Source organism: Arachis stenosperma, chromosome 4 (assembly GCF_014773155.1).
Source record: "Arachis stenosperma cultivar V10309 chromosome 4, arast.V10309.gnm1.PFL2, whole genome shotgun sequence".
Classification (NCBI taxonomy): Eukaryota; Viridiplantae; Streptophyta; class Magnoliopsida; order Fabales; family Fabaceae; genus Arachis; species Arachis stenosperma.
This window is the reverse complement of record NC_080380.1, coordinates 109,906,303-110,050,481: the sequence shown is the minus strand read 5'-3', so window position 1 is coordinate 110,050,481 and position 144,179 is coordinate 109,906,303. Positions and strand designations below refer to the sequence as shown.

Below are 144,179 nucleotides of genomic sequence, written 5' to 3'. Positions count from 1 at the left end.
TGCGTGCTGATGCAGCACCATAACGTGGTGGCGTATGCCTCACGACAGTTGAGACCTCATGAAGTTAGTTACCCTACGCACGATTTGGAACTCGCTGCGGTTGTGTTTGCCTTGAAGGTGTGGAGGCATTATCTCTATGGGGTTAAGTTCCAAGTCTTCTCTGATCATAAGAGCTTGAAGTATCTCTTTGATCAAAAAGAGCTTAATATGAGGCAGAGAAGGTGGATGGAATTGTTGAAAGACTACGACTTTGAGTTGCGTTACCATCCGGGAAAGGCGAACGTGGTAGCAGATGCGTTAAGTCGAAAGTCATTATATGCGGCTTGGATGATGCTCCAAGAGGAGAAGTTGCTCAAGGGATTCGAGAGTCTAAAAATTGGTTCTCAAGAAGTATCTGGAACCTTGTGTTTGAGCCGATTAGAAATCTCAAGTGACTTTAAGTCCGAACTCCTAAAGGCTCATCAAAATGATGAAGCTTTATGGAAGGTGTTACCAGCCATTGAGCAAGGAAAACAGTGGAGAGTGTCGGAAGAAAAAGATGGGTTATGGAGATTCAAGGGTAGAATCATTGTGCCGGATGTTGGCACTTTGAGGCAAGATATCTTAAAGGAGGCACACAAAAGCGGATTCTCCATTCACCCGGGAAGTACTAAGATGTACCATGATTTAAAGGCGATGTTTTGGTGGCCAGGTATGAAGAATGATGTGGCGGAATATGTTTCAAAGTGCTTAACTTGTCAAAAGGTAAAGATTGAACATCAAAGGCCCGCCGGTATATTGCAACCTTTAGAGATTCCACAATGGAAGTGGGAAAGTATTGCAATGGATTTTGTGTCAGGATTGCCAAGGACTAGAGCTGGTTTTGATGCTATTTGGGTGATTGTGGACCGATTGACGAAGTCAGCTCACTTTTTGCCCATTCGTATGACTTACACCCTTGAGGAGCTAGCACGGTTATACATAAAGGAGATTGTGAGACTTCATGGTGTACCTGCTACTATAATCTCTGATAGAGATCCTCGTTTTACTTCAAGGTTTTGGGATGCATTTCAGAAAGCTTTTGGAACCTGATTAAGCTTGAGCACGGCTTACCATCCTCAAACAGATGGTCAATCTGAGAGGACGATCCAAACACTAGAGGATATGTTGAGAGCTTGTGTTTTGGACCAACCGGCGAGTTGGGATCGGTATATGCCATTAGTGGAGTTTGCATACAATAATAGTTATCATGCGAGCATCGGAATGGCTCCGTATGAGGCCTTGTATGGGAGGAAATGTCAATCTCCGCTATGTTGGTATGAAGCTGGAGAGAAAAGCTTGTTGGGGCCGGAAATGATAGCTGAGACTACTGAACAAGTCAAGAAAATCCGTGATAGGATGCTTACGGCGCAGAGTCGTCAAAGGAGTTACGCCGATCAGAGGCGAAAGCCCTTAGAATTTGAGGAAGGAGACCATGTTTTCCTTAAGGTTACTCCGACCACGGGAATAGGTAGGGCGATTAAGGCAAAGAAGTTGAATCCTCGATACATTGGTCCATTTCAAATCCTGGAGAGGATTGGACCGGTGGCGTATCGGATGGCTCTACCACCTCATCTTTCGAACCTGCACGACGTGTTTCACGTATCGCAGCTTCGGAAGTACACTCCTAATGCTAGCCATGTGTTAGAACCTGAGTCGGTTCAGTTAAGGGAAGATTTGACGCTTCCAGTGGCTCCAGTCAGAATTGATGATACTAGTATTAAACGGTTGCGTGGAAGAGATGTTTCCTTAGTCAAAGTGGCATGGAGTCGAGGCGGTGTTGAGGAACACACTTGGGAACTTGAGTCGGAGATGCGAATGGATTATCCGCATTTATTCTCAGGTAATTGCATTTGAATTTTGTGGGCAAAATTCTCAATTAGGTGGGTAGAATGTAAAACCCGGTTAATTAACGGCTAATTAACCCATAAATGAGAATTTATTCTAGAAAGCCTAAAATGTGATTTTTATGGCTAAATGTGATAGAGGAGACTGAGACGAGAATTTTGGTACCAATTTTATAGAATTCGGACCAAGATTGGACCAAACGGACCAAACCGGGCCAACCGGACCCAAAGTGGGCCCTTGGCCCAACTAAACTAAACCAAAACCCTAGTTTTCAGCACTCTCTCTCCTCACAACACACTCAAACACGCTGAAAATTGAGAGAAAGGGAGGAAGAACACTCTCTCAAGTTCTCTCCCTTGGTTGATCTTCAAATCACTATAACTTTTGATCTAGAGCTCCGATTGCCGCCCCGTTTGTGGCCACGCGTTCACCGCGGAGAGCTCTACAAAACCCATACAATCAATCTTGAGGTAAGCCACGTGTTGCTGTTCGAAATCTCAGCCCTTATTTTCGAGTTTCATGGGTGAAATGTTGAGATTTTGGCTTCTTTGATGTTATAGGACCAAACTCTCTTGAAGGAGAAGGTTAATCTTGTCTCCTTGGACCTTGGGTGTGGTAAGATTCTCAACCCTAGTGTGATTTGTGGTTTTATGATGTTTGGGTATTGAGATGTTGTGTATGGGTATGATGATTGTGGCTTAGGTTGTGTACATGTGAATATTGGAGCTTGATTGGTGACTTTGAAAAGCTTGGAAAGGGTTTGGTGGTGAAAAATCTGCTCTTGGAGGTGTTGAGGCCTTGTGAGCTTGAGGATAAGTGGTTTAGAAGTGCTCCGGTGGAGCTTGGGAAAATCGGCTAAGGTATGGTTTCGGTTTCCCGTATCTAATATGTAATGTGGTAGGAAATACTTAGGCTAGAGGCCCTAAGATAGGCATTGAATTGTTGATGTTGTTGAATGATTGAGATATATGATGTGGTCATATATGTGATGATGATTATTGATGCCTTGGTGGTGTGATGTATGAGAAATATGCATGTTGTGATATATGCTTGATGAATGGTTATGGTTGAATTGTGGGTTGAACCATGTTGATGGTGAATATGATGTTGATTGTGTGCAATAATAATTTATTGGAATTGGTGTTGTTGAGAATTGGCATGAGAAATAGTATATGATATGTCAATATGTTTGAGTTTGAGCCACTTGGGTGAAGTGGGCTAAAATGATGAGATAGTGATTTTGTATATTGTGGTAATGTGTCAATGTGTGAGTTGAGGAGGCTTGATGTTGAATTTGATACATTTTGATTGATTTCAAAGAAAAGGGATGAAATTGGCATGTTTTGATTGATTTTGAAAAGAGTTGAAAATGGTTTGTTTTGAAAATGGCATATTGTGGTTTTGTATGAAAATATGGTTTTTGGGCATACTTTGACGGGACATAACTTGGACTACGGATCTCCGTTTTGTACCAAATCTATTTAGAAATGAAATTGGATCCGGGATGTCCATACCGTTCGAAGAACGGGTGAAAAACGATTTAAAATGAGGAAGTTATGTCCGTTGGAAGATTGGGGTGTAAATCTGTGAAATTCTGCAGCTTTTAACTTAGAAAATTTTTAGCAGAATGACCCCTTGCGCGTGGGCGCACCTGGCGCGTGCGCGCCGATCTTCCGAGAAGTGCCATCCACGCGTACGCGTGATGTGCGCGGGCGCGCCGATTGTGCTGCACCCAATGCCCAGCCATTTTCCAGAGAGTTATGCCAGAACTGTGCCAGTGTTGTGCCTGGGGCACGAGAACACCCGCGCGTACGCGTGGTTGACGCGTGCGCGTCGATTGGCAAAGTTGTAATCCACGCGTCAGCGTGCATGACGCTTGCGCGTCGATGAGTTTTTGCGGCCATCCACGCGTGCGCGTGGAGTGCGCGTACGCGTGGCCCTGTTTTCATCCCAAAGTTGATTTTTGAGTTTTAAAAGCCAAATCTCATACTTCTAAGCCTCCGACCTTACCATTTATGTCTTAAATCATTATGACATGCCTAGCTATTAGAAAGGGGCTAGTGAATGAGGTAACTTGCGAGTGAAGCAAGGAAAAAATGAATGATCAATGAGGATCAAGATGATTATGTGAGATGCGGAGGATGGTGGTGGAAGTGCTTGTTATGCCATGGGCCGAAGGGCTGTAATTGTTAATGAAATGGCTGGTTATGGATTTAACCGTGAGCCGGAATAGCTGTGTATGCTATGAATATTGGCTGGTTATGGATTTAACCGTGAGCCGGAATAGCTGTGTATGCTATGAATATTGGCTGGTTCTGGACTGAACCGTGAGCCGGATGGCTGATATGGATGTTGATCCATGGATGAGAATTCATGCATGTTTATGCTGGATTATTGATAATTGTGATTTGCACTTCCACTATCTGAGATACGAGTTTCCCTGGGTAGTAGCAGTGGCTAGCCACCACGTGCTCCAGGTTGAGACTTGATACTCTGTTTACCCTATGTCGTCAGGGTGGCCGGGCACTGTGAAATTCCCGGACGAGCTCACTCCCAAATATTCACCTGTGATGGTGATGGATAAATATTCACCAGTGATGGTGATGGATATGGATCATGATTATGATCAAGCTCATATTGAGCATACTCGAGTTGGGGAGACACGACACAGGGACAGTCCAATGGTTAGCTACCAGGACTTGTCGGGTTGGCTCTATAACCGACAGATGATATCATCGGCCACTAGGGACAGGCATTCATCATATGCATACTATGTGAATTGTTTGAGATTGCCTATTTGACTGCATATTACTTGCTAATTGTCTAAATGTCTTAACTGCTCCTATTTGTATATTCTTTGTCTGATATAACTGTGTTTTCTATAATATACTCCTGCTGGTGGTTGGGAGGTGTGAAGGAATTGGAAAGGGAAGTATTAGTTAGACTGAAGAATCTTTAGTCAGATGCCCTTATATGGTTTAGCTTGCTTATAAGCTTTGATATTATATGGAGGAAGTTCTAGGATTGCCTTTGGCTTTCCTCTATTATTATGTATTATATATGTGGAAGCTGTTACCATGCTGGGGACCTCTGGTTCTCACCCATGCGGATTTTGTGGTTTTCAGATGCAGGACGTGAGGTTTCCCGCTGAGGCATGCTGGAGACTTCTAGATTTGCGAAGATCCTTTGTTCTCGGGGCTATGTTTTGGTTTATATGTTTTGTTTAGATACTTTTATCTCCATTAAATAATACAAACTGTGATGACTCCTCTTATGGGAGATTTTGGAGAATAGATTTTATGTATTTGTGTCCCTTTGGGTTTCCTTTGGGGTTTTCCTTATTTTATCATATGTATATATTGTTATGCTCGGACCGGTTATCTTCGCAGCCGGATCTTGAGTCCTGATATTCCTGTTTTTGACACTCCTTTGTATATATATAATCTCGCGTTGGTTTATCCTTGTTCGTTACGTTATCGATCGGAGTGATGCGCTTTTGAGTTGCGGTTTTTGTTTACCCCCTTTTTCTACAAAGGCTCCTAGTTATAATCAATCATTCATACTACTATACGTACTAAATTTTTATTTTAGAGGTCGTAATACCTTGCCATCTCTGAATTATGACTTAAGCATAAGCCTCTGTATGGTAGGGTGTTACAAGATCCAACTCCCATTGGAATAGTTCTAGCCTCCATTAGAAGTTCCATATCCACTCAAACCCATCCCAAAATCCACGATCTCCTGTGACAAATCCTCTTTGGTTTGAAACTGAGAAGAGTCTTGAAAAATGATCTTTCAAAGAACCTCCAATAAACCAAACATCCTCCCAGATTCTAGTTCCTCTCCCATCTCCGATCTTCATAGATAATCCAGTTATCAGCTTCATGAACTGTAACTGACAAATATTCTTCTACGGACCCCCGAGCAGATAATTCCTGGGTGAACAGATGCTCATTTGGATTCAGATTATTACATGAGCAAACTACCTTCTTACACAACGGACACTCCTCCTTTGAAAAGCGCTACCACCACCTAAACAAAAGAGCTGAGTTGCAAATCATAACATCCCCAACTTCCAACCCACCTAATTTTTTAGGAGCCTGCACTACTTTCTACTTAACCAAAGTCATACCATTTCTCTCATCCTCCTTACTGCATAAAAATCTTTTCTACAAAAAAATCAGTTCATCTACAATAGCCTTTGACATCTTATATAAACTATATTAACTTTTTTATATATTCACATTCTAATTTTTTTTAGAGAATTAACTTCTAACTCAAATTAAATTTGGATTTTATTTCTAAAATCTCTCTCACTCACCAAACTTCTTAAAATGACATAAATAGTATTGTTAATTAACTTTGTTTTTATTGTTATTCAATCACAAATTACTAAAAGTAAAATGTTACAATAAAAAATTATAAAATTTTATAATTTAAAATTTAAAATTAAAATTTTTAATTTAAGATTTTTATATCAAATTTAAGGTTTAGTATTAAAAAATTTATTATTTTTTTGTTTATATTATATTTTGTTTTAAATTTAAATATACCAATTTTTAAGGATACTGATTTTGTATAAGACAGAAAAATATAAGGCATTAAATTTAAAGATGTATTTCTTGTATTTATTTAAATGGGTCTATATTGGATAAAAGTTGGGTTTATTGCTTGATTACCTAATTGTATTATTTAAATAAATGCAAGAAACACATTTTTAGATTTAAAATCTCATATTTTCTCTCTTCCACATTTAAAATAGAAAATCAATCTTCCTTACTACATTTAAATTTAAAACAACATACAATCTAACAAAAATAATACATTCGAAATCCTAATTTCTCAAAAATTAAATTATAAATTTAAAATCCTAAATTCTAAATTCTATATTATTTTATATTCTAACAATTTACTTCTAATAGTATGGTTGAATAATAATAATATATTAATAATATAGAACGTTAATTACTAATATTATTCCAATATATCATTAATTTTAGGAATTATAATGACTAAGAAATTTTATGAATAAATATCAAATTTAATTCTAGTTAGAAATAGTTCTCTAAAAAATTGGAACGTAAATATATAAAAAATTAATAAAAATACTAGATGAACAGATATTTTTATAACCAAAATCAATTAAATATCTCTAACATATTTTTTATTTATCTTACTCATGAGCTTAATTTCTTTTTTTCTTTTTTCTTTTCTTCTCTTCTTTTTTTTATTTTCTCTTCTTTTTTTTTCTTTTGGATCTTCTAGGTACTTCTTTTTATTTATTTTCTACATTTTATCCTTCTCAGTTTATTTGTATGTTTCTTTGTGAACTTTTAAAAAAATTATAAAAAATGAAAAATGCATAAAAAAAATGCTAAATTTTTCATTCAAAATACAAAAAAATTGTACTGATAAATTTAAAAAATTACTAAAAATAAATACAATTTTAAAAAAATTAAATATTTTTTGTTCTTAAGATTTTAAGTGAAAATCAAAACTGTCCTCTTTATTGGAATACTTCAATTTAATTATTTCATATTTATTTATTTATATACTCTATATTTTTAGACTCTAACATATATTTAATAGATAAGATATATCTAATCAATTAGAATATAGAACTTATGGATATAATAAAAAAAAAGATATATTATGTTTATGCAATAAAATAAGTATTTTTGTCTTCGGCTCAATAAGGTTATTTTACCTTCAAATTCATTTCTAATATTGAATTTGTATTAAAATAATCCTTTCTCTAATTTTTAGACTAAATATCCTTCATCATCACCTCTTTCTCTCACCTTCCTCACCTTAACTGTTCACCTCACCTCCACTACATCCACTGTTACCTACATTGTTATAGTTCCATTCTCTCACTCAACACCACACCTGCACACACTCCCATCACAGCAATGTCCATTATTAACCACTGCTCTCTACAACTACATCACAAATGTTGTCTAACCTTACCCATCATCGTCATTAATAACATCTCTTTCTGTTCAAATTTTTGCTACTAACCTTTTGACCCAAAACAACATCAAATATTTTTTTGCTGAGTACCATCAAGTTTAGCGTCACAGAGTAGTCGCGACTTTTCCAACAGATTCACTGATGGGTTAGACGTCAAATTCGTCAAGTCAAATTATTTCCGGCGGATGTACGATTCCGACGGTAAAGTCGCTGGTAATAATTAGAAGAAAAACAAAAAAATGACGCGTCCTTTAGGGTCGGATTTACCGGCGAAAAAATTCAACGGAAAATTCACTTAGTGAAACAGTTCGTTTGGGCGACCCGCAATACGTAACCTTCGAATTTTTTTGATGGTAAATTTGACTATAACTGTGACATAAATTTAAAGCGCAAATCCTCTTCTCTCTCATTCAAATTTGAACGACTTGTTACCGCTGCTACCGTTGCTTTTGCCGTTGTCTACACCAATGCTTCTGCTGTCATATACATCGCTGCTTCTGCTGTTATACGCCGCTACTACCCGTCTACGCCGCTTCTTCTTCTCAGCTCTGGTGCTTTTCTTTAGGTAATACTTTTGAACTTAGGATTTTCTAAAATTCTGATTTGTTGATATAATTTATAGGTTTATTTGCTGTTTTGAGACTTCTTATTATTGTTGATTATTTGGTTCTGAACTTAGTGTACTGAACTTATTTTGAACTTAGAGTTTTCTAAAATTATGAAATTAGGATAGTGAACTTGTGTAGTTTCAATTTTAATTAGAACATGTTCTGATTTGTGTTCCTTATTTAGTTCTAAACTTAAGGTGCTGAACTTGTTTTGAACTTATAATTTTCTAAAATTCTAAATTTAAGGTACTGAATTGGTTTAGTTTTAATTTTAATTAGAATATGTTCTGATTTCTGTTCCTTATTTAATTCTGAACTTAGGGTACTGAACTTGTTTTGAACTTAAGGTTTTCTAAAATTCTGAACTTAGGGTACTGAACTTGTTTAGTTTCAGTTTTAACTAGAACATGTTCTAATTTCTGTTCCTTATTTAGTTTTGAACTCAGGGTACTGAACTTATTTTGAACTTAGGGTTTTCTAAAATTCTGAACTTAAGGTACTAAACTTGTTTGGTTTCAATTTTAATTAGAACATGTTCTGATTTGTGTTACTTATTTTGTTCTAAACTTAGAGTACTGAACTTGTTTTGAACTTAGAATTTTCTAAAAATATGAACTTAGGGTATTGAACTTGTTTAGTTTCAATTTTAATTAGAACATATTCTGATTTGTGTTCCTCATTTAGTTCTATACTTAGGGTACTGAACTTGTTTTGAACTTACGATTTTCTAAAATTCTGAACTTAGGGTACTGAATTTGTTTAGTTTCAATTTTAGCTAGAACTTGTTTTGATTTCTGTTCCTTATTTAGTTTTGAACTTAGAGTACTGAACTTGTTTGAAACTTGCGGTTTTCTAAAATTCTGAGCTTAGGGTACTAAACTTGTTTAGTTTCAATTTTAATTGGTATGCTCTTTATAGACATAATGACAGGTAGAGGTGTTGCGGATGGTCGTGGTAGAGGGAGGCTTTTTGTCGGTACCCCTGGGAATTCTGGATCATCTCCCTCTAATCCGACTACCCTGGTGATTTCACAAGTTGCAGATGTATCAGAACAGTCGTTCATCATGGTGCCTAACCCAAACTATGTCCCTGCGTCTATGGCGACGACGTCGCCTCCATCTGCTCAGTAGCCCACTATCTCAGCAATGCGATCTCCAGCGATAGACACCATGTTGCCAGAATCCTCTCATGAAAGCCAGCCAATTGAAGTCCTTTCACTACCTCCTATCGTACTGATGATGATTTTGCCTGATGGCAGAATGACGTAAGTAATGGTTTAAGTCTTTTATGTGCTGAAAGTGTTTAATAATTTATGATTAGTGATTCTTGATTATTGATTCTAGTTATAGTAGATTTAGTGTTGTAGGTTTGAACTACTGAAAGTGTTTGATATATCATGATTAGTGATTTTTTATTATTGATTCTAGTTTTAGTGGATTTAGTATTGTATGTTTGAACTGCTAAAAGTGTTTGATATATCCTGATTATTGATTCTAGTTTTAGTGGATTTAGTAGATTTATGGACGATGCTTCTTGATCATTGACTGTTGTTCATTGATTGTTGACAATTAGTGCTGTTAAAGTTAATTGTTGATGGATAGAGTTTGTGGCACATTCTAGTTATAGATGAAACTCTGCCAAAATTTTTAAAAAAATCTTTATATATTATGATTATTTGTTTCTGAAGTTTTAATTTATATTATCGTATTCGTTTGTTTGTGAATTGTTGATAGGTTTGCGCTAAACAACAACGCATGTACTCAAGAGATGACCAACATCATCAAGTTGATGTATGACCATCCATAGCCGAGCTACAAGAAGATACCCTTTGAGACCAGAGAGCGATGGTTTTAGAAGTGTGCAAAAAAACTTAATATAGTAAAACCTTGTTAGCTGATTTGTATCTCCTATTTTGTTTAATATGCTAGTGGCTCTTCTACTTCAGTCGTCGATCCCAATGCAGTTTGGTGCGAGATCGCCTTGGCACCGTACAAGAACCGCATATACAGGTTGGGGTCATTTTTCACCAGTAGAATCCGTACCTCCACATCTACCTCTTCCACCAATCGAGGCATCGATCTCGAGAAAGGTATTGATTTGAGGTTGCAGGAGCAGGAGCTCACCCGGAGCCTTCATGAATAGGCTCAGGAGCTAAACGAGACTGGAACAGGAATCAAGAGATCCTCACACGCGTGATGGATATGGATGAGCTCAAGCTAGAGTGGAAGGAGCAGCTAGAGCGGATTTAGCGGATGGAGTAGCAAATGACGGTGTACCATGCTCAGATGCGCGCCAGTGGCAGCAGTGCCACTTGTGGGACACAGACATCATTGCATTCTTCGCTGCCTCGGTAGGACCACGAGAATGATGACGACAACTACCAAGATCTTTAGTGATTAGGGCTTTGTTTTACTTTTTTATTGTATTTGATTTATTTGACTTTTAATTTATTTGAATATTTGATATTTAGTATTACATAATTGGTTTCTATTATTTATAATTGACCTCTAATTTTGTGAAAAATAAATTTAAATAAAAAATAAAATTCAAAATGAAAAATTCAAAAAAAATTGTTTCATAATATTTTTAAAAAATTGATATTACTGTCGGATTTACCAAGGACATAATTCGATGGTAATAGTGCGAAAAATGAAATATTGTGGCGCCAACGTTACTGTCGAAAAAAATCACCGGTAACCAAATGATTTTTTGGGTAGGTAATTAATCCGTCGTCGAATTCGACGGTAATTACCGTAAGAAAAAATCCAACAGTAATTGGTTACGGATGAGATTTACATTGTCGGATTCCTTCTGACGGTAAATCTGTCGATAACTAACTTACTGTCAGATTTTATTCATTTTTTCGACGATAATTCTGACGGTACTCAACATTTTTCTTGTAGTGAGAGATAGAACAAAATGCAAAGAGAGAAATAGAGAAAACAAGAGCATGATGGAGAAGAAAAGCATCGTTGTTGCTGCTGCTGAAGTAGCCAGTTGTGTATAGTTGCCGCCGTTACTGCTGCTGAAGGCCACCGCTGTGCTCCATCTTGACCCTATTTGTCATTTGTCATCTTGTCTGTATTCATTGAAGCTACTGCAACTGCAGATTGAGATGGTGGTTGTCGACACTGACAAAATGGGATAAAGTCGCTGCCGAAAGAGAATGTCAGCGAGCAGCACTCTTCCTTGCCGGCAACGCCTTTTCCTTCCTCTTCTTCTCTTCTTTTTCCTTTTCATTCTCCACCTCTCCATCTATTCTTGTCTTTTTTTTTTCTTACTCTCTCTCCCTCTCTATTTATGCATTTGTACTCGTAGGGGTTAAGAATATTTTGGTCCAAAAATTAGAGAAAGTATTATTTTAAAATAAAATTTAACGATAAAAATAATTTTAAATGTAAAAATACCTTAGAGACGATTTTGATTTTCATTTAAAATTTTAAAGACAAAAAAAATATTTAACAAAAAAAAATTTAAGAAAAAAATACAAAATTTATTGAAAAAAAATAAAAATTTTACCACTATAAACATAGAAATTTATGAAGGTAAATACAACTTTTCAAAAAAATAAAAAAATAAAATACAAAAATTTATTAACGACAAATACAAGAGTGTTTTGAAAGTAAACACAATTTATTGAAGAAAAACAAATAATAAAAAACACAATTTCTGTGTATTATGCAACTAAATTTTTTTTTTTTCAATTTTCAACAAAAATTTAAGGATTTTTTCGGATGTTATTCAACTAAAAAATTGCATGATTCAAAATAATTAATATGTTATGTGATGTAAATTTCTAAACTTTTCGGGTTAGTAGGCAAATTCGTTCTTGAAAGATCACACATTTTTTAAATTAGTCTTCAAATAATTTTTTAGTCATATTAATTAGTTCTTAAAAGATAAAATGTAAGTCAAATTGGCATTTTCATCAGTAGTATGTTAATGCCACGTGTCACAAGATGATTGATTGACGTGTCAGGTTCGTAACACTTAGCACGCTACGTGATACTTGACATGTAAAAAAATTATTTATAATCAAAATAGTCTTTAAAATTTTAAAAATTAATTATATTAGTCCTTATATAATTTTTTTCTTCATAATATTAAATTTAAAATATTTTTAATACTATTAATTTTAATAAAAATATAATTGACAAACAAAAAATTAGTAATTGTATCTTTTCTTTTTAAAAATTCTTTTAATACAAGTATCTCTCTCCTTTAATTTTTCTCAAAATCTCTCTTATTTTTTGCTATTCTAAAACCTTTCTCTTATATTATTACATTTTGCTAAAATATATATAGGCTCAAAATTGAAATGTATATATTTATTAATCTAAACAAAGTTATATGTTCAAAATCAAAATTTATGTATGTTAACCTAAACAAAGTTATACTATTATTTTTTTTCTGCTATATCTTATTTTTTTCATTACGATATTATTTACATATAGAATCCAATGTGATAGTGATACTTAGAGTCAAAATTTAAGAAGATCTACAGATTTTGCTCCAATTCCAAACTTTACCAAATATTAAAAATTTGTTGCTTAATTATTATTATTATTATATATGCTAAACAAATTGCTTCTTAAGCGTAATACATGCAAAGATCATAATAATTTTGTGTGTGTTTTACTATTTCATATGTTTGAGATAAATTATACAATTTTTCTTTTTATTTCACAAATCAATGAGGTAAAATGAAATAGAAAACATTATACCTCTGCATAGCACAGGTTACTCCGCACTAGTACATTATATAAATAGATATGCTTCGTATTAAAATAAAATTCCTTGTGTTTTAAATAAAATATTTAAAAAACTATATTAGAATATTAAAATAAATATAGTTATTATTTTAAATATTTTAATTTTTCAGATCTTAGTAAATAAATATAGTAGTTATTTAAAAAAATATATTAGAATATTAAGATTCAAAAAGTGACCCCACAAATTAGTTTTTTAATTATTGAATTCTACCATATAAATTAAACAATAATAAAAATTATCATTTTAAAAAATTTTAAAGATTTAAATTTTAAAATAACTAGTATATTATTTAGTAAAATTTAAAATATTAAATTTTTTAATATATAATCAACAATAATTTGATAAACTCATTTGAATAAAAAAAATTCACTATAAAAAATTACAATTTGAAAATATAAAATTTTAAATACAAATGACAAAATAACTGTTACGTTGGGTAACCGGAGGTTAATGGGCTGGACTCGTTGGGTTGGCCCAATCGTATGAGGGAGGAAGCCTTTGAGCGGGTTTGCGCCTTTAGAGACTCCTTCCGACTTGTGAGTGTGAGAGAATGGGGGGTGGTACCTATAAAGACACTCCGATGCCTAAGTTAGCAAGGGTGTGAGCAGGTCTAGAGAGTATTGGGACTTAGAGATACCTGAGGAGTGTCAGTGTATTTATAGTGGTGAACCAATAACCACCGTTGGAGTAGTTCCACCTTTTAGGGTGGATAACGTTCCCTTTATCTTAGGGAGGTTACGATATGACTCCTGAAAGTGGGTTGAGAGATTTTAGGGGCAGTTATTATCTACCAGCTAATCTTTGCTCCCGACTTCTTTAGAGTAAGTCGTGGGGAGAACCGACTTCTAAAGAGAAGGTCGGTGTTCTGAGGAGCCCAACCTTGTGGTTGGATCTGTAGTTTGGACCTGAGCCTTAGCGTTGGGTCAGGGTATGAACAGTGCCCCTACTCGAGCCCAATTCCTTTTAAGAATTGGGGTCGAGAATTATAACTCGGGTCCATAGTCGACCTGATAAGGATCCGACGTGATTTTTTGGAACCGACATGTTTCAAAAGTTTTCAACAGTCACGTCAAATCAAACGTCGGGTCGCTTAGGGGTTTGAGCATTTATACGCGGGGGCGGTTACATCGGTAACGGTGCAACTTTTGAATGGCCTGCATCATTTTACCTTTATGCCCCTAACGTGTGTATAAATACTTTCCCTTCTTCTTGCTTGTTTCGTTTCTGAAAACTTTTCCATCTGCACCCTTTGATCGAAAGAAGAAAGCTCCTTCCTTTTCGAGTGTCGTGCTTCCATTTTCTCGCAAGAAAAAGGTCAGTTTCTTTTCTTATTCTTTCTTTGTAGAGTTGCATGTTTTTTATTTGAGAGGAGAGTCGGTCATAGACTTTGTTTTGTCAGGGATCTGACTTCAGGCCATTTTAGAGACCCTATTTCTTATCCCTTTTTTTTTCTTTTTCTTTGTAGGTTTTTCTAGAAAAATAAAAATGTCTTCTGTTGAAATTCTTGCTCAATGGGTGGATGTCACGATTTTGGGGGAAGAACCCCTTGTTGACATGGACTTCATCACCAACCTCCGCACTCATCATAGGCTTTGTACCTCTGATGAGGACGAGCCGAAATATGAACTGGTTGTCCCAGGTCCCGAAGACCGGGTTTGCTTTGGGAGGGCCTCTGAGGTAGCCCCTCATTTTTTCTATATGTATGAGAGTATGATTACCCGCCTGGGCGTTTTTCTCCCTTTTTCCGACTTTGAGATGGATGTTTTAGGCCACTGCCGTGTTGCTCCTACACAGCTCCACCCCAACTCTTGGGGTTTTTTAAAAATTTATCAATTCATTAGCCATGCCCTGGATTTTTCGACTTCTTTGAGAATTTTCTTTTTTCTTTTTCACATGACTAAGCCCTTTAGTGGGCAAAATAACAAACAACAATGGGTTTCTTTCCGGGCTATACAAGGCCGGAGAGTCTTTACCCTTTTCGATGAATCCTTTCATGACTTTAAAAACTTCTTTTTCAAAGTGCAAGCTGTAGAGGGTCACCACCCCTTTTTTCCTGGATGAAAATTCTTCCCCTTGCTTTCCTCTATACTGGTTAGAGGCCTCTCCTTGCGAGAAATATAGTTTAGACAATTTGGACGAGGTGGAGGTGGCCATCGTTGGGTTCCTCCGAGAAGTTTGGGGGAGAGCCCCTTATTTGGATACCAAGAAGTTCCTCCAGGGGTCCCCGACCTTTGTGCAAGCCTAATTAGGTAGTGTCGTATTGGTTTGTTGGGTTTTTCGACTTTCTGAGTTGTTTTCTCCGATTTGTTTTATTGACTTTTTACCTAATGGTTTTTGCAGAGATGGCGAGAGAAATTCGAGGGAGTCTTACCAGAGGGTTCAGGAGGCCAAGGCTAGATCCCGCGCCAGGGTTGGTGGTGCCAGGGCGACCGGTCCTTCTCCTCCCCCTTCTTCTCATAGCTTGGGGACCCCTGTCCGACCTATCGTTATTTCTTCCTCGGCTTCTTCTCTGCCGCCTCCTTCTTCCCGACCTTCTCCTGAGTCAGAAAAGAAAAAACGCAAGGCTCTAGAGTCTGGCTCTCCTTTTGAAGGTGAGGCCAAGGTGGATGCGCATCAATTCATCTGGGAGCATATCTATCCTTATACACGTATAAGTATGGATGATGCTTCTCTTCGAAACCACCTTACTATTCTGGCTCAAGAGAGTATCAGGGCGACGGGGGTGTGCACCAAGTTTTTTGACATCTTTGAGAAGACTCCCCTTAGCTCTTTGGGCTCATCCCAGAGGGTTGAGGAGCTAGAGGGGAGGATTCTTTTGTATCAAGAGTCTGAGAGGAGTCTGAGGGAGAATGTCACCAAGTTGAGGGAAGAGAGGGATAATCTCTGGAAGGAGGGGGAGAAGTTGATGGGCCGATGCTCTATGGCGGAGGGCCTACGAGAGAAGACGGAGCAGAGCTACTCAAGTTTGTTCCAGGACCTTGTAGAGGTCAAAAAATATCTAGTGAGAGCTCGGGATGCTTATCAGGAGGACTCTATTACCGAGGGGTCCGAGGAGGCGTGGAGAGTTTTTAAGGAACAGGTCGGGGTTCTTGCTCCCGACCTGGATCTCTCACCCTTGGATCCGGATAAGATCGTAATTGATGGGGCCATTGTATCTCCTCCCCGACCTGTGTCTGAATCCGAGTTGATGACTCGGGGTCAGAGAATCAGAGAGTCCCCTCCTCGATCAGATGATGCTCCAAGTTCTTCCAAGGCTCCTGAGACTTCCCCTCCAACTCCTATGGATGTCTCCTCTGGTGGTGCTCCAACTACTCTTCCAGGTGGTGATGGTGATGTCCTTTGAAAAATTATCTTTGGCTATTATGGGGCCCGGCCTGTGGGTCTCCTCTTTTTTAAACTATTTATCTTTGTGTTGTCGTGGAACGCTGTTGACACTTTTTTAGCCTTTTATGGCCATAAAAAAATTAAAAATTCCCTTTTTTGGACAAGGGTTTAGGTTATTTTCGTTGGTTATGTGCATGCTTTTTTCTGCTTTAGGTTTTGAAGAAAAAACCCTTTTTTGATCTTTTTGCTTTTTCTTGGCTGGCTGTCTCTTTTCTTAAGCTTTTGGATTTTTGAAGGTTTGAGAAAGTCTTTATTGCTTTCCATGGGTTTTCTGACCTCTTTTGATATTCCTTGTGCTCAATTTTTGATATATTGAGTTTTCATAAATTAGGTTATTTTTGCGATGCATTTCTTTGCTTCTCGGAATTTTGATTTGTTAGTCGGTTAATTTCCGACTTTATTCACGATCGACTTTTATAACCTCTTTACACCGACTTGTACCTCGTCGTTTTATCCTGACGACCATCTAGGTCGGTTCATGGGATTTCACGCTTTGTCGAGCTTAAGTCGGCGCGTTTCGTAGAAAGCGAGAATGAATTTATAAGAGATATTTGAAAAATATCTTTATTTATTTGCAAAGGTACTTTATCACTACTAAGGGTTTCGGGCTATCTATGACCTCTTAGTTTCTACTGTGATGCCTCGTTAAAAACCCTTCTTCAGAAAAAACCCTTTTACTTTGGGAAAAAATCATGAAGTTGGAAAAAGAGTACATCAGGGAGTAGAGTTCGCTTTTAACTGTAGTACCTTTTCATATTACAAACATGCCATGACCTGGGTAACTCGGTGCTGTTTAAGTCGGTCACCTTGTAATAACCTTTTCCTAGGACCTCACTAATCTTGTATGGTCCCTTCCAATTAGCGGCGAGCTTTCCTTCTCCAGACTTGTTGACTCTTATGTCATTTCTAATTAAGACCAAGTCGTCTGAGGCGAAGCTCCTTCAAATGACTTTCTGGTTATATCTATTCGTGATCCTTTGCTTCAATGCTGCTTCTCTAATATGGGCTCGTTTGCGGACTTCAGAGAGAAGTTCAAGTTCTTCTTTGTGCCCCTTTATGTTTCCAACCTCGTCGTAGAAGTTCACCCTTGGGCTTTGCTTGTTGATTTCAACCGGTATCATGGCTTCTATGCCATAAGCAAGTCGGAAGGGTGTTTCTCCTGTGGCAGACTGAGGTGTGGTCCGATAAGCCCAAAGTACTTGTGGGAGTTCCTCGGCCCATGCTCCTTTTGCGTCCTGCAACCTTTTCTTCAACCCTGCCAATATGACTTTGTTTGTAGCCTCGGCTTGTCCATTTGCTTGTGGATGTGCCACCGATGTAAATTGATGTTTGATTTTCATACTGGCTACCAGGCTTTTGAAGGTTGAGTCGGTGAATTGAGTGCCATTATCAGTGGTGATGGAGTGGGATACCCCATATCTGGTGATAATGTTCTTGTAGAGGAACTTCCGACTTCTCTGAGCGGTGATGGTGGCCAATGGTTCTGCTTCTATCCACTTTTTGAAGTAATCCACTCCCACTATTAGATATTTTACTTGCCCCGGCGCTTGTGGGAATGGTCCTAGAAAGTCCAATCCCCATTTTGCGAAAGGCCATGGGGAAGTTATACTAATGAGTTCCTCAGGAGGGGCTACATGGAAGTTTGCATGCATTTGGCATGGCTGACACCTTTTCACAAATTCCGTGGAGTCTTTTTGTAAGGTCGGCCAGTAGAATCTAGCTCGGATTACTTTTTTAGCTAACGACCTTGCTCCAAGATGGTTCCCGCATATTCCATTGTGTACCTCATCTAGCACCTCAGTTGTTTTTGAGGTCGGGACGCACTTTAGTAGTGGTGTTGATATCCCCCTTTTATAGAGGATATTTTTCACCATCGTGTAGTTTTGTGCTTCCCTCCGGATTTTCTTGGCCTCTTTTTCCTCTTTGGGGAGGATGTCAAATTTCAGGTATTCGACTAAGGGCTTCATCCATCCGAGGTCTAACCCGGTGATTTCAAAGACATCTTGAGCAACCTCTGTTTTGTCCACAAAGGGTTCAGGGAGAGTTTCTTGGATCAGGCTTCTGTTGTTCCCTCCTGATTTGGTACTTGCTAGCTTGGAGAGGGCATCTGCCCTGCTGTTGAGGTCCCGAGTTATATGCTTTACCTCGGTCTCTTCAAAGTGCCTAAGGTGCTCCAAGGTTTTGTCCAAGTATTTTTTCATGTTGGGATCTTTGGCTTGATACTCTCCGTTTATTTGGGAGGTCACCACCTGAGAGTCGCTGAATATCATTATTTTGGTTGCACCGACTTCTTCTACCAGCTTTAACCCTGCAATCAAGGCTTCATATTCTGCCTGATTGTTGGAAGTTGGGAACTCGAACTTGAGGAAAACTTCAATTAGTGTTCTCCCTTCACTGACCAATATTATGCCTGCCCCGCTTCCAGCTTTATTGGAGGACCCATCTACATATAACTCCCATGTAGTGGATTTCTCCTTTTGGTCTCCCGCGTATTCCGCTAGGAAGTCGGTAAGGCATTGGGCTTTTATTGCCGTTCGAGCTTCGTATTTCAAGTCGAACTCGGAGAGTTCTATTGCCCATTGAACCATTCTCCCCGCAATGTCCGTCTTCTGAAGGACCTGCTTTATGGGCTGGTTTGTTCAGACTTTTATCGTGTGTGCTTGGAAATACGGTCGTAATCGGCGTGAGGCCACTACTAAGGAGTATGCAAACTTTTCAAGTTTTTGATACTTTAGTTCTGGGCCCTGTAGAACTTTGCTGGTGAAGTACACAGGATGCTGCCCGACTTCATCTTCCCGTATTAGAGCTGATGCTATAGCTTTGTCTTCTACTGACAGGTATAGAACGAGCTCTTCTCCGACTATGGGTTGGGTCAGGATTGGAGGCTGGCTCAAGAGCTTTTTGAACTCCCAGAAAGCTTCTTCACACTCTGGAGTCCATTCGAACTGGCATCCTTTTCTTAATAGGGAAAATAGTGGAAGGGATCTTAGTGCTGATCCCGCCAAGAACCTGGAAAGGGCGGCAAGCCTTCCATTTAATTGTTGGACCTCTTTCAGACAAGTCAGGCTTTTCATTTCCAATATAGCTTTACACTTATCGGGGTTTGCTTCGATTCTCCTTTGTGTAAGCATAAACCCTAAAAACTTTCCCGCCTCCACCGCGAAGGTGCATTTTGTGGGATTTAGTCTCATCCCATGCGACCTTACGGTGTCTAAAACTTGCGAGAGGTCTGTCAGGAGGTCAGTTTCCTCCTTAGTTTTTACCAACATGTCATCTACATAGACCTCCATTAAGTTCCCAAGGTAGGGGGCGAACACTTTATTCATCAACCTTTGATATGTGGCCCCGATATTTTTTAACCCAAATGGCATCACCACATAGCAGTAGTTTGCTCTAGGTGTGATGAATAAAGTTTTTTCCTCATCCGGCTGGTACATCGGGATTTGGTTGTATCTCGAGTAAGCATCCATAAACGACAAATATTGATACCCTGAGCTTGCATCTACTAGGGTGTCAATACTGGAAAGTGGATACGGGTCTTTGGGGCATGCTTTATTCAGGTCGGTATAGTCGACGCACATCCTCCACTTACCATTCTGCTTTTTAACTAGCACTACATTTGCTAGCCATGCCGGGTATTTGACCTCTCAGATGAAGTTGGCTTCCAAGAGGGCTTGTACTTGCTCTTCCACCACCTGAGCTCGTTCTGCACCGAGCTTACGCTTGCGCTGCTGTACGGGTCGTGATCCGGGGTGTACCGAAAGCTTGTGAGACATGAGCCGAGGGTCTATCCCGAGTATGTCGGAAGCTTTCCAAGCGAAGAGGTCGGAATTTTATTGTAGGAGATTTATTAGCCTTTGTTTCAGACCTTCGTCTATGCTGGCCCCTATGTTGGTTCTTTTTTCTTCCTCTTTTCCGATTTGAACCTCTTCGGTTCTTCCACCCGATTGTGGTCACAGCTCTTCCCTTGCTTTTATTCCCCCGAGTTCTATGGTGTGGACTTCCTTGCTCTTTCCTCGGAGGTTTAAGCTTTCATTGTAGCATTTTCTTGCCAATTTTTGGTCTCCTCGTACCGTTGCTATTCCCTTAGGTGTTGGGAATTTCATGCAAAGGTGAGGGGTTGACACCACCGCTCCGAGCCGATTTAACGTAGTCCTGCCGATTAAGGCGTTATACGCCGATCCGACATCAATGACGATGAAGTCAATGCTCAGAGTTTTGGAATTTTCCCCCTTTCCGAAGGTCGTGTGAAGGGGGATGTATCCCAGTGGCTTGATTGGCATGTCTCCTAATCCATATAGGGTGTCCGGGTAAGCTTTTAGCTCCCTTTCATCCAACCCTAACTTATCGAATGCGGATTTAAAAAGTATATCTGTCGAACTCCCTTGATCCACCAAGATCCTGTGGAGGTTGGCATTTGCCAAGATCATGGTTATTACCACTAGGTCGTCATGCCCGGGGACGATCCCCTGTCCGTCCTCTTTGGTGAACGAGATGTTTGGGAGATCGAGAGATTCGTTTCCAACTTGATAAACTCGCTTCAGGTGTCTTTTGCGAGATGATTTAGTGAGCCTCCCTCCTGCGAATCCTCCAGAGATTTTATGTATGTGTCTCTCGGGGGTTTGTGGCGGCAGGTCTCTTCTGTCTTCATCATCTCGCTTTCTTTTTCCATGATTGTCCGACCTATCCGTGAGATATCTATCAAGTCGGCCTTCCCTGGCCAACCTTTCTATCACATTTTTGAGGTCGTAGCAATCATTTGTTGAGTGGCCATACATCTTATGGTACTCGCAGTAGTCGTTGCGACTCCCCCCTTTTTATTTTTGATGGGTCTGGGAGGCGACAATCTTTCAGTGTTGCAGATTTCTCTGTATACGTCTACTAGGGAGACTTTTAGAGGAGTGTAGGAGTGATATCTCCTAGGCCTGTCGGGGCCGACCTCCTCTTTTTTCTTAGGCTCCCTTTCTTTTTCTTTTGCTGAGGGGGCCCCAGTCGCCAACTGGGCTCCCGTAGTTTGGCATTTTCCTCCATGTTGATGTACTTTTCTGCTCTCTCCTGTATATCGCTCAAGGAGGTCGGGTGCCTTTTTGATATGGACTAAGAGAAGGGGCCCTCTCCAAATCCATTTACTAATCTCATGATAACTGCCTCTGTGGACAGGTTTTGAATTTCCAAACACGCTTTGTTGAACCTTTCCATGTAATCATGCAGAGGTTTCCCGACCTCCTGTTTAACTCCCAGGAGGCTCAGTGCGTGTTTTACTTTATCCTTCTGGATGAAGAATCGCATTAGAAATTCTCTTGAGAGGTCCTCAAAGCTGGTAACCGACCTTGGAGGGAGGCTATCAAACCACTTCATCGCCGCTTTCGACAGGGTGGTCGGAAAAGCCTTGCAGCGAGTTGCATCAGAAGCATCATCCAGATACATCCAACTTTTGAAATCGCTTAAGTGATGCTTCGGGTCTGTGGTTCCATCATAGAGGTTCATATCAGGGCTTTTGAAGTTTCTTGGAACTTTCGCCCTCATTATGTCCTCACTGAATGGGTCCTCTCCTCCCAGGGGCGACTCTTCTCGGTCGCCGCGGGAGTTCCGGCTTTTGAGAGAGGATTCAAGTTTTAAGAGTTTTTCTTCCAACTCTTTTCGTCGTTATATTTCCTCCCTGAGGTTTCACTCCGCCTTTCGTTGTCGTTCTAGTTCATGTTCCAGTTGCTCTAGACGACCTTGGTGGCCGTGGACCAGCCCCATTAGTTCGGTTGCAGGGGGTGGCCCTTTCTTTCTGGATTCTCGTCCTTCCGAGGAGTTTACCTTTGGGTTTTTGAGCCCAGAGGTGCCTTCTCTATGCTGGTCGCTGGTTCCTTGATGAAAGGGTCAGGTTTGCGTCATTGTTTCCGATATTTGGATTTTCTTGCTCGGAATCAGACGCTGTATGACCATCTTCTGGTGAGTTGTCCGCCATTATTAGTTGATCCCTCGGGTCTCCGACAACGGCGCCAATGTTACGTTGGGTAACTGGAGGTTAATGGGCTGGACTCGTTGGGTTGGCCCAATCGTATGAGGGAGGAAGCCTTTGAGCGGGTTTGCGCCTTTAGAGACTCCTTCCGACTTGTGAGTGTGAGAGAATGGGGGGAGGTACCTGCAAAGACACTCCGATGCCTAAGTTAGCAAGGGTGTGAGCAGGTCTAGAGAGTATTGGGACTTAGAGATACCTGAGGGGTGTCAATGTATTTATAATGGTGAACCAATAACCACCGTTGGAGTAGTTCCACCTTTTAGGGTGGATAACCGTCCATTTATCTTAGGGAGGTTACGATATGACTCCTGGAAGTGGGTTGAGAGATTTTAGGGGCAGTTATTATCTGCCAGCTAATCTTTGCTCCCGACTTCTTTAGAGCAAGTCGTGGGGAGAACCGACTTCTAAAGAGAAGGTCGGTGTTCTGAGGAGCCCAACCTTGTGGTTGGATCTGTAGTTTGGACCTGGGCCTTAGCGTTGGGCCAGGGTATGAATAATAACCTTATAACAATTTAATTATTTTTATTATTTTATGTAAAGAGAATTTTATTTATTAAGGTTTAAAGAAATATTAGAACTAGTAGCATCAAGAAATATTTTAAATTTAACATTATGAAAAAAATAAAAAAATTATATAAGGATTAATTTGACTAATTTTTAAAATTTTAGGGATGAAAATAACTTACATATGAACTTTCAAGAACTATTTTGATTATAAATAACTTTTTTACATGTCAAGTGACACGTGGCATGCTAGGTGTCACTGACATGACATGTCAACTAATAAGCTTGTGACACGTGGCATTAACCTACCACGTTATCCTGTCACGTGACACTTAACGTGATACGTCATCATCTAACTGACGGAATGACTAATTTAACTTACGTTATGAGTAAAAAATTATTTGAGGACCAATTTAAAGAATGAGTGATTTTTCAGGAAAGAATTTGACTATTAACCCGAATTTTTTCTCTATTATTCAACTAAAAGATTTACTCAATTCAAAATAATTTGTATTATACAATTAAAACTTTTGTATTTTTAAACTAATAATTTTTGTGTATTTCTCAAATTTCACCCTCTAAAGAAGAGGAAAAATTAAGTAAAAAAAAAAAAAGAAAAATTGAAAATGCAAACAAAGTAAAAAATTTTAAAAAATACACCAACAATCATTAACAGGAAAAAGAAAAAAAAAGTGTAATTTATGTTTTTTGGATTTAAATATTAATTAAAGACTAATAACTTACTTTTTTTTATACTTCAACCTATATTTTATAGGAGTAGATTATTTGGTAGAATTTTTTAAATTTTGATATTGGGATAGGAGTGATATATAGCGCGTTTATTGGAGTGCAGGGTGTATCACTAGGGTGTGACGACAGCACTGGTTAATAAATCGGACAGTCCAATTGGAGGGAGAATAATCGGACGGTCTAATTTCAGACATCACAAATACACAAATCGGACCACAGGTACATAAATCGGACCGTTCGATTTGTACACTGCATGCTATACGTTAAACATGCACTGCTCCCCAACCCCTATTTGTATCTCTATGCTAAACAAATCGGACCATCCCTTTCACTCGTACCTCACTCACCCTAACCTCACCTTCTCTCTTCTTCTCCCATTGTTAAACCAATATCGGACCAGGGAAGAAAAAATGGACCACCACCACCATCATCATCAAGCTTTGTTCAATAATGCCAAGGAGATAAAAATAAAAGATGTCAATTGTCCGGAGTTTTATATTACTAATTATCTTGATCATTCTAATTATTCTAATTATGTAAGTTTTTATTATTAAATATTTTGATTTAATAAAAAATAATATTGATAATGTTAGAAATTAATAAAAATATTGTAATAATAATTATTAAGATTATAGGTATGATAAAATATTTAGGTTATTAATTGTTAGAAATAGTCAATAAAATAAAATAAATTTAGAAGATATTTAAAAATTTATTGAATTAATTATTATTATTATGAATATATTATTGAGAAATTTAATTAAGGATTAATGGCTTGTTGTGTGTTGTTAGATTAGAATAGTTATTTGAGAATGTTTGTTTATTATGTTAGAAGTGAAAACTTTAAAATTGTTTAAATACAATAATTGTTGGAAGTGAATTAATTAAGAATTAATGCCTTGTTGTTGTGTGTTGTTAGATTAGATTAGAATACTTAGTTGAAAATGTTTGTTTATTATGTTGGAAGTGAAAATTTTAAAATTGTTTAGATATAATAATGGTTGGAAGTAATAATTAAGGTATAGTATTATTATTGTTATAGTACCATGAAGAATGAAAACCAAATAAAATTAGTGTAATTTAGGTATGAATTATGTTAGTAATACTAAATTTTAAATATAAATTTAAAAAATTATTTATGATTATTAATAAATTTGGTGATATAAAATATATATGTATAATAATAATTTAATTGAGGTGTTTAATACTTTTTAAAATTATTCTGGTTATATAAATAGAAAAAAGTGAATAAGAATTATTATTATAAAATAAATAGGTTTTAGACATGAGAAAATGTAATTTTAATGTATCTAATAATAATTAGATTTATATTTAAGATTTGTTTAAGGTTTATTGATAATTATAAGAATTTAATAAATATAAATGAAAATTTTTTGTGAAATAGATTTAGTATATTTTGAGTAGTTAATAATATAGTTATTAATATGATTATGTTTTATTGGTTATGTGATAATGAAATTTTGATTTTGTTAAATTTATGTTGTTAATTAAATATGGTTATTTTTGTTTTGTTTAATGTGATATATGGCTACATTTTGTAAGGTTTACGGACAGTCCGATTAAAATTATGTCGCACCAAAAAAATTTGCATACATGAAATTGGTAGATCTGATATTTTTATAAAAAAAAATTTTTTAGACCAAAAATCAGTGGATTCGATTTGCTTGGCTAAAAAAATTTTGTCCCGCATATATAAGATTGGTGGATCTAATTTTTTAGTCAAAATATGTTTGTCCAACACAAATCAAACAATTGGATTTATATTCTTTTCTCTCCTTAAAAAAATAAAACCATTCAATTTATTTTGATCAGCTAATCACCATCACAACAGTATATAATATCTCTAACGTCCATAACGCTATGGTCATATCCAACAAAATTAGCCTATTTGATATCCTGTTTAAAGTCTTTTTATATCAATAAAATGCAAAGTTGAAAAAGTATCTATCATTATCTTTATCTACTCACAAACGGCTAAGTCTTACAAAAATATAATTTCTTTTGTTAGATTAAATTCCTTAGTTGACCGAGTATTAGTTAGAGACTTGGAGTATAGATGATATCTCTGACCCACACCTATGGAGAGGAAACTTGATAAGTAAACAATTAGCCCGCCAATTAGGGAGTTAAAAATCTAAGATTTGAATCTATGATTATGACAATGTTAATAGTAGATAATTCAAATAGAAGTTTGCATTGAGAGGCTTGTTTGTTGCTTTAGTGCTTTTTGTTTAAAAATAAAAAAATAAAAAAGACACGCCAAATGCATGTCTGTCAAACTGTTATGTTTATACAATTGGAAACTTTTCAAATGGTCCAGGCCACTTTTTTGGAACTTTGATGGTCCAAGTAAAGTGTCCATTTGATTTAATAATTAAATAAACAAAGGGTTCTGATTGAGATGGTTAAAGTGATGCATCAAATTTGTAGCGCATCATATGACGCTGCGGTTATCTCCCGTTAGGTAGTTTATAGTGGAGTAGGAGTCGGTAATACCCCTTGGTGGCGCTTTGCTGGAATTGAAAGCCAGCTGAGTTAGAGGAACGGTTAGCTGAGAAATGTATGGGCCATAATGCGAGGTATTTAAAGTATGGGCTAGGCAGGCTGGTGTTATTGGATCATGTCAATTGTTAGTAGCCCTTTGTTAGTATAGATGGTCTTATCAATTTATGAAGCAATGTGGATACTGTGAAGCGAAATGTGGTGCAAGGTTGTGGTTGGTGTAAATAGTGGTATGATAGGTGGGCTTGGGTTTTGGGTCGGGTGGGGTGAAGTTTTGGTTCAGGATAAGATTGCATTATCTTATCGGTAGACCAAAAGAAGAAAATGGGTGAATGTAGAAGGTTTCAAGTAACGATAAGATAATAAAAACCCTAACCCGCAATTGAAGACATCATAAGCAGAGACGTCGTCGCCATCTTTTTAATCTTCTGTTGTATAAAAAGATTTTTAATTGATTGTGTAGTCACATATATAGAAAGAGAGATATTTAATTGCATTGACAATAAAAAGATTATTCAATCTTTTTAAAATATGAAATTAGAATAATGAAATTTTAAATTATTTGTTATTGTTTATATTATTATTTTATTATTTTAATTTATTAGTTAAATAATTTGAAGAGTAAGCATATCTTTATTTTTATAGTAATACAAATGGGGAGCCAATTTGCTGACGTGGCGCTCATACATTGAGTCTGGGAGTTTATTTGCTTAGGTATCGTCACTAGGAATTTTTAGATTTATATTTATAAATTATAAATTATTATTTACTTAAGTTGTTATTTTCAAATTTTAAGTTTGGGTTGTTTTACTTAGGTTGTTATTTTTTAAGTTTTAAATTGTTTTATTTGTTTGGATTGTTTTATTTAGATTGTTGTTTAAGTTGTTATTTTTTAAATTTTATTTAGATTTTACTTAGATTGTTCTTTTTTATATTTTAACACTATTTTTTAAAAATCTGTTAATTCTTTTTAGCATTATTTTTTAAACTTTTATTGATTTTTTTTAAATTGCAGATACATATAAATTCTTTTAAAGAAGAGTTTTAAAAAAATTTACGTTAATTATTCTTCAGTTATTACATACTAATATTACTATAAAGATTTACGTTAGTTTAAAATTTTTAAATTATTATTTGTTTAGGTTGTTATTTTCAAATTTTAAGTTTGAGTTGTTTTACTTAATTTGTTATTTTTAAATTTTAAATTAAAGTCAACCAAATTTAAAAAAATTTAGTTATGATGCAACTATAAAAATATAAGTTATGAGAGATGTAAAGTACCACAATTTAAAGTACATCAATCCCTTTGTTTACATATATCCAAAATCTCTCTACTTATTCCAATGGCTGGTATTCACAAAATTGCTGACATCAATTTTACAATCGACAATTTGTATGTACGTATACGAGTGATACGGTTATGGACACTACCAAGTTACAGAAATTCTCCATTGCCATACTCAATTGAGATGGTTTGACTCGATGAAGACGGAAATTTTCTACTAATATTTTTTATTTTATTTTAAATTTATATTATTTATATTTTAAATTTATTTGTTTATTCCCATCTAATCGTTTTTTTTATTTTTGTTCATTAATTTTAGGGAGGAAAAATACATGCCTTAGTTAAGAGGGCTTTTGTGTCTCGATTCATGAATTTGCTGGAGGAAGGAATATCTTACCAAATAAGATATTTTGGTGTTGGATTCAATAAGGGTTATTTATTTATTTTTTTAAATTAAAGTCTATGTACATTGGATTAGATATTGAGTAAGTCTATATTTAACTTTTTTTTATGTTATTTTCTTTTTTAAGCAGGTACCGAATAAAGTTTGGTGTCATTGATGATTCTGCATGTTTTATAGTCTTTGACAAGGAGGCAAAACAAGTTCTGGGAAAGAGTTGTGTAGAGATACTTGATCCACTCCTATTGATAAGATTTAACCAATATTTATTTCTAAAAATATTAGTGAAGATATTTTTATTGGTAATTTTTATATTATTTATTATTAATATATTATGTAATACCCTGCAGAAAGGAGATCTATCAGATACATCTACACTTTTTCTCAACCTAATTGATAAGACTTTTTTCTTCATCGTTGAAGTTCAAATATCTGATAATCCACATTTTTCACCTTCTTATAAAATTAGGATGATGACTGATAATGTGGACCTCATAAATAAATTCAAAGAGGAGTACAATTCAAAGTAGATTTCATACAAAAAATAACTAACATGTCATGAGTATTTTGGCCGAATGAAAGCCTATAAAATACAATATTTTTTATATATTATTTAACTATTGACAAGTAATAATATTAAAATGAATTTTTTAACAATATATTTTTATATGTGAATTTTTACTCATTTTTTATATAAATTGTTATTCGTTTTGTATTAAATTAAATTTTTTAGGAAAGATTGTTTTACAAAATTTTATGTATGGCACAAAGATATTCTCCAATCTTAAAGATAAAAATGTCATCCAATTTAAAAATAGGTGGGTATATATTTTTTTAATTCTTTAAAAATTCACTTAATTAAGAGGTTTGTTTGTTTTTTATATTCAAATTAAACTTAAATTTGTTTTTTAAATTTAAATTATACTTAAATTAAATGTTGATAATTAATGAAATTTAAATATAAAATATCTTTTACAACCATAACAAATTGTAATTCTAATATCTATTTTCTCCAAAAAATAATTAATTAATTAATGTTTTAAAGTTTTAAAATTTAAAATAAAATAAAATAACATTTGATATCAATACATCATTGTGAAACAATTAAGTAATTATGACATTTCAAAAGATTGTTAATTATTAACATAGAGCTAATTTTTTAATTTTATTTGATATAATAAAATTTAAATTTTAAATTCTACCTATATTTTTATAAAATTTAAAGAGATTTACCTATATTTTTACAAAAATCTTTAAGTGTTCAAGTTGTGGTTATTTCCTTCAAAAAAAAATTTTGTTTGTTTTTTTAAAGTTGAAGTTTAATTTTATTTAAAAAATATTATTGAGTTAAAATAAAATATAAGAATGATGTCTTTTATTTAACGTAGTGTTTTGTACAGAATTTATTATTCGAATTCTCCAATGAGATTGCGGACGATGGTGAATCTGAAGTGTTAAAAAATGCTATTACACCAATCAAACGACTATTCTTGGAGTTCGAAGATTCGGGGCAGAAGGAGATACTTCAACTTGCAAGATGATCAAGATTGAGAATTTGAATGGGCATATTTTAAAATTCCCTTTTTAAGTCTATCTAATAGAATAATGCCAAACATATTTTTGTTTTGGTGAAAATATTATTTGTTCTTAAGTTGTTTTTTTTTTTCATTTTTATGTTTGGAAATTAGAATTTTTTTAATATAAGTTAATGTTATTTGGTTATTACTTGAGAATTTTTTTTCAGTTTATACAGTTGATATTTTGTTAATTTCTAATTTAGTATTTGATATTATAAAGTTTTATATTTTTAATATGAAATATTGTTGATATAATTAAGTTAGTTATTAATTTTTAATGTATAATTATTTAAAAAATCCTAATTCTAATTTCTAATTGCTAATTAAAACACTTTGTTTAAACTTTTAATTTAAAATATAATTTTTTTTAATTCTTAAGTAAGCAAATGTCTTTAAAAATATCTTTTTTATTTACATAATTTATAAACAAATTTGCTCCCTATAAAATATTAGATTAAATTGAACGAAATTACTTATTTCTTAAAATGTGAGGTTATTTATACTATTTGAAAAAAATTAATATATATTTTTCTATATTTATTTTTTTTAATATTCTAAAATAATTAAATTTTTTTTCTAAATTTATGTAATTTATAAGGTTATTAATTTTTAGATTGTATTTAATTTTATTTATTTTTATTGATAAATAATAGGATTGATACTATTTATAAAGAAACTAAAAAAATCATTTTTAAATTAACAAATTCCTATATTTCTAATGAACAACGATCGTTTAATTAGGAAATTTTATTTAAAAATTTAAAATTTACACTAGCTAATTAGGAAACTCTATCTAAAAATTTGAAATTTGAAATTCTAATACTAATTCCTAATTAAGTGACTTCTTAACCGTTTTGATTTTTAAGTTAAAATTTTTTTTTTTGTCATATTTATAAATTTTCTGTTTACTCAATTTACATTGTTATATTTTAGATTGTCTCTGCACAATAGAAGTAATTTTATCTTTTTCTCTTTAAATATATTTTATAAATTTACGTAATTTATAAGGTTATTAATTTTTAGATTGTATTTAATTTTATTTATTTTTATTGATAAATAATTGGATTGCTATTATTTATGATGACACTAAAAAAATAATAGGATTCAAAAATTTAATTAAATCATGAAATATTAAGTTAGTTTTATATTTCTAATATGAAATATTGTTGATATAATTAAGTTAGTTATTAATTTTTAATGTGTAATTATTTAAAATAACCTAATTCTAATTTCTAATGACTAATTTAAACACTTTTTTTAGACTTTTCAATTTAAAAAATATTTTTTTAATTCTTAAATAAGCAAATGTCTTTAAAAATATCTTTTTTATTTACATAATTTATAATAAGCAATTTTGCTAACTACAAAATATTAGATTAAATTGAATGAAATTACTTATTTTTTTAAAATGTGAGATTATTTATACTATTTTAAAAAAACTAATATATATTTTTCTATACCAAATTATTTGTCTATCATACCTAAAAAATTGAACTAATTTAGTAGTTCATAAAAATGGAGAATTTTTTTGCTGGTGTGACGCTAATACATTGAGCTTGAAAATTATTTACTTAGGTGTTATTATTAGAAATTTTTAAAACTTTATTTATAAATTATAAGTTATTTGTTTAGGTGGTTATCTTTTTAAATTTTAAGTTATTTGCTTAAGTTGTTTTACTTAAATTGTTATTTTTTAAAATTTAAGTTATTTACTTAGGTTGTTAGTTTTAAATTTTTAAATACGCTTTCTTAAATTATTATTTTTAGATATTTATATAATTTATAAGGTTATTAATTTTTAAATTGTAATTAATTTTTCATTTTTATTGACAAATAATAGGATAGATACAATTTATGATAAAACTAAAACAATTATTTTTAATTTTTATTTTCTAATTAGATTAAAAGAGTTTTATATTTTAAAATAATATTAAATTTTAATTTTTCTCATGCCATTATTTTAAAAGAAGCGTAAAATAAAAATATTAATTAATTAATTAATTAATTTAATGATAAGATCAAAAGTGATATATACAGGAGGTTAGGATTCAAGATGTAGTTATTAGGGATGAAATATGTGCTTCCAAGTCAGATAAATGTGTCATTCTAGCTATCCGCGTCTTTCACAGGTAGCATGAGATACATGTTTCATAATTATCAAGATACTTTTGTAATTTGTAAGAAATATATGGATATCCTGATCTCTTAATCACAATGACATGTAACTCGAGTTGGTAAGAGATTGGTAGAGTTAATAATCTAAAAAACTTAAAGGTTGAAAACTGACGAGATATATTATGTAGAGTGTTCAAAATTAAGCTTGACATGATAACCTCCGATTTTAAGCAAGGGATACCATTCGAAGTGCAAGATACATGTACTGCTCATCATTTAACCTTATTTTTAGAAAAAAATTTCGTTAAATTATTTGCACCGTTATATATTTATTAAAGTATATATATATAAAATAGATAGTTTATTTATAACATATTATTTTTTTATCTTTTTATTATAATGATATATATGGTAAAATTCTAGAAGAGAAGTCCACTACATATTCATATTCTTTTGTGATTGAGTGGAGACCACAAAACAACAAACACAACTTAAATTGACTGATTAATATTGTTAAGATTGTTCGATCGTGTTCGACACCAAAATTGTTTAGAGCTATGTCTATATATATAATTCATGGACCATTTGCTCAAAATCTCCCTATATGAAAGATGGATACTACACCAAATATTATCTTAAAATATTCAATAACAACACAGCTATTAATGATAGTGGATACCCATCATATAGAAGATAAGACACAAGAGTAGTCACTGAAAGGAAGAGATTTCATATGGATAATAGGAATATAATTTCTTACGACGCATATCTACTAATGTCTTTTTGTAACACCCTAATATTCAAATCCTTATGCTCGAGTCATAAGTCAATGATATTATGGTGGTACGACTCTCAGGTGGAATTTTAATATATAAATATAGGTAAATTCGAAAGGAATATTAAGTGAGAAGCCTGAAAAGAGTAGAAATAAAATCGCGAAGACGTATCACTCACATTTCGACAACAAAAAGATAATCCGTGAAGCCGAAAGCGATATACGGACAAGGCATAAAGGAGATTAAGAGATAGATAACAGATAGATATATATAACATAAGTAAATAGCCACTAGTCGCGACCCACGAAGTTTAGGCCGGCTAGGGTACAGTATGAAAGTAACTGACAACAGTATATCTTAATCTCTCCCAAAGGAAACATAAGAGCCTCTATAGGCAAGTTCAAAAGAGTTCAATACATAATATAATATTTTCAAAGTAAAGGTGGAGAGATTCTAAGCAAAACACAAAATAGAGAAAATAAAGATCTTCGCCGTCTCTCAGACGAACCACAGCTCACTTCTGAGCACCTGGACCTGTATCTGAAAAACAAGAGATATATAGGGAATGAGAACCCCGGGCCCATGGGTTCCCAGTATGGTAAAAGTACCAAATAAATACAATGCACTGCAATAAAAACTCACTAGATGTTGAAGCTCACTCCATGGTTGGCTCCAATTTGAGTGAATGTCCGTGACAGAAGCAGCTGCTTTAGCCATACAATCTGCAACATTATTTGTAGTCCTCTGAATTAAAAGAATAGAGACTCTCCAATTCCAATTCATAACCTCCTGTATATGCTTTGCCAAATCCCATTCCGGAATATCTTTACCAAGCATCCTTTGGTTTACCAAGAAAAGAGCTTCTAAACAGTCTGTTTCACAAATAACCTCACGAAATCCATTCTCCCAAGCAAGAAGTAAACCTCTCCAAATAAAATATGAGCTGATGATTAAATATAAATTTCAAAATTTAATAGATAATTAAACAAATTTTGTTTTACATACTGTGATGATCAATTAAGAGTGATAGCTGATAGACATATTATTTAATGGATCGTTGCAATTAGCATATTAATTTTTTTTGTAAGATCTTAGAAGGTTAAAAATTATTAAAAAATAAAAGTACGAAACAAATGTTGAGAAATAAGATCATAGTTGTCAGAACCGAACTGGTGATCGAACCGGTGATCGAACCGGTCAGGTTATTGGGTTATTGGGTCATTGGTTTAACCGGTGGGTCACTGGTTGAACTGGTTGATTCGGTACTATGTAAATAAAAAATAAAAATAGTCAAAAATTTAAAATTATAATTTAAAATACATATTTGTACTAATATTTTAAGAATATCAAGCTATTTTATAATAATATGGACCAGAAATAATAAGTATTTTGTTATTTTTATTAAATCATAAATATTTTTATTTTGTTTTTATATTAAAATAACTATTATTTTTAAATTTTAATAATTTATTAATTACTTTATATCTAATTATATTATTATTATTATATACGACAAATATTTATGTAAAAAATAATACTAATAGATATTATATAATTATAAAAAAAATAAATGAGTTTATAATTATTATTAAAAAAAATATAATTAATTTAAAAATGAGTAAATTTATAACTAAATTTAAAATAAATTATATAGAAGTAAGTTATTTGATAAAAGATATGTACATATATATTATAATTTGGGGGAAGAACTCAAGGCATTGGGATTTCTCATATCTACTCTCCACAAACCCACCCAATAACAAAATCTTTGTTTAAACCCAATAAACTCGTCAATTACCAAACTAAATCTTTGTTTTTTAAATATAAGTAAAATTATCAGTATTTTTTTAGTCTTAAAAAATTAGTTGATGTAAAAAATAGTATTTATCTATTAATTAATATCCTTTATTTTAAAATGATATAATATTTTTTAATTTTATCTTTTAAATAATCTTGCTTGTAATACTTTTTATTTTTTACTTTATTAACTTATTACCTTCTTTAAACTTCCGAACTTAAACTAATCTCAATCACAATCTCAGTTTCCAATCACAGAGAAGCAATAGCACAAAAAACAGATCATCAAACAAACAAATTGCAATAAGACAAACAAGTCAAGTAGCACAATCACATAGAAAATATAACAAGTAAAACAAGACCAAATGCAAATGCGCAATCAATATGATGCATGTCTAACCTAACGCAGGCCATGAGCTCATGTGTCAGTTGCCTACCCGCTCCTGACATTACCCGGGCACGAGTCCCAGATATGGTTTTCCAGATGCATCAGTGTGCTTATAAGTCGTACGGCTAGGCCGCATACAGTGTGACTTTCCAAATCAATAAGTGTACATCTGGAAAACAGTTCTCAGTGTGTGGGCGTCCCCACTTTACATTTGGCACTAAGGCCCAAACAATGTCACATCTGCTCTCCTGTGGCAGACACTTCATTAATTAATATATTCCTTTAATCTTTGTTCTCTGCTTTCCTGTGGCAGAGATCCTTTTAGTTAATATATTCTTTAAATCCTTGTTCTCTGCTCTCCTTAAAAGATTGGATTTAAAACATTATATTTTTCTTAATAAATCAAACTTTAAAATAGAATAAATCTTTTCTTAACTAAATATATTTCAAATAGTTTAATTTTCCCAAAACCAAATCTTTTAAAATAGTATTTCAAACAAAACCTCAATTTCATCAAAATTTCGGCAGTATCTCCCTAAAACTCGGATATGCCACCCTTTCGGGTTTCCTCTTTCTCAACAAATCACGATCTTCACTCAAAATCAATCTTAAAAAAAACAAAATCAGCATTGCCAAGCATCTTTAAAACCGTCATTCAAACATTCATATATTTGCAATAATTCAGTAAACTTCTTAGGCATTCAAAGTTTAAAATACTTAATTTAATAAAATATCCCCTACCTCCGTATGAAATTAAAATCAACGAAAGTTTCAGAAAAACTTTTTGACCGAGCTGCTGAAGAGGAAAGCGTCAAAAATCATTTGTGCCTCCTAGAAATCCAGTTGGCCGAACTCAAGGGGAAGAGGAGCTACGTCACCGTCAACTTCTACCGGACAAAAATAATGCCAACGTGTAAAAGAGAAGGATACGAACACTTATATCAGATTAGATTTTTTATTAGAGTTATGGATCTCAAAAAATTGGAGCCGGAAACTCATGGTTTTCATGGAAGCTCATTCGGTCTTTCTTTCTTCTTTCTCCCAAGTTCACTCAGTGAATAATGAATAAAAGGGAAGATGATTGTGATAAGTGAAATTTTTTGGTGATTAAAGCATTATAGGTGTCATTAGTTAATAAGGATTGAAACATGTGTCATGATATTAACATATATATACATATATGTATTAATACAAGCTACCCTAGGTTTTTCTTATTTTTTGTTTCCTTAATGGTTTTGGCGAATAATAATAATAATAATAATAATAATAATAATAATAATAATAATAATAAATTTTTATTTTGTCTACTAAAATAATTTTTAATAAATAATTCAAACTAATAGAATAAGTTATAATCAAATTAAATTTTAATAATAATAAAATTTTATTTAATTATTTTTGTTAGAAATAATTTTCTTAAAAATAAAATTTAACAAATATAATAATTCATAAATAGTTAATTATTTAATTTTCGAAAACTTGGGGTTTTACACACTGTGTTAGATAAGTCACAGAGACAACAGAGAGGAATCGAGGTTCAGGCCAGCCTCCAACACTGCACGGGTGACTACTCACCGTCACAGTGAGCACTTGGATTTTTCAAAACGACAGTGTTATGAATTTCTTTGCAAAACATCTATTAACCTGGCCCCACCAACCCTCCGTTCTTCATTTCTATAACGGGCTACACTTCCTGCATCACCAACCCATCATTATTCCAACAATACTAACAGGGACACAAAGGCCCGCACTAAACAAACCCTTCTACAATATTACACAATCACATATTGCTACAACTTCCCTCTTGTTAGGCCCATTACCTCCCTGACCAAAAAAAAAATTCTAATAGAGCCCAACGGTGCTAGCATGTAAACCAGCTGACTTAGATGCAGCTTGGCTTGATTTTAATTTCACGCTGATCGCACGTTAATGTCCATGTGGTCACTTTTCACTTTTTTTCTGGGACATTAACGATATTACACATGATGCTACACGACAAACCTTAGACCGACTACCTTACCGTACCTGGATCATCGAAAAACCAGTAAAGGTGACTGGAGCATTTGAAAACTTTCCTATACAATTTAACTATCTGTATGTATAAAGTTGTACGAAAAAGAAATGAATCCCGACAAGATGCATACTAGGATTGAGAGAAACAATAGTAAAAAAATGAATTTTTTTTAATAAATAATAGATTAAATATTTATCTAAAAGACTATATTATTTTATTTTTATTAAATTTTTAAGATAAATTATACATTTTTTTCATTCTTTTTACACAATTTTTTTTTATAGTAGAATTATCCTACTAACAAACCCTGCTCACCTGAATATTTTTCATCTATTTTCATATTTTTATAGTATAGAAATATTTATTCCCATTCCAATTTTTTTTGTGAGAAAATATAGTTCTATAATCTGGGGCATTTTATTATTAATATGAAGGTTAAATATGTGTAATATTAGGAAATGAGAATTTAAGTATATAATGTATAAATATGAAATTAATAACGGTTTATATAAAAATCGTCTTATACGACTTAAATAAAATTGTTAGTTATTACGATTTCATGGAAGAGAGAGTGAAAAAGAAAGACGGATTAATGATCACAGCAAAAAGTTATTTAAGAATTTGGGATTACTGGTTTAATAAAGGGAGCCATGTGTCATCAAAAGAGAGAGAACAAGAACAGTTGAATCGCTGATCAACGGCAGAAAATTTCTCAAGAAATCGGTATTACGGATTTCAAAGAGAAATCGTGACTTGTTGGGATAAGATGTGGATGACTATGTATGATTCGCTTTTTAATTTACATATTGGTGCATGGATGGTGTAAAACTCGGTTATGGGAGTGGAAAGTGCTTAACAAAATTGTGGTGTCAGGGGTGAACAACTCGGACCCTCCGAGTTCCAACCACAACACGCACGGTCCGAGAAGCGTGATTTCCTTCACCCAAGCCTGCAACTCGGACCTTCCGAGATCAACGCAGCACACGGACCGTCCGATTTCGACCCCACCCATCGCACGGTCCGAGTTCCTCACGAAGATGACACGCGTCGCACGCATGTTGTACCCCGAACGGTGCCCTTAAAACCCAACAAAGACCCCCCAGCCCTCTCTCGCCATCCGAATAGCATTCACTCTCTCACATTTCACTCTCAACTTCAGTCACCTTCTTCATCCTTTCTGTGGCTGGTTTGCATGGTGGAGGAGTTTCAATCATGCCAAAAAAATATAAAGTTAAAGATGTTGATCGAGTTGAGCTTCACATTATTCATTATCTCAATGATCCTGATTATGTAAGTTTTTTTAATTTTTTTTAAATTTTATAAATTTAGTATGTTTAGGTTTATTAATATTGAAAATATAATTATTATGGCTGTTGTGAAAAATGCAATTTGAGAAAATAACTAAAATGATTATTACTGATTTTTCAATATTTGTTAGATTTTTCAAAATTTTTTTACAGATTTTTAATTATAAATATTATTATAAAGAAATTAATATTAAAAATTTAATTGTTATGACTGTTGTGAAAAATGCAGTTAGAAAAATAAATAGAATGATTATTACTAATTTTTCAATATTTGTTAGACTTTTCAAAAATTTTTTTACAGATTTTTAATTATAAATATTGTTATAAGAAAATTAATATTGAAAATTTAATTATTCATGCTGTTGTGAAAAATGCAATTTAAAAAAAATAAATAGAATGTAATTCCTAATTTTTTAATATTTGTTAGATTTTTGAAAATTTTTTTACAGATTTTTAATTATAAATATTATTATAAGAAATTCTTTATTATTATTGTTGTTAGTTACTTTTTGCATGTAATAGAGAAAGAGAAGTAAACAGAGTGGTTTAAGTAGAGAATGTAATTTTTATTTAAACTTTTAGTTAATTTTTAGGATAATTATCTATGAGGAACGTTAATCCTGTTTAAGTGTTTTTTTAAAAAATTAACTATAACTGTTATTGATGACTCCAGTAGGAGTGAGGGTGGACGAGGTGTTCTCAATAGTCAAAATCCGAACCGTGTTAACATGGGTCTTAATATTAAGAATTTAATTATTATGATTGTTGTTAAAAATGCAGTTGATAAATATAAAAATAGATGGATTATGATTAATTTTTCAATATTTGTTAAATTTTTTTAAATTTTTTTACAGATTTTTAATAAGAAATATTATTATTAATAAGAAAACATTATCATTATTAATGCTGGAAAGATTTGTTAGGTATAAAAGAAGAAGTAAATAGATCTCTTATTCAGTAGAGAATGTTAATTTTTTTTAATTTTTTATGAATTTTTAGTATAATTATATGTTAGTTAATCATATTTAAATGTTTATTTAAAAAAGTAACTATAACTGTTATAGAAGAATTTAAATGTTAATGTTATTGTTATTATTGTTATTGTGAGTGAAAAAATGTTAATGTTCAATGATTAATAGGATTATTTTAATTAAGCCATTCTAGTTTTTTTTATTATGACATTGTTTATAGTTTTTAGAATATGAATGTCATTATTTTGTAGAATATGAATGATGGCATATACTGATTGTTAATAATTTGTATTATTGAGGAAAAAATGTTTAACAAATGTGTAAGTAGTATTAGATACTATTTAAAAGAATTAGTTGTATATGGATTTAGTGAAATAATTGATGATGGTAATTTAGTAACTGTTAATTATATGACTAGTAATTTGTTATGTTTTTTTGTAGAAACTAAGAATGTTGACATGTAACCACTCAATTCTTCCGGATCGGTACAACGATAGGGTGGAGGAGCATTTACGAAATACTGGGTTCTATCATGTGTCTCAGATTGGGATAGTTCAGTGTCAGAAAGTATTGGTAAATGCTCTAATCGAACGTTGGCACCCAGACACACATACGTTTTACCTTCCCATTGGTGAATGTTCCGTGACTCTTGAAGATATGGCTCTAATACTTGGTCTTCCCACAGATGGTCTTCCAGTCACTGGGATGACAATGAGTAGTTTTGAAGCCATGGAGGCGGAGTGTCTGCTTCAATTTGGGGTTGCAACTCATAGAGAGGACTGCAGATCAAGCTGCATAAAACTGACATGGCTGCGGAATCTAAAAGAGAATTTAGAATTGACTGACGAAATCAGTATACAGAGGTATGTGAGGTGTCATATAATGTTGCTGAACTTATTTATGTATTAGCCATGTGGATTATGTAATATTGTCTCATAATAGCCTAATATGCTACATTAGATATTTTTCTATTAATGTATTAACCATCGTATTATATAATGCTAAAGAAATGTTATAATACTAGATTGTCATTAATTACTAGGTATGTTAGGTGTCACATTATGTTGCTGATTGGGACGGTACTGTTTGGGGATAAGTCTGGGGCAGGTGTGCACTGGAAATTTCTACCCTTGCTTCGTGATTTTGTCAATATTGGACAGTATAGTTGAGGTTCCACATGCCTAGCACACCTTTACAGGGCGTTATGCAGGGCATCTCGTTATAACTGTAAGGAAATAGATGGTCCACTAACACTTCTGCTCGGTTGGGCTTGGATCCGATTGCCATATCTATCGCCGCTTCCTAGGGAACCCCGCAATTTTCCACTAGCAAACAGGTAATATTATGTTACAATGTATCCATTTCTTGATATTTAAGATTCAGTTGAGCTAATTGAGGACATCATATTAGGTGGCGTAACTGGGAGCGTGGTGACCGACGATATAGATATCTGAAGCTGGCTCACTTTAGGAAGGCCTTTGATGAACTTCAGGAAGGCCAGGTGTGTTTTAATTAAAGAAGTATTAGTTTTGGGAATGTTGGGCTTCGACATAACTATCAGTCATTGTGTTAGTTATTTGAATTGTGGGTTGTAATCATGAGTTTTCTTTATTTTTCCAGTTTGTCTGGGTTGCCTATGCTGTGGATCGTGTGGATCCGAACATAATTCCTGCTGAAATCTACATGCAATCGGTTGTCTGGAGCGCTACAGTTCCGTTGGTGTCGTTTGAATGTATCGAGTGGCATGCCACCGATAGGGTCAGGCGACAGTTCGGCTTCGTTCAGGGATTACCTAGTCAGGAACAGAATTTGGATAAGGCTCATGGAGAGATTCTGACTAGACCTAAAAATCTTAACTGGGCCACGACACCGACTCATTCAAATTGGGTTATGCATTGGACAAACAGGTATCACTACGTTCTTTCTAAGCTACCCATGCCTTCACAGCATCCGTTGGATACTTACATGAACTGGTACCGATCAAAATATGGGGACCGTTTAGCCTTATCGAATCTTGTGGGTGAAGAGAATGATGAAGGTAACCAGGATGTGGATGTGGGCAATGAGGATATGGATGAGGGTAATCAAGATACCGATGAGGGTAATCAGGATATGGCTGAGGACAATGAAGAGCAGGAGCAACATATATCACCTCCAATTCCGCCTCCACAAGAACAACCTCAGTCCTCAACCCAGTATCTACCCCAGACACAGTTCACACCATCATTTCCAGTACAGCAAGAATATTGGGGTATATCACAGTTTGAAATGGGTGATGGAACTTCTTTTAGCCAGTTGCTTGGGTTCATGTCTGCAGATGCAGCACAATCACAATATGGCCATCAGCCTGAGTTCATGCTTGGCAGGTATTCGTTGGATGCGAGGTATCCAGGCCATACCTCATCCGTTGCTTCTGGAGGCTTCGTATCTGTCGACTCTAGTAGGAGTGAGGGTGGACGCGGTGTTCTGAATAGTCAAAATCCTAACCGGCTTAACATGGGACTCATTGAGGAAGATACAAACACACTCGAACAAGAAACCGATGCGTATCTAGTAGATGACCCGGATGAAGAGGGCGATGACGACGAGGATGAAATTGAAGAGTTCGATGAGGATGAAGAATCTCGTAATGATGGTATTATGTTAACTATTTTTCTTTACATATTCGATGACTTATTTACTTTCTTTGCATAAATGGCATCTCTTATTTGATTTTGCTTCTTGATTTGTGGTATTTATGTTGGTATTTGAATATGTAATGTGCTGCACATACTTGTTTATTCAAAATTGTTTACAGGTCATGCACGTAGTCCAGATGACAACGTCAAAGGTTACAATCTGAGGATTGATCCGCTACGTCGAAGTGCTAATCGTTTCACCCCTTCTGTCTTCAAAAAAGCGGCCAAGAAAGGCAAGAACCTTGTGAAGGATGTGAAGTGGAAAATGAGAAAATAGTTGTTTCCTTTTGTTTAGAATTATTTGTATTTGTTAAACATTATGTACTGATAACTTTATGTAATGTTTAGAGTTATTTGTATTGGTTAGACATTATGTACTGATGACTTTATTTTTCCGTTTAGACTAATTTGTATGTGTTGGACTTTGTATAGAGTACTTTATATGTGTTGGACATTATTGATGTATTAGCCATGTGGAGTATGTAATAATATCTCATAAAAGCTTAATATGATCCTACATATATTTATCAATTGATGTACTAATCATCATATTATATAATGCTACAGATATGTTATAATACTAGAATGTCATTAATTATAAGGTTACATATAGCAGGTCATGTTACCTCAATTTGCTCATTCAGGTTTTATTATACAGACTCATATTAAAACTGTGAACCTAGGGGGCTTCTCTGTTGGTATTTGAACCAACTGACCGATGACATCTGCTTCGACTATGTCCCTCAGCACCACATAGAGTACATCGCCTAGGACGACGTAACATCCTCGTGTCCATCTCATTTAGAAAACGCGTCATCCTGGGACGACCTTTCGTCACCCGTCGCAGGTACAGATTCGGTATGAACCGAGGTCCGTTGTAAGCAGGCCATGTGGTGGGATTACCTAGTGGCCTAAACCGTGCTCGGTACACCCGCCGCATTTGATCCATCTTATACACATCATGAACATACAGTCGCCAATCCAGTCGCTGGTTGGCACAACATGCGAACACATGTCGACAGGGGATCCGGTCCACCTGGAACTCACCACAGTCACATCGAAGGCTACGTAGATCAACTGCAAACCCTAGCCCACTTGGCATCTCACGAACCTCAAAGACCTCATTCTGCCGGTCAAAGCAACTAACCTGTATGTTTCCTGATGCAAGTTGGTTTGCATGCAACTTCGATGTCACTATCTCAGAAAACACATGGCCAGCATTGATCCGGGCTTTCGCCTCCGCTCTTTTACGGGTGAGCAACTCATTTAGCCTGTAGAATGTTGCCTTCACAAGAGCAGTAATGGGAAGATTGCGGGCACCCTTCAAAACTGAGTTGATGCACTCCACTAGATTCGTCGTCATGTGACCCCATCGGTACCCGCCATCAAAGGCCAATGCGTACTGTTCGCGAGGAATTCGGTTTAACCAGTTTGTGTACGCCTCGCCGCGGTCCCTTAACCGCTGGTAACACACTTCGTACTCCCGCACTGTCCTGGAATATCCTAGCAGATCAAAGCATATAGAAAGCAAAGTAATTGAGATCAATAGATTTATTTAAGGCACATCTATTAATAATTTGCTTAAATTTAGTAAATGTTTACCGATGTTAACGACCAATTTTTGGAGGTACAGTGCCTTGAACTTTCTCAGAAAATTCGACTCTATATGCCTGATGCAAAACATATGAAAAGCTCTAGGAGGTGACCAAGCTCCGTTACTATGTTCCACAGCTGCATTGTGGACTCGTGCCTGTCAGATATTAGACCCACTCCATCCCGAGTAACAACATGTTGACGGAGGTTACTTAGAAAAAAATGCCATGCATCAGAAGTCTCTCCCTCAACAATAGCAAACGCAATCGGGACTATATTGTTGTTGCCATCCTGTGAAACTGCCACAAGCAGACAACCCTTATACTTTCCGTACAAGTGAGTCCCATCCACCTGGACAATTGGCATACAATGTCTGAATGCCCTAATACAAGGGTAATAACTCCAAAATACACGATGCAATACCCGAATATCACCCACCAAGTCATCGCCTTGATATGCAGGCATAGTCTCAAAATGGACAACAGCTGATGGCTCCTTGTGACACATGGCCTCAAACTATATAGGCAAGGCTTCATACGATGCTTCCCAACCTCCAAATATTTTTTCTACTGCCCTCTGCTTAGCCAACCATGCTTTTCGGTAACTGACGGTGTAGTTGAATTTCGATTGCACTTCTGCTATAACCGATTTTACCTTTAAGGAGGGGTCAACTTCAACCAGTGGCTTTATTGCTTCTGCAATTGTGATAGAGTCCAGCTTCGAATGATCCTGTGAAATGGTGGCTGTGGTACAGGTGTGGCTACCATTATACCTCCTTATAACCCAACAGTACTTCCTGCTGATCAAGCTAACCCTGATAAGCCAATCACACCCTGACCCATACTGTGTACACTTGGCATAAAATGTCAACAGCTCAGACTCATATACCCGGTAGTCTACGTTTCGTCGTATGGTATACTCCTTTACTGCCTTAATAACAGCTTCTCTGGAACTGAACTCCATCCCAACGGCAAATTCACCATCTGCGACCATAGGAATTTCTGCTGGGACAAACGCCATAAGATAAATTTCATTAATACGCAGATATCTCAAAACCGACTCTAAAGGTAAATCAAATTTCACTGCATCCAGTATGCTATAAATCAAAACCTTCAACATGTTATGATGTCACACTAAACAAAATAAGCACATCAGCAGCAAATGTAAAAAACAGACCGGACCGGCCGGTTCGATTGGAAACCCAAACGAACCGCACCGGTCCTGTCCAGTTCATGGCATTTGAACCGTACAATAGATCGGGCATGTGCACATAATTGTTACAAACTCATGCTATTTGCTACAACCATATCTTATACAATATAAAAGAAAAAAAATCCTTAACGGGTCGAGGACCGGTTAGATCCTGACAACTACGACACAGAACGCATGATTAAATAATGCTAAAAAAAGGGTAAATTATTCATAACTCAATCAATGTCTAACTAAAAAAACACTTGGATACCACGATTATGTACCTACAGTCATATATTCCGGAAATTGCGGAACATGCATGGCTTCCAAGTCTAAAACTCGCATGAATGATGGCTCCTCAAATGGCACTTCGTTTGCGAGTGCATTTGCCACTTCTGTCACATCTGGGGCCATGGTTCTGTCACTTTGATCTTCATCACCATCTGGAGCAAAAAATTCATAGTTGCTTTCGAACTCTTCTTCACTGTAACTATTATAATCTTCCTGTAGAATATTCCGATCAGTCTCAGATTGTTCAAACTCAACATACAACTCGATGAACGAGATCTGAGACCGGTTTTCAATATACATTGAAAACATCTCCTGCATGCTCGCTTCGTCTGTCACATATTTGGTTTGATACTGTACGAATCCACCAAACACTGGTATGGGATATCTGTATAGAATACATGATATCTTTCTTGCCATCTCAGAACCAATTTTTTTCACAGATTACTCCTTTGAGCTCCTCAAATGAGATAATAAAAGGAATAACAACATCTATTGGGCTTTCACAAATAAATTAAACTCCTTCAGCCGTTTCTAACAAAATCTAACCAAAATAAAATATTTTTAGCAATACTCTGTCACTCATATTTTTCACTCACCACAAAAGAAACATAACCTTAGTCTTAGATACTACATTATCAAAATCAAAACTGAAAAAAAAAAGAGAGAGTTTTTAAGAAGAAGGAACACGCAGCCGTTGAAGAAGAAGGAAGACGCAGCTAATGTCTCACCCACCAGTTCACTTCACCCTTTTATATCACAAACTTTAAGGAACTCGAACCCTACGACTAGGTTAACTTGAACCAAAAAAAATATAAAAGACCGAATTCGGACCATCCGATTTCTTCCTAATCTTTCAACAAAACGGAGGGTCCGAGTTCAATGATCACCAATTCAAACTCTCATTTATGAACTCGGACCGTGCGATTTTCATTCGCATTCCTAAGTTCTGAATTTGTTAGGTCCGAATTCTTCTACTCGAAGTTCTATCTCATTGCCAAACAAATCGGACTGTCCGATTTGTTTATAAAAATTTTAAAGCCTAAGAACTCGAACGGTCCGAGTTTCTTCATCTCAAACTGACAAAAATCTGTCCCACATATATGTGTAGTCCCCCCTAACTCCATATCCAAGCATAGCACACAAATGCCCTCCATAACCATAAAATTGAGCCATGTATGATTTAGGTGTGTTAACATTTTTAATGTTAAAGGAATCATTTTATAGGACAAAATTTAATAAATGAAGGTTAAAAATAAAACCATCTTTCATGTATAAATAGAAGGCATCGTCAGATACAATATATAAGCAATAAAAACAATAATCTCTCTTATATTATTCTCTCTCTTTCATATTATTCTCTTTCTTATATACTTTAATATTATTAAATATATTAATTATATTTACTATATTGATATAATAATTCTAGTGAATATTACTACCTGAGTTACCTAATTATATTTCCATATTTTATATTTGTTACTTCTTTCTTATTTATTTAGTTATTCTACAACACGTTATCAGTACGAGACTCTGGTCAAATTTTTAGGAAGACTCAGGTAACAAATTTTCATTATGTCGAATCTCTTTCATCTTGAATTCAATGCTCTTGATATATCTGGAAACAATTATTTATCATGGATATTAGATGCTGAAATTCATCTTGATTCAATGGATCTTGAAGATACCATTAAGGCTGAAAATAATGCATCCCAAAAGGATAAAGCCAAAGCCATGATTTTTCTTCGTCGTCATCTTGATGAAGGATTGAAAAATGAATACCTCACATTAAAAGATCCTGCAGATCTGTGGAAAGACCCTGAAGAAAGGTATAATCATAAAAAAAACGGTGATACTTCCTCAAGCCCGATATGAGTGGACGCACTTGCGTCTGCAGGATTTTAAATCCATAAATGAATATAATTCTACAATGTTTCGAATCACCTCACGAATAAAATTATGTGGGGAAAAGATAACTGATCATAATATGTTAGAGAAAACTTTCTCGACCTTCTATGTCTCGAATGTGCTCCTGTAGCAGCAGTATCGAGAAAAAGAATTTAAAAAATATTCTGAGTTAATTTCTTGCCTTGTTGTTGCTGAACGCAACAATGAGTTGCTCTTGAAAAATCATGAAGCGCGCCCGGCTGACGCCGCCTCATTTACTGAAGTAAATGCGACAAATTACTCCATAAGAGGTAAATGGCAAGGTTTTAATAAAAAGAAAAATTATGGAAGGAAAAAGACTTATATTCAAAAGAGAGGATCTCACTAGAAGTGGGATAAAGAAAGAAATATTAGGCAAAATAAATCAACAAAGGATAAGTGTTTCCGTTGTGGTGGAAAGGACCATTGGTCACGTACCTGTCGTATCCCAAGGCACCTAGTCGATCTTTACCAAGCATCTTTTTGAAAAAGGATGACAAAGAAAAAGAAAAAAAATTTATTTCAAATGATGCTGAAAATTCCACCACTCATTATAATGTATCTGATTTCTTTGAGGATCTTGAAGGAAATATTGGTCATTTGATCAATGATGGAATAGTTTAAAATGTAGGATTGTTATGTATCCATGTAAATAAATAATGTAAAGAACTTATTGTTAGGTTTTATTTTTTATGTATTTAAATTTCAAATGTGATGTATATAAATAATGAAATATTAATGTTTATGAATTTTGAAATTATTAAATGTGTCAAGTTTTAAAATAAAATTTTAGTATATGATATTATGTGCAGTATTTCTTAGAAAAATAATTCCAATTAAAAATTCGATTTGACTATGCATGTATTGCTACTCATTTTATTATTATTTATCTTTGAAGAAAATGGCAAGGATATGTAATGAAGATGTATGCCTTGTGGATAGTGCAAGTTCGCACACTATTCTCAAAAGTGATATATATTTTACCCATCTGGTACCAAAAGAAGAATGTGTTAATACTATTATTGGCTCAGGCAATGTGATTGAAGGCTCCGGAAGAGCTATAATTTTGTTTTCCGGAGGAACAAAATTCATAATAAAAAATGCACTATTATCTACCAAGTCTCTGAGAAACTTGTTGAGTTTCAAAGATATTCGCCGAAATGGATATTATATTGAGACTATGAATGAGGGAAGTCATGAGTACTTATATATCACAACTCATGATTCAAATAAAAATGTTATATTAGAAAAGTTATCCTCACTTTCATCTGGGTTATATTATACCAAGATTAGTACAATTGAATCACATGCCACTATAAACCAGAAGTTTACTAGCCCAAATTAATTCATAACTTGGCACGACCGATTGGAACAACCAAGATACGAAGAATTATTGAAAACTCCCATGGACATTCACTAAAGAACCAAAAGATTCTTAAAATTAGTGAATTTTGTTGTGTTACATGTTCTCAAGGAAAGTTAATTTTAAAGCCATCACCAGTAAAGATTGGATTTGAGTCCCTTGAATTCTTAGAAAGGATTCAAGATGATATATATGGACCTATTCATCCACCATGTGGATCTTTTATATATTTTATGGTCCTAATAGACGCATCTTCGAGATGGTCACATGTGTGCTTATTATCTTCTCGCAACCTGGCGTTTGCGAGATTACTGGCTCAAATTATTCGATTAAAAGCACAATTTCCAAAAAATCCAATCAAAACAATTCGTCTTGATAATGCTGGTGAATTTACTTCCCAAGCTTTTGATGCTTATTGTATGGCTAATGGAATAAGTATTGAACATCCAGTAACTTATGTTCACACACAAAATGAGTTAGTAGAATCACTTATTAAGCGCCTCCAATTAATTGCTAGACCCTTACTTATGAGAACAAATCTCCCTACCTCGGTTTGGGGCATGCTATTTGACATGCTGCAGCACTTATTCGTTTGAGGCCAACGAGTTACCATCAGTTCTCTCCTATACAATTAGCTTTTGGCCAGCAGCCAAATGTTTCCCATTTAAGAATATTTGGGTGTGCGATATATGTTTCCATTGCACCACATAATCGCACCAAAATGGGACCTCAAAGAAAATTAGAGATATATGTTGGATATGATTCTCATTCTATAGTGAGGTATCTTGAGATACAAACTGGAGATGTATTTAAAGCCCTGTTTGCGGATTGTCATTTTGATGAATCAAAATTTCCAACATTAGGGGGAGAGAATAAGCTTACTGAAAATGAACTAAATTGGAATGCATCATCATTGATGCATTTAGATCCTCGATTAGGAAAATGTGAACTAGAAGTTCAAAAGATTATACATTTGCAAAGAATAGCAAATAAATTGCCTGATGCATTTTCCAATACAAAGAGGATAACCAAGTCGTATATACCAATGAAAAATGCCCCAATTCGAATTGATGTCCTAGTTGGACAAATTGCCACCGAAGCAAATACACGCCAGAAGCGTGGCAGGCTTATCGGTTCCAAAGACAAAAATCTTCGAAAAAGAAAAGAGGTAAATACGATTCCTGTTGAAAAAGATATAGTAGAGACACCTGCAGTTATCCAAAATTCGAATATAGTTTTAACGCCAGAAGACGTTCAGGTACCTGAAAATTATGAAAATGACGAGATCTCGATAAATTATGTCTTTACAGGAGAGAAATGGGACCGAAGTAAGACAATTGTTAATGAAATATTTGCATATAATGTGGGATTAAATATCATGCATGAAAGTAAGGATCTTGAGCCAAGATCAGTCGAAGAATGTCGACAAAAAAATGATTGGCCAAAATGGAAAGAAGCCATGAAGGCTGAATTAGACTCACTTACAAAACGTGAAATCTTTGGACCTGTAGTTCGTACACCTGAAGATGTAAAACCTGTTGGATACCGATGGGTATTTGTGAGAAAACAAAATGAGAAAAATAAAGTTGTGCACTACAAAGCCCAACTTGTGGCACAAAGTTTTTCACAAAAGCCTGGTATAGATTATGAATAAACGTATTCTCCTATAGTGGATGCGATAACATTGCGTTATTTGGTCAGTTTATCAGTATATCATAAACTGCATATGCATTTAATGGATGTGGTAACAGCCTATTTATACAGCTCATTAGATCGGGATATCTATATGAAATTTTCTGAAGGACTAAAGATATCTAAACCATCCAATGAATATTCGCAAGGGTTATACTCAGTCAAATTGCAAAGATCTTTATACGGTCTAAAGCAATCTGGACGAATGTGGTATAATCGTCTTACTGAGTATCTGGCCAAAAATGGATTCAAGAATGATGATATCTGTCCATGTGTCTTCATAAAGAAATTTGCATCTGGATTCATTATAATTACTGTGTACGTTAATGATTTAAATATCATTGGAATTCCTGAAGAGATTCCAATAATTATAAAAACTCTAAAAGATGAGTTTGAGATGAAAGATCTTGGAAAGACTAAATTTTGTCTCGGCCTGCAGATTGAGTATATGAAAAATGGGATCTTTATTCATCAAACAACATACACAGAAAAGATCTTGAAAAGATTTTATATGGATAAGCCACATCCCTTGAGTACCCCAATGATCGTAAGATCTTTGGATGTGGAAAATGATCAATTCCGTCTTAAAGAAGAAAATAAAGATATCATTGGTCCTAAAGTATCATATCTTAGTGCCATTGGAGCGCTAATGTATCTTGCTAATAATACAAGACCCGATATATCATTTGCTGTGAATTTTCTAGTAGGGTATAGTTCCTCTCCAACCAGAAAATATTGGAGTGGAATCAAGCAAATCTTTCGATATCTTCATGAAACAGTTGATATGGGATTGTTTTATCCCTATGGATCCAAGTTACAACTAGTTGGCTATGCAGATGCCGGATACTTGTCTGATCCACATAAAGGGAGATCTCAAATAGTATACCTGTTTACATATGGTGGAACAGCTATATCTTGGAGGTCCATGAAATAGACGATTGCTGCAACATCTTCTAATCATACCGAAATACTAGCGATTCATTAAGCAAGTCGCGAGTGTTTTTGGCTCAGGAGTTTGATCCAATATATTCTGTCATCATGTGGACTGATTGACAATAAGATATTTCCAACTGTCCTGTTTGAAGATAATATAGCATGCATTGCTCAACTTAAAGACGGATATATCAAAGGTGATAGAACAAAGCATATTTCTCCCAAATTCTTCTTCACTCATGATCTTCAAAATTAAGGGACAATTGATATCCAACAGATCCGCTCAAGTGATAATCTAGCAGATTTATTTACAAAGTCACTCCCAAAATCCTCCTTTGAAAGATTGGTACATGAGATTGGGATGCGCCGATTTTGAGACATTAAATGATGTCGGCAAGAGGGGGAAACTGTACTCTTTTTTTCTTGGTTAGATTTTTTTCCATTGGATTTTTCTTGACAAGGTTTTTAATGAGGCAGTCTCTATAAAAAAGGATATTGTATTCTTTTTCCTTCACTAAAGTTTTTTCTCACGGGATTTTCCTATCCAAGGGGGAGTATTGTGATAAGATGTGGATGACCACGTATGACTTAGGTGGGCTAACCTTCTCAACGTTGAAGGAATAATTTTACAAGACAAAATTCAATAAATGAAAGTTGAAAATGAAGCCACATTTCATGTATAAATAGAAGGCATCGTCCGATGCAATATACAAGCAATAAAAACAATAATCTCTCTCATACTATTCTCTCTTTTTTATACTATTCTCTTTCTTATATACTTTAATATTATTAAATATATTAATCATCTCTTTTTTTCATACTATTCTCTTTCTTATATACTTTAATATTATTAAATATATTAATTATATCTACTATATTGATATAGTAATTCTAGTGAATATTACTACTTGAATTACTTAATTATGTTTCCATATTTTATATTTGTTATTTTTTCTTTATTTATTTAGTTATTCTACAACATGACTCTTATTTTTCCTAAGGAGAAAATTTTGTTTTTCTTCAAATAGCTAGTTATGGTTTATATATATTTTTTGTCACTTTCTTAAATCGTGGCTCACAGTTTATTCTAACAGTATTCTATCCTATATTGATGTATTACACCAAATTTGTATAATATTTGTCGTATCACGTCTTTAGTTTTACAATAACCAACAAAATTAGCCACAATCTCGTTGAAAATTATTTATTCTAATAAAATCTACAAATTCTAATATAATTAAGCTAAAATAAATTTAATATTTTTTAATTTTATCATATAATAAAAATAATAAACTGTAAATCATAAAATACTAAATAAAAATATATAATATAATTTTAAAAATAAAAAATATTATAAATTCTGAACAATATTATACATAATTTATACCTATATTTATTAAAATTTACGCACATAAATAAATATATTCATATTTATTTTGTACGTATACATTTATAAAATTTATTTATTAAAAATAATTGAATATTTATATTTACCAGATTAAAATTACTAAAAATTGTTGTCCCTGAAAGTACTGGGTAATCCTCGTGTTAATGCGAGTCCTTATTTTAATTTCTGATTAGGTGTGGTTAGGACTTAGGAGTAAGGTGCGTGGGTGGAGAGGCAGGAGCGCAGTGAGGAATGGAGGATATGACGGGAAAGGAAATGATGTGGTTGAGTGAACGTGTGAAGGGAGTGAGCACTTCAAAGACAATGCTCATTAGCGACTACGCAGCTTCGCTTCTCCAATCTGGCGTTCCTGTGATCCGCTTGGCAGCTGGACAGCCTGATTTCCAAACTCCCACACCCATTTCCCTGGCCTCTCTGGAATTCACGCTATTCATCAAGGCCACACAACCTACACCCTCAATGCCGGCACCTTACAACTACGCCAAGCCATTTCTCGTAAGCTTGCACACGAGAACGGAATCTGCTACACACCCGATCAGATTCTTGTTAGCAATGGAGCCAAGCAGAGTATTGCTCAAGCTATGCTTGCACTTTGCTCCCTTGGAGATGAGGTGTACTATTACTATTAATTTTACTTCAATATATTATTTATTGACCACTATTCATGCCACGACGACCGGAAATTAATGGTTGAAAATCTTTAGACCATAATTATGAAAAAATATTTGATAATAAAAAAATTAATAAAAAAATTTAAAATTTATCTTAGTTAATATTTATTAATTATTATAAATATTAAATAAGACAAATTTTAATATTTTTTTCTAACATTACCCCTCATTAAAAACGTGAAATTATTCAACTTTAGGTCATTATTCCAGCTCCGTACTGGGCCAGTTACCCAGATATGGCGAAGTTGGCAGATGCAATACCTGTCATTCTTCCAACATCAATAGATAATCATTTCCTTTTGGATCCCAAACTCCTGCAATCCAAACTTACTCAAAGATCCAGACTTCTCATTCTTTGTTCGCCATCTAATCCTACAGGATCTGTCTACCCCAAGAAATTACTTCAAGACATAGCCCACATTGTGGCAAACCACCCAAGGCTTTTGGTACAATGCTTACTAATTTACTATGCACCTTCCAGCATCACACCACAACTCTTCTAGCTTCTTCAATTCTGATCTTCTCTCTTTTGCGCAGGTTCTCTCTGATGAAATTTATTAACACATCGTTTATGAACCGGCAACTCATACAAGCTTTGCCTCCTTACCAGGAATGTCAATGGATTTTCTAAGGCTGCTTTCTAACTTGATGCTTTTGAATATACATCTCAAACTAGTATAGTTGCAACTTGTGATGCGGAAGCTGGATCGGGGATTGGATTTTCACGCTTTTAATCTGTGCTCCTTAGACCTTTGCAATGACTGGTTGGCGGCTTGGATATATTGCCGGTCCAAAGGATTTTGTTGCAGCATGTGCAAAGCTCCAAAGCCTGGTATGTGCACAATTTCATATTTTCTAATCCGTTAGTATATATAGATAGATTCTTAGGTTTGACCAGATTCAACATTGGTGAATGAAATTTAAGAATTTTCTACTTTCTAGTTTCATTCGGAATGAGTTGGAGGATTACACTATGCTATATATATATATATATATATATATATATATATATATATATATATTTATAATAAGGAGGCCAAAGGACCAAAGAAACAAAAAACACTATGCTATATATTTATGTGTATTATGTGTAAAATGGCTGCTGATGCACGTTGTTGAATTCAGCTGACTTCATCGCCCAATAGGATATCTCAGGAAGCTGGAGTTGCGGCCTTAGGACTAGGCCATGCCGGTTGGGAAATTGTGGCTGAAATGGTGAAACTGAAACCCTTTAGGGAGCGACGAGATTTCTTGGTGAAAAGCTTCAGTGAAATAGAGGGTATTAAAATATCAGAACCACAGGTATGCAAACTCAATTATATTCTATTGTGATATGTTCTGTTGTATGTTTTACTTGATATATAAATATGCATGTTGCAGGGAACATTCTATCTGTTCACTGATTTCAGCTCCTTCTATGGAAAAGAAGCGGAAGGATTTGGTAGAATTGAGGATTCGGAGTCCCTGTGTCGATATCTGCTGGATAAGGGCCTGGTAATTATTAATTAAACTCTTTTTGAAATGATGAAAAAGTAACTAATTGTTTTGGTTTGTAAAGGTGGCATTGGTGCCTGGGAGTGCATTTGGAGATGATAGTTGCGTCCGCATATCATACGCTGAATCCCTTCCAATCCTGCACTCTGCTGTTGACAGAATTAAGAAAGCACTCGCTCCTCTCAAATCTGCTGCTGAACTCCTTTAAAGTCGTGCTTTCTTCTTATCTTATGCCTCTAATTGTAAACTGTCTTTTCTGAAATAAGGGACTATGCCTATTGAAGCTGATAACAGGTGCTACTACAAGCACCTACATTATTGGAATGGAATGGTTTCATACTTTCAATTTCTTTGGCTTTTAAAATATTCATCGCGTATTTTTTTTTTTTTTAATAGTTCACCAACTTTTTTACTATTCATCGGAGTAGATATTGTAATTATAATATGAGGATGTTGTGATAAGGATGGATGTCGAAAGAGATTTGAGAGTAATATGAAGACCAACCTTTAATAAAGGTTGAATTTGTACAGTTATAAATAAGGTTTTATAACTTTATGTACAATACATAATCAATAAACAATTTTTTCTCTTTTTACGTTGTAATATTTTTTTCTTTTTTTTATATTTTTTTATTTTATATTTGTTATATCTTTCTTATTTATTTATTTAGTTATTTTATAACAAATTATTAGCACGAAACTCTAACGAAGTTTTAGGAAGACTTTAGGTAACAAATTTTTTATTATGTCAAAACTCTTTCATCTTAAATATAATGCTTTTGATATATCTAGAAATAATTATTTATCATAGATACTAGATGTTAAAATCCATCTTGATTCAATGGATCTTGGAGATACCATTAAGATTAAAAATAATACATCCCAAAAGAATATAGCCAAAGTCATAATTTTCTTTCGTCGTCATCTTGACGAAGAATTGAAAAATAAATATTCCACATTAAAAGATCCTGCAGATCTGTGGAAAGATTTTGAAGAAAAGTACAATCATCAAATACTTCCTTAAGCCCGATATGTTAGAGAAAACTTTTTCGACCTTACATATCTCGAATGTGCTCCTGCAGTAGCAATCGAGAAAAAGGATTTAAAAAATATTTAGAGCTAATTTCTTGCTTTTTTGTTGCTGTACATAACAATGAGTTGCTCTTAAAAAATCATGAAGTGCACCCAACTGGCGCCGCCCCATTTCCTGAAGCAAATGCGGCAAATTATAACCCCAGAAGAGGTAAATGGAAAGATTTTGATAACAAGAAAAATTATGGAAGGAAAAGAAATTATGTTCACAATAAAAGATCTCACCAGAAGTGGGATAAAGAAAGAAACAATGGGCAAAGTATATCAATTGAGGATAAATGCTTCCGTTGTGGTGGAAAGGGCCATTGGTCATGTACCTGTCGTACCACAAGGCACCTAGTTGATCTTTATCAAGCATCCTTGAAAAATGATGACAAAGGAAAGGAAACAAATTTTGTTTCAAATGATGAAAATTTTACCACTCATTATGATGTATCTAATTTCTTTAAGGATTCTGAAGAAAATATTGGCTATTTGATCAATGATGGAATAGTTTGATATATGTATGTGTTTGTTAAGTATTCATTGGAATAATTTTACTGTGCACGTACTTCTACTCATTTTATTATTATTATCATTTGTTTTTGAAAAAAAATGGCAAGGACATATTCTGAAGATATTTGCCTTGCGGATAGTGCAAGTTCAGATACTATTCTTAAAAGTACTATATATTTTACCCATCTTGTACCAAAAGAAGAATATGTTAATACGATTATTGGCTCAGGCAATGTGATAGAAGGTTCCGGAAGAGTTATAATTTTGTTTCCCAGAGGAACAAAATTTATAATAAATAATGCACTATTATCTACCAAGTCTCTGAGGAACTTGTTGAGTTTCAATGATATTCGCCGAAATGGATATCATATTGAAACAATGAATGAGAAAAATCATGAGTACTTATGTATCACAACTCATGATTTAAATAAAAATGTTATATTAGAAAAGTTACCCTCACTTTCATCTGGATTGTATTATACCAATATTAGTGCAATTGAATCACATGCCATTGTAAACCAGAAGTTTACTAACCCAAATGAATTCATAACTTGGCATGATAGATTGGATCATCCAGGAACAACCATGATGAGAATAATTATTGAAAACTCCCATGGACATTCACTAAAGAACCAGAAGATTCTTAAATCTAGTGAGTTTTGTTGTGCTGCATGTTCTCAAAGGAAATTAATTTTAAGGCCATCACCAGTAAAGATTGGATTTGAATATCCTGAATTCCTAGAAAGGATTCAAGGTGATATATGTGGACCTATTCATCCAACATGTGGATCTTTTAGATATTTTATGGTCCTGATAGACGTATCTTCGAGATGGTCACATGTGTGCTTATTATCTTCTCACAACTTGGCGTTTGCGAGATTATTGACTCAAATTATTCAATTAAAAGCACAATTTTCAGAAAATCCAATCAAAGCAATTCGTCTTGATAATGTTGGTGAATTTACTTCCCATGCTTTTGATGCTTATTGTATGGCTAATGGAATAAGTGTTGAACATCCAGTAGCTTATGTTCACACACAAAATGGGTTAGCAGAATCACTTATCAAGCGCCTCCAATTAATTGCTAGACCCTTGTTTATGAGAACAAATCTCCCAACCTCGATTTGAGGGCATGCTATTTTACATGCTGCAGCACTTATTCATTTGAGGCCAACAAGTTACCATCAGTTCTCTCCTATACAATTAGCTTTTGGCCATCAGCCAAATATTTCCCATTTAAAAATATTTGGGTATGCGATATATATTCCCATTGCACCACCTAATCGCACCAAAATGGGACCCCAAAGAAAATTGGGGATATATGTTGGATATGATTATCCCTCTATAGTAAGGTATCTTGAGATACAAACTGGAGATGTATTTAAAGCCCGGTTTGTGGATTGTCATTTTGATGAATCAAAATTTCCAACATTAGGGAAGAGAATAAGCTTCTTGAAAAGGAACTTAATTGGAAAGCATCATCGTTGATGCATTTAGATCCTCGATCAGGGCAATGTGAACTAGAAGTTCAAAAGATTATACATTTGCAAAGAATAGCAAATGAATTGCCTGATGCATTTTCTGATACAAAGAAGATAACTAAATTTTATATACCAGCGAAAAATATCCCAATTCGAATTGATGTCCCAGTAGGACAAGTAGCCACTGAAGCAAATTCACGCCAGAAGTGTGGCAGGACGGAAAATTTTCCAATTCGAATTGATGTCTCAATAGGACAAATAGCCAATGAAGTAAATACACGCCAAAAGTGTGGCAGTCTTGTCGGTTCCAAAGATAAAAATCCTCGAAAGAGAAAAGAGGTAAATACTATTCCTGTTGAAAAAGGCACAATAAAGCACCTGCAGTTGTCCAAAATTCTGATATAATTTTAACGCCAAAAGACGTTCAAGTACTTGAAAATTGTGAAAATAATGAGATCTCAATAAATTATGTCTTTATATGAGAGAAATGGGACCGAAATAAGACAATTGTCAATGAAATATTTGCATATAATATGGCATTAAATATCATGCATGAAAGTAAGGATCTTGAGCCAAGATTAGTCGAAGAATGTCGACAAAGAAATGATTGGCCAAAATGGAAAGAAGCCATGAAGGCTGAATTAGACTCACTTGCAAAACGTGAAGTCTTCGGACCTTTAGTCTGTACACTAGAAGATGTAAAACCTGTTGGATACAGGTGGATATTTATGAGAAAATGAAATGAGAAAAATGAAGTTGTGCACTATAAAGCTCGACTTGTGGCACAAGGTTTTTCACAAAGGCCCGGTATAGATTATGAAGAAACGTATTCCCCTGTAGTGGATGCAATAATATTGCGTTATTTGGTCAGTTTATCTGCATATCATAAACTGCATATGCATTTAATGGATGTGGTAACAGCCTATTTATACGGCTCATTAGATCAGGATATCTATATGAAAGTCCCTGAAGGACTAAAGATATCTAAACCATCCAATGAATATTCGCAAGGGTTATATTCAGTTAAATTGCAAAGATCTTTATATGGTCTAAAGCAATCTGGACGAATGTCGTATAATCGTCTTACTAAGTATCTAGCCAAAAATGGATTCAAGAATGATGATATCTGTCCATGTGTTTTTATAAAGAAAACTGCATCTGGATTCATTATAATTGCTGTGTACGTTGATGATTTAAATATCATTGGAACTCCTGAAGAGATTCCAATAATTATAAAAACTTTAAAAGAAGAATTTGAGATGAAAGATCTTAGAAAGACTAAATTTTGTCTCGGCCTGCAGATCAAGCATACAAAAAATGGGATCTTTATTCATCAAGCGACATACACAGAAAAGATCTTGAAAAGATTTTATATGGATAAGTCACATCCCTTGAGTATCCCAATGATCGTAAGATCTTTGGATGCGGAAAATGATCAATTCCGTCCTAAAGAAGAGAATGAAGATATCCTTAGTCCTGAAGTACCATATCTTAGTGCCATTGGAGCGCTACTGTATCTTGCTAATAATACGTGACCTGACATATCATTCGTGGTGAATTTACTAGCAAGGTATAATTCCTCTCCAACCAGAAGACATTAGAATGGAATGGGACAGTTGATATGGGATTGTTTTATCCATATGGATCCAAGTCACAATTAGTTGGCTATGCAGATGCTGGATACTTGTCTGATCCACATAAAGAGAGATCTCAAATAGGATACCTGTTGACATATGGTGGTACAGCTATATCATGGAGGTCTACGAAACAGACGATTGCTGCAACATCCTCTAATCATGCCGAAATACTTGCGATACATGAAGCTAGTCGCGAGTGTTTTTGGTTCAGGAGTTTGATCCAATATATTCTGTCATCATGTGGACTCATTGATCATAAGATAGCTCCAACTGTCCTGTTTGAAGATAATACAGCATGCATTGCTCAACTTAAAGGCGGATACATCAAAGGTGATAAAACAAAGCATATTTCTCCCAAATTCTTCTTCACTCATGATCTTCAAAATCAAGGGACAATTGATATCCAACAGATCTGCTCAAATGATAATCTGACAGATTTATTCACAAAGTCACTCCCAAAATCTTCTTTTGAAAGATTGGTAAATCAGATTGGGATGCGCCGATTTTGAGATATAAAATAATGTCGGCAAGAGGGGGAGACTGTACTTTTTTTCCTTGGTCAGATTTTTTTTCTATTGGATTTTTTTTGACAATATTTTTAATGAGGCAGTCCCCATCACAAAAGATATTGTACTCTTTTTTCTTCGCTAAGGTTTTTTCCCACAAGGTTTTTCTTTAGTAAGGTTTTAACGAGACAATAATCCTAAATGGTCATCCAAGAAGGAGTGTTGTGATAAGGATGGATGCCCATTAATGATATGGGCGGCTGAAGTTTTCAAGAAAGAGATTTGAGATTAATATGAAGACCAACCTTTAATAAAGGTTGAATTTGTACGACTATAAATAAGGCTTTATAACCTTACGTACAATACACAATCAATAAACAATTCTCTCTCTCTTTACGTTGCAATATTTCTTTCTCTTTTTTTATATTTTTTTATTTTATATTTGTTACATCTTCCTTATTTATTTATTTAGTTATTTTATAACAGAGGACCCATTAGACTGATTATATATATTTAGTTAGACATTTAAAAGGTATTTATGAATTTCGTTTACTGAAATATTTTTATCGAATGACTAAATGAACAAAATGTATAATATCTTTAATATCCACATAACAATATAGTATATTGAAAAGATTCAAAAGAAATGTATTAAAAAAAATTAGAAAATCAATACTTTTAATAAAAAATAAAAAATTAATTATTGTTAATTTAATACAAGACAAATAAATGAAAAACTAACATTTCTCTGAAATAAGAACTCAATATAAACATAAGTATTAGATTAGTTACTTGTTTATAAGTTAAAAAAAATCAAGACTTTATGTAAAATCAAAAAATAAATTAAGTATGTAAAATTTGAAATTATAATAAGATTTAAATCGTAATCATGACCACACGTTATCCTACAGGAATTAACAATTAAATTCATATCCTTAATTATAAATCTTTGTATATTTATTATTAAATATTTTATAATTACATTAAAAATTATCGATTATGCAGTGTTATTGTATACTGAGTAAATTGTCATGTTGGCATCTGAAAAATTATGTGTTTGTCAAAATAGATCCGAACATTAATTTTTGACAAAATAAACTTCAAAAAATATGCATCATTTGAAAAAATAACTTCAACGTTAATTTTTCATTTTAGACGTTAATAGAAATGTCTAGGTGATACGTTAAGTTCTTACCTGAAGAGTTAGAATGATATTTTGTGAGGTTGATTCACATTTTAACTTGAAAAAAAATCCTAAACCCCAAATTGAGTAGTTAGTAGAGCAAAAATATAAAAGAAAACTTTGTTGATTCAAAATGGCGCTTCTATCTACGGAAACCATGAGGGCTGCACCACAAGAAAGGAAAAATTATTTGATGGAACCTGCATTTGCTGTTAGGAGGTGGTGATGCTAAAATTGAATACTTAGACCACTTCTGAGCGTTGGTTTTTTCGTTATTTTTTTTGGTAGGTATGTTGTTTTGTATGAAACCCACTGAAATAGATTTTTTATTTTTTTATTTGTTGAATCTTTTTTTCTTCCTTTCTATTTTGACAAAAATTGAGAATGGGATGTGAGTATTTTATTTGGGTTGATGAAGTGGAAGAAGAGTTTAAAAAAATTAAACTGAATGTTGGAAGGAGTAAAAGGAAGAAAAACTTAGATAATGAGAGAATTATAAGACATATAGCTAATTAGCTATGAGGTCATCTGGGATTGAAGAATACTCGAGGAGGATAGAAACTTTATTGTTGGTACTTGTAATTGAGATAGCTTTAGTTATATTTATGAATATGTTCTCATTATTTAGGTGATGGTAGTGTCGTTGTTGCTATATGATGATAAAAGTTAATAATAAAAAACGGAAAAGCTCTGCATACAAGCCATTAGGGCTTGTATGCTTTACAAGTTCATTAAACAAATACGCGCTGCTCCACGTACGTTGATTACACGCGCTATATAACATTCTGCGTATATCTAACTACCAAATTTAAAATATTTGTTTCCTTCTTCGTTTTCGATATTTTGAGATTTGGTTGTTCTTCTTCTCGCGCGTCTTCCCTCCTTCTTCTCCATCGTTCTTTTTCTGTCCTTTTCTCACTGGTATGTTCTTCGTTTACGTTACCTTTTTCTCTCTCTGCAACTCGACCTTCGTTTTCTATTTTGATTTGTTGTTTTCTGAAATCAAAGTTTGAACTCGTTTTGAAGATAATGGATCATTCAACCTCTGATTGTTAGCTGAATCCAGGCGAAGTGGATTATGAACTTGAATTCAACGAATTTCCTGAGGTTTGATTTACATAAGATTAGTATGATTTTTCTTTCAGTAATTTGTATAGCATTGTGTAGTTGAAAAATTGCTGAACATTGACTGTGAAAGTAACACGTTAACATGAATCTGTCCATTCAATGTATTAGTTGTGATTAATTACCTGGAATTTATAGCAGACGCTCGGGTGTAGATCAATTCTTCTTTGGGTGTATTTTAGCTAGAAGTGTGGGTGTATCTACACTTTACTGGTTTTTTGTTATTTTAATTGAGTTGTTGTTGTTCAGGTGTATTATATCAAACATGATTGGGTGTGATTTTAGTTTTTGACATGGTGTATTCTGCAGCCTGAGTATTTACAGTTTATGGCTTTAAAGGTCATTCTGTAGTTGAGTTGTTGCGGTTCGGGTGTATCATATTAGACATGATTGGGTGTATTTGAATGATATCTATAGGTGTATTCACAGTTCTGACATGGTGTATTTTGCAGCCTCTCTCGGTTGTTGATGACGAGCTTGTTCCGAAGGTCGGAATGACCTTTACCACCCTTGAAGATGCTGGAAAATTTTACAGGAACTACGCCAAGGCTGCAGGTTTCTCTACAAGAGTTCGGTGCACAAATAGGAAGGGAAACGAGATTAAGAATCAACTGATTACATGTAGCAGAGAGGAAAAATGGAGATCTAAAATATCTCCGACCGAGAAGACCAATCCGACAGCCAGTTTAAACTGTCCTGCAAGAATTTATATACACACATTGAAGGATGTCGGTGCTTGAATCATTTCAAAGGTTGTGCTGGATCATTCACACCCCTGCTGTCCAAGCAAAGCAGAGATGCTCAAACAGCACAGGGAATTAACCATGTCCATTCGTCGTACGATAGAGAATAACGAGGAGGCCGGTATCAGACCAAGCAAAACCTATCAATCATTTGTTGTCGCTGCCGGGGGTCACCGCGAGTTAAATTTTATCGAAAAGGACGTGAGGAATTACATTACCAGGGAAGTGCGGAATGTTTCCGAACAAGAAGATGCAAAAGAATTCGAGAAATATTTCTTAAGAATGAGAGAGAAGAATCCGAATTTCTTTTTTGAGCTCGAACTCGAGGAGGATCAATCGATTAAGCTGGCTTTTTGGGCCGATGCAAGAAGCAGAGCCGCCTTTGAGTATTTTGGAGACGTCATTTCATTCGACACCACCTACAATACAAACAGGTAACAAACTGTCCCTGTTTATGATGCTAAATTAATTTATTTTTATGAATCCGCAGCAGAGGTATATATTGGCTGTCTCATTGGGTGTATTCGAAGCATTTGTTGGGGTGTACCTAATGATTTTGCATTCTGGACCATGGTAATTTGTTTCAGGTATAATTTGGTCTGTGGTTCTTTTGTCGGGGTGAACCACCACGGTCAGTCAACACTTCTCGGATGCTCTTTGATGAAGAACGAAGAAATTGAATCATTCAAATGGTTATTTCAATGCTGGCTTCGTTGCATGGGAGGAAACGCTCCGAAAGATTTTCTCACCGATCAGTGCGCATTAATGAAAAGGGCTTTAGAGGCCTGTATGCCAACAACAGTTCACCGCTGGTGTATTTGGCACATCATGAAGAAGATTCCAAGCAAATTAAACGGGTACAAGGGACATGCCGATATCGAACAAGAAATGAGCCATGTTGTTTGGAACTCTCGTAGCAAAGACTCATTCGATAGGAATTGGAACGATTTTCTGCTGAATTTTGGTCTTGCGGACAACAAGTGGCTTTCAGGTAATGTGTTTTTAAAATCTGCATCAGATGTGTTAATTGTATGTTCTCTCGGGTGTATTTTACAGTCTGTGTTTGGGTGTATTATGCAAATCTATACGAAGACCGTCACATATGGGTTCCTATCTATCTGGATCACCACTTCTGGGCAGGGATGAGAAGCACACAAAGGAGCGAGAGCATGCATTCATTTTTTAACAAGTACATCACCCGGAACAGCTCGCTTATTCAGTTCGTCAAGCAATACGATAATTGCCTCGGAAGCAGGGAGCAAGCTGAGAGAGAATCAGATGCTGCAGATTTTCATACGGTCATACCGTGTGCAACCAAATCCTCCATTGAAGCTCAGTTTCAAGATGCATACACTCATGCAAAGTTTAGGAAAGTCCAAGCGCAATTCAGAGGAAAGGCGAATTGTATCACCAGATTAAAGAATTCCGCTCTAGGCTATTCAATATACGAAGTCGGAGAACAAGTTTCCAGCTCAATATTCAACAAGTTCGTAGTTACCTACGACTCAGTTGCAGCCGAGGTAAAATGCCAATGCTTATTATTCGAGTCGAGAGGGATACTGTGCCGTCACGCACTAAGCGTGTTAAGCTTCGAACAAGTAAGCCAAGTGTCTCCTAGATATATACTGGAACGATGGAGCAAGAAGGTAAAGAGGCGACACACACACATCAAGAGCAGCCACGACGAGCCACTAATGGAGCCAAGAAGCAAGAGGTTCGACCAATTGGTTTTTCGTTCGCAAAATATTTGCGAATTTGCCTCCGAATCGGAGGAGCTGACTGCAATTCTACACCGTGCGTACGATAACATCATGGCCGAGATGGAAGCATTAAAAGCCAAAAGGAAGGGGAGATCTTCTTTATCCCACGAAGACGCCAACTTGGAATCCGTTAACGAGCTTCAAAGCCCGCCAAGGATTCGAACAAGAGGACGTCCAAAAAACAGGCTAGGTTCAAAGCTGGAGAAACAGATTGCAAATGCCACAAAGAAGAAGAAGACGAAAGTTTTAAGCGAGGTACAAGGAAATGTTCTTTAAATTTGTGGCGATTGAGTTTATTTTTCTCGTTAATAGTTTAGCTAATGTGTGAGTGTTATATTCAGATAAACGTGTTTGATGCTGCATCAGCGGTGTATTCAAATTCCAACCAATATCAAGGGCACGTTATGAATTATCAGCTCAGGGTACCAGCAGCAAGGAATAACTCGTTGGGTGTATAGTTTTATAGAATATGGGTGTAAAAGCACTGTTTCTTTTGGGTGTATTTTTGTTAATTCACAATTTACATATAGACACATATATAGATACATATAGAACAAAAGCTGTAAAAATTCGCAGGTTATGGGTGTATATTTCATTTGATGTTTTTCTTCATATTTTAGTACATGTAATTCATACATTTTGAGTACAGCGCAGACAGTTGGGTGTATATTTTATGCAATCTTGGGTGTATTATTAGATTTGCGTTGGGTGTAACAGTTTATAATTTGCGTTTACCACCTGTAATACAGTTTTTAAATACATCACAGACAGTTTACCAGCACAGATAGTTTAACTATGGGAAAAAATATACATGGAATAGAAGTTGTTGATAATTGGCAAATATTTACATCATTTGTTTAATTTACAAACTACACAGCAGTTGAATTACCCAGTTTCTATATCAGCAGAATTAATCTGACAAAACGGACTCAATAATACAGAGGATGGCTTCGACAGCCTTATAGCACTACTCTCTCTAATTGCCCGATCTCTCTGTTTATTCATCTCACTGAATAGTATCCGGGAAGCATACTCCACTCTATAGTGGTCCACCTCCTCCTACAATTAAAAAGTATATTCTGTTTAAACAGCAATATTAATTCAGTAAAGTAATACAGAGTTATATAGTTCTAAAGACAGTTACCTGTGGCCAATTATCCCATTCATACTTCCCCTTTTTGATGTTTTCCGGCTCAATTAACTCAAGCCACTTCATAACGTAGATAGCGCAGTCATAGCTGAAAACGAAGAAAATAAATTACAAATCTCATTTAGGAAAGTTTAATGTTCAGAGTCACAAATTTATACCTTATTTTTTGGCCTGATATTTTAACATATGATGCTTTAATTTCCTTCTCCTTCTCGCCTTTCTCCAGAGGTTTCCCGCCGGCATATATTATCAATCTTGAAAATACATATCCCTTAAATACCAAAACAAATCATTAATACACCCGAATGAATGCACAGGATACACCCAACTGAATATGGAATATACACCCAACACAACCTTCGAAATATACCTATCTATTAAAGTAAAGAAGACAGAGGCAACTTACAGTGAATTTATTAATGTCCTTTTTCTCATCGCTTGGAGCTTTTTTGTGTAGCGGGTCAAGTATTTGACATTTCCGCTTTGTTGTATTTATCAGCCATAACCACCAATGTCCCGAGTGGCAAACAGGAGCAAAAATCTGAAGGATTGCCACATTTCAACAGTGTGTTATTTTATTTGGCATATAAGTAAATAAGCGTACTAACAAATTTAGCAAACGAAAACTTACATATGGATGCAAACTTAATTTTTTTCTATCTATGAAGTGAATGAAACTCGGGTAGGCTTCCACCCTGAATTCCTTTTTCGTTTTCGGGGATATGAATTCCCCCTTTGGGTGATCCAAAAGTGCCATGCTCTGCAAGAATTGCGAAACAAGAAATGAAATAGTGAAAATACACAACTTACACCCAATCGAACCTAAAAAATACACCCAAATCAATGCAGAAAATACACCCAAAGTTCGTAGAAGTAACACTTACCACAATATCGGGGGGGAGACAGTATATTTGTTCCTGAAACCTCTTTTCATTTTTCTGGTTTAGGATGAGGCAGATGGCAGATACAATCTAAAAATATATGCCGAAATCAATTTTACATTAATAAACATTGCAGTTTATTTTGGTGTAAAAACATTAATGTTAGTCTAATATTACCTGAGATTCTATATCACTTTTTGCCTGGAGGGATGCAAGGTGCGTTCTGATCAAAATGTATTCTCCTTTGCCAATCAGAGTGCAAATCTCCTCATACTCGTCAGTATTGCCATTTGCGTCTTCCTTCAGTCTCGTCCCCCAGATGTAGCACTTTTGTTTCATATCATCTGAAATTTGATTTATTCCCCCTGGAGTTTCAAACTTTGCAGAACTTTCTCCCCCAGTCTCCCTCTGAATTTGTGGACTTTCGTTTTTTCCCTTCGCCGCATTGCTTGCTAATTTTTGGACCAAATTGTCTAATTGTTCTAGCATACTTGCAGTTTCTGGAGATTTTTCCTTTTCTGTCTCCTGCGTTGACGCCCCCTCCTAGCTTGAATCAGTCAATCCAAGGCTGAATGATGGCATCCCTGAATCTGTTTTAGGAACATAGGTTGTTGTCCGTGCCATCATCAACAGCGCAGCAGCGTCTTCTGCGGCTGGATGACTGCGTCATGATGTATAAGAATAAGAGTAAGAATAATAATATACGGATGATAAGCAAAGATTGATTTTAGTCTGATGAACTTACATCTTAGTTGGAGCTGGGGGAAGCGTGGGTGTGGTTTTTTGAAGTTGTTTGGGGGATTCAGGAGTGCTGCACAGTTACACAAAATTAATCATGGCGTAAAAAAAAATTGATCAGGAACAATATACACCCAAACTGTTAGCAAATATACACCCAAACCCTAAACAAATATACACCCAATACTATTTCTTACGTTTCTCTAGTCCCTTCAATCCGTAGCATAGGAGTTGGTTCGAAATCTGTGTCAGTTGTTGTTTGGGATGCCGGCACAAAAACCTAGATCGGGACTCTAAACAAGAAGAAAAATGAAAGGTTAACAACGTATTTGAAAATAATAAGGTTATAAGGTTGAAATATTCTTGGAAAAACTCACATTGCAAGCGCTTCGAACGGTGTTTGTTCCCTCACAACCATCATATTCGAATCAGTCGGACTCAACCTAAAATACACCCAAAGTAGGTCAAAAAATACACCCGAACAATTCAAAAAGAAGCCAGGCTTTGTTTTTTGAGAACTTACATACTTGCAGTTTTTGCTTTTTTTTGCTGCCTTTTTTTTCTTGAATAAAATAATAAAGGGCTTTTTTTTCTAAAAAAAATATATACAGAATTAGAAGTAGAAGGTATTAGAAGAACAAAAGTAACGGTTATTTGAAAGAGAAATTACATGCTCTGTGACGGCTGGTTTACACTACTCTGTTCTGTGCGTCCTTGAGAGGAAGGATCATCACTTCCCAAGTTCACAGTCGGTAGTCTAAACAGATTTCATGTTATTCAGACAAAATAAGATACAGGTTTAAAATACACCCAAATTTATGCACAAGATACAACTAACCGAATGGACAATATAGACCCAACTTAGTAAACAACATACACCCAACATGATCCACAAAATACACCCAAATTGTTTCACAAAATACATCCAAATCATGATAACAAGATTTTATTAAATAATAAAGCTTCTTACGTTTCAGAGGAGACATAGCGACCTTCTGTCGATCGCAGGTCAGCTTGGTTCTCCCTGCGAAACAAGATACAATTATTAGCAAACAAAAGACACCAAAATCTCAAATACACAGCCCAGCAATACATACCCCTCTGCAGCAGATTTATCAACGTTTTTCCTTAGCCATTCATCGAGTTCGTCACTTGATATTTCATATCTCTCACTACATTCATAAAATAAGATGTTAAGAAAAATAATTACGATGATAGACCATAGTATAGCATACGAGGTACTGTACCCGTCAAAGTATTGATCTTCTTCAGGAGGTGAATCCTCCACAACAACTTTTTTCTTTTTTTTTTGTTGTGTTCTGGGTGGAAAAAAAACACTACCAATCAGAAATAAAAAATTAATTTTATCACAGAATTTTATCCAAAGAATTGCTTACTTTTTTGGAGTTGTTTTTGTTTTTTTCTTTTTCTTCTCCTTCTCCGCAGGTGATGATTCTTCACTCCTATAAGTTAATAATAGACACTTCAGTTAATACACGAAATCTTTATAATGAAGCCAAAAGAAAGGAGTAATAATTTCAGGACATTACTCATCACTTGGTTCAGATTCAGATTCTGAATCAGAATCTGACTCCTCTTGCCTCTGCTTTCTTTTTCTGGACTCCATTCTAGAAGGCAAACAATCATCATTCAGAACATACTAATAATACACCCAAATGAATTCACGAGATACACCCAATCGAATATACAATATACACCCAACGCAGCAAACGAAACACACCCTGCTTAATAAACTACATACACCCAACGTGATCAAACAAAATACACCCAACTCAAAAAAGAAATTACACCCAAGTGTGGTACTTACTTTTTCCCTTTTTGCCGGGGTGTTTTCTTCCCGAATCCTCTGAGTCTTCTTGAGCCTCAGACTCAGAGGTAGAAGTGTCACTGTCAGTAGTTTCTGTCTCCGAAGACGATGTTGGACTCGCCTTCCTTTTTTTTGTTTTTTTTATTTCTTGTTTTTTTTCTTTTTTTTCTTTTTTTTCATTTTTTCTCTTGTCTCTGCCATCTTCACAATCCCCTGAAACATGAGATATTTTAGTTAGCAGCATTCAGGTAAATAAAATACACCAACTTATTATGATTACTCACCAAAATTTCCTCTCTTTCTGCAGTCATTCTTTCCACCAACTGCTCCTTAGTCCAGTTGGCAATCCAGGGCTTTGGTGGTCTTTCAGCCCTCTTCTTGCCTTTGTTTTTTGAAAGATGAAAGTAGATTATCATCAGGGCGAAGAGGCAGCCATTAATTGCCTTCTTCTTCTTCTCTTGGTAGTCTGTGATGCCCTTTACCATGAAGGTCAAAACATGCCCCCCCCAGTTTCTCTCCGATATGCCATCCATCTTAAAAATTGGGGCCAGGTGCACGGGCGATATTTTGTTTATCGTCGTTGGCAAAAGGAACGCCATCTGTATGTAGAGGATGAATATCCTCTTGAACATCAGGCGTTCCTCTTCGTTGCCAACGCCGATTTCCATCATTTCATCGGTAAGACTTTTGAGGGTCTTACCCTGGAATCTTCTATAAATTATTTTGTCATCATCAAAAAGTTTCTTATACTCAACTTTCTCAGGAAATAGGTCTCCTACAAAAAGAAAGACAACAAAGTATCCAAGTCGGTTCAGATACACCCAAGCATCAACTTAAATTCACCCAAGCAACAACTTAATATACACCTATAATTTTAAGCTAGTTACCTGTTGCATTGATGCCAAGCGCATGACCTATTTTTTTTGGGGTTATTTGGAAAGAACCATATCCTGTCTTCAGTTTGTTCTCCCCAAGTTTGAAGTTGTTTGCCAGCTCCCTTAAGAGTTGGTGATCCACCCTTAGTGGTGGGATGTGCATCAAGCCACCAAATCCGAGATCCCTCACAATCGCCTTCTTCTCCTCAGTCATGTTTCTAAACTTATCACTCAGGAGATGTGTGGCACACTTGAGGTCTTTTGTTTTGTTTCTTGCTGCCATTTTCTCTGAAACGAACAATACACCCAAAGATATCAGTAATATACACCCATATATATGAGTCAGATACACCCATTAATAACAATAAGATACACCCATTGATAACAGTAAGATACACCCATATATATGAGTCAGATACACCCATTAATAACAATAAGATACACCCATTGATAACAGTAAGATACACCCATATATATGAGTCAGATACACCCAAAGATATCAGCAAGATACACCCATTGATAACAGTAAGATACACCCATAGATATTATTCAGATGCATGCATATAGATATTAGTCAGATATCACTCAACCATGCTTCAATATCAAGCCACATTACAAAGTTAAGCAGTATACACCCCCAATCTACGGAATAAACCCCCAAAAATCAACAACAATAGCAGGAGAACTTAGAACAACAACGTAGAACTTAGAAGAACGACGTAGAACTTAGAACATTGTAACAAAGAAGCAAGAATAATAGTAAACCCTAGAAGAACGACGTAGAAGAAAAGTAAAATATACATGAATCTTAATGGACTTACGTTGAGTATTGTTGCTTTGTTCTCTCTTCAGATTCTTCACGGAGAGTTTGATGGTGTTTTGATGGAGGTTTCGAACAACGATTTCTATATTTTGAACTTTGATTTTTGCTCGAAAATGGGAGGGTTTCCTTGTTTTCAAAGCGCCTTGAGAAGTGGAAGAAGTGGAAGAAGTGAAAGAGTCTGCCATACTAACCGTTTGAGTGTTGAGCGCGTGATTTTGACGCACCATGTTATCCTCTTCATGCGCGTGAGTTCTCTTTGAACTGGGCCAACTTGTATGCTTGTAGACTTGTATGTGTAGCAGGCCCGAATAAAAAATGTTATCTTTGGGTGTGTTGAATGTTAAAATTGTATCCAAAATGAATACGTACCTTGAACATGTGTTGAATGTAATAAAGGCAATCTTTTGTCGGATGAAGTTTTTGCTGTGAGGCGATGGAGATAAACTGAGTCAATGGAGTTAAACTGAAATGTGAAGGTGAAATAGAGATTTTAAGTTTAATAATCTTCGATTTTTAAAAAAAGATAATATTATAATTTCACATCTAATTCTTTAGATAAATACTTAACGTGTCACCTAAATATCTCTGTTAACATTTAGAATGAAGAGTTAATGTCCAGGCTATTTTGTCAAACGATACCTCAAAAATAAATGTTGAGATCTATTTTAATAAAAACAAAATTTTTCAAGTGTTAAAATGATTATTTACTTTTATATATTTTTAACGTATATTTTATATATTTTAACAAATATTTTGTATTGATAAATAACTTTTTAGTAATAATTTGTATACACATTATATAATTCATTTTGTTTAAAATAGATTTTATTATATCGTGTTTTTTTATCTAACGAAATATATATATAAAATTGAAGAAGTGAGTCAAATTATTCACTTTAAAGTGTAATAAAAGATTGAAATTCTGAGGTATTCTAAGAACAACTCAATATTCTTAAGTTCCTTCTAATTAATATTATAAATTCATTATTTTTATAAGTTAACTTTTAAAGATTAATAAAATAAAAACTAACATGACTTGATTAACATAAAACAAAATGAGTAACATAGATTAAAAAGTAAAAACATTCATTTGTAATGGAACCGCACAAAAATTTCTCAACAAGGAATAAATATCTTTCTCGGTCTTTTGGCTAAGATCAAATGAAAAAAGTCATAGATATTATTTTGTCAGAGAAATATTAGAAGATAAACAGAATTTCTCTTTAATCAGAATTAATTAATAATATCTAAAAATAGAAATTAAAAATATATTATTAAATTATTCTACTAAAAAATAGTCGATGAATGGAATAAATTTTGCTGGTTTAACTGTTTTAGTTTTGCTTATGATGCAAGAAACACGATATCGGATTTACATTAATTACCTCCCAATTCCGATCTCTCTAGTCTCTACCTCGCCTGACGTGGTTAGTTCTGTTGTTACACGTCACTATCATTCTAGTTAGTGTTGAGTGGACAATTGCAACACTCATCTGTGGTCTTCCGCGCAATTCAAAGTGGCCAACACATGCCGTATACATTTCGTTAATTCCCATTCCAGGTCCATCCAAATGGAGAAGAAGCAGAGTAGTGCAGCGGCCATGGGGGTTGATGACTCCTTGAACCCACGAGTCGACGCCGTGAAGCCTTCAAGGACTGTGGCCATAAGCGACCAAGCAAACGCACTGGTTCAAGCTGGCGTCCCCGTTATTCGCCTGGCCGCCGGGGAGCCCGATTTCGACACTCCCGCTCCCATTGCTGAGGTCACCAACCAAACTAACACTCTTTCCATCTTTCCATGTTCTCAACTCTGTGCTGACTCCTCACTCTTAATGGTTATGGTTATGGATAGGCTGGGATTAATGCAATTCGTGAAGGCCATACAAGGTACACCCCGAACGCCGGAACATTACAATTACGGCAGGCTATTTCTCATAAGCTCAAAGGTAAATCTCACCTTCTTTTTCCCTTAATAACAAAACTCGCTATCAGATTATCATAGTGTGCCACAATTGCTGTTGCAGAGGAGAACGGGATCACTTACGCCCCTGATCATATTGTGCTTAGTAATGGAGCCAAGCAGAGTCTTGCCCAGGCCGTTCTTGCAGTTTGCTCCCCGGGAGACGAGGTAACTATTTAATTTCAGCATAATTTTCTTTTTTCCTCTTTTTAATTGTTCTGAGTTTAGCCTAATGCTTGGCCTAGTAGTTCTGTTGCATAGGTTATGATGATGATACCGTGATACATGCTTTAGCAAGATGTAAAGTATTATTTAATAGTTATTAATTTATATTTTTAAATATTAGAATATTTAATTTAATTTTATGTATTTTGTTTTTTATTTATTTAGTTATTAGATCAAATTTTATATTAGTGGGTTTTAAATTTTTTTTATTTAAACTAATAAGAGATTATAAATTTTTCTTAGGACAAGTGAAGTTGAATGAATCTCTTTTTTGTTATTTTAGGTTGCCATTAGTTAATGTTTTTGAGATACATAGATACATAGACAAATAAACAAAAATACAAAGATACACAAATTTTGTAATGTGTTTAGTAATATACATGACACACATGTATAAATTAAATGTCAATTTTACTCTCTGCGTGTTATGCATTGTGTCTTATACATTGATAGTTTAAAAAATAATTAGAAATAAAAAAATCAAATTTTGTGTCCTATGCATTATGTCTTCTTGTTTCAGCTTTAAGGAAAAACACTAAATACATGTCTGTATCTCACCAAACAAACGATGTATGTGTACTACTGTGTCTAATAATTAGTGTCCAGGTCCCAACAAACAAATACAACCTTAGAAAATTAGGTAGAAGGTTGAGTAATTTCTTTTGATTTAATTTTTAAACTGTGCTGTGAATAATTTAGGTTAAGTGAATTTTTTTTATTGCATAAGAAATTGGATTAAAAGTAGAATGATTCTCTTTTTATCTAATTTCAATTTATCTCTTTTTTTTTTAATTTCAATACTTGTCTTTTTTTTATGCCTTATTTGGTATCATATGATGTGAAAGAATTTTTCAGGTCATTATTCCTGCTCCATATTGGGTGAGTTACCCAGAAATGGCAAGGTTGGCTGATGCTGTACCTGTTATTCTTCCAACATCAATAGATAATCATTTCCTTTTGGACCCCAAACTCCTTCAATCCAAAATTACTCAAAGATCAAGGCTTCTCATTCTTTGCTCGCCATCTAACCCAACAGGATCTGTCTACCCCAAGAAATTACTTCAAGACATAGCCCACATTGTAGCAAACCACCCCAGGCTTCTGGTACACTCTTCATCATGACATCAGTGTTTCAATTTGTTTGACCTTCATAGTTTCATTCAAGATCTTACTTTACTTCATTTCTGTTTTATTCAGATTCTCTCTGATGAGATTTACGAGCATATAATTTATGCACCAGCAACTCATACAAGCTTTGCATCACTACCAGGAATGTGGGACAGAACCTTAACTGTGAACGGATTTTCCAAGGTTGGTCGGTAAATAATGTGGTGTTGTCTTTCTAGTAGAGTTGTATTTGTATCTGCAATATCCCCACCACCCTGGCTTTTTAGTGTCAGTTTTTGGTCTTTGTTTTGTTGATCTGTTGCCAGATGATGTATATTACTATATTTCATAGGCCTTTGCAATGACTGGATGGCGGCTTGGATATATTGCTGGTCCAAAACATTTTGTTGCAGCATGTGGAAAGATTCAAAGTCAGGTATGCAGCAGTTTTCTGTTAGGCCATGTTTTTCTGCACAATATCATATCTCATGATTTCCTTCTGATATGCTACATACATACAATAGATTATTGGTTTTTTTATCAGATTTTCCATCTGGAAGTAAAAAATCAGGGGGGTATCCTAGCATTCATTTGGAATTAGTTGAGACAACTATGCTGTTTGTATTATATGCCTTACATAATGGCTGATGCATCCTATTGAATTCAGTTCACTACAGGGCCCAATAGCATAGCTCAGAAAGCTGGAGTTGCAGCGTTAGGACTAGGCTATGCTGGTGGGGAAATTGTAGCTAATATGGTGAAAGCATTTCGGGAGCGCCGAGATTTCTTGGTTAAAAGTTTTAGGGAAATGGAGGGTCTTAAAATATCAGAACCCCAGGTTTGAGAAAACTCAATTATGTATTTTTTAATTCCCTAATAGTTATTCTCTTTGTTCTGTCTCTTCCTAATATGTTTGTTGTTCTGCTTCATAAATGTGTACTCTTTCTTCCCACATGCAGGGGGCATTTTATCTATTCATTGATTTCAGCTACTACTATGGAAGAGAAGCTGAAGGATTTGGTAGAATTGATGATTCGGAGTCCCTTTGTCGATATCTTTTGGATAAGGGCCAGGTAAATTCCTTTAATGGCCTTTATTGTTTATTTGAGGAACATATTAGCCAAGTTATAAAACTTGCATGGAGTTTCCATGTTGCCAGTGAGGTAAACATTATTTATTACGTTTTTGGTGTTTTGGATTGCAGGTGGCCTTGGTGCCTGGGAGTGCATTTGGAGATGATACTTGTGTTCGGATATCATATGCAGAATCCCTTACTATCCTTCAAGAAGCTGTGGAGAGAATTAAGAAAGCACTCGCCCCTCTCAGCTCTGCTGCACTCCGTTAAAACCCTTGCTTTGTTGTTCTAGTGGGTTTATTTTAGTTTAAGTTCGGCATTGTATATATGTCTCTATTCTGAAAATAATAGGCTACGGCTATTGAAGCTGCGGCAAACACCACCCAATAGAATGGCATTGTGTGAAATTTATTCATCTGCCTCTGAAGTTTGGACTGAAAAGTATGAGATCGAATAACAATGAATACAGTTTTACATCATTTCTAAACAAGGAGAGATAGGTGTCTTTACTAGACTTCCATATCTACTGGAGTAAAATTCTTGTTTGCTTCTTTTATTATTAATAGAAGATGGTATTTTGTCATGAACTACAGTAATAACTGCTCAAACAATGCCCAAGTAAGCAAGTTAAGCAACAATTAATTAAAATTTAACACGTAATGTAGCTAACATAGTAATAGTTAGTCTTTTATATATCATGTGAAGTTGGAATAATTTTTAGCTTTTGTATAAGACTAAATTTTAGCACTTTTTTGTTTTTGCCAGGATGGGCTGGAGGACAACCTCCAACCATGGACATTATAATATCACAATACTCACGCACAGTCGCATTACTACGCATTTACACACACAACATTAAGGTTCTATCCACTAAATCTTAGCTTTATTACCTACAATATTAAAAAAAATGATTAGCAGAAATAACAGTATGGCACTTTTGTTTATTGTATCATCACTAAACAAAATAGTTCCTGACGTTATCCCTAGCAAAAACCCAATTACAAAATTAACTGAGATTAGCTGTTTTCCTATAGTAGGACTTGTTAAACCAGAAGGCTTTTACGGTTTTACCCCAAAGGCTCAAGAACATGTGCTATTGGACATCATACCCCGAGAAGTACAGCCCAATTTATGTTTCGTAAAGGCCCGTAACATGTTGTGCCGTGTTCTATTGTTTCTCTCGTTGGCGTGTAGATTAATACAGTGTTTGATAAATTGGCCCAGCTATATTTTATTCAATGGCAAAAACTTCTATTCTAATGTACAAAAAAAAAAAAAAACTTCTATTCTAGTTATATAATCGTTGACCCAAAAAAATCCGGTTATATATTCCTCTAGTATTTCTTGACGTGGCTTGGGACCGGGAAAAAAAAACGAAACGGAAAGAAATAGAATCATCAATTAACTAATTTGGCATGTCATATTTTTCGATTAAAAATGTACTTTGCATACGATTTTCACACGCCAACAAGGTGATGATGATTATATTACTTACTAATTACCACAAATTATGTCTCACCTTATTAGATTGAATTCCGTGAATGGAGAGGGCTTGAAAGTTTTGATTGAAAGTTTCCTGCTCAGGAGGCAAAGCATGCAGCACAAGCAATAACGAAAAACAGTGTAGCAAGGAAAACGCAACCTTAACCCGTTACCCTTAATTCCCATATTCGGATATTCCTAATATACGCGCACGTTTAGCCTTCTCCTTTCCCCCTTCATGCACATTGACTTTAACTTGAAGACAATCAACCTTCTTCATCTACCTTTTCTCTTCCAAAGGACTACCTTTGCTTATATATAGATGAACCCAAGTTATTGGAGCCAGAAAGAACGAAGAAGCTAACCTTATTATTAACTAAGTGATATCGACCATCATGGATTCATTCAATGTTGAAAATGCACCCGAGATTGTGTTCTTTGATTTGGAAACCAACGTGCCCAAGAAGGGTGGAGAACGGTTCTGGGTGTTGGAGTTTGGAGCCATTGTTGTGAGCCCCCACAAGCTCACGGAGGTTGAGAGCTACAGCACCTTGATCAAACCCGAAGACCTATCCGTGGTGCCAGTGAGGTCCAGCAGAAGCCATGGAATAACTCGCGCTGCTGTGGAGAAAGCTCCCTCCTTTGAGGACGTTGCAGACAGGATATTCAGCATTCTTGATGGCAGGGTCTGGGCTGGTCACAACATCCAGAGATTCGACTGTGTTCGTATCAAAGAATCCTTTGATCAAATTAACAGGCCTGCGCCTATCCCAATTGGAATCATCGATTCTTTGGGTGTTCTAACTGACAAGTTTGGGAGAAGAGCCGGTAACATGAAGGTACATGCAAAACATGAAGCTACATTCATTCTTATCACATGTTCTTAACCAACATTATTTATATTATGGGGCAGATGGCAACGTTGGCTTCTTATTTTGGCTTGGGTCAACAAAAGCACAGGTATGCTATTTGCATTTCTACTTCTAAATATTTTGTATTAGTTCCTTTTGTGTAAAACTTGAATGATATATGGATTTGTGGTTTTGAAACAGGAGCCTAGATGATGTTCGGATGAACTTGGAGGTTCTTAAGCATTGTGCTACGGTGTTGTTTCTGGTGAGTGTTTACAAAATTAGTAAATTAACTTTGAAAACAAACACAAATATGAATTACAGGAGAATGCATGATGGTTCTTGCACATTTAATTTGTTCATGTTTTGGGGATGTCAGGAATCAAGTCTGCCAAGCACATTGCATAGCAACTGGAATGGGTGCTCGAGTTCGACCATTATGACTCGAAGCAGAAGTTATGGGAAATCGCCCTCCAGAGAAGACACAAGCAGAAAATCTCCTCCATCTTCTTTATTAGGATATCAGAGGACAGTACCCTATGCCAGGGGAAGTTTAGGAAAGGTTTGTTTAATTTTATATTGGAATACTCAATTCATTTTGATCATATATGTATATATGCTGTAATGAGAATGAAAATGTTTTCAAATGCAGATGGCTGAGAGTGTGAAGGGCCTAGTCTCTAAAGCCCAAGGGCAACCAACTATTAACCAAATATTAAAGCATTCTCATTCACTTCTAAGATGATGGAAGCCTCTTTCAGAATGTATGTGACTCACCAGATTAGATTGACTGACTAGTGACTACCTTGTGAAAAAGGCCTCACATTGTTGGAAGGAGGTTAACTAAGGCCACCATCATGTCTTTTTCTAAGATGTTCAAGATCCCTAAGGGAAACCATGATGTGGCACCACAAATTCATTTGTACATAGATTGATCATTCATTCATTTCAAAATTCTTGAAGCACCTCTCTTAAAGTGAAAGCTGCTTCCAAGTTGTAATAATGCACTTATCCGTATAAAAATCATGTTAATCCTATGAAAAGTGCTATATCATATTGAAGACAAATATCACACAAGTCGAACTCCAAACGCTTTTTCTGTTACACAATAATAGGTATATGCTTTTATAGTACAGAACCCAAATTGCACTTATTCCGCTGTCCCACTATTATTCTACATAAAGCATGTGTGAGCAGGAATATCTACACATGACCTATGTTACAACATGGAAAGATAAGATTTTATCGTCACGAACAATGTAGAGTCACAGTGGTTGGTTCAATTTGTGGCCAATCAAACCCAACTTGTTATTAGCAATCCAGTTTGCAGTCAATAGCTTCTGCAACAGTCAAGAAGACCCTCCAATTCTCTTGATCACTTGCCACCTTGGATTGGCAATGGCTAACAGAGAAATTTATAGCAGTTGGTAACACAATATAATGAACAATGTAAAATCTGAAAGCAAATGGAATATCTGCCTTACCTGTTTCCCACTTGAAACCAGACTCTTATGAAGTTCTCTAGAGAAGCAATTCCTGAGGTGTCAATGCTCACAAAATCTACCATCATAATTAAAGTGGTGTGTTGCTCATTGCCCTGTGCTGCTGCTTCATGAGTGATCCATTTCATGATCCTTAATTAAAAACAAAATTTGCTGAGATGAGTTTTAAATGCTTATTGGAAGTTGCTAAATACCTTTCTCTGACAGAGTTGGCATTAGAAAAGCAACGCAAGGGAGACTTAACACGAATGATTCCAACCCCAAGAGTGTTAAGACTTATGACCTCCAATAGATATCAATGCGATCTTTGCAAATATAATCTTCTTAATTTAGTTTCACTCATCTATTAGTAATATATTAAAAAATAACTGTTTTTCACATTGACCACATAAATAGTCATCCAAAACAACAAATATAATTATATAAATGTGTAAAATATTTTACACTGTATTAAAATTAAACTCTACTTTTTTAATCTTAACTTTTCATATTCTCTTATTCTATATTTTTATGTAGGTTACACTATTACTTTCAATATTAATATTAATTCTTTTTAATAAATATAAATTTAATTAAAATCTAATTCCTTCTCTTCTCTTTTCATACTTATCACCAATAACAGATCCAAAAAATTTTAACAATGGGCAAAATATATATAATATAATAATAATTTTTATAATAAAATTATTATGTGTATATAAAAGTGAACTATTAAATTATCTATTAACTATTATGTATATATGTACATACATGTATTTTTTAATTTATTTTTAATTTATATTTTATATTTTAAATATATATTCTATACAGGCAGTTCTTTTTTACAAACATATAGTATGATTATTATAATTATATTTTGTTATTGTAAAATATGATTAATCTTTGAAATATCTAATTTACAAATTAAAACACTAAAATAGTAATTTAAAATAATAATATATAATTTAAAATTCTATTTTTTATATTTTTATTTTAAAAAAATTGAGTAATATTTTTCTTAACAATACAATTGAAACATCTCTTTATATATATATATATATATATATATATATATATATATATATATATATATATCACTAAAAATTATTTAAAAATTTACTTTTCATATAATTATAAATCAACTCTTACCGATATTCATAGTTAAGAAAGTTCTTTCAATTAATGTAGTTGCTACGAAAAAAAATAAAGCTAATTTTAAAAGAAGATAAATAATACTTTTTTAAGTTGATTTCTAACAAAGAACACTAATCTCATTTAAATTGATAATTGATTATTCTAATAGACATCTAATATAAAATTTTTGAATTAATTATTATGTACCAAAAATTGAGTAAAAAACTATTGTGGGATCTAATTTAATAATTTAACGAGGACAAATAAATATTATTATCATATACTACTTAAAAAATTTTCAAATTGTAGTGGGGCGCTTGCCTCGCACTCAATAACGTAAATCCGTCTGTGCTCATCACTCATTTTATATTTATTATATAAATTAATATTCACTTCACACATTTTTTTTATGTCCCTTCACATAATCTTATACATCTTTCTCTTTCTCATTTTCCTCTCCATTCTTACTAAATTTTTTGCACAATTAGAATTTGGTTGATGACTATCATTTTTATTTTTATTTCTTTTAATTTACTAAACGTATGTATTAAGTGATTGTATGATTGTATTTATTAATTTGTTTATTTCTTTATGTAATTATGTTCATGAGTTATATAGAGTTTTTGTTACGTATATATCACTTCTTTTTTCTTTTAATAATTTATATTTTTTTAATCTTATTTAGTTATAAAAATATTATTGAAAATATATATTCTCATAATTCATGAAAAATAAAATTAAAAAAATTGAATATCATTTTTAATTATCAAAACATTAATAATATTTACTATATAAATCAATATTCACTTTACGTATTTTTATTTTATTTTCTGTAACATAATTTTATACCTCTTTCTCTTTTTTTCTCTTCATTTTTATTAATTTTTTGCACAACTAGAATTTGGTTGATGACCATAATTTTTTTTCAAATTTGTTAAATGTATGTATTAAGTGATTGTATTCGTTACTTTTTCTATTTCTTTGTGTAATTATATTCATAACTCATAAGTTATATAGTGTATTTGTCGTTTATATATCACTTTTTTTTTCAATAATTTATATATATTTTTAAGGGCAATTTATCCAAATAAATAAATTAAGTGAATCCTTTACCTAAATACACAAAATGGAAACTTGTTACGTGCATATGCATTTTTACTATTATGTAAACCATGATAGCCAACCACGGTTTCTAATTTCTACGTAAACCGTTGCTACCAGGGACGGATTATGGTTGGAACACATTAGGCATAAACCGTGGTAGCCTCCCACGGTTTATGAAGGCAGCAAAATGTACATAAAACCTGGTGACCAGCAACGATTTATGGAGTTCGTATGGTCATAAACCTTGGTTGGTTGCAAAAATTTATGAGGAGTGAAATTCTATATATATGTGTGTGTGAGAGATTGAAGCTACATAAGAGATCATTGTCACAATGGCAAGTGAGGAAGAGAGTTTTCTTGCCTTAGTGCATTGCTCTAGGAAAATCCAAAAAAGCAAAAGATATGGTGTGAAGTTCACTGACAGAGAACCACTAAGTGTTTTCATCAGTTCATCAAGCACTTTGTCAGATTTGAAGAACAGCATCTTGCAGAAGCTTGGGGTGTTTGGTAGCAAGTGGGTGAAGAAGCTATTCTACAAGATTTCCATCGCAGTTGTCTCGACCGATGTTAAGTATGATACCTTTGTGCTAGCGGCTGATGAAGATATTAGGGTTCTATTCCATTGTGTTAGGAGTTTTCCAGAGGTCAAAATACACGAGTTGTTCGCAAAGTTGGAGGTTGGTGTCGATAGTTCTGGGGCATCAGCTCCAGTTCATAGCTCGACTGCCGCGGGCGGTGCGTTTAGTTCGATGCCTGCGGTGAGACCATCCGTTCCGCTGGTAGCATCCCCTTCATTCACGGCTGATTTAGATCAAACGGAGGTTGTTAGTTCTGTACCTTTGGAGAATGCAGGGGTCTTTGAGCAGGCGTATGAAGTGGGCACCGGTGGTGGCTTGCTACCTGATATGCAAGGCTTTGGAGAACCTGATCGAGTAGAGAATGTAATGTGTGATGATGACTCTGACCAGGAGCCTGTAGATATCATTGGGGATAGCGATGATGACACAGGTGCCAATCCACATGCACAGCATGGGCCTTCAAGTTCTGGCACTCAGCAGTACCCTCCACACTTCTCCACACTAAACTTGGAGGCTCTGGGTCCACAAGCGGACTGTGGTCCTACAGTTGAGAATCTTCTACAGAATTTTAAATTGGGTAATCATTCCAGAATAAAGATGAGGCTGTGCCAAGTGTGAAGGAATATAGCATCCGCTGAGGTGTTGAGTACAGAGTCATCGAATCAGGTCATCTTAAGTATCATGGAAAATACAAGGAGTTCGACAAGGGTTGTACTTGGTTGATTCGCGTAGCGCTGCGTGCACGAAAGGGCACTTGGGAGGTTAGGAGGTACAACGGGCCACACACTTGCTTGGCAACCTCTATTTCCAGTGATCACGGTCAGCTGGATTACCACGTTATCTGTGCGAGGATTCTTTTGTTGGTTAAGGCAGATGCTGTGGTGACGGTAAAGGTATTACAACAAGCTACAGAAGCCGATTACGGTTTCAAGCCTAGTTACAGGAAGGTTTGGATGGCGAAGCAGAAGGCAGTGGCACAAATATATGGAGATTGGGAAGAGTCGTATACGGAGTTGCCACGTTGGATGCTAGGGGTATAGTCAACCATGTCTGGGACAATTTCTGTGTTGAAGACCTCTCCTGTTTGGCTTGGGGGTGAGGTTAATGAGTCCACGGTGTACTTTCATCGACTTTTCTGGACATTTCCACCCTGTATCGAGGCATTCCGACATTGCAAGTCCCTCGTGAGTATTGACGGTACCCACTTGTATGGCAAGTATGGAGGGACGCTGCTGCTGGCGATAGCGCAGGATGGGAACTCGAACATCCTCCCGATAGCCTTCGCCCTTGTGGAGGGAGAAAACGCAGAGTCATGGTCATTCTTCTCGTCCAACCTACGAGCGCATGTGACGCCATAGGAGGATATCCTTGTTATCTCTGACAGGCATAATGGCATCAAGGCAGCACTTGAGGCCCCTGAGACTGGATGGTTACCTCCACGTGCTTTTCGAGCGTACTGTATTCGTCATGTGGCTGTGAATTTTGCCCTTACCTTCAAAGGTAAGGATGCAAGGAGGATGTTGGTGAATGCTGCATACACAAAAACTGAAGTAGAGTTTTATTACTAGTTTGACATCATACGGACTGAGAATCCGACAATGTGTGACTGGGCCAACCAGATGAAATACGACAAATGGACCCAACACGAGGATAGTGGTAGACGGTTCGGCCACATGACAACCAACATTAGTGAATGTGTGAACTCCGTGTTAAAGGGAACTCGCAACCTCCCAGTCACATCGTTGGTTAAGTCAACTTACGGGAGGCTTGTTGAGCTATTCGTGGTCCGCGGACAGACAGTAGAGGCACAACTCGGATCTAGGCATGAATTTTGTCAGGCGTTGGTCAAGGCTATTGATCGGAACATAAGAGACTCAAGGTGCTTCACCGTGACCTTATACGACAGGCACCAATCGGAGTACACTGTGGCCGAGACAACACCGACCGGGAACTTCTCACTGGGTAGCTACAGAATTTCCCTTAAGGATCACATCTGCGACTGTGGCCACTTTCAGGCGCTCCATTATCCTTGTTGCCACGACATTGCACGTTGCGCCTACTCGCGCTTTAATTGGGCGTCATATGTTCATGAGGTGTATCGTATGCTGGGCCAACTATCAGTCCTGATCCTAACATGAGAAGTGCAAAAGAAGGTCGTCCGAAGGCAACCAGAATCCGTGGTAGTATGGATCAGTCTGTAGAGAACCAACCGAAGCGCTATGGGCTATGCCGTCAGCCTGGGCATACGCGGAGGAACTGTAACCAGCGAAGACATGCTACTGGAGGGGATGCTTAGATCTCATTACGTTTATTGGGTCGTCGTTGTTGTTTAAGTTGTATTAGGCACTCTTAATTTGCGTAATGTAAGGTTGGTTAAGTCAATGAATGTCGACATGTTTGTTTAGTGTACTAAATTCATCTGAGTAAGTCCGTTTATTTTATATGTTTAATTGAATCACTTTTATATGTTTGTTTATGTATTTATACTACCTAACATGTAAACCTTGGGAAGCTAGGGGGTTTACGTTGAAGCCATTCTCTTCATAAACCGTGGAAAGTTAGGAAGGTTTATGTTCAACGAATTCTTTTCATAAACCGTGGGAGGCTACCACGGTTTATGTCTAATGTGTTCCAACCATAATCCGTCCCTGGTAGCAACGGTTTATGTAGAAATTAGAAACCGTGGTTGGCTACCACGGTTTACATAATAGTAAAAATGCACATGCATGTAACAAGTTTCTATTTTGTGTATTTAGGTAAAGGATTCACTCAATTTATTTAATTGGGTAAATTGCCCTATTTTTAATGTTATTTATTTGTAATAAACTAATAATATTATTAAAAATACATATGGTCATGATTCATAAAAATTAAAATTAAAAATTAAAAATTATTTTTAATTATTAAAACATTAGATTTTTAAATTTTTTTCAGTTTTTATCTCTCAATCTTAGTCTTTCTATCTTTGTCTCCCTTTCAAACGCTACCTAATAGAATTTGATTATTGCATTTGTTGCCCGCTTTTTATACATCTTTACCATTTCAACCTCAAAAAACAGCAGTAGCACCGACGGATGCTGCCACTACCACCCAAATACATGGACCAAACTTAAAAAAGTTCAAAAAAAAAATGAAAAATATTCCTTTCTAACACCGTGTTAATATCGGATCTTAACTCTGTAATTCAGCTCTAAACAAGACTAAACTAAACTCATTTATTTTTATATCCTTGAATTTTACTCCTATATAAGAATCATCACTTTATTTTAATTAATGTGGAGAAGTTTGTAGGTACTTTGGTAAATTAAAAATTTTACTAAAAAAATATTAAAAAATTATTAAAATTTGTTATTTTTATCACTAATAAATCATCAATATTTAAAAATATAGAATTTATTAGATTACTAAATTAAAGAAATTAGACTAAATAAATTAAATTTATGATTAAATAATAATTCTCTAATATTTTTCTTTCTACTCTATTCAATTTATGTTGTAATATATCCATAGGTTATTTTTATTTTTAAAAATAAATTTTCGAAATTATAAAAAAAATTGGGGTGTTTTTTTTTTTATATGATTTTAATGTGTAAGTTAGCCTCAGTTATGTTGTTTTGGGGGGATTTACGGTGGTGTGATGGTGTTGAAGTTTTGTTTGGTAGTGTGAAGAAATCGGACCGTCCGATTTTATTGAGTAGAAAGAGAGGGCACAAATCAGACGGTCCGATTTGTGCGAGGGGAGTACTGAAATCGCTGGGACCGATTTCAGGAGAGAGGAAATGGCTTGAAACTAATCGGACGGTCCGATTAGTGTTGTTAAAAAATTTGAAATGCGAAGACGCGGTCGGACTGTCCGATTTGGTTGTTGCTACTGTATACATATAAGTTACCTTTAGTACGCAGTAGTTCGTCTTCCTCTTCTTCGTGCAGAGAGAAAAATCCAGTAAGTTATGTAGCTTTTCTTCTCTGGTTCTCCTTTTTTTTATTGTTGCAGAAATAAAGAAAAAAATATTGTTATTGAGATTAGCTAGTATATCACTGTTAGTATGGATGATAGAGTTAGTTTGAAAGTGTATTATTTTGGGCAGATTTTATTACAAACGTATGAAGGAGTTCAATTTGTATGTGAAAATCCATTAGATATTGTTATTCCATACACATTGTCGTTTGAGGAATTAAAAGGTGTGATTTGTGAGAAGATAGATCCTCGTTTATCTAGGAGAGTGTCATGTATTTTGTACAGGTATCCTTTATCCGTGTTTGGTGGGTTCGTACAATTTCAAACCAAGTACGTAACGGATGAAGCGAGCATGCATGAAATGTTTTCAATATATATTGAAAATCGTCATCGAATGTCGTGCATCGAGTTGTACATTGAGTTCGAGCAGTCGGAAGCGGACCAAAATATTGAATTGGAAGATTATGATAGTGATAGTGAGGAGGAATTTGAAAGTCATTATGAGATCGTTGGTTTAAGTGAAGAAGAAGATGAAGCTGACGGCACTATGAACGCAGATGTGGCGGAGGTGGCCAATGTATTGGCAAACCAACAACCGTTTCAAGAGCCTTCTTTCATGCGGTTGTTGGATTTGGAGGCTATGCATGCACCGGAGTTTCCTCAATACATGAATGCATGTATGTAAAGAAAGATAGTTATGTGATATGTGAATTACAATTTGTGTAACATGCCTTTGATTAATTTATTAGTTATTAGTTATTTAGCATGGACTATATTTACTAGGTGGTTAGGTAAATAAGATAGCCAACATATAGACTATAATTATATATGTAAAAATATAGATTATTATTATTTATGAGAATACGTATCTTGCTGTGTGATTGTAGCTGAGCTTCCTGTTGTGATGGATGGGTAATTCACGGTTGGAATGGAATTTAGTTCAAGAGAGGCAGTAATCAAGGCGATGAAGGATTATACCATCCGTAGAGGTGTAGACTACAGGGTGTATGAGTCAGAACCGACGACATTCTATGCTAAATGTACACAATATGGTGCAGGTTGTGATTGGCTGATCCGGGTTACCAAAATGTAGAAGAAGTACTGTTGGGAGATAAGAAGGTATAATGGTAGTCACACTTGTACTCGATCTAGTATTTCTCAAGACCATTCAAAAATGGATTCCAAGACAGTTGCAGAAGCAATTAAGCCGTTGGTAGAGGTTGACCCATTATAAAGGTGAAATCAGTCATTGCGGAAGTACAGTCGAAGTTTAACTACACCATCAGTTATCGCAAAGCATGGTTGGCAAAGCAGAAGGCGGTGGAGTCAATCTTCGGGGGTTGGGAAGCATCGTACGAAGCCTTGCCCATATGGTTTGAGGCTATGTGTCACAAGGAGCCGTTAGCGGTGGTTCACTTTGAGACTATGCCTGCATACCAGGGAGATGATTTGGTTCCTGATATCCGTGTACTGCACCGAGTCTTCTAGAGTTATTACCCTTGTATAAGGGCATTCAGACATTGCAAGCCACTTGTGCAGGTGGACGGGACTCATTTGTATGGAAAGTACAAGGGTTGTTTATTGGTAGCAGTTTCACAAGATGGAAATAACAATATTGTCCCAATTGCATTTGCCATAGTGAAGGGAGAGACTTCTGAGGCGTGGCACTTTTTTCTAAGTAACTTACGCCAACATGTGGTGACACGTGATGGTATAGGACTTATATATGATCGACACGATTCCATCAGGTCAGTTATTGCTCGCAGTAATGGGGCTTGGTCTCCTCCTAGAGCTTTCCATATGTTTTGTATCAGGCATATTGAGTCGAATTTCTTGAGGAAGTTCAAGGCACCTTACCTGCAGAAGCTTATTGTCAATATCGGTAAGTTTGAATTAGAGGCACTCTTCTAAAGTTATAAATACGATAGAATAGAATGTTGTTCATGGTTCAATTTTTCTTATCATAGGATATTCAAGGACGATTCGAGAGTACCAGATGCGCTATGAACGACTACGCGAATGGGGTGAAGCTTACACCAACTGGCTTGACAGGATCCCGCATGAGCAGTATGCGTTGGCATTTGATGGTGGATATAGATGGGGTCACATGACCACCAACCTTGTGGAGTGCATCAACTCCGTTTTGAAGGGGGCTCGCAATCTCCCAGTCACCGCCCTTGTGAAGGCTACATTTTACAGACTGAATGAGTTGTTCACTAGGAAGAGAGCCGAGGCTGAGGCTCGCATTAATGCTGGGCATGTGTTCTCTGAGCTTGTGACCTGTAAGTTGCATGCAAACCAACGAGCAGCAGAAAATATACAGGTTAGTTGCTTCGACAGAGAAAATGAAGTCTTTGAAGTACGTGAGATGCCTAGTGGGGTTGAGTATAGAGTTGACCTACACCGACAGCGTTGCGACTGTGGTGAATTCCAGGTTGATAGAATTATGTGTCGACATGTGTTTGCTTGCTGTGCAAATCAGCAGTTGGACTGGCAAGTATACGTTCATGACGTTTATAAAATGGACCAAGTTCAAAGGGTATACAGAGCTAGGTTCAGACCACTGGAAAATCCTACAACATGGCCACCTTATCAAGGACCTTGATTTGTTGGTAATCCATTCCTAAGACGGGTAGCCAAAGGTCGGCCTAAGATGACCCGCTTCTTAAATGAGATGGATACACGCATGTTGCGTGGTCCTAGGAAATGCAAGCAATGCGGTGTTGAGGGCCACATCCGTAGTAGATGTCGTCAATCAGGTGGTCCAAGTGCGGGACCAGACGGAAACTAGAGTTACTTTTGTTGCATTTCAGTTGGTTGGACTTTTATTGTAAAAACCGGACCAGATCGTCTCGGTTTGACCGGAAAAACCGGTGAACGGGACCGAAGACTTTATTTTTAAGTTTCTAACTATTTGATATTGTAACATGCATCGAAACCAAAACAGTAACAATAACCGAATTAAATAGTTGTAAAAACCAGACCGGACCAATACGGTTTGACCGGAAAAACTGGTGAACCGGACTGGACCAGCACGGTTTGACTGAAAAAATTGGTGAACCGGACCGGCTCGGTTTGACCGGTTAACCGGACCTAATTAACATACTCCATACACACATTGAAACCATAATAGTCACAATAACGTAGTTAACATACTCCATACACACATTGAAACCATAATAGTCACAATAAGCTAGTTAACATACTCGATACAGACATTGAAACCATAATAGTAACAATAACCTAATTAACAAAATAAACAACACCAAACATTATTTTTTCATTGCCGACTTCACATCCTTGAATAACTTTTCGCACTTCTTTGCAACCCTGTTAAAAGCGGATGGGGTATACCGAGTAGCGCTCCTGCGTGGAGGATCGGTTCTAAGGTTGTAGCCTTTTCCCTTTTCACTTGTAGCCATACCTATCAGTTCAACATACATGACATGTTACAAATAAAAACTGAATGACAATAAATATACACAACAATGCTATATGTAATCAATATTCTAGTAACAACTAACCTGTACTAGGTTCGGGATCATCACCATGGTCTTCATCTTCGTCCTCGTCGTCATCCTCATCCTCATCCTCATCCTCATCACTATCCGGAGTATCTACCAGGTACTTATCAGTGTCATTATCAACTGCATTATTGGTCTCCTGAATTAGAGTCATTGAAATACGCCTATCTAGTCCACTCTGTAAGATCCCTCTCGTGGCATCAGCACTCCTAGACGAGTCAACAGACATTCTAGCTCCAGAATTTTCAGAGGAAGTGTGAACCCGAGGCATCGAATCGAATGACATCCTACGTGCAGTAATCCCAGTCGGATGCGCCAACTGGTCTGTGGGTATGTCATGAACATTTCCTGAATGTGAGTCCCCTAGCCCTGGAGCCATGAAACCAAGCAGCTGGCTAAATGAGGCTTGCTCCCCTGCATCAGCTTGTGGACCACTCCAATACTCTTGATGTAACGGGACTGACTGTGTAAAATAATCTGATGGATGTGTTTACGGCACATACTCCATACCACACTGAACCTCCTGTGGGATCGGTGCCGGTGCCGGTGGCGGTGGCGACGGCGGGTGCGGTGGCGGTGCAGGCGGTTCTTGTTGGTGTTCCTCCTGATTATGAACTGGAGGACCCTCTGGATCCTCTTGAAATACCAGGTCCGATATCTGCAAGTGGGCACCGAATGCTCCACGGCACCAATGCATATAAATCTCCAAAGGATAATGTAAGGGCACTAAGTCATCAGCTAGAACATGACTATACCGATTGGTCCATTGCATAATCCAAAAAGAGTGGGTGTTGGACCAATCTTGATTCTTAGGTCCCGTTAGTACTTTTCCGTGTGATGTGCCTAGGTCCCGCTTTTGAGTAGGAACGTCTTGGATCAAACCAAATTGCCTCCTGAATTGATCAGATGAATGCCACTCGATACATTCGAAAGATATAAGCGGCACTGTTGCACTCCAAACAACTGAGTGTTGACGGATGTCTAGTGGAACCACGTCCGGCTCAATGAAGTCAATGCCATAAGCCTGCCACACAAACTGGACACATCGAGACTATCAAATGACTACACAACAATTAATTCATGTCTCAAACTAAAGCAACTACTAGTAGTTTACAACATACATGTCCTTCTTGCAAATCATCCAGCAACCTCCTATAGTGCGCAAGCGTATGATATCGGTAAGCAAAATTCTCACGATCCCAGTTGCGCCACCTACCGTCAAAAATCCCTTTTTTAAATTATTGTGTAAAAAATAGAATACAATTTCTAGTAGAGAAATCAACGCATACATTAATTTATTTTACCTGTTTGCGATCGGAAACACTCGGGGATTGCCAGGAATCGGGGCAAGAAATGGGAGACGGGTCCAAGCCCAAGTAAGCAAAAGTGTAAGCGGACTATCGATCTCCTTGCAGTTGACACGGGTTGCCCTACACAATGATCTGTTCAAGTGCGCGAGGCATGCCGAACCCCAACTATACTGTATGATCCCCACAAAGTCACGGAGCAAAGGCAGAAATTTCTAATGCACCGCTGCACCAGACTTATCACCAAACAGAATTGTCCCAAATAATAACATTATGTGACACTTGACATACCTCTGAATCTGAATATCATCAGTCAACACTGTGCGATCCTTCAAACCCCTAAACCACGTCAGTTTTATAAAGCTTCCTCTACAGTCCCTGTTCCTCGGTGCAACACCAAACTGGTGCAAGCACTCGGCCTCCATGGCCTCGAAACTACTCATCGTTGGTCCTGTAACCGGAACTCCGTTTGTCGGTGGTGCACGAAATTGCAATCACACTTTTGCAATCCCACACAACTAACCAGCAAGTGCACTGGGTCGTCCAAGTAATACCTTACGTGAGTAAGGGTCGATCCCACGGAGATTGTCGGCTTGAAGCAAGCTATGGTTATCTTGTAAATCTTAGTCAGGATATCAGAAATTATCAAGGTTGATTGTAAAAAGCAAAAGAACATGAAATAAGTACTTGTTATGCAGTAATGGAGAGTAGGTTGAGGTTTTGGAGATGCTCCATCTTCTGAATCTTTGCTTTCCTACTGTCTTCTTCATCAAACACGCAAAGCTCCTTCCATGGCAAGCTGTGTGTAGGGTTTCACCGTTGTCAGTGGCTACCTCCCATCCTCTCAGTGGAAATGTTCAACGCACCCTGTCACGGCACGGCTATCCATCTGTCGGTTCTCGATCAGGCCGGAATAGAATCCATTGATTCTTTTGCGTCTGTCACTAACGCCCCGCCTTCAGAAGTTTGAAGCTCGTCACAGTCATTCAATCATTGAATCCTACTCAGAATACCACAGACAAGGTTTAGACATTCCGGATTCTCTTGAATGCCACCATCAGTTCTAGCTTATACCACGAAGATTCTGATTAAGGAATCCAAGAGATATCTACTCAATCTAAGGTAGAACGGAGGTGGTTGTCAGGCACACGTTCATAGTTGAGAATATGATGAGTGTCACGGATCATCACATTCATCCGGGTTAAGAACAAGTGATATCTTAGAATGGAAGCAAGCATGATTGAATAAGAAACAGTAGTAATTGCATTAATCCATCAAGACACAGCAGAGCTCCTCACCCCCAACCATGGGGTTTAGAGACTCATGCCGTGGAAGGTACACAAAGAAACGTGTAAAGTGTCATGAGGTCCAGATACAATATCCAAAGATCCTATTAATAGTGAACTAGTAACCTAGGGTTTACAGAAATGAGTAAATGACAGAAAAATCCACTTCCGGGCCCACTTGGTGTGTGCTTGGGCTGAGCATTGAAGCATTTTCGTGTAGAGGCTCTTTCTGGAGTTAAACGCCAGCTTTTATGCCAGTTTGGGCGTTTAACTCCAATTTCTATGCCAGTTCCAGCGTTAAACACTGGGAATTCTGAAGCTGATTTGCAACGCCGGTTTGGGCCATCAAATCTCGGGTAAAGTATGGACTATTATACATTGCTGGAAAGCCCAGGATGTCTACTTTCCAACGCCATTAAGAGCGCGCCAATTGGGCTTCTGTAGCTCCAAAAAATCCACTTCGAGTGCAGGGAGGTCAGAATCCAACAGCATCTGCAGTCCTTTTCAGCCTCTAAATCAGATTTTTGCTCAGATCCCTCAATTTCAGCCAGAAAATACCTGAAATCACAGAAAAACACACAAACTCATAGTAAAGTCCAGAAAAGTGAATTTTAACTAAAAACTAATAAAAAATATACTAAAAACTAACTAAATCATACTAAAAACATACTAAAAACAATGCCAAAAAGCGTATAAATTATCCGCTCATCACAACACCAAACTTAAATTGTTGCTTGTCCCCAAGCAACTGAAAATCAAAATAGAATAAAAAGAAGAGAATATACTATAGACTCCAAAATATCAAAGAAACATAGTTCCAATTAGATGAGCGGGACTAGTAGCTTTTTGCTTCCGAATAGTTTTGGCACCTCGCTTTATCCTTTGAGGTTCAGAATGATTGGCATCCATAGGAACTCAGAATTCAGATAGTGTTATTGATTCTCCTAGTTAGGTATGATGATTCTTGAACACAGCTACTTTATGAGTCTTGGCCGTGGCCCAGAGCACTCTGTCTTCCAGTATTACCACCGGATACATACATGCCACAGACACATAATTGGGTGAACCTTTTCAGATTGTGACTCAGCTTTGCTAGAGTCCCCAATTAGAGGTGTCCAGGGTTCTTAAGCACACTCTTTTTACCTTGGATCACGACTTTAACCGCTCAGTCTCATGTTTTCGCTTGACACCTTCACGCCACAAGCACATGGTTAGGGACAGCTTGGTTTAGCCGCTTAGGCCAGGATGTTATTCCTGTAGGCCCTCCTATCCACTAATGCTCAAAGCCTTGGATCCTTTTTATTACCCTTGCCTTTTGGTTTAAAAGGACTATTGGCTTCTTCTGCTTGCTCTTTCTTTTTCTCTCTCTTTTTTTTTATACTTTTTTTTTAATAAACTGCTTTTTCTTGCTTCAAAAATCATTTTAATGATTTTTCAGATCCTCAATAACATTTCTCCTTTTCCATCATTCTTTCAAGAGCCAACAATTTTAACATTCTTAAAACAACAAATTCAAAAGACATATGCACTGTTCAAGCATTCATTCAGAAAACAAAAAGTATTGTCACCACATCAAACTAATTCAACTAGTTTCAGAGATGAATTCGAAATCCTGTACTTCTTGTTCTTTTGTGATTAAAGCATTTTTCATTTAAGAGAGGTGATGGATTCATAGGACATTTATAGCTTTAAGGCATAGACACTAAGATACTAATGATCATGTAATAAGACACAAACATAGATAAACATAAGCATAAAAATTCGAAAAATAGAAAATAAAGAACAAGGAGATTAAAGAACGGGTCCACCTTAGTGATGGCGGCTTGTTCTTCCTCTTGAAGATCTTATGGAGTGCTTGAGCTCCTCAATGTCTCTTCCTTGCCTTTGTTGCTCCTCTCTCATGATTCTATGATCTTCTTTAATTTCATGGAGGAGGATGGAATGTTCTTGGTGCTCCACCCTTAGTTGTCCCATGTTGGAACTCAATTCTCCTAGGGAGGTGTTGATTTGCTCCCAATAGTTTTGTGGAGGAAAGTGCATCCCTTGAGATGAATCTCTCCATCTCCCATGGCTCTGAGGTGGAAGCTTTTGCCTTCCCTTTCCTCTTTCTAGAGGTTTCTCCGGTCTTAGGTGCCAAAAATGGTTATGGAGAAACAAAAAGCAACGCTTTTACCACACCAAACTTAGAAGGTTTGCTTGTCCTCGAGCAAAAGAAGAAAGAAGAGAGAGAGTGGTGGGGTAGGTGGGGATCCTGTGGGGCTCACAGATCCTGAGGTGTCAAGGATAATTCATCCCTGCACCAAGTGGCGAGCAAAAATGCTCCTACTGCCAATCCTGGCGTTAAACGCCGGGCTGGTGCCCATTTCTGGCGTTTAACGCCAGCTTGGTGCCCATTCCTGGCGTTTAACGCCAGTCTGGTGCCCCTTTCTGGCGTTAAACGCCCAGAATGGTGCCAGACTGGGCGTTAAACGCCCATTTGCTGCCCTTACTGGCGTTTAAACGCCAGCAAGGTTTTCCTCCAGGGTGAGCTGTTTTTCTTTCTGTTTTTCATTCTGTTTCTGCTTTTTCAATTGAATTTTGTGACTTTCCATGATCATCAACCTATAGAAAACATAAAATAACAAAGGAAAATAATAAATATAACATTGGGTTGCCTCCCAACAAGCGCTTCTTTAATGTCAGTAGCTTGACAGTGGGCTCTCATGGAGCCTCACAGATGTTCAGAGCAATGTTGGAACCTCCCAACACCAAACTTAGAGTTTGAGTGTGGGGGTTCAACACCAAACTTAGAAGTTGGTGGTGGCCTCCCAACACCAAACTTAGAGTTTGACTGTGGGGGCTCTGTTTGACTCTGATTTGAGAGAAGCTCTTCATGCTTCCTCTCCATGGTTACAGAAGGAGAACCTTGAGTCTTATAGTTTGCACTGTCTGCAAGCCACGGAGCTTCCTGAATAGCAAACAATTGCTCATCCGGAAAGGTTTCAGAGATCTCAGTAGGAGGGAAGGATGCTCCTGCTACTGGTTCTATCCGGGACAAGTGATCAGCTACTTGATTCTCTGTCCCTTTTCTGTCTCTTATTTCTATATCAAAATCTTGCAGAAGCAACACCCATCTTATGAGCCTGAGTTTTGAATCCTACTTTGTGAGTAGATATTTAAGAGCAGCATGGTCAATGTACATAATCACTTTTGATCCTACTAAATAAGATCTGAACTTGTCAATGGCATAAACCACTGCAAGTAATTCCTTTTCTGTGGTTGTGTAGTTCTTCTGTGCATCATTTAGAATACGGCTGCCATAATAAATGACGTGCAGAAGCTTACCATGCCTTTGTCCCAGTACTGCACCAATGGCATGGTCACTGGCATCACACATTAGTTCAAATGGTAATGTCCAGTCTGGTGCAGAGATGACTGGTGCTGTGACCAGCTTAGCTTTCAGAGTTTCAAACGCCTGCAGACACTCATTATCAAAAATAAATGGAGTGTCAGCAGCTAGCAGATTACTCAGAGGTTTGGCAATTTTTGAAAAATCCTTTATAAACCTTCTGTAGAATCCTGCATGCCCCAAAAAGCTTCTGATTGCCTTAACATTGGTAGGTGGTGGTAATTTTTCAATTACTTCAACTTTAGCTTGATCCACCTCTATTCCCTTGTTTGAAATTTTATGCCCAAGGACAATTTCTTCAGTCACCATAAAGTGACATTTTTCCCAGTTTAAAACTAGGTTGGTCTCTTGGCATCTTTTCAAAACAAGTGCTAGATGGTTAAGGCAGGAGCTGAATGAGTCTCCAAACACTGAAAAGTCATCCATGAAGACTTCCAGAAATTTCTCTACCATATCTGAGAAGATAGAGAGCATGCACCTCTGAAAGGTTGCAGGTGCATTGCACAGACCAAAAGGCATCCTTCTGTAGGCAAATACTCCAGAAGGGCATGTAAATGCTGTTTTTTCTTGGTCCTGAGGATCTACTGCAATTTGGTTGTAACCTGAGTAGCCGTCCAAAAAGCAGTAGTATTCATGACCTGCTAGTCTCTCTAGCATCTGGTCTATGAATGGTAAAGGAAAATGATCCTTTCTGGTGACTGTATTGAGCCTTCTGTAATCAATACACATGCGCCACCCTGTAACTGTTCTTGTAGGAACCAGTTCATTCTTTTCATTATGAACCACTGTCATGCCTCCCTTCTTAGGGACAACGTGGACAGGGCTCACCCAGGGGCTATCAGAAATAGGATAAATAATCTCAGCCTCTAGTAACTTAGTGACCTCTTTCTGCACCACCTCCTTCATGGCTGGATTTAGCCGCCTTTGTGGTTGAACCACTGGCTTAGCATCATCCTCCAATAAGATCTTGTGCATGCATCTTGCTGGGCTAATGCCCTTAAGATCACTTATGGACCATCCAAGAGCTGTCTTGTGTGTCCTTAGCACTTGAAGTAGTGCTTCCTCTTCCTGTGGATTTAGAGCAGAGCTTATGATCACTGGAAAAGTGTCACCTTCTCCCAGAAATGCATATTTCAGGGATGGTGGTAGTGGCTTGAGCTCTGGTTTAGGAGGCTTATCTTCTTCCTGAGGAATTTTCAGAATTTCTTTAATTTCCTTTAGTTCCTCCAGATCAGGCTGAACATCTTTAAAGATGTCATCTAGCTCTGATTCAAGACTTTCAGTCATATTGACCTCCTCCACCAAAGAGTCAATAATATCAGTGCTCATGCAGTCATTTGATGTATCTGGATGCTGCATAGCTTTAACAACATTCAACTTGAACTCATCCTCATTGACTCTCAGGGTTATTTCCCCTTTTTGTACATCAATGAGAGTTCGTCCAGTTGCTAGGAAAGGTCTTCCTAAAATAAGAGTTGCACTCTTGTGCTCCTCCATTTCCAGCACTACAAAGTCAGTTGGAAAGGCAAATGGCCCAACCTTGACAATCATGTCCTCAATTATGCCTGATGGATATTTAACGGAGCCATCAGCAAGTTGGAGGCATATCCGGGTTGGTTTGACTTCTTCAGTCAACCCAAGCTTTCTGATAGTGGATGCAGGTATTAGATTGATGCTTGCTCCAAGGTCACACAGGGCTGTCTTGGTGCAAGCACCTTCTAATGTGCATGGTATCATAAAGCTTCCTGGATCTTGAAACTTTTCTGGTAAGCTTTTCAGAATGACTGCACTACATTCTTCAGTGAGAAACACTTTTTCAGTTTCTCTCCAATCCTTCTTATGACTTAAGATCTCTTTCATGAACTTAGCATAAGAAGGTATTTGCTCAAGTGCCTCTGCAAACGGAATCTTTATTTCAAGAGTCCTTAGATAGTCTGCAAAGCGGGCAAATTGCTTATCCTGTTCCGCTTGGCGGAGTTTCTGAGGATAAGGCATCTTGGCTTTATATTCTTCAACCTTAGTTGCTGCAGGTTTATTTCCTACAGAAGTGGTTGGAGAAGCCTGCTTAAGGGGGTTGTTATCAGCACTTGCAAGTGTCTGACCCCTTTGTGGCATTTGAACGCCAGACTTGGCTACCCATTGGGCGTTTAACGCCAACTTTTCCCCCTTTTCTGGCGTTTGAACGCCAGAACTGGGCAGGGAATGGGCGTTTAACGCCAGCTTTCCCCCCTTTTCTGGCGTTTGAACGCCAATAGTATTCCTCTCTGGGCTCTTACTGTCCTCAGAGGGATTTTGGATAGTGGTTTGGCTATCCTCTGTCAATTGTTCCTTCATTGACTTTTTGCTACTTTGAGCAGTGTTATTCAATGTCTTCCCACTCCTCAGTTGAACTGCTTGGCATTCTTCTGTTATCTGTTTAGATAGCTGCTGTTTTGCCTGATTCAACTGTGATTCTATGTTCTTGTTAGCAATTTTAGTTTCTTGGAGCATCTCTTTAAATTCTGCTAACTGTTTTGTCATCAGGTGTAATTGCTGATTAAGCTCAATCATCTGTTCTTGAGGATTAGGATCAGTGGCTACTGCCATAACTTCTTCTTTTGTAGAGAACTCATTGCTAGAGTACAAATGTTGATTTCTAGCAACAGTATCTATAAGCTCTTGAGCCTCCTCAATCGTCTTCCTCATATGTATAGATCCACCAGATGAGTGGTCTAGAGACATCTGAGCTTTTTCTGTAAGCCCATAGTAGAAGATGTCTAACTGTACCCACTCTGAAAACATTTCAGAGGGGCATTTTCTTAGCATACCTCTATACCTCTCCCAGGCATTATAAAGGGATTCATTATCCTCTTGTTTAAAGCCTTGGATATCCAGCCTTAGCTGTGTCATCCTTTTTGGAGGGTAAAAGTGATTCAGGAATTTGTCTGATAACTGTTTCCATGTCTTTATGCTTGCTGTAGGTTGGTTATTCAACCACCTCTTGGCTTGATCTTTTACAGCAAATGGAAACAGTAATAGTCCTCCAATAGGATCTTGTGCATGTATCTTGCTGGGCTAATGCCCTTAAGATCACTTATGGACCATCCAAAAGCTGTCTTGTGTGTCCTTAGCACTTGAATTAGTGCTTCCTCTTCCTGTGGATTTAGAGCAGAGCTTATGATCACTGGAAAAGTGTCACCTTCTCCCAGAAATGCATATTTCAGGGATGGTGGTAGTGGCTTGAGCTCTGGTTTAGGAGGCTTATCTTCTTCCTGAGGAATTTTCAGAATTTCTTTAATTTCCTTTAGTTCCTCCAGATCAGGCTGAACATCTTTAAAGATGTCATCTAGCTCTGATTCAAGACTTTCAGTCATATTGACCTCCTCCACCAAAGAGTCAATAATATCAGTGCTCATGCAGTCATTTGATGTATCTGGATGCTGCATAGCTTTAACAACATTCAACTTGAACTCATCCTCATTGACTCTCAGGGTTATTTCCCCTTGATGTACATCAATGAGAGTTCGTCCAGTTGCTAGGAAAGGTCTTCCTAAAATAAGAGTTGCACTCTTGTGCTCCTCCATTTCCAGCACTACAAAGTCAGTTGGAAAGGCAAATGGTCCAACCTTGACAATCATGTCCTCAATTATGCCTGATGGATATTTAATGGAGCCATCAGCAAGTTGGAGGCATATCCGGGTTGGTTTGACTTTTTCAGTCAACCCAAGCTTTCTGATAGTGGATGCAGGTATTAGATTGATGCTTGCTCTAAGGTCACACAGGGCTGTCTTGGTGCAAGCACCTTCTAATGTGCATGGTATCATAAAGCTTCCTGGATCTTGAAGCTTTTCTGGTAAGCTTTTCAGAATGACTGCACTACATTCTTCAGTGAGAAACACTTTTTCAGTTTCTCTCCAATCCTTCTTATGACTTAAGATCTCTTTCATGAACTTAGCATAAGAAGGTATTTGCTCAAGTGCCTCTGCAAACGGAATCTTTATTTCAAGAGTCCTTAGATAGTCTGCAAAGCGGGCAAATTGCTTATCCTGTTCCGCTTGGCGGAGTTTCTGAGGATAAGGCATCTTGGCTTTATATTCTTCAACCTTAGTTGCTGCAGGTTTATTTCCTACAAAAGTGGTTGGAGAAGCCTGCTTAAGGGGGTTGTTATCAGCACTTGCAAGTGTCTGACCCCTTTGTGGCGTTTGAACGCCAGACTTGGCTACCCATTGGGCGTTTAACGCCAACTTTTCCCCCTTTTCTGGCGTTTGAACGCCAGAACTGGGCAGGGAATGGGCGTTTAACGCCAGCTTTCCCCCCTTTTCTGGCGTTTGAACGCCAATAGTATTCCTCTCTGGGCTCTTACTGTCCTCAGAGGGATTTTGGATAGTGGTTTGGCTATCCTCTGTCAATTGTTCCTTCATTGACTTTTTGCTACTTTGAGCAGTGTTATTCAATGTCTTCCCACTCCTCAGTTGAACTGCTTGGCATTCTTCTGTTATCTGTTTAGATAGCTGCTGTTTTGCCTGATTCAACTGTGATTCTATATTCTTGTTAGCAATTTTAGTTTCTTGGAGCATCTCTTTAAATTCTGCTAACTGTTTTGTCATCAGGTGTAATTGCTGATTAAGCTCAATCATCTGTTCTTGAGGATTAGGATCAGTGGCTACTGCCATAACTTCTTCTTTTGTAGAGAACTCATTGCTAGAGTACAAATGTTGATTTCTAGCAACAGTATCTATAAGCTCTTGAGCCTCCTCAATCGTCTTCCTCATATGTATAGATCCACCAGATGAGTGGTCTAGAGACATCTGAGCTTTTTCTGTAAGCCCATAGTAGAAGATGTCTAACTGTACCCACTCTGAAAACATTTCAGAGGGGCATTTTCTTAGCATACCTCTATACCTCTCCCAGGCATTATAAAGGGATTCATTATCCTCTTGTTTAAAGCCTTGGATGTCCAGCCTTAGCTGTGTCATCCTTTTTGGAGGGTAAAAGTGATTCAGGAATTTGTCTGATAACTATTTCCATGTCTTTATGCTTGCTGTAGGTTGGTTATTCAACCACCTCTTGGCTTGATCTTTTACAGCAAATGGAAACAGTAATAGTCTATAGACATCCTGATCCACCTCTTTATCACGTACTGTGTCAGCAATTTGTAAGAATTGTGCCAGAAACTCAGTAGGTTCTTCCTGTGGAAGACCGGAATACTGGCAATTTTGCTGCACTATGATAATGAGTTGATGATTTAGCTCAAAGCTGCTTGCTTTAATGGGAGGTATACAGATGCTACTCCCATATGCAGCTGTAATGGGGTTAGCATATGACCCCAGAGTCCTTCTGGACTGCTCAATTCCACTTAGGTCCATGATGGAGAAAGGGAATTGATGTAGATTGCAAGTAGATTATTTATTTATTTATTTATTTATTTATTTATTTATTTTTTAAAGTGACCGAAAAATATAAAATAAAATAAATAGAAAATAAAATAAAATTTCGAAAATTAACAAAAAAATAAAATCAAAGCAAATTGAAAACTGAATCAATTAGTTAATTAAAAAGATTTTGAAATCAGCAATTGAAAAGATATGATTGAAAATTAATTTGAAAAAGATTTGATTTTTTTTTTAAATGAGGAAAGAGAAAAACAACAAAATGACACCAAACTTAAAATTTTTAGAAAACCAAACACAAATTTTCGAAAATTTTTAAAGGAAAAACACAAGGAAGACACCAAACTTAGAATTTGAAACTAGACTCAAATAAAAGACTCTAAACCAACAAAAATAAAACAGTCCTAATCTAAGCAACAAGATAAACCGTCAGTTGTCCAAACTCGAACAATCCCCGGCAACGGCGCCAAAAACTTGGTGCACGAAATTGCAATCACACTTTTGCAATCCCACATAACTAACCAGCAAGTGCACTGGGTCGTCCAAGTAATACCTTACGTGAGTAAGGGTCGATCCCACGGAGATTGTCGGCTTGAAGCAAGCTATGGTTATCTTGTAAATCTTAGTCAGGATATCAGAAATTATCAAGGTTGATTGTAAAAAGTAAAAGAACATTAAATAAGTACTTGTTATGCAGTAATGGAGAATAGGTTGAGGTTTTGGAGATGCTCCATCTTCTGAATCTCTGCTTTCCTACTGTCTTCTTCATCAAACACGCAAAGCTCCTTCCATGGCAAGCTGTGTGTAGGGTTTCACCGTTGTCAGTGGCTACCTCCCATCCTCTCAGTGGAAATATTCAACGCACCCTGTCACGGCACGGCTATCCATCTGTCAGTTCTCGATCAGGCCGGAATAGAATCCATTGATTCTTTTGCGTCTGTCACTAACTCCCCGCCTTCAGGAGTTTGAAGCTCGTCACAGTCATTCAATCATTGAATCCTACTCAGAATACCACAGACAAGGTTTAGACCTTCCGGATTCTCTTGAATGCCGCCATCAGTTCTAGCTTATACCACGAAGATTCTGATTAAGGAATCCAAGAGATATCTACTCAATCTAAGGTAGAACGGAGGTGGTTGTCAGGCACACGTTCATAGTTGAGAATATGATGAGTGTCACGGATCATCACATTCATCCGGGTTAAGAACAAGTGATATCTTAGAATGGAAGCAAGCATGATTGAATAAGAAACAGTAGTAATTGCATTAATCCATCAAGACACAGCAGAGCTCCTCACCCCCAACCATGGGGTTTAGAGACTCATGCCGTGGAAGGTACACAAAGAAACGTGTAAAGTGTCATGAGGTCCAGATACAATGTCCAAAGATCCTATTAATAGTGAACTAGTAACCTAGGGTTTACAGAAATGAGTAAATGACAGAAAAATCCACTTCCGGGCCCACTTGGTGTGTGCTTGGGCTGAGCATTGAAGCATTTTCGTGTAGAGGCTCTTTCTGGAGTTAAACGCCAGCTTTTATGCCAGTTTGGGCGTTTAACTCCAATTTCTATGCCAGTTCCAGCGTTAAACGCTGGGAATTCTGAAGCTGATTTGCAACGCCGGTTTAGGCCATCAAATCTCGGGTAAAGTATGGACTATTATACATTGCTGGAAAACCCAGGATGTCTACTTTCCAACGCCATTAAGAGCGCGCCAATTGGGCTTCTGTAGCTCCAAAAAATCCACTTTGAGTGCAGGGAGGTCAGAATCCAACAGCATCTGCAGTCCTTTTCAGCCTCTAAATCAGATTTTTGCTCAGATCCCTCAATTTCAGCCAGAAAATACCTGAAATCACAGAAAAACACACAAACTCATAGTAAAGTCCAGAAAAGTGAATTTTAACTAAAAACTAATAAAAAATATACTAAAAACTAACTAAATCATACTAAAAACATACTAAAAACAATGCCAAAAAGCGTATAAATTATCCGCTCATCAGTCGGCAGATCGAGAATCATCGCCACATCCTTCAACGACACGGCACACTCACCAATCGAAAAATGGAAGGTGTGAGTCTCTGGACGCCATCTCTCGATGAGAGCATTAACCATTGCTGACTGGCATTGAACGACTCCAATATGAGAAACATGATAAAAACCAGTCTCCCGTAAATGCACCTCAACAATTGAGTTGTACCAGTCCGGCGGTAAATAGTGATCACATAACAACATTCATAAACCCTGCAATATCACATTTTTATTGTAACTATCAGTACATAATTATATTAACAATGATCTGATTATACTCCATTATATATATATATATTTGTCTTTACATTACATTACAAAGCATATATATTATTATTATTATTGGTATATATATAATAATAATTATTATTAATTTTAAAAAGCCGATATTATTAATAATATTCATAAATCTAGATTCGGTCTTTTAAAATTGTCAAAATTATCCTATTATTATTATCAGCGATCAAACCTAATTTATTAATTCTATTATTAAACTAAAATAATACAGATTTGTATATTCTAATCTAAAATCTACTTCCAGTTCAATACAATTAACCAAAACAAAAATATATGAATTCAAATTTCCTTCAAACAAATAATAGTAATAAAAATAATAATAACAATAATATTCACAGATTATCAACAACAACAACAACAACAACAACAACAACAACAACAACAACAACAACAATAATAATAATAATAATTTAATTTCATTCATTCATCCAAACTAACAAAAACATAATAACTAATCATATATTTCATTTCAAAATAAAACATACTAACAAAAAAATTCAGAATTTTTAAATTAATTATTTTTACTCTATTTCTAAATCCTTTAAATTTAACTAATTAGTTCTACTCTATTATTTTTATACTATTACTAAAATCTTACATTATTCTATTTATTAAATCAAAATTTTAAATAATAAAAACTTACATAATCTGGATGTCCAAGATAATTAATAATGTGAAATTCTAGCTGATTCACTTCCTTAATTTTGGGTCTTCTTGGCATTATCTTCAGTCCAATTTATAGCTGCTGTGTGGTCCTTATAGCCTTCAACAATGGAGATGGTCTGAATTTGGGGAGCAAATAGAGAGAGTTTTGAGTGTGAGGTTGAAAGGGATGCTACTGGAAGGTGGGGATACATTCAACTCAAGTTTGGGAAGCGTTGGATTCAACCGGGGGGTCTGCATGCGTGCCACGTGGAATGGGGAACGAAATCGGACCGAGAATTTTGTGTACCCCCGATTACAGTACTCGGTCCGTCTGATTTTAGTACTTCCCATCGGACGGTTCGATTTCTCTTTCCCAGTGATCATACGGCGGTGATTCACCCAGCTCCCCCATAATTCAGCTATACACAACTATTTTCATCATATCAAAAATAAAAATCTCAAAAATTGTACTTTCTTTAAATGGACTATTCTCTCCTTTCAAAATTGTTAATATATATCACGGCATAAATAGAATAAAGCAAATATGATCTTTTTACTCTTAAGGCACCTAAAAGGGTTTCATTATCGTGCACCTATATATTGATTTTTTAGGATTGTGAACATTTTCATGTAAAAAAGTTGCGCTACCCCTCAATGGCAATATATACAGAACGCAGGCTCTATTATTGATTTAAAAAAATTATAGGTAAAAATTCAGGTGCAGTGGATTTTACGTGAAGTTGATATTTGAGAGTCATTAGATGATTTGACTGAGTTGACTAAATTTTCATCCAACTGACTCTTAGATATCAACTTCACGTAAAGTCGACTTCACCTGAGTTTTCACAAAAAATTATACCTTTTTATTGTTAAAAATTTAGTTTATATATATAGGGTAGTTCTCTAGTGGCCAAGGTTACAATGACTAAGAATGGCCAAGATTTGACTGTCCTATAAATAGATGACATATGAAAAAGAGTATGCAGATTTTTAGTGGGATTGATTATTATAAATGCTAGTAATTATTGTAGGACAAAAAAGAAAATGTCATGACCAAAATTCTGTGTACATTATATGGGCTTCTTATGTAAAACAAAAAAGCCCTATTAATCATTTTTGAGTGAATAATACCCAAAACTAAAAATTCATTAATAAATAACAGTAATTTGAGGGAAAAAAAGAACAAAATTATGGGACATTTATATAAATTCTTGCTATTAATGTATTTGTATCATAGATTATATGAGAGAATAAATTTATAAAGTGTTTAAATTTTATAACAAAATATTATTTTAATAAAAATAACTATTAAACATTATTATTATTATTATTATTATTATTATTATTATTATTATTATTATTATTATTATTAAAAGAAAAATTATTGAGATTAACAACTTTTAGTATTTTTGGTCATTTTTTGAGCAACATAAATATTAAATTATATTTAACAGATAAATTTTATTAATTCATGTGTATAAATTTTGAAAAATTTGAGTGAAAATAATAAATATAGGTGTAAATTAGATGCTTATTGTGTGTAAAAGCTATGTAATCTGAGTATAACTTATTACTGATTAAGTACGGAACAAAAATGATAATACTTATTGGCCATGTAGCATTACTTTTAATAAAAATCTTTATAATAAGTTCTATTAATAATATTTATCTTTTCACTTTTTGAATTCACTAAAGCTGGTATTTGTAAATCTTAAATTCATAATGTCATATCTAGGATAATTTATTTAAATAAACTAGTTGAAAATCAATAATACCAGATTATATTAAAAATGGAAGCATCATAATTCTGTCCTCTCAATATTTATATTTTTTTTATCCTTAAATAATGTTAATTGTTTTACTATAGATAATTATTGATTTTTTTGTAATTTTATTCTTATTCGAATTTAAATGTACTTAAAAAGAAAGTAATGTGATTAAGAATAAAATTTAAAAAAATATATATTTAGAATTAGAGTAACAAGATTAAGTGTAATTTATTTAACTGCAATTAAAAAAATAATCGAATAATTATATACTGCAAAAATAGATATTATTGCAAAGTCAAATTAAAATTTATTTTAAAGTTAAAAATATGAAAGAGCCTAGCAGCGGAAACGACACAAATGTCCAACACAAGAACAATATGGAAGCACTCACAACACAATATGGCAGCAACTATAACAAGCAAATATAGCAAGTAAAGCAATAACAAGAACACACCGAGATTTTAACGTGAAAAACTCTCTCAATGTGAGAGGTAAAAACCACGGGTCGTCCAGACCAATGAAATAGCTCCACTATAATCAAATGAGGTACAAGAGAGTCTCAAACAAAGTACAAAAATATGCATATAACCAGCCAAAACATCAATGCACCAAAGCTCACAAATAATAGGCAAGAAGATGAAATATACCCAAAAAAACAGAGCTGATATCAAAGCCAATTTCTCCCTCTGCATACCTCCAATTAAAATCTTCACCATTCAGAATAAAGAACAAGACGTAAAGAATTTACAGTTTAAATTTCACGTTGATCCAACGGTAAAAGAATAAGAAACTACCGTTTCAAGATTGCTGCTCTGTGTAAAAATGGGAAACCTAATTTCTCTCTTACGAAACCAATTTCTCCTACTGCAAACCTCCAATCAATATCTCCACCAACCAGAATAAAGAATAAGATGATAGAAACACGTAGTTTAAATTTCAAGCCGATCCAACGGTAAACAACTGAGAAACTGCCATTTAAAATTTACTACTTTGGGCAAAAACGGGAATTCTGTTTTCTCCCTTCTTTCTCTCTTTTGGTGGCTATTCTCTCTCTCTCAAAAAACCTCAAAAAATTGAATTAGGGTTGTGACACTAGGGTGCAAGAATACACCCCCAAAATATTGGGCTTGGGCCTCACAAAGGAGAGAAAAAAACCCAACAAATCTCCCCCTTCTCGACTAGGTGGAGGCCCTCGCCATTCCGGCGATCAAACATGTTTCAAACTTTTCTCTTGACAATGCTTTTGTCATCATATCAGCACCATTGTCATCAGTGTAAACTTTTTCAAGTTCTAACAACTTGGAATCTAACACATCCCGTATCCAGTGATACCTAACATCAATGTGTTTAGATCTTGGATGAAAAGTAGAATTCTTGGCAAGATGAATAGCACTTTGGCTATCACACAACAACACATAACGGTCTTGCTTGAAACCAAGTGCTGCAAGAAACTTCTTCATCCACAACAACTCTTTACATGCTTCAGTTGCTGCAATAAACTCTGCTTTTGTGGTAGAAAGTGCAACATACTTTTGTAGTCTTGACTGCCATGAAATAGCTCCCCCTGCTAGGGGTGTTTGCGGTGCGGTTTGGTTCGGTTTTGAAGGAAAAAGTCATCCGATCCGAACACTTAATTTATGTGCGGTGCGGTTTGGATTGGATGAACATTTTTTGAAAATCCGATCCGATCCGATCCGATTACCAGTGGTTTGGATCGGTTTGGATCCGCGGTTTTTTAAATACAAAATAATAACTTAATTTATAAAGTTATATAACCTGTCCAATAATCCATTATAATAATAAAACACAATTCAACGTAATAATAAAACAAAAATTCCATAAAACATTATAAACTAACATGTCCAATTGCCCAACAATCCAACATATTCAACAAGTCTTGATAAAATAATAATTCTTCAGCATCAAAATAACTAAACAAGTCTCAACAACACAAAATTAAATAACATAGAAAAGCCTTAATAAAAACATAACATAAAGAACTCCAAACTGAAAGCTGAAGCACTGATCACTAATCAGATTCATCACCAGAGCCTTCTTCATCTATTAGTTGAGGAATTGGCTCAAGTTCTACAATAAAATGTAATAAAATAAATATTAGTAAGTTAAACATATTATCAAATAGTAAAGTTAATCACTATGTGAAGATAAAATAAAACATAATATTAAAGAACGTTACCTTTCTCAAGTTTTTCAAATTCTTCAAAAGACTCCTCAAGGTCAATTGGCAATGAATTGGCTCGAAACCAATTTTGTGCACAAATCAAAGCTTCAACAGTTTTTGGAGTAAGAGAGCTCCTATATTGATTAAGCACTCTACCTCCAGTGTTAAAGGCGGATTCAGAAGCAACCGTTGACACCGGCATAGCTAGAATATCCCTCGCAATTTGACTTAAAACAAGATATTTGTAATTGTTAGAGCTCACTTTCCACCAAGTTAAAATATCAAAACTACTTGGATCAACTGGTTTCTCCAAGGACTCCATGAGATATAAATCCACTTCATTTGTGTTGACACTCTCACTTGCTTGTACATCATTTTCAAATGCTGCCGCAAAGCGAACATCATCAAAGGCACTATCATCCATATCCACATCTTGGCTGTGTTGTGTAGATTGGTGTGCTTGATCACTATTGAGAGCAACCCTATAGCTGTTAAACAAGTCATTGAATACTTCCTTCACCTTACCACATAAAAAATCAGCATCCTCCTTCTCAAACAACCTTTGAAAACTCCACTCAACAAACTTAATCTTGTATCTAGGGTCAAGTACCACAGCAACAAAAATGATCATATTCATGTTCCTCAAGTTACCCCAATATTTATCATGCTTAGCCTTCATTTTTGTAGCCATACCCTTAAGTAGTATGTCATTACTATCAGCCCAAGTCTTCAAAGAACTAAGAATTGAACAAAAGTGATGAAAATATGAAGAAGTCACAAATGTAGAACCCGAGACTTTTTTGGTTACATCAGAAAAAATCTTCAAAAACCTCACAAAACATCTTGCATTATCCCAATCTTCATTCTTTGGAATGCCCCCTTGCATCATTACAAACTCAGCATCCCTCTCACTTAATCTCTTGAAGGCCTTTTGAAATTTTAAAGCACTATCAAGCATTATGTAAGTGGAATTCCACCAAGTGGGGACATCTAATTACACACAAGAGCAGTCTTGGATCCTAGCCTCTTTAATGCAACTTTTAAACCTATCCATACGACTAGGAGAAGCACGGACATATCTAACAGCATTTCTAATTTTACTAATTGAAGAATGCATATCCTTCAAACCATCATTCACCACCAAGTTCAAGATATGAGCACAACACCTAACATGCAAATGTTCACCTTTTAAAGGATGTGAATTCCAATCTTCCATTCTACCTTTCAAGTAACAAATGGCAACATCATTTGAACTAGCATTATCAACCGTGATGCTAAAGACTCTACTTATTCCCCAATTCAAAAGACATTTTTCTATCTTCCTACCAATTGTTTCACCTTTATGATTCTTGATGAGACAAAAGTTAAGAATTCTCTTTTGCAACTTCCAATCTTGATCAATAAAATGTGCAGTGAGGCAAAGATAGTTTAGATTTTGTACAGAAGTCCAACAATCAGTGGTCAAACACACACTTTGATTTGAGTTTACAAAGACACTCTTCAATTTATGTTTTTCATTCATGAACAAGTTCCAACAATCCCTAGCAACTGAAATTCTGCCCGGAATATGGAGTTTTGGCTGTAAAACACTCATGAAATAACGAAATTCCTTCCCTTCAACAAATCTAAAAGGCAACTCATCTATGATTATCATTCTAGCAAGAGCTTGTCTACATAAGTCAGGATCAAATGATACAGAAGTCAAACAATTACCCAGCCCATTTCCTTCTTCTTTTCCTTCTTCTTTTTTAAGTTGCTGCATAACAAGTGTTTTTTGAGTGGGATCAAGTGAATCTTTTGGAAATTTTCTACATTGACTCAACAAGTGACTTTTAAGATTGCTAGTACCATTTTTATGTGAATCAGCCGCATAAGATGCTCCACACCACTTACATATAGCCCTAGGTTTGGGACCACTATCATCTTTTTTAAAATGCTCCCAAGTCCAAGATCTAGGTTTAACAGGTTTTTTAGTGTTACCTGTACCTTGTTCCTCAGACTGGCCAGGATTAGGTGACTCATTAGCAATATTTGCTTTGCCTCTCCTCCTCTTAGATCTAGTTCCTTCATTGTTCTGATCACTGTGCGGCGGCAGTGGCGGCAGCGATGGTGGCTGCGTCTGCGTCTGAGTTTGTGGCTGCGATTGCTGCTGTGGAGGCGGCATTGACTCTAACTGTCCTGAAGATCTGACTGATTCAAAAGTGGATGGAGTAGCACTGGTAAATCCTGGCTCGCTACTTTGAACATCCTGTGATAACAAAGATAATTAATCAGTTTATGTTATTTTAATATTTTCCTCAATTAATTAACATATTGAGTTGTTACCAACATACACATTACACAATAAAAAATTATCTCAAGATATGAAGCTGACATTGTTGACCTTCGAATTAAAAGCTAAAATTACTGGAACAAATATAAAATCTGCAGAAGATAAAAAAAAATAGAATTCAATTTCAATCAACAAGAACAAAATACTTAATTTAATACAAAGTTTAACAAATAAAAATTAAAGCACAGTTTAACAAGTAAAAATTAAAGCAAGTAAAAATATACCTTGAACAGTTTAACACAGATTAACAAGTAAAAATTAAAATTAAACAAAATCTTAAAACAACAGAACAAAACAAAATAAACAAAAGCAAGTAAAAATCTACCTTCAACAATGAACAGTTTAACACAAATTAACAAGTAAAAAATAAAATTAAACAAAATCTTAACACAACAGAACAAAACAAAATAAACAAAACCAAGTAAAAATATACCTTGAGGCTTGAACAATTTAACACAGATTAACAAGTAAAATTTAAAATTAAACAAAATCTTAAAATAACAGAATAAAACAAAATAAACAAAAACAAGTAAAAATCTACCTTCAACAATGAACAGTTTAACATAGTTTAACACAGATTAACAAGTAAAAATTAAATTTAAACAAAATCTTAAAACAACAGAACAAAACAAAATAAACAAAGCTAAGTAAAAATATACCTTGAAGAAGAGCAGCAACGGCGCCACCGAGGGGAGAAGGCGGCAGCGGCGTCACCGCGGAGAGGAGCCGCCAGCGGCGTCACTGAGAAGACGAGGCGGCGAAGGGCATTACTCAGAAGAAGAGCGGCGGACGACGTCGGCGTGTGTCAGTGGGAGTGACTGAGAGTGAGTGATGCTGTGAATCTGTGATAGTGAGAGTGAGTGATGTTGTGTAAGGATGAAGAACGAAGACTAAGGACTAAGGAGTGAGAGACAGCACTGAGCAGAAAGGGTTTCTTACTTTCTTTCTTTAGTTTAGGGTTTCAAAAATTTAGGAATCGGCACTACTGCACTAGTGTGCTAGTGCTACGGTAGGTATTATTATTATTATTATTATTATTATTATTATTATTATTATTATTATTATTATTATTTGTAATATATGCGGTTTGGTTTGGTTCGGTTCGGTTATCTAGAGTGGAATCGCAAACCGAACCGAACCGCAATAAAATCGATCCAAAATCCAAAAAATATCCAAAATAGAGCGGTTTAATTTGGTTTTCGGTTTGGATCGGTCTGGTTTTGCGGTTTTTTTAGACCGGTTTGGATCTGAACACCCCTACCCCCTGCAAACTTGATCAAATAACCTGAAGTAGACTTTCGAGAATCAATATCTCCTGCCATGTCTGCATCAGTAAAGCCAACTAGCAAAGGTTTCTCACCACCAAAACTTAAACTCAAGTTAGTTGTACCTTTGAGATATCTCATAATCCATTTAACAGCATTCCAATGTTCTTTACCTGGATTAGAGAGAAAATGACTCACTGTACCAACCGCATGAACAATGTCTGGTCGAGTACACACCATAGCATACATCAAGCTTCCAACAGCTGAGGCATAAGGAATTTCATCCATTGCTTGTTTCTCCTCATCAGTGGTTGGACACTGCTTGGTACTCAACTTAAAATGAGGAGCAAAAGAACTAGCAACACATTTGGCATCATTCATGCCAAACCTTTGAAGCACCTTCTTTATGTACTTTTTTGTGACAAATAAAGCTTCTTGGAATCTCTATAACGAGTAATAGTCATGCCCAAAATCTGTTTGGCAGGACCCAAGTCTTTCATAGCAAAGAACTTGCTCAACTGTTTTTCCAACTCATTAATCCTCAAAGCATTCTTGCCCACAATCAAAATATCATCCACATAAAGCAAAAGAATGATAAAATCATCATCAGAAAATTTTTGCACAAATACACAATGATCTGAAGTTGTCTTACGGTAACCATGCTCCCACATAACAGATTCAAACTTCTTGTACCACTGTCTTGGAGCTTGCTTCAACCCATAAAGACTCTTCTTAAGCTTGCACATAAAATCTTCCTTTCCTTTAACAACAAAGTCCTCCGGTTGCTCCATGTAGATCCCCTTATCTAAATCACCATGAAGAAAAGCTGTCTTCACATCCATTTGCTCAATCTCCAAATCAAGAGATGCTGCTAATCCAAGCACAGCACGAATGGATGACATCCTCACAATAGGAGAAAAGATCTCCTCATAATCAACACCTTTTCTCTGGCTAAAACCTCTAACAACCAATCTAGCCTTATACCTAGGCTTAGAATTGTGTTCTTCATTCTTGATTCTGAATACCCATTTGTTCTTCAAAACTCGCATACCCTTCGGTAGCTTCACCAACTCATAGATATCATTCTCAAGCAAGGACTTCATTTCTTCTTGCAAAGCTTCAAGCCATTGAGCTTTGCTTTCATCTTCAACAGCCTCTCCAAAGCATTCAGGTTCTCCCCCATCAGTCAACAAAACAAACTCATGTGGAGAATACCTTGATGAAGGCTTCCTCTCTCTTGTAGACCTTCTGAGTGCATTTGCAAGAATTTCCAAAGCTGGTTCTTCATCTTGATCATCATCACCAACTTCATCAAGTATCGGATCAACTGTTCCATCTTCACCTGCACTTGTATCATGCTTATTATTTTGAGCTTCAACTCTACCATCTTCTACCATAGGCATAGAGCGAGTAATATCCAAGTCAGAAAAATCATCACTAGGCTGAACCATTGGCTTCTCCGCATGATCAACATCCTTCAATGTTTGGTCTTTAACAAAGACAACATCTCTACTCCGAATCACCTTCTTGTTAACAGGATCATAAAACCTGTAACCAAACTCATCCATGCCATAGCTAATAAAAATACACTGCCTAGTCTTTACATCAAGCTTAGATCTCTCATCTTTGGGAATATGAACAAAGGCTTTGCATCTAAAGACTCTTAAATGATCATAAGAAACATCTTTACCTGACCATACCTTCTCTGACACTTCAAATTGCAAGGGAACACATGGTGTCCGGTTCAAGACATGAACAACAGTGCTCAAAGCTTCACCCCAAAAGGATTTTACCAATCCAGATTGTGACAACAAGCACCTAACTCTTTCAACCAGTGTTCTGTTCATCCTTTCAGCCAAGCCATTCAACTGAGGAGTCTTTGGAGGAGTCTTCTGATGTCTTATACCATGCTCTTTACAATAAGCATCAAATGGACCTGAGTACTCACCACCATTGTCAGTACGAATGCATTTCAACTTCTTCCCAGTTTCTCTTTCAACAGAAGCTTGAAATTGCTTGAACACATTCAAAACTTGATCTTTAGTCTTTAAAGTGTAAACCCATAATTTCCTAGAATGATCATCAATAAAGGTTACAAAATAGATAGACCCTCCAAGTGTTCTTGTCTTCATCGGCCCACATACATCAGAATGCACCAAGTCAAGTATCTCCGGCTTCCTTGAAGGTGGATGGCTCTTAAAAGAAACCCTGTTTTGTTTTCCAGCAAAGAAATGATTGCAATTTTGCAAAGCAACCTTGCAACCAGACAAAAGATTCCTCTTGGATAACATATTCATGCCTTTCTCACTCATATGACATAATCTCTTATGCCATAAATCAGTTTCATCAACAAACTCAGCAGCATTAACAATATCTTTCACAATCTTTGCTTGAGTTAAATAAAGAGTAGAGTTTCTTGTACCTCTAGCAACAACCATAGAACCCTTGGTGAGCTTCCAACTATCACGAGAGAATGAGCTATCTAAGTCTTCATCACACAACTTACCAACAGAAAGTAAGTTCAACCGAATATCTGGAATATGTTTTACACGCTTCAAAGTCAACTTGGTACCGTTGGAGGTTTCTAAGCAAACCTGTCCAACACCAGCATATTTTGCAACACCTTGATGAGCCATTTTCACATCACCAAAATCACCAGAAGTATAAGATGTAAACAAATCCCTCCTAGATGTAACATAAATAGAAGCACCACTATCAATCACCCAACTAGTGCTATTATCAACAAGGTTAACAAATTCAAACTCCTCAACAACAAGAAAATCATCATGAGTTACATTAACCTTGTCTTCCTTAGTACCATCATCTTTATTTGTGCTCTTGTCTTTACTTGCCATGGTTTTCTCCTTCTTTAGCTGCCAACAAAATCTCTTGACATGTCCCTTTTGACCACAATGATGACACTCAATATTCTTATACTTTTCTCGAGACTTGCTTCTGCTTTGATCTCTACCTTTAGGACCTCGACTTTTGCTTCTCCCCCTAGACTCAGAAATAAGAACATCTGAATGTGTAGTCGATGTACCTTGTGACTTTCTTCTCATCTCTTCATTCAAAATACTGCTCTTGGCAAGATCCATAGAGATTACACCATCAGGAGCAGAATTAGACAATGACATTCTGAGAATTTCCCACGAGTCTGGTAAGGAGCCAAGAAGTAACAATCCTTGAACCTCTTCATCAAACTTGATACCCATGGAAGATAACTAATTCATAATTCCTTGGAAATTATTCAAGTGATCTATCATTGATGTCCCATCTGTATACTTCAAAGCCAACAACTGTTTGATAAAAAACATCTTGTTATTCCCAGTTTTTTGAGCATACAACTGTTCAAGCTTAATCCAAAGGGTTCGAGCATGTGTCTCTCCAATAATATGGTTCAACACATTATCGTCAACCCACTGCCTAATATATCCACAGACTTGTCTATGCAACAAAGTCCAATCATCATCAGACTTATCATTAGGCTTCTCTGTACCAAAAACTGGTTGATGAAAATTTTTGACATAAAGCAAATCTTCCATCTTTGACTTCCACAAATCATAATTAGGACCATTAAGAGTGATCATCCTACTAGTATTAGTATTAGCTTCCATTGTTCACAGAATCACAAGCCCAGAAAAATACCAACAAGCTCTGATGCCAGTATGAAAGAGCCTAGCAGCGGAAACGACACAAATTTCCAACACAAAAATAATATGGAAGCACTCACAACACAATATGGCAGCAACTATAACAAGCAAATATAGCAAGTAAAGCAATAACAAGAACACACCGAGATTTTAACGTGGAAAACCCTCTCAATGTGAGAGGTAAAAACCACGGGTCGTTCAGACCAATGAAATAGCTCCACTATAATCAAATGAGGTACAAGAGAGTCTCAAACAAAGCACAAAAACGTGAATATAACCAGCCAAAACATCAATGCACCAAAGCTCACAAATAATAGGCAAGAAGATGAAATATACCCAAAAAAATAAAGCTGATGTCGAAGCCAATTTCTCCCTCTAAATACCTCCAATTAAAATCTCCACCGTTCAGAATGAAGAACAAGATGTGAAGAATTTACGGTTCAAATTTCACGTCGATCCAACGGTGAAAGAATGAGAAACTGCCGTTTCAACATTGCTGGTCTGTGTAAAAACGGGAAACCTAATTTCTCTCTTACGAAACCAATTTCTCCTACTGAAAACCTCCAATCAACATCTCCACTGACCAGAATGAAGAACAAGATGATAGAAACATGCAGTTTAAATTTCAAGCCGATCCAACGGTAAACAATTGAGAAACTGCCATTTAAAATTTACTACTTTGGGCAAAAACGGAAATTCTGTTTTCTCCCTTCTTTCTCTCTTTTGGTGGCTATTCTCTCTCTCTCTCTCAAAAAAATCTCAAAAAACTGAATTAGGGTTGTGACACTAGGGTGCAAGAATACATTCCCAAAATGTTGGACTTGGGCCTCACAAAGGAGAGAAAAAAATCCAACAAAATAAAATATAATTAAATTAAATATTAAAAAATTTTGGTATATTCAAAGCAAAAAATTATAATATATACTTTATTTTATATATATCATGCACTTTATTTTTTATATTCGGCATCTGCCAATGCAGCTTCTTTTAAAAACATGGAAGTCTCAACATCATTACTTATTTGATCGTCAGAGTCACTATAATTTAATATTTATGTTGCTCAAAAAATAACCAAAAATACTAAAAGTTGTTAATCCCAATAATTTCTCTTTTAATAATAATAATAATAATAATAATAATGTTTAATAGTTATTTTTATTAAAATAATATTTTGTTATAAAATTTAAACACTTTATAAATTTATTCTCTCATATAATCTATGCTATAAATACATTAATAGCAAGAATTTATATAAATGTCCCATGGTTTTTTTTCCTCAAATTACCATTATTTATTAATAATTTAAGAAATTTTGTTGACCCGTTATTGTAATGGTTTTTTAGTTTTGGGTATTATTCACTCAAAAATGATTAATAGGACTTTTTGTTTTACATAAGAAGCCCATATAATATACACAGTATTTTGGTCATGACATTTTTTTTGTCTTGCAATAATTACTAGCATTTATAATAATCAATCCCACTATAAACATGCATATTCCTTTCCATATGTCATCTATTTATAGGACAGTCAAATCTTGGCCATTCTTAATCATTGTAACCTTGGCTTCCAGATAAACTACCCATATATATATATATCAATCCCACTATAAACATGCATATTCCTTTCCATATGTCATCTATTTATAGGACAGATAAATCTTAGCCATTCTTAATCATTGTAACCTTGGCTTCCAGAGAACTACCCATATTATATATATATATATATATATATATATATATATATATATATATATATATATGCTGAGTTCAAAGTTCTTGAAACCATTGAAAACCCTTGAAACCATTGAAAACGAGATAAATTAACTATCACTACTTGATTAATATGGTATTGGTAAAAAAATCACAAAATGCTTTAACTGGTCCTTTTTTTTTTTCAAAAAGAAAAGTAACTAATATATTTGGATCTATTTATATTGTAAAATAATGGAATGTATCAGAAATTCCAGATTACATGAAACATCAAAGTCTGTGATGAGTTATCACATATAGTTTGGTGCGAAGCTTAACTTGAATGTTGTTGGTGTTGCCGGATATGGTGAAGAACATGCAACAATCATATAAGATTAATAACAGATGAGAGGCAGCTACCGAAATGATAGTATATTATAATTAATAATTATAGAGATTGAGATGGCGTCACTTGGAAGATGATTTCTTGCGAGGAATGCATTTGTGGATGAGTCCCCCTCCTTCTCCTCCCTCGTTTTCTTCCATTCTCAGCCTGCTGCTTCGTCTGCATAAAAACGCTTGATCATCACTCGTCTCACTTTTTCACTTAATGAGAGTCATAAATGTAACTACCTTTGTTCGTCGTAGGAATTAGATCTGGTGAGTTGTGGCTCCAATGGGGATGGGGCTTGGGCTTGGGCTTGGGCTTTCATGGATTCGAGGAGGCTGCCACTGAAGTATTCCTTATCTTCACATTGCAACTTCCCCACAGTCTCCCTTTTCTTGGTGGTCCCCACATTGCTCTCCAAAGCGGAGCTACCGCACGCTATCAGCTGCAGCAGAACCGAGTGACGACTCGGTGTTGCTCCTTCATCTTCTAACACTCTCCGCTCATTACCTTGGTGGTTCAGCTTTTCAGCCAGAGTAGCAGCACCTGGAACAGGGGCAGCGCCAAGTGATGCCGAAACTGTACTTGTGTTGATGTGAAGGAGTTCTTCGGTGGATACACCTCTGGAGCAGCGGGAATGGGGTGTGGTTGTGGAACTTGTTTTATCTCCCTGCTCCTCCTCATCGTCATCAACATCATCATATGCATATCCTTGGCGTTCTGAATTGGAATTGATGCGTCTTAATGGTAGAGAGAGATTGAAAAAAGAGTAGATGAGAGAAGAGGGAATGAAGTAACGTACCGGTGGAAGGTTGAAGAAGCTGAGATCCTTTGAGTACATATTCTTCTTCTCCTCCTTGAGAGGGGTGCAGTATATCCTTGGGTGCCAAGTCATGCCAGACGTAACCGCTCTTATACTTCCTTTTACTAGACCATGAGTATTGCAAGGGCATGGCAGTGCCTCTGAGAGCCATGAGGCGATCAAACACGTGCTTCAAGCGAAGAGGTAGTTGCGAGGGCAGAAGGGTAAGTTCCATCAAGTGTGGATGCTCTAAGAGCCCGTTTCGGGAGAGGTAGTAAACAACTTGAACCTTCCTGCTACCTGAACAACGAGGACTGGGACCGGGACCGGGACCCTTCAACCTCCACGTTTTTACACGCTCAGGGCTCGTCTCTCTCTTGCTCCTCCATAATCTTTCCCTTTCTGAACCAACTTCCATCTTCCTATAACAACATACAGCACCACAAGAGAAATTAATATGGAGAAAAGGAAACACACTTGTTGCATTGCATGGCAAGCAGAGTACAGTGGAGCTTAAAACAAGCGCAAAATCAGGATTCCTTTTAGAAAGCGAAACACATCACGTATTACATATCACTCTCTTATAACTCATTCCATGTGTTATTGATTGAATAGAGGGTTGAGACAGAAGTGACCTTTGCCTGAGATTGCTTGCAGAATCAGATACTGGTCACAAGTTTGTCTTCTCTGAATTCTCTCTATCCAGTATCCAGGGGCTGTTCCCCACGGGTCAATACAGTCTCATCTTAAACAGTTCGTTAACACTTGGTATATTAGCATCATTATATTTTAAATGTGATATTAGAACATCGTAGTGCAGTGAACACAGTAGAAAGCAGAGGATCACTTAAGAGCTGAGTAGGGGCCTAGGGGGACCTCGTCTCCCCTCCTCTTGTCCCATCCTATGCCATAGAGCCTACTCTCTTCCTTAATGGAGGAACCAGCTTTATCTGCACCATTCCCTCGATGCCCCCACAATATTTCCCACTTCTGGAAATACATAATGCAATATTGTCAACTTTCTCTACTCCCAGCTTCACATGATTCCATAATCGATATCTGCAATTTAACTCCAGTTACTTTTATGCCACAGTTGACTTCCCTCCTTCACATGCTTCCAATTGACCAATTCTCTGTTTAGCTTTAGTCCTCAAAAGTAATTGAACAACCTTGTTCACATTAATAATTTACTTTTTTTTTTCAAATAATAATATTAGGATATCTTTTTTGTCAAGTTATTTCCTAACATACACATACCTTCTCCTCCCCCAAGGGTTTTATACTTTTATGAAACTACTACCTAATCAAATAAGGCATATACAAATGTCATTAGACCTAGCTTTTTTTTTTTTGTAAAAAAGAGGCCCTTAGGCCGAAATGGCAATCTTATGTATACGTGTTTTTAGCAATGTATACGGCCTATGTGGGCTAGCACTAACTCATAAAACCTCTATTGGGCTTATAACACATTGCCCTTACTAAGGCCCAAATATAGAAGTTCTGGTGTTGGGCCTTTATGAATCCTAATACTTAGGCCTAGAATATTTACAGATCAACGCGTGCTAGCCGAAACAATTAAAGCCCGAATCAAATAAAAGCCCTGTCCAATATGAAACAGTTTTGGTCCCTAGTCCTACTCATTTGCACTTTAAGCTGGCATATACAGTAGGTAGCAGTAATCTGTCTTTTAATGAGAAGTCAAATTGATTAAGACATAGCAACAAACAGCGGTTGTATCTGCCAAGGATGCTATGGCTAACCCCTGCCTACTCTATTACTCTGTTAATGGCATTAGGAATCACTTATTGGATTAAGAAACAAGCAAGTAAAGTATCATATATGTTTGCATTGACACTTTTCTATTTCCAGTTTTACTGTCTTGATTAATTATAGCCATTACGGTATTACACATTCTTGTATGAGAGATTCAGTGTGAAGAGCGTGTTGCTGTTTTAATCTAAACAGAAAGTTTTACATTAAACAACTAAAACTAAAAAGAAAATATTCCGCCTCATAGTAAAAAATTTTAAAGTACTATATTAGAATTTAATTTATGTACTGTGATATTAGCAAATATCTTACAAAAATTTAAAGAAATGAGTATATAATTAGCATTACTGTAAAAGCATATTTTAACGAAACTCTTTCTACTTTGGCATAATTGAGGCAAGACTTTTTATGGGAATGTAATGTATGAGAATGACGCATACATAATAAAGTGGTAGGGGTTGAGAGTCATGACTCATGAGTCATGAGAGCTACCTGTTTTGTCTTTAGAAAGAAAGTTATTTCTAGAATCAATCCTTCGTAAAAGCTGTTGCCTGCAAGAAGCTGCACGCTAAGCACTCATGGAGTCATAGTCATCATTCAATGATCAATCGCATATATTTAGTTTATTTTATTCTTTTTTATAATAAATAGTTTAAATACCCTATGGACGTATCGCTTAGTGACTACGTTTTCTTTGTAAATGATATTTAATGAGTAATTTATGTTCTCAGTATAAATAAAGTACCCGAGAATCAAACAATACTTTTCAACAACCCAGGCTTTACTAAGAAAATAGTAATCTTAATTTGAATATATGATCTAAGTATAAAAAGTGTAGTTATATCACATCAAAATCCAAAATAATAGTGGGTGTCATGCATATTACGTAATAATTAAATGCCGACGATCAACGCTTGGAATCTAGTGTTGCAAAAAGACATGAAAAATAATTTCCGGTGATGTGGCATTTTCAGCATACTCCAGTATACGTAGGACAATTAATGTAGAAATAGAACAAGATGATCAACCACTACATAAAAGTAGCAATGCACCCAGCTAGGTTTCAAGAATAATAATCTCATGTACACCAAGATAATAATTAATTAACCAAGCATGCACTTTTACAGAGATATCTCTAAACATTGAAACCATTATTATTTATATGCTATATCCTCGTGCGTAACGCTCACTCCACACACACAAACACAAGCAATAGTGGAGTAAAATGAACAACCGATTCTTGTTCTTGAGCCTTGTGGTTGCTCTCTGTCACTATGTTTCTGTTGCTGAAGAATCTGGAAACAGTAGTTCCTCTTTGACGCTTAGAGCTGTGAACCTCGGAAATTGGCTCCTTATTGAAGGATGGATGAAACCTTCTCTCTTTGATGGGATTCCCAATAAAGATCTTTTAGTATGTTGTTGATTTGAAATGTATCACGTCCTGTTTATCATTTTCTTTCCTGTTACAAGATTAGCAATAATTTGGAAAATTTCAGGATGGAACTCAAGTGCAGTTCATGTCAACCAAGCTGCAGACGTATCTCAGTGCAGAACATGGAGGAGGAAGCATTGTAGTTGCCAACCGTACCACCGCCAGGGGGTGGGAGACTTTCAGGGTTAGTTTAATTTACTGGATACGATGTTTTTATTTGATTCTTTAGTTTCTAGGCAGCAACATAGGTATTTATAAAAAATAAATTGATATTTTTGTGTGTACAATTGTCAACAAAGCTGTGGAGAGTGAATGAAACATTCTTCAACTTTAGAGTGGCGAACAAGCAATTTATGGGATTGGAGAGTGAAGGTGAAGGAGGAAACAATGTAGTGGCGAATTCGGATTCAGCAAGCAGCAGCATGGAAACATTTCAGATTGTGAGGAATGATGGTGACCCAAACAGGGTTCGCATTAGAGCACCAAATGGCCTCTTTTTACAGGTCGGTGATCATGTTAAGTGTTCATGTTGTATAATATAATGTATGTAATGTAATAATAGTATTACTCTATGTAGGCTATATCGGAGACAAAGGTAAGTGCAGATTATGAAGGGTCAAGTTGGGAGGATAGTGATCCGTCTGTGTTCAAAATGATAATTTTGACAGAGAGCACGATAAGAGGGGAATACCAAATTACAAATGGCTATGGTCCTGAGAAAGCTCCTCAAATCATGAGGGTATAAAGTATAATAAACATATGTTTGATTAACAACTCTTAACAAGGACTTTCTACTCTCTAATTGATTTTGATGGAGCTATGCAGGATCACTGGAATACGTATATCACAGAAGATGATTTCAAGTTCATGTCAGAGAATGGGGTAAATGCTGTGAGAGTTCCCGTTGGGTGGTGGATAGCTCAAGATCCAACACCACCAAAGCCATTTGTAGGGGGGTCATCCAAGATATTAGACAAGGCCTTCACATGGGCACAGTAAGACCAATTCAATTCAATTCAATTCAGTTCTCACTATCATCAATGGCAATGATGCTTGTGTTAATGTGATTGCAGAAAGTATGGGATGAAGATAATTGTGGATCTGCATGCATGTCCAGGTTCACAAAATGGTAACCCCCATAGTGCCACCAGAGATGGATACCAGGAATGGGGAGATTCATACATACCTCTCACTCTGGCTACCATAGACTTCCTAGCTCAAAGGTCTAAATTACATAAATGTCCATGCATTTCGTAGCATTCAATCGGTCTTACTTGTGCTGTGCATGCAGGTATGGAGATAGACCAAATCTAGCAGCAATAGAGTTGATGAATGAGCCTCGAAGGATGGATCTCGGAACCTTAAAGAAGTATTACCAAGCAGGCTATGATGTCGTACGGAAACACACTTCCACTGCTTATGTCATCATGTCTAACCCTCTTGATAGAGATTCAAAATCTCTTCTTTCCTTTGCCGGAGGTTTCAATAGAGTAGTCATTGATGTGCACTATTACAACCTGTTTGATCCCAAATTCAACAGCATGAATGTCAAACAGAATATAGATTATATTAGAAATCAAAGAGCCTCTGATCTTAGCTCTCTCACTGCATCCAATGGACCCCTCATCTTTGTTGGTAAGAGTCCTCTTTTAATTTATTGGATCATTGTAAATGTTGTTATTTTGACATACTAGTTTCATTTGGCAGGGGAGTGGAGTGGGGATTGGAGCGTGCATGATGCCTCAAAGGAAGATCACCGACAGTTTCTAAAGGCCCAAGTGGATGTATATTCTCGTGCCACATTTGGATGGGCTTATTGGTCCTACAAATGTGACTCTAACAATTGGAGCCTCAAGTGGATGATTGACAACAACTATGTCAGCTTCTAGATTCTCTCATTCACCATCTCCTCACCTCAATTCCACTTTTAAGTGTAAATTACACAAAGCAACATATTCTCACTATATAAAGTTTATAATTACATACAGAAATAAGATTATAAATGTACCAAATGTTTTAAAATTACATGCATGGGACTTGAGATATACAATACAACTGAAAACAATTTCTCTGGGCAATTTGAAATAGCTGAGCAAAAACTCCTTCAAGTTGTTATTGTCTGCTTTCTGATATTTGGTATATGACTTGACTTGATTGAATGGAACTTAACTACTTTTCCACCCACCGCTACTTATAAAGCAATGAGATTGCTCTCATAATCATGACGAGTGAACTGAAGCCTTCAACCTTTGTTAAGAAAAAATGAACTTTTGTTTTTTTTGTTCTCATTTTTCGAAGAGAATTGCTAAAGTAGGCCAAGCCCAAATTGTGTTTTGTATGGCCTAAGCCCAAAATGTGCCCTTCTGCTTCTTATGGATAGGCTATCATCAGATCAATTAATTGGTACTTAATTACGTCAATTAAACGGGTAAACAGATAGCCACAAAAAAAAGTAGTAAACAGGAAATGACAATTATATTTGTGTCGCCACTAGCCTTCCCAAAATTATATATATATTTCGTAGCCCAAAAATAATTAGACATAACTCAAAATAAACGAGCTCCCCTTCAATGGGCCCAATAAGGAGATTAGGCTGAAAGCCACACGGACTAACATGTTCGAGCTAGGATGTCAATGGGGTAGGGCGGGGACGGAGGATGCCTCCCTGCTTTCTGTCTCCGCCCTCAGAATTAATTCCCATTTCTGTCCTAATCCCTGCCGTGGGGGATAATTGTCCTCATTCCCATTTTCCGCGTTTTTCGTATTTTTCGCGAAACCCCATTTCCCATCCCTTATGTTTAACATTCATATGAAAATTATAGTAAAAAATATCAAAAAATAAAAAAACAAACTAAAAAATACTATTACAAATACATAAACATATCTTATCCAAGATTATAAGTCCACAAATACAACATAATAAATTATAGTCCATAAAATAAAATCTTAAAATACAATTTCCATTCTAAAAAAAACAATAAGATATAGTCTTTAATATCAAGTGAAAACTGGAGAGAGTTGGGGCTGTGGGAGTTTTGGAGTTTAAACAAAGTGGAAATGGAAGAAAGTTGGGATTGGAAATAGAGAGTAAATGGCGCAGCAAACAACACAGTGAGTAGGAAAGACTGAATAATAGTGTTAGGGTTTTTTTAATTGGTGAAACTACTAAAAAATTCCTATGTTAAAAATAAAGTAAGATTATTTAAGAAATTTCAAATATTCGGGGAATTATCGGAGATAGGACGGGAATCTCCGCTCGGGTCCCCACGTCTGTCTCAAAAAAATTTTACTCCCCATTTTCATTCCTATAAAAAAAATTCTCTACCATTAAGACCTATTCGAGATAATTCCTACGGAGATCCCCGCCTCTTAGAGATTTTTGACACCCTTAATTCGAGCTACTCAAAACACGGGTACTCGATGTATGTGTGTAACCCGATTTAAAAAGCAAGTCATCGTTATTGCAAGAGAATAAACCATGTTATTGCAAGAGAATAAACCACTCATTATCTATATACAAGTAAGTGGTCGTCACTTTCTTTTATAAATACTCTATTAAACTCGAATAATTTTTAATTTTATTTCTAACAAACATGCTTTAATTTTTCATCATTTATACATCAAAATCTTTTACAAGTACTTCTAATTATCATCATAAAACTGACGTGATGGTATCTTAAGCATCTTTATCATCATCTCCAACCTTATTTCACAAATTCAAATTATTTATAATTCGTTTTAAGTATATATATGAATCAATCATTCAAGAAAAAAATAATAAAAAATTGAGGAGGGAAAAACCCAAAAAGAGCGACAAGGAGTCAAGGACCAATGAGCTATTAGAAAATAAAAGTTGTAAATTATAATTGAGGGAAATAATGTTGATGGGTCCTTCTCGAGAGAATACGACACCACGTACCCTAGCTTAGGTGTTTCCTTTAGCTCTGTGTACAATTGCCATTTCCTTCCTATTCCATATATACTACAATTATTGAGAGCACGATGCAATAATTTTTGTCCAGATTAAGAAAGAAAGGAAAAAATTTTCAATGCACATGTACACCAACTCTTTACTTATTCAAATTCAATCTTGTTCAAAGAAATTAAACAAAACTAGATGGTAGGAAAGTAGACTAATGTACACTTCATCCCCGGATCAGGAAGGACGGATCATGGACGTACCATATCAAATTCCATATTAACATGTATAAATACTTATACAATAAATGCAAATTATTCATCCCTTTTATCTAATTTAATCTTATAATGAGTTGATATAAAAACGAGAGCAGGGTTAAAAACCTTAATCACTTGAAAAATTAAGTAAAGCTTAATTATAGCTCAGTAAACTCCATTTTCTTTTCACTTGTTGCGACGGGGGAGTAGCCGAGTGGAGGACTGGAGGTGATTTTTTTTTTAAAAAGAAAAAAGAAAAAGAAAGCAAAAAAAATTGTGATGTTTATTTGTATTAGGAAATGGAGAAATTTGGAGAGTGATTATGACGGGTCGGGTGGGGTGTCGTGGTGTGCGAGGTGATATAAAAAGGAGAGGGAAAATGCTAAGTGTAGGGTAAAGAGCACCATAGCCGTAGGTGTCTATTTATTGGTTGGTCGTGGCTGCCATTGCCCATTGAAACAGTTCAGTTGTGATTTGTATTTTAGAGAACCATTCACTTATTGTTATTCACACAATTATTATGATAGTGGTACCCGGACCGGACGTATATTTTGTATGTTATCCACTTAATTATCAGTGGGTTACATATTTGTGGACCCAAAAGATGGGTTAGCTGGACCCTTTCACTCTGATCAGACCTATTATGGCCCCAAATTTAGTTTGTAAAACACTATGAGGGAGAAAAAAAGTGTAAAAAGAAGACAGGAGATAGGTGTAAAATTGAAACAAATGGAGATGCGGGGTATCGATCCCCGTACCTCTCGCATGCTAAGCGAGCGCTCTACCATCTGAGCTACATCCCCATGGATTCTCTCGGTTTATATAATTTTATTTGACATAACTTAAAAATAATGACTATTGGGAAACTTCCATTAGGAGATTATCACCTGAGGGTCTTAGGCATAAAATACTACAATTCGAATAATAATGAACGAAATATCAGGATTATGACCTCCTGAACTCGCTGGTGTATATATATATTTCAATCGGAAACTATAGAAACTCATCAGGATTAGAGTTGCCTAAGAAACACTAAATCAATTACTATATTTATCCAAAATAGTAGGATTTTTCTTTCTGTTTGGTGTCAAAATAATAATTTAAACAAAAATGTTATTTGTACACCAAAATTAGCCACTAAAATTAGTCATTAATATATTTGTGTATAAATATATGTATGGTTTAATTTATTTTTAATATATATTTATATTTCAACATATATTTTATATTAATGGCTGACTTTGGTGATTAATTTTTATATAAATGTAGCATTACTCTAACTTAAATTACTTATACGAAAAAGCTATACAATTAAACAAAATTTATAAACAAGTCAAACTAAATTAGAATAACCTATTTTATATTCATAGCTCCTAGGTCACTTATCTCTTAGCTAAACGAAATCTATATAACTAAGTTTAATATAAACGATTTTTTAAAAAAAACTAATGTGAAAGTACAAAAATTTCAAGTCATTTTTAAATACGGCTTATTTTTGTGTACTCTTAGAGACGATGATAATAATTATCATTAACGTTAACAATGTTAAAAAAAATCATGTTTGTTGACTGTCCAGTATTTAACTCTCTAACTTTCTTTCTCATCCAAATTAAATAAAACTAGATTTTTTTCAAAATTAAGAGTTTGGATCATAATATATATTTTTTCAAATTAAAAGCACAAATGTGACTTCGAAGCTTAGGAATTTGAAATTTGTCAAGAAAACAGCGAATTTGCCGTCACCCGAAAAAGTTGAACTCTAGAATATAATCACAGAATAATTTTCTTGTGAAAATAAAGTTTTTTTTATTCCAAAAAAATTTCGTATTTGGGTTATTCTAAAGGTTATTTTGAGTCATTTATATCTGAATCAAACAAATATGCTTAAACAACCCAGATAGCTAAGCATGTATGTAAGTCGTACAATTGAGAATAATAACGAAGTTAGTATTAGACAAAATAAGACATATCAATTATTTGTTGCAGTAGTTAGGAATTATCGATAAATAAGATTTATTGAAAAAGATGTTAAAAATTACATTACGAAAAAAATTCGTAAAATTTTTGAACAAGATGTTGCCAGAAAAATTGAAAAATACTTAATGAGAATGAAAAAATCAGAGCTTTTTTTATAAGCTTGAACTTGAGATTGCTCATTCAATTAAAAATACTTTTTGGATTAATGCAAAAAGCATTTAACCATGACACCAAACAAACTCACAGTAAAATAAGTTGATGAACATGACTCAATCAGGTATAAAAACACATGGATCTCAATATACATTAGATGACACCAAACTAGCATAGTTATCACAAAACCAACACGGTGAGAATAAAGGAACGATAAGAGTAATTTTAGAAAGTAAAATAAATGAGTTTTAATAGGAGAAAACTCAAAATGTCTAGGAAGGAGTTTTTTGTCGGAGAATTTTATTCTTATTCGTTGACGTTATAACATAGAGATACTATATATACGTCTCTAGAATTGTAATTGAAGCCAATAACAATAACAATATCCTTATTCACATAATCTTATAGAGTTAGTTAGAAGAAATCTTTCATATTATTTTTCCTCTTTACAAAATATATAGCAAGTGCATTATTGTGAGTAGTGTTCAATTTCATATTACTTTGTATCTATTAGAAGTCAAAATTCCGTTGTCGACTCAACAATTGGTATCAAGACCTAATGTTATATTATTCATTATTTGTGTGGTAAAATTCAATTTTGAATATAATGGCTTCTACTAGTGGTAATGTCAAAGTAGGCAAATATGAAATCGAAAAATTTAATGAAAAAATATTTTTCTTAATAGAGGATACAAATGAAAAATCTGCTTATATCACAAAAATTATACAAGGCACTGGCAGAAAAGGAGTAAAAGCCAGAGAAAATGAAAGATGATGATTGGGAAGAATTAGATCTTGAGGCACAGGCTACAATAATCTTATGCCTTGAGAGGAATGTTACTTTTTTGGTAAATGAAGAAGCAACTGTAGCAGGCGTTTGGGAAAAGTTAGAGAGTAACTTCATGACGAAGACTCTAACTAACATGATCTACTTAAAATCTAAATTGTATACATGCAAGATGGAAGAAGGTACCTCAATCTGAGAATATATCAATAAGTTTGATAGGATTATATCAAACTTAAAGGATATAGATGTGAAGGTTGATGATGAGGATCATGTACTCATATTATTACTTTTATTACCGAATTCCTATGAAAATCTAGTGCAGACATTGGTGCTGGTGGGTGACACTCTGACTATGGATGAGACGAGAGCATCACTTTTAGCGGATGATCTACATAAAGTTGCTACAAGTGTAATGTCATCTCTAAATGGAAGAGAGTATAATGATCAAGCACAAGGATTGTTCGTGACTAGAGGAAGGACTAATGAAAGAGAAAAAGGTAATAAGTATGGAAAGTCTAGGCCAAAATCTAAACCTCATGCGGAGAGAACATGCTTTAAATATGGGGAGTATGGACATTTCAAAGCAAATTGTCCAAATAAGAAGATAACTTTCAAGAAACAGAACAATGACAACCCAAAAGAAAAGCAAGAAGCAAGCTACGTCTCAAATGATGAGGAGGACTATTACTCTGTGACAGAACAATCTTATGAAATCTTCGATAAGTGGATTTTTGATTTAGGAGCATCTCACCATATGTGCCCAAATAGGAAGTGGTTTACTACCTATCAAAGCATAAATGGTGGCACAGTTTTAACGGGCAATGATCATGCTTGTAAAACTGTGGGGTTGGGTACTATAAGAATCAAGATATATGATGGAATAGTAAGAAACTTAAAGGATGTGAGACATATTCTAGACTTGCAGAAAAATCTTATCTCCATAGGTTTATTGGAGAAAAATGGTTGCAAAATAGTTGCGAAAAATAGGGTACTAAAAGTTGTTCGTGGTTCTTTGGTAGTGATGAAGGAAGTTCATCACAGTAATCTTTATTCTCTTTTGGGGACAACAATCACAGGTGAGTTAGCAGTTGAAATCTGTAGAAGTAGAGATCAAGCAAATTGCACAAGAATATGGCACATGCGGCTTGGACATATGTCAGAGAAGGTCTATCATTACTTTGTCAACAAGGTTTGTTGAAGAATATGAAGAAACCACAAATGAAATTTTGTGAGCATTGCGCGTATAGACAGGCACACAGGGTGAATTTTTCTACAAGCAAGCACAAAAGCAGTGGGTTGTTAGACTACGTGCATACTGATGTTTGAGCCCTGTCTAAAGTTACTTTCAAGGGTCGTTCTAGGTATTTTGTTACTTTTGTTGATGATTATTCCAGGTATGTTTGGGTTTACTTCCTCAAGTATAAGAATAAGGTATTCTACACTTTTAAGCGATGGAGAACAATAGTTGAAAACTGAACAGGTAGGAAGCTGAAAACTCTACGATCAGATAATGTCGCAGAGTACATGGATGGGGCTTTCAAGGAGTTCTGTGATCGAGAAGGCATTGTGAGACACTGGACAGTTAGAGAAACACCACAATAGAATGGAGTCACTGAACGACTGAATCGTACGCTACTTGAGAAGGTACAGTGTATGTGTTCTAATTCTGGGTTAGACAGAGAGTGGTGGGCGGAGTCGATTGCTACAGCTTGCTACATAGTGAACTGATCCCCACATTCTTCTCTAGATGGAGACACACCTTATAAGGTATGGTCAGGGGAATATGCAAATTACGAGAAACTCAGAGTTTTTGGATGCACAGCCTATTATCATGTCAAAGATAATAAACTTGACGATAGAGGTAAAAAGGCAATCTTTTGGGGTATCTAAGAGGGATTCAAGGGTATCGTCTTTGGAGCGTAAATGATTCTAAGTTTGTAATTAGCAGGGATGTTACCTTTGATGAACGATCTATGGTAGCTTTGTCTAAAGATACGATGCCAGATGATGGTGATGTTAAAAAAATTTCAAATACTCAAGTGGTGGAGTTAGAATCTAAATACCAACAAATAGATTCTAATAATGTTCAGGTGGAGCATCCTAATGCTACTTGAGATGATGCAGAGGATGAACTTGATCATGAGGAGATTCAGTGAGAAAATGCACATGCATTACAACAGCAGCATCAAGATTCTTTGGCATCCACTAGGTCAAAGAGGAATTATAAATTCGTTCAAAAGTTTGAGACAGACAAGCCTCTGAGACATTATAGGTAGTTAAAATTGGTAGATTATGCACTCTCGGTAGAGAATGATAAGTCGGTCACCTTCAAACTTGCTATCAAAGACAAAGATAGAGAAAGTTGGTTGGTCGCCATGGAAGAAGAGATGCAATCTCTCCATAAAAAAATAAGACATGGGAGGTGGTCCTGTTGCCCGTGAAAAAGACTGCAATTGGTTGTAAATTGGTGTATAAAAGAAAAGAAGATCCTATTAAGTCAGATGGTACAAGATTCAAAACTAGGTTAGTAGCAAAGGAATTTGCACAAAAAGAAGGTGTTGATTACAACGAGATATTTTCTCCTATGGTGAAGCACACTTCCATAAGGGTGCTTTTGAGTCTTGTTGTTCAGGGTGATCTTGAGTTGGAACAGCTAGATGTAAAGATAACTTTCTTGCATGGTGACTTAGAGGAAGCAATTTACATGTATCGACTTGAGGGTTTCAAGGTTGAGGGTAAAGAAAATTAGGTATATCGCTTAAAGAAATCGCTATATGGATTGAAACAATCTCCTCGATAGTGGTATAAGAGATTTGACTCCTTTATGTTAAAACAAGATTTTTCCGGAAGTAATTATGATTGTTCTGTATACATTCATAAGTTTTCTGGAAGTGATTATGTCTATTTTCTATTGTATGTGGATGACATGCTTATTGCTTGTAAGAGCAAGGTGGAGATAGATAGGTTAAAGGTTCAACTTGGTAAAGAATTTGAAATAAATGATTTGGGTGTTGCATGAAAAATATTAGGTATGGAAATTAAAAGAGAGAGATCAAGCCGAAAATTGTTCTTGAGCCAGAAAGGGTACATTGAGCGCGTTATTGAAAGATTCAAAATGAAAAATGCTAAGCCAGTAGTAACACCGTTGGTTCCACATTTCAAACTCTAGTAAACAATCTCTCACAACAGTAGAAGATAAGGCTTACATGGAAAATGTACCTTATGCTAGTGCAGTCGGTAGCCTAATGTATGCTATGGTGTGTACACGCCCAGATATTTCACAGGCAGTCAGTATTGTTAGCAGGTTCATGGCAAATCTGGGTAAGGAACACTGGGAAGCAGTCAAGTGGATATTAAAGTACTTGAAGGGTACCATGATTGACATAGGTTTATGCCTTAGTGGAAAATCATGTCAAATCAGCGGCTTTGTTGATTTTGATTATGCTGGTGATCTAGACAGAAAACGTTCTACGACCGATTATGTATATAAAATACAAGGTATTCCAGTTAGTTGGCAATCGATGTTACAAGATACAGTGGCACTATCTACTACAAAGGTTGAGTATATAGCAGTAGTATAAGGGGTGAAAGAAGCATTGTGGCTAAGGGGTCTTCTAGATGATTTGGGATTTCAGCAAGATTGTGTGAATCTGAGTTGTGATAGTCAAAGTGCAATTCATTTGGCTAAAAAATCAGGTTCATCATGCTCGTACCAAGCATATTGATGTAAGATATCACTTCGTGCATGATGTTATAGAGAAATGCAACATTTCTCTTGTAAAAGTACACACAGATGAAAATTTCGCAGACATCCTGACTAAGGTAGTGTCAGGAAGCAAGTTCCAACACTGTTTAGAATTGCTCATTGTTGTTCCATGTTAGGCATGGGGATACGAATACTATACTTTGATCGTCTAAAATTTGAGTAGATTTCAAATTGTGACCGAGGTGGAGAATTGTAAGAAGAAAGGAAGGATAAGAGTAATTTTAGGAAATAAAATAAATGAGTTTTAATAGGAGAAAACTCAAAATGGTTAGTAAGAAATTTTTTGTCGGAGAATTTTATTCTTATTCGTTGAAGTTATATCATAGAGATACTACATATACCTCTTTAGAATTGTAATTGAAGCTAATAACAAGAACAATATCCTTATTCACATCATCTTATAGAGTTAGAAGAAATCTTTTATATTATTTTTCCTCTTTACAAAATATATAGCAAGTGCATTATTGTGAGTAGTGTTCAATTTCATATTACTTTGTACTTATTAGAAGTCAAAATAAATTCCGTTGTAGACTCAACAAAAACTATAAAAAGAGTTATCGTAATTTCTATTTTATTGCAAGAATACAAACTTAATCTACTAAATACATAAAAATATGATAATTTAGTATTTCAAGAGAGAAGAGAATGCGAGAGAAAAAGCAAAAAAAAAAAAAAAGAAAATAGACGATTTAAATTCTCATTGCCTTCTCTATGATGCTTCTTCTTTACGTTTCGATGTTTGTCGTTGAAGATTAGAACCATAGCACAGATAGTTTTTGCGAATTTTGGTTGAGATTGAGAGATTTACTAGAAATTTTGAACTTTCTTAGTTGAAGTGAGTGATTTTAGAAACTATTTTTTTAGAATGTATTCATATTAAAAAGCGCGCGATAAATGCTTGCGTTTGTAGGGAATTGGAACGTGTTTAACACGAACTCACTAAAAAAATTAGTTTTATTGAGTTTGGGCCAATTTAATTAAATTTTATTACTAAAAAAATTAGATGTATAATGAGACTATTACTTCATTTGCGTGTATATGTGTTGGACAATGAATCAGTATTCTATTCTCACAGACCTAGTGGGAGTCAGTATTAAATCAGAACATAATATTTGATCATTATCAAATGAGTTTAAGAAATAAGAATCACAATTTGATTACAGGTTTTGCTAAAATCAATTTTTTGTAACTAACAAGAAATCAATAAAATAGTGCATCTACAAAAATTTAAAAAAAGGGGCAAAATATTAATTAATTATTAATAAAAAAATTAATTTTCAATTTTTTTTTTACAAATAACTATAAAATTATTTTTTAACTTGATAATAATTAAGTACTTTTTTATCCACCAAGAGATATAAGAATCCATCCAGAGTTCTGGATCGGATTCGAGTTGAGTTCTAAGAGTTTTCTGCAAAGTTCCCTAGAAGACTAAGAGTTTGCTTTTTGACACGAAAGTTTTTTTTTCTTTTTTTGGAATTTTTTCTTGCTATTAATGAATGAAGTGGTGAGATATTTTCTCATACTAAACCATGAACAAATATAGTATGAAAGTAATAAATTTGGAAATATATGTGTAGAGTAAGATATTAAAAACTATGGCATGAAATATCTCAAAAGAAGAAATCGTGAATAAGTGAAGTATTACTATCGATCACACATCACTGAAAGGTTATCCATGTGATGGCTTGATAAAAACGGGCCAAATGGTCCAATTATGGACTTGTACAATAAAGTTAACAAAGATTATGGATCACTTATTATCTCCCATGTTTCGGATTTTGTGGTAATGATATTGAAACATGACAACTAAACCATTATGGTGTCTCCATGTATTATTGTCCTTGGCTCCTTGCTAATGCTGCATAGTGCATTGCATACGCCCAAACACATAGAATCTTTAATTTCGACTCTGAATATCTCTGATTGCGATGTGGCTGTTTCCGTTATCCTTACAAGTTACGACAATTAACGGAAAACCATAAATCGTCCCTACACTAACCGTCTAACGGTATGTGTATCGTGTCACACCTTTGATGAAGCCAGCGCAACAATTAAAAACTTATAATCCAGACAAACCCATTTTATACTTCTTTTTTTTGGACAGAGATTTGATACTTGGATGATTTAATTAACAAATTAAATTGCTGATACATTTTTTAAATTTTTATGGTTGGAAGCTCTGCCATAACAATGGGAAACATTGTAAAGTTAGGTTCCCTTGCAATAAATTATAAATAAAGATGAATCTCTTTTCTTTCTTTTTATTTATTCTTAGAAAGAATTGCTTAATTATCACTATATTTAGCAGGAACAGCAACGTCACTGACAGTCCTTGCATGGTAATTATTCAATGTTTGGCACTAGCTTTGTGAAGAAGGACGTAGTCTTATTATATTATTTTGTCTTTGGTTTCTCAATCTCTAATTTCCTTATTGTTACGACTGTAGCTTCTTAAGAAATTAGGGGAGGGTAGGGAGATAGAGAAAGAGAAGAAGAGTTATTAGGCAGAAAACAGTAGAATGACTGAGATTTTTATTTCACATGCATATTTAATTGACCTGCTCTCAAATAACTTAGCAGGAGCAAATTAAAAAGAGACACACATGATGAATATTGTACATTTGTGAAATGATATACACGCAGGCTGTGAGGAGCGTGTATGTTGAAAGCAGTGGTTGATTGGATTCACTTGTACTCGAGAATCATATTGTTCTCAGGAGCCAAGCCAACGCAAGCTCTGAGGATGTTTTCCAGCATGGCTCTCTGCTTTGACAGTGCATTCACTACTGGTGTACCAGGTGGAACCTGCATGCACCATTTAATTTGAATATTAATTTGATTTAATGAATAAGCATAGCAAGCAGCTAGATTACTAGACTTCTTACAAGAGGGGCCTTGGTGAGGTAACTCAGGATAGTGGCAACCGGGTGGAACGAGTGAAACTTGCCCTGTAAAACATTAATTAATTAATTAACTAATTAGGAGCATCGATCGTCGTTATTAATTGATTGATTCAAGAAATGAAGATGTATAGATACCTCATTTTCAGCTTTGAACTGAATACGGGTGCTGAGCTCAGCAAGGAGGACCAAGTCCAAGATAATAGGTGCGGCTAAGAGGGAATCCTCGCAGGTGTTGTGCAACACGATTGTGTTCTTGCCACCCATGAATATCTCCGAAGTGTATTCATCCATGGCTCTCTTGCTGTCCCCCACATATGGCACATACTGATCATCATCATGAATGAATATATAGTTAGCCATCAATCACCAAATAATTAAATGAAATCAAATCAAATCAAAGAGGGGCATACCTTAATAACGACTACATGGTCAGGGTGCTCGCCAGGCTCGTAGAGGATGCCATTGCTGTTGACCATATCATCAACAACGTTGCTCTTGGAGATTTCCTTGGAGCGGAAAGTTTGTGGGGCTGATAGGTTCATTCCATCGTTATTCCCAAGATGGTTGTAGCTCACTATTGATGTTGGCTATCACCAAATAATGAAAAACATTTTAATTAATGTAGCTAGTAGATTATTGATGGGAATTAGTGAAGTAGATACCTTGATGCCAGCCCCGACAAGGAAATCGACCAAGACGGATTTCATTTTGGTCTGGCCACTCTTAAAGTCATCGCCGCCAATCAAGCTGTTCCTGTTGATGGAGAGATCAATGAGGCCAGGGACAAAAGTGTTCTGGGGGCTTCCATTGATGAAAGGAACATTCTCCAAGATACAGGCCAAGGCATACAAGGTGGAGGGAGAGATCTCGGACTCGTTCCTGTCCAAGGCACTTAAGAGGTTTTCCATCGTGTCATTCAGTCCCACAACCACGTTACTGTACCTCTCTGTATTCGCAGTCCATAGAACAACCACCTTCTCCACTTTGTTAGCTTCCTTAAACGCCCTAAATTAAATCAAAATTAATTAGCCATTGTTTCCTCTTAGTCTTAATTAGCTTAGTTAACTAGCTTATTATTACTTAATGTCTTTGATGATCTGTTGAACTTGTTCTTTCTTAGTGCCCTTAATCACGTTGTTGGCGCGTTCTTCTTGGTTGGCAGCGATGAAGTCAGGGTCGTAGATACCGGGAAGTGGAACCATGGATTCCATGTAAGGCCTCAACTGTTTCTGGAGATCAATGTCGAAAACCTTCGCCCTCCCCATCGCATCAGCCAGGTTCATGTTGCTGATATCCCATCCCCCGAACACAATCTCATCCGGGTTTACCTGCATATAATTAATTCCATCTTTCTATTATATTTTAAACTCAAATTATTACAAGTGTAAAAAAAGATACAAATAACCTTTCCTTTTTGGGTTCAGTCTCTGTAAGTATATACTAGTACCCATAAAGTTTAGTTTTCTTTTTCTTTTTTTTTTTTTTAAAAAGGGAAAACAATTATTAAAAGAGTCATTTAGTATAATATGTTATAATTATAATATTTTAAAAAATATGGATAAAATTAAAATAATATTTTTTATTATTAAACAAATTTTTTTAAAAGTGTTATTTAAAAAAATATTATTAAAATATAGAAAAAATATAATTTTATTTTTAACAACACTTACATCATTATTATAGCCACCATATTATAATCATACTAAAATTCACCTTATTAACATTGATTTTGCTAAGAAACCAACTAAGAAGGTAGCCTACTTAAAAAACAGATTTATTAAAAAAAAATAATCACCTACTATCCTAATTTTTAGAATTTTAAAATTAAAAATAAAAAGAAATTAGTTGAAGTTAGTTTATATTGGTAGATTTTTTTATATTAAAATATATATGTATTTTGGTGATTGGTCGAAAAGAAAAGCTAAATTACAATGTTCTCCCGTAACTGAATGAGAAAACGCCAGACCCCGTTGGCCCACAAGTGGTGCTTTACGTTTGTACAAAAACGTTCACATCATTGTTTATTTATTTATTTCTCCTTTTCAATTTATGGCTCGTGTCCCGCACTTGAGCAATTAGTGTTTAATTAATCGAATTTTAAAACAAAAAGGGGGGTTTGTGGGGCTGGGAATGGTTGATCAAAAGGCAGTATACCATTGGAAGGAGGCTCTTGAAAGGGGCATAGATTTCCTCCCCTTGATAAGACCCCACTCTGATGGCTGATGCCTGGGTCAAGGACCCAAAATAATTGGCTTGTTGAATCTTGTCCTTTGTTGCCCATGAGATACCCCTGCATTCAATTCATACCTACAATTGTTACGTATCTTTCTTTTCCTTTCTCTCCACCACAAAAGTTTATTATTTCATTCCATAACTCAATTTTTGTATTTTATATTTCAGATTCATTATTCTGTCACTACTTTATAGTGACCAGAGTAATAAGTCTCCAGAACTGAAAATACAAAAATGAGTTATTCAAATACATTTAATGTAATTATAATAACCAAAAAAAGATGAGAGAAAAGGATGGTTAGGTAGAAACCGACTCTCTGTTAGCAATAACACCACCAGTGAGGGTTGAACCGTTGTTTCCACCCCACCCCACAAGCATTACCCTAAAAGAAATAGCAACAAAAACCATGCATGTCAACAATAATACAAACCATCACAAATGAAGTTATAGCCTTTTTACAAAAATTAAAAGGAAATGAAAGACTTGACAATATAGAATGGTGTAGCAAAGAAAAAATATATTGAAGGATAACTAAAGTAATTACCCTAGTTTAGGGACATGGGTGTTAGTTTTAAATTCATATTTGACGGTTTTGGGCTTGACAACCCATTGATAAGTGCCATTCTTGTTCTCGTGAACAAGTTCAGTGGTTTCATAGTTGTACACGGACTGAATCTCAGTCTCTGTGTACTTCACGTTAGGGCTCTCAACCTTAAAATTCTCGATAAACATCTTTCTTAATTACTTTCTTCCTAAAGAAAGTAGCTAATAGTCAGGAGAAGCTGACAAAGGAGACTAACTAGGGAAGCAAATTAAACACTTTGGAGAGGAAGTTAGGGGTGGTTGTGTGCAGCTTCAGTTTGCTTAAGCACCCCCTATATATAGAGAAATTCTTCCATTATGCTACTACACGTGTCGCTAAATCACTGGTTGCGGGTCTCTGCTAAAAAAAATAATTTAATAAATATTTACTAATTTTATTTATGCAAAAAAGTATTTGTCACCTCTAAAATTAATAAATGCTATTATTGTTACATTATTTTTTTAAAATTAATTACCATTCATCATTATTGTTCTATTTATAAATATTTTATTAAAAATAATTTAAAATAACATATAATAAATAAATGACATTATCAATTAATAGTGCCAAAGTCATTTCTTTACTAAATGCTACTAATATATATCAAATAAGGAAAACTATAAATGACAAAACTTTTTCTAAAACATAATAAATTAATATATTATTTAAAAAAATATATTTTCTTTTTTAAAATAAAAATATATACGTTTAATCCTTATTTATCTATTAATTTATTAAATCAGTATTGACTAAAATGAATTTGATCCTATAACATATTACATATATAATAGTGTTGGACTAAATATAGTAATTTTGAATACAACAATAATAACAAATTTTTATTTTATTAAATAAAATTGACTGTACATATCAAATGACATTATTATATCTGATTATATATTATATTTACAAAAGAATTATTGATACATAATTTTTTTTAACTATTTTATGTGTGGACAATAACTCCAAATATGGTTGATAAATCTCAAGAACAAAAATTACTACATTAACTTGAAATTTGACTTAAATAATACCTAGTTACAGTATCAAAAGAAAAAAAAATGTTATTTATATATGCATAAGAAATAAATTAAAATATTAGTTAATATGTGTTCTAATAATATAAGACATATGTTAAAGCTATCATTAATAAAAGATTTAAATTATTTATTTTATAAATACATAATAAATATATTACAATTTTAATTTTTTAATTTTTATAAAAATTATTTTAATTAATAACTTTAATATTTGTAATAATTTATGTGATGAATGGAAATACAATTCGTCGTGGCAAACGCCGAGAGGTGCCAAGTGTGGACGCTTTTTTCTTGCTGGGATATGTGGGTCCCAATATTGAAAGGAAGACACTCGAAGGTTAATGGGACGAAAACACCGATTGTGACTATGGAGTGGACTCAGTAACGTGACCCAGGATAGATCGGTTGTAAGGAAAATGTATCTTTTCAATATTTTTTAATTAAAGGAGTAAAATATGATTTTTAATTTTTTAATATTTTTTTTAAATTTTATTTATAAAATTAGTAATAAAAAATATTTTTTATTTTTTTAAATAAAAAATTGAAAAAATTCATTCTCTTGTCCTACTATGCTCCACGCGCATATCATGGCCGCGTTTCTCAACGCTCGAATTTTATTAGTTGGTGGCAACCGACAGGTGTTCAATAGGGACACGTGGTACGATGTGAGGAGGACTCTGTGAAATGCACATGGATTGTGACTGTTTTGGAAAATTGCAAGGTAGCCTAGACCGTTGTAGGCGGTTCCCTGTATTTGTTCGGTTTCCTCTTTTTTTTTTTTTTTTTTATTAAAAGGTCCTCTATCTTCTTCAGCAGTGCAGTACGTAGGACCATTCGTTCCACTCGCGTCATGAATTTTGGGAATCTATTAGTTCCTGTTCCAGAAATTTCTTTCATAAATTAAATCGGTGTTCCAGAAATTTCCTCACTGCCTCATTCTCTCTCTCCCATATTACTCAAATATTTTTTTTTTCATTTTAAGTGTTAGCTAATACTTTTTTATTGCATGATTATCATATAAAAAAAGAGGGTTTGGATTCCCTCGTGGTCAGAGAGGAATCTTCACTCTTTTTTACTTTAGTTATAGACGATCACGTTCACGTACGACTTAAGAGTTTGGCATGTGTAGAGCATGCAAGCAAGCCAATTTTCACATTATTTGGTTCAAGGGAAAAGAAAAGGTAGGGAAAGAAAATGGATAAAAAATCAAAATTTTTATTGTTTGAATAACCATAAAAAATTGAGAGAAAAAAAGATGTGGAGTTCATTCAAAACTATTTTTCTTCTATCATGAGATGAAAATTTATAGAAAAAGAGTAAATAATAGTGCACTTACAAATATTATCGATTGTTATATTATTATTAATAATTATTAATATAAATTTATTTTTAATAATTTTAATATGTTATTATAATAAAAATTCATATTTAAACACTATATGTATTAAATAAATAAATAAAATTAAATACATAAAATTATAATATTTATAAAATATAATAAAATATAAATAAATAAAAATATTTATATTTTATTTTATTATAAAAATATTAATATAATTTTATATTATTATAATTTTTTTATTTTTTTATCTAAACAAAATTTTTTTTATTTTTTTTTCATCCAAAATTTCAAACAACATACAAATAATTTCTTTTTTTTTCTTATTTTTTATTTTATTTTCTTTCTTATATCCCAACAAAGTGTTAAAGTCTCACATTTAAATAGTATAGAAAGAAGGGGAAAATGTACTCCCAAGCCATTCACAAATTAAAAGTGAGTATATATTAAAGTAAGTAACTAAAATTTGGTTTTTATATATTAAAGTAACTAACGTCACGTAAAATTGATAGTTAAAAATAGTTAAATGATTTATCTGATTTGATTAAATTTTTATCTAATAACTCTTTCGGTTAATAAACTTTAATTTACATTTGATTATGTATTTATGAATGTTTTCTTCATATTTTTTAATCCGTTATGGAAAAGTATAGGGAGCCATGGTCTAAGCGTACAATGTATACAATGAAAGTTTAGGAAGTATTAGAGATATGACCATTAGTGTTACATTGTCCTGTCAAGTTACGCTTTTGGGATGAGTGGGTTCATGACATTGTATTAGAGTTCTAAATCCGAAAGGTTAAGGGTTCAATCCTAGGTGAACTCCAAAATTAACTTAAGTTTTTAGGATGAGTGATTTTATGACATGAGATGTTTATTATCCCTGGTATTCGGATGGTTATTCTGGATAGTGTGGGTGATGTTCATTTTATTCATGGACCAAAGGTTTAACCCATTGTACACTTAATCCATTGGCTCTCTAGCACTACCCATGGGTTATACACTTAAACTTTAACATAAATTTCATTAAGACATAAATAAAAATGTATACCTATGTAATGTCATTGTGTGATTTCCTTTTCTAACAAATTCAAATTTTGTATATATATTTATATCGTATTTTATGAGATACATTAAATATAAAAGTTCTTTTGAATTTTGGTAAATCTAAAGTATAATTTATAAAATAAAATTAAAAAGACACTGAAGCATAAATATTCTCTAGTATATATAATTCTATCTTATTCATGAAAAAGGCAATCTAATTCCAAACAAGTGTACACTATCTCAAGCTGATACCACGTTATCCTACTAGGGTTTATGTTTTTGTTGTTTTTGAAAAGTATCTATTTTAGTCTCTATTCAAACATGTTTTACATTTGCATTTATTCTCCCATATTAGTACTAAAAAGAACAAGCCTATCATAAAACTAAAATAAAAACTTAAATTTTATACAGACAAATAAAAAGCGAACAAAAATTAGGTTTTTTTTAGGGGTATACGCGGATCGGATTAGATCGGATATGGCTGAAAATTTGATCCGATCCACACAATTTCTATCGGATCAGATCGGATATAATATCCGTATTTTTTAATGTCAGACCCGATCCGATCCGCAAATGTGCGGATCGGATATCGGATATATCCGCATAATTGAACATTTTCTTTTTAATCATATTTCTATGTAAAAAGTTTAATAAAAATATTTCTTTCACATTTTTAAACTTATTTATTCCTAAAATATTTTTAATCAAATTTTTCTAAATAATAAAAATAAAATAATACAATATATAAATAATAATTACTAACTAAAACATACAAACAAGTAAATATAATACCAAACATATATATATATATATATTTTTTTTTAATTATTATTGTGCGAATCTACGAATTTGCGGATCGAATATGCGGATGTAGAATAGATATTCACGATTCGATCCGATCAATGTGCAAATCGAATCGTATCCGCAATTTTCAGATCGGATATAAATATTTACTACGGATTTGCGAATACGATCCGATGCATAAACATCCTTATTATTCTTTAACAGAAAAATATTCCAAATATTATTGTTAATAAATAAGATTAAATTTGGTATGTGATTATTTTTGTCTAATCATTCATAAAATAAAATTTTAATTATATCCAAAAATTAAAAATATGTAAAATATTGGAAAAAGAGTAGTTTTAAGATTGAAAAAGTACAAATCGATCTTCTTTATTATTAATTATGTATTCATTAAAATTAGTTATTATTATAAAATATAAAAATAAATTAAAATATATATATTTATATATAAATATATTAATAATTAATTTTAGTGTATAAATAATATTTTTTTATTATATATAGTTGTTAAAATGATGAAGGTGGAGGTGGGGCCACTAATAAGATACTGGTGGGTCATAGTATATCGGTTGGATGAAGATGTGTTGAATGAATAATTGCAAATGTGTGTATAGCAATAGCAGTAACAGGGAAAGTTACCAAACTTCACGTGATGGTTATGCTTTAACGCCTCTTATGTCTGCACTCTGCACTCTGCACCAAACTGCCAACCTCACTAACTTCCTAGCATCGACGACATTTTTTTTTTTTTTGCAGAAAAAATTAACTTTCATCAAGAAAATAGTAGAACGAGTCATTTATAAATTGCAAATAAAACACTTAAAAGATCTATAACTATGATAGAAAATAAATAGGTTTTAGACTTTTAGTTGAACTGGTATGAGAGGACACACTTCCTAGCATCAACCACATCAATCTCCAACTAACCAATACTAACATGACCCAAACTTCTAAAAGCATTTTTGAAGCTCATCAAACCGAAAACACCACAATATTTTTTTCTTTTATTTTATTCTTTCGTTAATTAGCAAAGAAGACAGACTTTATTAAAAGGATAAGATAACTTGGAAATGATTTTATATAGATTTTTTTTTAAATTTTTATTAAAAAATACATTTTTTATTTTCATCTGACTGAGAGACTAATTTTTTACCGCAGTAATGATAAGAAAAGTTCGAACAGACGTAAGACGTGTAATAGGAGCAAAAGTCTCTTCATGGTTAATACCATACTCTTGTGTACAACCCTGAGCAACCAATCATGTCTTATAATGGTCAATAGAACCATCAGAGCGAGTCTTTATCTTGTATACCTATTTACTATCCATAACTTCCTGATCAGAAGGAAGATCAACCAAATTTCAAGTATGTGCTTTTTCAAGTGTTTGGATTTCTTCATGCATTGCATGCTGTCAGTTTGGATCTATGGAAGCTTCTCTGAATGACTTACGTTCATGCTGATGAAAAATAGTAGAAAAACAATAATAATCAGCAAGATGAGAAGGTGGATGTCTTACCCTAGAAGAACGAGTGGAAGGAGGAGGCATGACGATATGAGCAGGATCATTGTCTAGTTTGAAATCATCGAGAGATGGAGAAGGCGGAAGAATATGAGGCTATAGAGGTTGACTCGAGATAAAACCTGTAGAATCATCACTAGAAAAAAGATCAACATTGGGGTTAGTGAAAAAAGGTGACTGGGTAGGAGGAATGGATTCAAAGGAGGAGAAATGAGAAAATATGTGATTCTCGCAGAATACATGACGAGATATACAAATACATTTAGAGAGAGGATCACAATAATGATAACCCTTGTGTTCAGTGTCATAACCAAAGAAACAACACATGCGAGCCCGAGGTTTAAGTTTACTATGTTCATGAGGCTGAAGAAGGACAAAACAAACACAACAAAAACTCAAATAGAACTTTAATCTAGAGAAATATGATAAAGACGCTCAAAGGGAGTAATGTTACCAAGGACAGAAGAAGAAAGTCTATTGATAACATGAACAACAGTAAGAACAACTTTATCTCAAGTATGCTCAGAACATGAAAAAGAAAAAAGCATTGCACGAATAGAATCAAGAATGTGACGATGTTTGCGTTCAACTCGTCCATTTAGTTTAGACGCACCAGGGCAAAAAAATTCAGATAAAGTACCCTGTTCTGCAAGAAATGTCAAAAGTTTGGAATCACGGTATTCCATAGCATTATCGCGTTGAAAAACATTAATGACCTTGGAAAACTGAGTGTTAATCATAGTGACAAAGTTAATATAAATCTGAGGTAGCTCATGACGATTAGTCATCAAATAAATCCAAGTAAAGCATGAATAATCATCAATGAAAATGACAAAATATCGAACTCCTCCCATAGAAGCGGTGGGAGCGGGGTCCCAAACATTAGAGTGGATAAGATCAAAAGGAGAGCAAGTAAGAGATGAATTATGAAAAGATAAAGCAGGTTATTTGACAATTTGACAAGAAATACAACCAAAAGACTCATTTTTAACCTGACCCAAAACACCCTAAGACACAAGAGGATGCAATTTTTCTAAGGAGTTTTAGGTAAGATGGTGATGCCACAAGTGAAGGGTAGATGGAGAAGAAGTAGCACAGAGATTTGGCACATAAAGAATATGAAGATTCTCAAGTTCAAACAACCTTCCGACCTTACGTCCAATCCCGATGATTTGTCCCTTCCGATGATCT

The 144,179-nt window shown here is 35.2% G+C and overlaps 9 protein-coding genes, 1 non-coding gene and 2 pseudogenes across 11 annotated transcripts; 6 read left to right on the top strand and 6 right to left on the bottom strand.

Moving 5' to 3' along the window:
• Window positions 1-42,378: 42,378 nt before the first annotated feature.
• LOC130975308 (uncharacterized) lies at window positions 42,379-43,799 on the bottom strand. Its single transcript, XM_057900120.1, has 3 exons — window positions 43,716-43,799; window positions 43,370-43,643; window positions 42,379-43,202 (listed from the first exon to the last, which is right to left on the bottom strand). Exons 1-3 carry the CDS (start codon window positions 43,797-43,799, stop codon window positions 42,379-42,381), a joined length of 1,182 nt encoding a protein of 393 aa, XP_057756103.1.
• Window positions 43,800-52,324: 8,525 nt separating this feature from the next.
• LOC130975307 (bifunctional aspartate aminotransferase and glutamate/aspartate-prephenate aminotransferase-like) lies at window positions 52,325-54,555 on the top strand (annotated as a pseudogene).
• A 17,464-nt stretch (window positions 54,556-72,019) lies between these two features.
• LOC130973578 (bifunctional aspartate aminotransferase and glutamate/aspartate-prephenate aminotransferase-like) lies at window positions 72,020-75,502 on the top strand. Of its 2 annotated transcripts, none has more exons than XM_057898176.1 (9): window positions 72,020-72,338; window positions 72,428-72,521; window positions 72,600-72,703; window positions 73,616-73,864; window positions 73,958-74,071; window positions 74,220-74,303; window positions 74,535-74,705; window positions 74,827-74,940; window positions 75,072-75,500. In XM_057898176.1, exons 1-9 carry the CDS (start codon window positions 72,147-72,149, stop codon window positions 75,210-75,212), a joined length of 1,263 nt encoding a protein of 420 aa, XP_057754159.1. In that variant the 5' UTR covers window positions 72,020-72,146; the 3' UTR covers window positions 75,213-75,500. The 2 variants fall into 2 exon arrangements, with proteins under 2 accessions (XP_057754159.1, XP_057754160.1); XM_057898177.1 differs by having other exon boundaries at window positions 72,119-72,338; window positions 73,606-73,864; window positions 75,072-75,502.
• Window positions 75,503-75,638: 136 nt separating this feature from the next.
• LOC130976895 (protein NEN4) lies at window positions 75,639-78,284 on the top strand. The gene is made up of 6 exons (XM_057901853.1): window positions 75,639-75,802; window positions 76,470-77,263; window positions 77,338-77,384; window positions 77,477-77,540; window positions 77,655-77,837; window positions 77,928-78,284. The coding sequence occupies exons 2-6, from the start codon at window positions 76,820-76,822 to the stop codon at window positions 78,018-78,020; spliced, it is 831 nt and encodes a 276-aa protein (XP_057757836.1). The 5' UTR covers window positions 75,639-75,802; window positions 76,470-76,819; the 3' UTR covers window positions 78,021-78,284.
• Window positions 78,285-81,326: 3,042 nt separating this feature from the next.
• On the top strand, window positions 81,327-82,612 carry LOC130975306 (uncharacterized). Its single transcript, XM_057900119.1, has 2 exons — window positions 81,327-82,149; window positions 82,239-82,612. Exons 1-2 carry the CDS (start codon window positions 81,327-81,329, stop codon window positions 82,610-82,612), a joined length of 1,197 nt encoding a protein of 398 aa, XP_057756102.1.
• A 3,846-nt stretch (window positions 82,613-86,458) lies between these two features.
• On the top strand, window positions 86,459-88,135 carry LOC130975304 (uncharacterized). The gene is made up of 4 exons (XM_057900118.1): window positions 86,459-86,588; window positions 86,777-86,997; window positions 87,070-87,412; window positions 87,498-88,135. Exons 1-4 carry the CDS (start codon window positions 86,459-86,461, stop codon window positions 88,133-88,135), a joined length of 1,332 nt encoding a protein of 443 aa, XP_057756101.1.
• Window positions 88,136-88,491: 356 nt separating this feature from the next.
• LOC130975303 (uncharacterized) lies at window positions 88,492-89,433 on the bottom strand. Its single transcript, XM_057900117.1, has 3 exons — window positions 89,055-89,433; window positions 88,818-88,954; window positions 88,492-88,623 (listed from the first exon to the last, which is right to left on the bottom strand). Exons 1-3 carry the CDS (start codon window positions 89,431-89,433, stop codon window positions 88,492-88,494), a joined length of 648 nt encoding a protein of 215 aa, XP_057756100.1.
• A 17,736-nt stretch (window positions 89,434-107,169) lies between these two features.
• Window positions 107,170-111,300, bottom strand: LOC130975302 (zinc finger BED domain-containing protein RICESLEEPER 2-like; annotated as a pseudogene).
• Window positions 111,301-116,617: 5,317 nt separating this feature from the next.
• LOC130975301 (protein SOSEKI 2-like) lies at window positions 116,618-117,871 on the bottom strand. Its single transcript, XM_057900116.1, has 3 exons — window positions 117,454-117,871; window positions 116,897-117,371; window positions 116,618-116,828 (listed from the first exon to the last, which is right to left on the bottom strand). Exons 1-3 carry the CDS (start codon window positions 117,869-117,871, stop codon window positions 116,732-116,734), a joined length of 990 nt encoding a protein of 329 aa, XP_057756099.1. The 3' UTR covers window positions 116,618-116,731.
• Window positions 117,872-120,245: 2,374 nt separating this feature from the next.
• LOC130973168 (probable glucan 1,3-beta-glucosidase A) lies at window positions 120,246-122,733 on the top strand. Its single transcript, XM_057897597.1, has 8 exons — window positions 120,246-120,634; window positions 120,720-120,839; window positions 120,955-121,158; window positions 121,233-121,394; window positions 121,481-121,650; window positions 121,729-121,878; window positions 121,947-122,290; window positions 122,363-122,733. Exons 1-8 carry the CDS (start codon window positions 120,449-120,451, stop codon window positions 122,542-122,544), a joined length of 1,518 nt encoding a protein of 505 aa, XP_057753580.1. The 5' UTR covers window positions 120,246-120,448; the 3' UTR covers window positions 122,545-122,733.
• Window positions 122,734-125,561: 2,828 nt separating this feature from the next.
• TRNAA-AGC (transfer RNA alanine (anticodon AGC)) lies at window positions 125,562-125,634 on the bottom strand. The gene has a single exon. It is a non-coding gene; the product is annotated as a tRNA-Ala (tRNA).
• An 8,380-nt stretch (window positions 125,635-134,014) lies between these two features.
• Window positions 134,015-137,495, bottom strand: LOC130974127 (inositol-3-phosphate synthase 1-like). Its single transcript, XM_057898881.1, has 9 exons — window positions 137,198-137,495; window positions 136,967-137,035; window positions 136,575-136,710; window positions 135,501-135,748; window positions 135,083-135,425; window positions 134,831-135,007; window positions 134,556-134,744; window positions 134,403-134,465; window positions 134,015-134,322 (listed from the first exon to the last, which is right to left on the bottom strand). The coding sequence occupies exons 1-9, from the start codon at window positions 137,383-137,385 to the stop codon at window positions 134,203-134,205; spliced, it is 1,533 nt and encodes a 510-aa protein (XP_057754864.1). The 5' UTR covers window positions 137,386-137,495; the 3' UTR covers window positions 134,015-134,202.
• Window positions 137,496-144,179: the final 6,684 nt, after the last annotated feature.

What these genes read in the sequence shown, in the direction of transcription:
- LOC130975304 (XM_057900118.1), top strand. Translation starts at nt 86,459, where the DNA reads ATGGAATTTAGTTCAAGAGAGGCAGTAATCAAGGCGATGAAGGATTAT. An exon ending in ATTTGGTTCCTGATATCCGT is followed by an intron (nt 86,998 to 87,069) that starts GTACTGCACCGA and finishes CCACTTGTGCAG; the next exon opens with GTGGACGGGACTCATTTGTA. An exon ending in GAAGCTTATTGTCAATATCG is followed by an intron (nt 87,413 to 87,497) that starts GTAAGTTTGAAT and finishes TTCTTATCATAG; the next exon opens with GATATTCAAGGACGATTCGA.
- LOC130974127 (XM_057898881.1), bottom strand. Translation starts at nt 137,385, where the DNA reads ATGTTTATCGAGAATTTTAAGGTTGAGAGCCCTAACGTGAAGTACACA. An exon ending in TTGTCGGGGCTGGCATCAAG is followed by an intron (nt 135,008 to 135,082) that starts GTATCTACTTCA and finishes ATTTGGTGATAG; the next exon opens with CCAACATCAATAGTGAGCTA. An exon ending in AGTTCAAAGCTGAAAATGAG is followed by an intron (nt 134,466 to 134,555) that starts GTATCTATACAT and finishes AATGTTTTACAG; the next exon opens with GGCAAGTTTCACTCGTTCCA.
- LOC130975303 (XM_057900117.1), bottom strand. Translation starts at nt 89,433, where the DNA reads ATGGCTCCAGGGCTAGGGGACTCACATTCAGGAAATGTTCATGACATA. An exon ending in TGATCCCGAACCTAGTACAG is followed by an intron (nt 88,955 to 89,054) that starts GTTAGTTGTTAC and finishes TTGAACTGATAG; the next exon opens with GTATGGCTACAAGTGAAAAG. An exon ending in TATTCAAGGATGTGAAGTCG is followed by an intron (nt 88,624 to 88,817) that starts GCAATGAAAAAA and finishes TATGTTAATTAG; the next exon opens with GTCCGGTTAACCGGTCAAAC.
- LOC130973578 (XM_057898176.1), top strand. Translation starts at nt 72,147, where the DNA reads ATGGAGAAGAAGCAGAGTAGTGCAGCGGCCATGGGGGTTGATGACTCC. An exon ending in CTCCCGCTCCCATTGCTGAG is followed by an intron (nt 72,339 to 72,427) that starts GTCACCAACCAA and finishes GGTTATGGATAG; the next exon opens with GCTGGGATTAATGCAATTCG. An exon ending in TATTTCTCATAAGCTCAAAG is followed by an intron (nt 72,522 to 72,599) that starts GTAAATCTCACC and finishes TTGCTGTTGCAG; the next exon opens with AGGAGAACGGGATCACTTAC.
- LOC130976895 (XM_057901853.1), top strand. Translation starts at nt 76,820, where the DNA reads ATGGATTCATTCAATGTTGAAAATGCACCCGAGATTGTGTTCTTTGAT. An exon ending in GAAGAGCCGGTAACATGAAG is followed by an intron (nt 77,264 to 77,337) that starts GTACATGCAAAA and finishes ATTATGGGGCAG; the next exon opens with ATGGCAACGTTGGCTTCTTA. An exon ending in CCAGGGGAAGTTTAGGAAAG is followed by an intron (nt 77,838 to 77,927) that starts GTTTGTTTAATT and finishes TTTCAAATGCAG; the next exon opens with ATGGCTGAGAGTGTGAAGGG.
- LOC130975308 (XM_057900120.1), bottom strand. Translation starts at nt 43,799, where the DNA reads ATGTGTCACAAGGAGCCATCAGCTGTTGTCCATTTTGAGACTATGCCT. An exon ending in ACTTGGTGGGTGATATTCGG is followed by an intron (nt 43,644 to 43,715) that starts GTATTGCATCGT and finishes CCAATTGTCCAG; the next exon opens with GTGGATGGGACTCACTTGTA. An exon ending in TTTCATATGTTTTGCATCAG is followed by an intron (nt 43,203 to 43,369) that starts GCATATAGAGTC and finishes TTGATCTGCTAG; the next exon opens with GATATTCCAGGACAGTGCGG.
- LOC130973168 (XM_057897597.1), top strand. Translation starts at nt 120,449, where the DNA reads ATGAACAACCGATTCTTGTTCTTGAGCCTTGTGGTTGCTCTCTGTCAC. An exon ending in GGGGGTGGGAGACTTTCAGG is followed by an intron (nt 120,840 to 120,954) that starts GTTAGTTTAATT and finishes TTGTCAACAAAG; the next exon opens with CTGTGGAGAGTGAATGAAAC. An exon ending in CAAATGGCCTCTTTTTACAG is followed by an intron (nt 121,159 to 121,232) that starts GTCGGTGATCAT and finishes TACTCTATGTAG; the next exon opens with GCTATATCGGAGACAAAGGT.
- LOC130975301 (XM_057900116.1), bottom strand. Translation starts at nt 117,871, where the DNA reads ATGGAAGTTGGTTCAGAAAGGGAAAGATTATGGAGGAGCAAGAGAGAG. An exon ending in GCTTCTTCAACCTTCCACCG is followed by an intron (nt 117,372 to 117,453) that starts GTACGTTACTTC and finishes ATTCCAATTCAG; the next exon opens with AACGCCAAGGATATGCATAT. An exon ending in AATTCCTACGACGAACAAAG is followed by an intron (nt 116,829 to 116,896) that starts GTAGTTACATTT and finishes GTTTTTATGCAG; the next exon opens with ACGAAGCAGCAGGCTGAGAA.
- LOC130975306 (XM_057900119.1), top strand. Translation starts at nt 81,327, where the DNA reads ATGGCAAGTGAGGAAGAGAGTTTTCTTGCCTTAGTGCATTGCTCTAGG. An exon ending in TCTACAGAATTTTAAATTGG is followed by an intron (nt 82,150 to 82,238) that starts GTAATCATTCCA and finishes TCATCGAATCAG; the next exon opens with GTCATCTTAAGTATCATGGA.